Genomic DNA, 142,903 nt, shown 5'->3' with positions numbered 1-142,903 from the left:
GCACACTTTGATCCTGGTGCGCTCTGTTCACCAGTTGACACTCACAGATGGGTTGAAAACGAAACACCTTTTTCCAAAGTGTCCAGTGTATATAACCATGCCTCTGTGTCACTGCTGTTAGCTGTACTGTAGCTGTCGTCTCCTGGGTTGTCCCTCCGAGCCTCCCGGCCTCCACGCTCCACTCTAGCTTCTCCTGCTTTGAGACCAGCAGACTCCCTGCCTCCTCCTCTTCCTCTTTCTTCCTCCTCTTCCTGCTTCCGAGTGACACTAACTCCTACATCAAACTCCCCTATATCAGCGCTAAGCAACACTAATCAACTTATTTCTAACCAATGGCTACCATTCGCTAAGTTCTGGATCCGATCGTAGCTTCCGTAGCTTACTTTCCGTCGCTGCTGAAGAGGCAAATTTTAATATTTATAATCAGGGGGTCCCCCTGTCTGCACTAACAGCTGTCCATAAGTCGTGTAGGGAGCTAGAATTATTAAGTGTCTCCTGCCCACTCGGATGACCTTCACAGATAACTAGCAGCAGGCTTTAGCATTAGCATATCCCCAAAGAGATGGCCTTTTCAACAGCAACGTAAGAGGGCAAAAAGGTCATTCCATACCTATTTCTGGGAGTATTGGGGGATTTATTGAGATAACACTCTACACTTACACACATACTATACATTATAGGTTTTAAAAAGTTGATTCAGCTTTTTGGAATTTGGGAGAAATGTTTGTCAGAAGTCTATGGAATTAAACAATAATGTTCGTTTTACACAAATACATATCAACAGTAAACATAGAGAAGAAAATCAAAGTACCTGTAGACATTGCTCTAGGGAAATTTGGTCCAATGACCTCAGTATTTATGAAATTCCAGCTACAATTCAGCCTTTAAGCATTCCCTGATCCCATCCTACTCCTTCTTCATTTGCAGCTCGACTAAATTTAGACCTTCTGTATCCTCAAAACCTGCCCTAATGCCAGACTAACCCTTACCCCTTGGTGCTCATCTCCTGCAATTCCCATAAAGGATGCCACTGCTGTTGACTACCTCTTCTTGCTTATTAACCCGGATAAGCAAAACCCATGACTGTGGTCTGGTGTGCAATATCTCTATCTTTGCTTCTGCAGCTTCTTTTAAACACATTAAGCCTTCATCACTCATTTTACTGTCTGTGCATTAATCGTATTATTTTTCTGTTCTTATATTTATGCTGTCTGTCTGTCTGTCTGTCTGTCTGTCTGTCTGTCTGTCTGTCTGTCTGTCTGTCTGTCTGTCTGTCTGTCTGTCTGTCTGTCTTTTCATTCAAGTCTTGTCTGTCTAACTGTTGTTCTATGTTTGTTTCTTTGTTTCTGTCTCTTGTAAACTGTGTAGGCCTAATTGCAATAGCTCCAAAACGCCCTAGGTCTCGTACGTTCCATGTGTGTCCTCAAACCTCTCAACTTGCCCCACCTCTCTTTTCCACTCCTTTCTTCTCCTCTTCTTGTCCTCACTTGCATCCCCCTCTCCCCTCTCTCTCCTCTGTCGTTCCCTTACACTCTCCCCCTCCGATACCCCTCGGACGCCCCGTGTACGTCCTACCGGTCGCCCCTATCCTCCCGCACCTCTCCACTCTGCCCTACACTCATTCTCTTCCCTCCTCGCCCAAAAGCCCTTTCAACCACACCTCTTTCATATTCCCTCCCTCTACCTCTATCTCTCTCCCCTCCTACTCTCTCTCTACCTCCGCTTCGCCTCTCGTTCCTCAGAACACTCCACATTCTACCTCTCCTACACACGCACAGTCAAATCAAGCTCCACAATCTGACTCTCATACACCTGTACAGTCACCTTTCTCTGCCCAATCCAGCTACTACCTCTCCATGTCTCCCACTTCCTCATCCCCATCTCCCCCTCCCCTGTCCGCTTCCCCAGTCTATGTATCCGCCATTTCTCCTCCTTTACCACCTTCCCCCGCTTTCATGTGTGCCTCCTCTTCTCCTCCTTCTCCCACTTCTACCATTCTGTCCTTCTCTTCCTGTCCCTCATCCCCCCATCCGGCTCACTGTTACCCCTACACCCCCTCCCCTCCCCCCTCTCCCCTCCCACCCGGGGTCCCTGCTCACTTTAAACGGGACCGTTCGGTTCCAGAGCTCTACATTTAAAATTGATGCTCTCTGTCTTTGGTTGAAATCAACACAACTAACCAACCTGAATACTAAGCTTGTTCTCAAACTGAACTGACAACATTCTTGAGACAATTCGCTTTGCTCCTCTCTTGGCTTTTGTTGGAATAAACTCAACACTGCAAATATGAAATGGTTAGGAAATCGCAAATTTTCAAGGCCGTCGCTAGATTTTCGAGGCTATAGCTTCCTACATTTGAGTCAACTAATTGGCTTTTATAGAGATATCTTTCATAGGTTTAAAAACTTCACATTTTTAAGTTCTAACAAGTTCAAACAATAACCCTTGTGCCAACTCATTTTAAAGATATCAGACAAAACCAAGTTGGTTTCAAGTTGGCACGACTCTTACTTCTTTGAATTCTTATTATGTTGAACTCAAAACTTGAAAGTCATTACATGTGATAAAGTTATCTCAACAAAAGATAATTAGTTGGCTCAAATTTAGACAGTTTTCCTTTAAACTCAAGAGTTTTAGTTGGCCTCAAAACAAAAAAAAATCTAGTGCAGACAGTTGGCTTGAAAATGGAATTTTCCCAACGTTTAATTTTTACAGTGAATTAGCCTACCTGAAATATACTCAAGCTTGTTTTAAAGTGCTTTAATGAACCCCCATCGCTCATTTAACTACTGTTGCATTTCAGTAGCTCTCAGTCTATTAACACAAGGCTTGGCTGACTTTAGTTCCAGTTTAACCTGGAACTACAACAGCTCCTGACAGATGACATTAGCGTGACTGAATGTTAGTGTAAGGTTTATATAAATACAGTATCTGTGACGTTTCTATCTTACATTTTATATTCTGTCTTTATATTCTGTTTCCATCTCTTTGTGTGATGTGTTCATGTGTCTATTGTGTAGTGTTGGTTCAGAAGTCACACAAGTCCCCACACGTTTGATAAAAATATGTTGGTAGAAGGAGAACAAATAGTAATTGCTTGTTTTGGCCACATGAGGGCAGCAGGACAGGTTCTAAATAACATGTGGACAATGTGTTCAAACAGTTTCTTATTTACACACCCAGCAAATACGGCAGAATTAGCATTCATATAGAGTCATGTGTGTGTCCAATTTGCTTGTATGAGTCCTATAACTTGGAATGATATACATATTTGTATTTTGTTACTCTGTTAGCAAAAAACAAAAACAAAAGATACGTTATTTCCCAATTCGGAAGTGTAAATCAAGAAAGCAAGAGCTGTGTTTGGGTTGACGCAACTGTACCTATTGCCCATGCTAAGTAAAAAAACGAACTTTTTACTGCAGTTAAGTTACAGTACGATGCCTTTACTGCCATCTTCAGAGCAAACTAGTTTAGTTTATGGAAACACTTGATGTAAACGCTTTTTCTTTTTTTGGGAACTTTCAAAAGATCCACTTAACATGTAGACAGAAGCCTAGCTAGTGTTGTTTACATGTTGTTCTGCTGCCCCCAAGTGGCCAAACCAGTTAACACAGCTTTAAAGCATTTAGCCTACAGAATGTGGGTTCCACTTGTGTGACGTTTGAACCAAGCTCTACCTCCAGATGTTACAAGTGTTTCTCATCTCACCACCTCCACCACTCTACCTCCCTCTCCCTTCTCTCTCTCCTTTCCTCCCCCTCTTCTCTCTCTCCCTCCCTCTAAACCCCTTTCCTCCTGCCATCCACCCAGGATACCACAATATAGATCTGGAGCTGCAAACCCCCACAGAGCTCAACTACCAGCCCCCTACCCCGCTGCGCTCTGACAACTTCTTTAGCGAAGAGTGTGGCGATAACGCTAACGCTAGCGCAGAATCCCCTAGCAAACCCATGCTAACTAGACCTAGCGACCTCTCTCTCACTCAGACCACCACAAGTACATCCAGCAGTGACCCCTTGACAACAATAGCCCCGGCAACCGCCTCCAACGCCCAAGACAAGCCCCCTATCGTTGGGGCTGAAGATACAGAAGATGCAACCTTGACAACTGTACAAGAAAGCACCTTGACAACTGTACAAGAAAGCACAACAGAAACGACAGGGCTGGTGTCTTGCGATATGCCGGATAATGACAGGAGGTCAGTAGAGCAGTCGGTAAAGGGTACAGATAGGCAAACTGAGGCTTTAGATGAAGAATTTAAGGTAGAAAAAGATGTAGTTTCGGATGACGCTGCCTCAAGTGGTGGGCACGGGAATGGAAAGCAGGAAATAGAGGTAGCAGAAGTAGTAGAAAAAGAAGAGGAGGATGAGATGACCCATGAGAGGTTGCAGAGTCTGCTGGAGGACATAAAGCTGGAGGGAGGCCTGGAGGAGGAGGACGCCGAGGAGATGACAGAGGAGCGCCTGAACGAGCTCCTGGAACAAGTACAGCAAGCAGAGAAAGACATGTGTTCACTTCCAGGTTGGAGAGGAGAGACGGCCGGGGCAAACGAAAACGATTCGGTACCGCCAGGATACAGCCCCGCCACTGAGGAGGGCAGGTAGGGGTTCGATTGCATCCTAAAGAACTGTTCATAGAATCATTTTACAACAAATCAGTGGTATTATGATGATGATAGCACAATGTTTTTATGATATCATCTGTATTCATTTATTTGTTTATAGTTCATATGAAGATACGTAATAGATCAATAGAACATTAGCAAGATACATACTCATTTGGATTTTGTATGATCTTGGGGTTGTCAAAAAGGGATTCAAATAGATAAGAAATGGTAATGTAAAAATAAAAAAATTATTCCTTTCCTTTTAAGGCCCCAAAATAGTTTGTAGTTTCAGTATTAACAAAATGTGGCAACACAGTCATTTAACTATTTGAATCAATTTGCAAATATGAATGTATTATCAGCAAGCTACTGCAAAATGTAGTTAGGTAACTATTTCTTGAATCTCTTTCTGTCAGTCCAGCAGTTTTTACTATTGCATCTCAGGTTCATATCTTTACTATAATGTAATTCCTCTCCCAGTCCCGATAGTCTAGCCGACTCCCTGGAGCAGCCCCCGGCCCGTAGTGGCAGACAGAACGGAGGACACAGTCACAGTGAGGCGTCCCGGGACAGACAGGAGAAGGAGACCAAGAGGAAAGAGTCTACGGAGGAACGCAGCTCAGCAGGACCAAGCAGAGGACAGGAGGGAGGAGAACGGCCCACGCACAAAGCCCAGGTGAGAGCATGGTCCTAAAGTGAGAATCACTCTACTTGTCTTCTAGAGTGTATCAGATGACAATTTGATTGTATTGTATTGTAAAGAAATGTAACCTTATAATTGAAACTGTTATGTTTTATTTTCGTTATCATTTGTTTGATGTTATAGTTTTCCAGTTACATTTGATGTGACTACGAGGAACTCTCCAATGTTTATGAAAAAATCAACAACAAAAAACTCCATTGACAAGCATTGTGTCTGTAGGGTTTGAAAACGTTTTCAAATGCTTAAAAAATACCTTTCTGCTTTTATATAAAGCCATTAAAGCCTTGAAATGCTTAGACCCTGATCTCATTCATTTTAGTGGCAAATCTGATCGGATATTGTAATTTTAGACCTATACACGCAGTGGGGTCATTAACGTTACACTGCTATTGGGCTGCCTTCATTAGGGGAAGGTTAGATTCGAGGAGTCCGGCTCTGATGGAGAGACCACTGTCACCACCAGGGTGTACCGCCGACGGGTCATTCTCAAGGTGTGTGTGAGGCCTGGTGTGTGTGAGGCCTGGTGTGTGTGTGAGGCCTGGTGTGTGTGTGAGGCCTGGTGTGTGTGAGGCTGGTGTGTGTGTGGGCCGCTACAGGCAGAGTGAATATGCTTACAGCTCTGGGACTGTGTGTGAAACAGAGATAGTCACATAGGCTAAACGATTGTGCATTTGAAAGGTTGTGTGTGTTTAAGAGAGTGAAACATGAATATAGTTGCATAGGGCTGTGTTTATGAGGGACAGTGTGTGTGTGTGTGTGTGTGTGTGTGTGTGTGTGTGTGTGTGTGATGAAGCATGAATTTCTACTCACTGCTTGTTGATGGTGTGAGCCACTACACTGTCTCGAGCCATGCTGTTGGGTGTTGAGCATTGCTATCCGGTTGGTGGACTGTTGGTTGTGCTAGGTTTGGCTCATATTTCTCATATATTTATGTCTTAGAGTTTGCGGCTGAAAGTTTGGGTTTTGCAGTGATTGACAGGATTTTACAATACGTTGATCATTTAAAAAAAAATAAAAAATCACCTCAATTCAAATGACATAGTAACACTATTAAACCATAGTATTTGTATCATTGTTGTGTGTTGTGAAGCTTGTGTTATTAAGCCTGTGTAATGCATGAGCATCAGTTGGGTTTCCACATTTTCCAATACAGTCTTAACTTGACAAAAACATAAAATACATCCGTGGTAAAATCGTAATTTAAATAAGTCCTCAGTTCACTATAAGAAGTCATGTTTTACGTCATTAGTCCTGCATCACTATGGAAAAATATCAAGGATTTTAGCTTAAGAATATGCTTTTATCCATCTGATATTTTAAAATAATGAAACTGCAGTTAAAAAACCTTGAGCTTCCTCAGCCTTTGTTTTCATTAAACCTGGTTTTGCACAGACACGTCACATTATTCCGCAGTGCAGCTTTATAATCTACACAGCGGGAAACCCATCTGCTGTGGCTGACATCTGCTTGAGAAATGTTTCCTTTTTGCTAAATCACCTCATGAATAACCCGTCTAATAGATAAACTCTCAACCCTCTTCCCCACCTCTACCTACATCCCTCTATCACTCCATCCATCTTCCATCCGTCCTTCTAACGCCCCACAGGGAGAAGAGGCCAAAAACATTCCTGGAGAGTCTGTGACCGAGGAGCAGTTCACAGATGAAGACGGGATGCTGGTCACCAGAAAAGTAACCATCCTCATCCTCATTACCTGTCGCAGTCATTCTACCACAGCTTACACACACACACACACACACACACACACACACACACACACACACACACACACACACACACACAAACAAAGTAATACACAAACTCCATCACATGGCACCTCATACATCCACACCCACACCCAACTCCTATGTACCCTCCTTATGGCAAGCCGTTATAACATTTAATTGGTTGTCTGGATATGAATAATAGATGATCCCTTATTAAATTATTCCTATTTGTAATATCTGTAATTCAAGTCTGAATGGTCAAAATTGAATTACAAATTCAAAATCTGCAACTATATTATGACTTACCATAATTCTAGTTCAAGATATCTTCACTAGGGGCGCTCCCGGTAAAAAAGTTGAAAAATACCTAAAAAATATAATAATAAAAATAACTCATCAAAGTGTATTTAGGACTAGTCAAAATGATGTTGTTAATTAAAAATTTGATTGCACTAAAAAAGTGTTAATATCTGCCATTTTAATTCTGAATAGTCAAAATTTGCCTTTAAATGTTACAACGTCTTGCCTTTCCATTATACCACCATGCCCCCCCCCTCCCTCTCCCCCCTGACATGCCTCTGCCCTACAGGTGATCAGGAAGGTGGTTCGCCGCGTCAACAACACGGAGGAGAGGAGAGGGAGTGAGAGCGAGATACTCACAGGAGACACATCTGCTGTAGTCAGTGGTGTTAGTGCTGGTGATGTTGTTATGGAGACAGGTGCAGCAGACACAGCAGCTGCTCCGTCGTCAGGGGCAACAGCTGCTTCCACAGGCGGAAAGGCCAAGAAGAAGAAACGCAGAAACAAGGAGAAGTCCGGAGAGGAAGGACAGAGAGGGAAGACTGAGGTTGGCCTTTGAACCCAACCGGATTGACTGTAGTCAGCTGAGCTATCCGTGCTCACTCACACCTTGCATGAGGCTCCAACTGTGTGTCACAACACTAAATACATCTAATTAGTGTAAATGTGAAAGAGTCAGTAACCATTAGCCGAACCCTTAGGGGATTAGCAGACAGACTTTTTTTTTACTTCCTTTTCAGCAAAAAACAGCAAACAGCTGAAGCAAACTATAACTATAGTGGCTGTTAAAGAAACTCCAGGACATACTGTAGCTAAGAGTTTAGAGTTCGGTTTAAGTATTCTTTTGAATTAATCTAATCCTACAGAGAATTTCTTACCCAGGTTTAACCGTAGTCAAATATTTTTCACTCTTGTTTCGGTTGCAAGTGGCAACTTTTTTTTATCTCCAATGAACCAATTCCAACTATTCCCATGACAATTGTGGATGAAATATTTTACTTTTGTAGAATTCTGGTTAAAATTTGCATCAGATTTGGACTGAAACTTTGCTATAAAGACAATATAAAACTAGACAATAGCAAAGAGGAATACACTGCTGGAGTTGCTGTGCTGTGTCACAGTGTAGCAGGAACATTATAAAGGTCTTTCTCTTGGTGACGTGTTTGTGATGTGCAGTTTGCAGTGGTTGTGTCCTGCTGTGTGTTTTCCCCCTTCACTGCAGTGTATCTGTAGAACTGGCTCGTTGATTGGGCCTTTAGGGTTACTAATATTACAAGTGTTTCAACTAAATCCTGTCTTTCTATCTTTCACCATGCATGGCGATGTCGATGCATGTGAGATTTTGTATGTAAATGTCCACAAATTCTAACATCCTTTTTTCTCTCCTTTAACTTCCGTCTCTCTTTCAGCATGTCGCTGTGTCTCCTGGCGTTCAGTAGTTGAGTCGACTGCTTCACTAACACACACGGGTCATATTCAGTCTAAGAAAGACATTAATATTTGATTTTTCTCTCTCTCTTTCTCTCTCTTTTCTTTCCTTCTCTTTGTGAAGTCTGGAAACGGCGCCAGCAAGAAGCAAGGGAAGAAGAGTCAATCATAACAGTAGAGCTTTCAACTCAAACCAGGTAAGAGGATGAAACTTTGAAAATGCTCTGAAAATGTATTTTATTTTTTAAGTTATTCTCTGAGTGATTGTTATGCTATACTAAGCTAAGCTAATATGATATAATAGTATTTAGTTCATAAAAATGCGCTGAAGGTGGGTCCAGCAATTTTTGTGACATTTTTGATTGGAAAACTGTTTGAAATGATTGATCAACTAGGCTATGAATAAATCATAGTTATCGACCATGAATCAATTCTGCATAATGCACAGCTGCCAGAATATTAACCTTTTAACAAATGATGTAATCAAGCAATCATTACAGATCTGTGGCATTGAATATCTGTATGGATCCATTTGCAGTAATAGCTCAGATGTTGGCCTATCATTTTAACACACTCTTGTAATGTTTTCCAGCTCCACTGAGGTCCACCTGCGTCACCACACACCACGCATTGGGAGGAAAACCAGACTGGAAGCCGCGGCGAAATCACCGGCCCGAAAAATAAATCGTGTCTGAAGCTTTTTTTCACTTTACAAACGCATGGATTTCAGCAAGACGATGCAACAACAACAAACAAAAAAAAATCTACTTTTTTTTCTCTGATTTCGCATGAGCATGTCACCAAAAACTCACTCAACACGATCGAATGGGACACGCGCCAACGTTAGCTGGAACTTTCTCCAGCTCCGAACGAAAGGGAAACATGGCGTCTGTGTGACCAAAGATGGCACAAAATGGAAGACAGACACTCGCCTTATATGGTCTTATATATTTTTTTCCTCCTGGACTCTCACTATTGGGGGGTTGTTTTGGGAGGGGGGGTGCACCATGTTCTGGTTCTCTTTTTTTTAATGAAATATAATAGTAAATGGGTGATTTTTTTGTTGTATATAAATGACACTGTATAAAAATCCTACAAAAAAAAGACAAAAAAATTTAAAAAAATCAGTAGCTTCACAGATTGTTTATGCACTGATTTGAGTTGAAGCTTTTGCAGAGTCGGTGCATTTGTATTGAGAGAGGGTCGACACTGTTTTGAGCAGCCCATGAGTGTGTGTGTGTGTGACCTGACATGCTCTTCCAAATGAATATATAAATATATATATTAAAAAAGAAATGGAACAACAACGCTGTATGTAAACGAGAAACGAATGGAGAAAACGAGAAAAAAAAAACTGCTTGATTTTAAACAAAAATGGACGTTTCTTTCCAACAGCTTCTTCCCGCTCTGTCCGTGGACAACATTTCTTCGTCTTCAGAGAAATAATATTTTTTGCTGCATGTGATGTCACTTTATTTTTAATGCTTTCGATTTTGTTATTCTTTTTTTTTCTCCTCCTAACTCAAAGCACTGTAATACAATTTTTTAGAGGAAGGGTTTCATGGTACTTCTGTCTTTCTCGTGAGCACTCATAACCCAACCATGTTTCATCTATGACTGTTTTTATTTGAATTTTTTACAAAAAAAATGACAACACACACACACACTCTGCCGACTAACCCCCCCTTCCCTCTCCCTGTGTGTGTGTGTGTGTGTGTGTGTGAAGCATCAAATAAATCATGTATTTGTAAACCCATCATACGTACTGAAAGTGTACGTTTTGTCTTTTTAGTTCTGCCGTGGTTTGAAACAAAATGGGGACTTGTTTTTATTTTTGACGGTGTGAAGAATTTTTATCTTTATTTAACAGGTTGTAATAATTACATGAGAACAGAGAATCTCATTTTTAGGCCCCTCCCCCTCCCCCCCACTCCCATTATCCAGATCTCTAGTCCTTTGTACTAACTCAATCACTCCAATCACATCGATCATGCATTGTTAAAAATCAGATTTTCTGTTCCTGTGTAAACAAAAAAAAGAACAGAAAATACAAACAATAATAATATTTCTGTTTGTCTTTTTTCATCGCCCTCTGCATCCATTGTTGATGATGAATCTGGTACCAACATGTATGACGAACCAACATAGCCTACACTGGATGATCCAAGTAATTATTTAAGCAGGAAAATAAATTGTGTTTAAACTGAACGTCTGGTTTCTCTATTTTACTGGTTTCAATCAAGAGTGAAGACAAACTTGCCAAATGTTATGTAAGGTTTGACCCTTCAAAAGGTCACATTAGGGTGGAAGTGTGTGTGTTTGTGTGTGTGTGTGTGCATTTTATGCATTTTCTATTATAAAAGCCTATACTTCTGAATAGACATAGTAATGTTTTATGTTATAAGTCTAAAAATAACAAAAACAAGTTCTGAAAAGTATTTTTTCTTTTAATACATGTAAAACAAGTATATCATGTAACAAATCTCTATTAAGACAATCTCTACTTTTAAAATAAAACAAAACATAACCTTATAAAAATACAATCATTCTGGTAATAGATCAGGATAAAACACTGCTTTAGTTTTATCAATTAAACACATGTGACTGGTAGTATTTGATATGATGCACAGGACATAGCAATAAATGCAAAAGTTTTGTAGAAAATAGATGTGTAACTGGTCCTTTGAATACGTACATCAGTACAGAAACAAACAGGTAACAGGTATCAGCTGAACTTAACGTTAAAGCCTTTGTAAAACTGGTCTAAAATAGTAAAACTCAATATATGATATCAAAGGTGGGTGTCTCAATATGCTTTTGCAAAAATATGATTGAAAATAAACATCCAGAAATATTATAAATCTTTGTTAAAAAAAAAATGCTTTTCTACTGTCTAGAGCGTTTGACAGGATTGTGTGGGCGTGGCCCATTCAAACAGTCTTTGTGACAACAGTCATGTTTCAGGCAGAGAACTTCCGTGATTGGTTAAAAAATACCTAATGTGTAATAAAAACCAGAGCATAGCCAACCTTAGCTAAATCCAATTTCTGTAAAGTTTATCAAACGTAAGTGACAATATCTTTAACCTGGTTTGATAAATATGCCTCACTCTAACTACTACAACTAACTCCCAAAATTACACAGTTAAAAGGATGTTGTGGATATGTGTTTACAGGGGCATTAAAGACTGGTCAGCTGTTTGTCTTTGTCTCTGCTGTGCGTGAGTCCGTGTCTCTTCAGATCCTCTTTCCTCAGAAACGCTTTACCGCAGACTTCACAGCGGTGCGTTCGCTGACCGTCGTGCGCTCCCATGTGTTTAGTCAAGGACCCACTGGCCGGGAAACTCTTCCCACACACGTTACACAGGTACGGCTTCTCTCCCGTGTGCGCGCGCATGTGTATCTTCAATGCGCCGCTCTTGTAGAACTTTTTCTCGCACACGCCACACCTGTGCTTGCCCTCGCCCGTGTGTATTTTCATGTGCATTTTCAAAGTACCCCTCTGCCTAAACCCTTTGCCGCAAACGCTACACAGAAACGGCTTCTCCCCCGTGTGTATCCTCATGTGTGCCGTCATGTATTCCTTGAAGCCGAAGCTCTGTCCGCAGATGCTACATACGTACGGCTTCTCCCCGGTGTGCGCTCGCATGTGTCCCACTAGGTTCCCGTTCTGCGCGAAGGCTTTCCCGCACACGGAGCACACGTACGGTTTCTCCCCCGTGTGCGTCCTCATGTGCATCTCCAGCTGCTTGTGGGCCTCAAAGTGTTTGCCGCACACCTCGCAGTCGTTGGTGCGCACGTAGCTCTGCAGGTGAAGTCCCAGGCTTTTCTTGGACTTGTAACGTTTACCACAAACGCCACACAGGTTTGCGTCCGTTTCGTCTTCTTGCACGTGCTTGAGGAAGGAGGCTCGGTAGCAGAAAGACTTATCGCATACTTTACAGCGGTACTTGAGTGGGGATAGGTCCTCAGAATCCGTATTTTTAGTTTTTTTCGAGATTTTGTTTTTTGTTTTTTCGCCCTCGCTATCAGCTCCTTCGCTCTCCCTCCATTCCTCGTCGCTATCGCCCGATTTACTCTCTCCGTCTGAGCGCTCCGTCTCTAACCGTCTTTCCTCCGTTTGACCTCTACAGGTGTTTTCTTCTTTGTGGGTTTGTAAATGCAGCTTTAAACTCTCACTAGGGTCCAGGCGTTTACCGCACGCTCCGCACAGATCTGAGGTCTGTTGGTGCGTCAGCAAGTGCTTTCGAAATGAGCGTGTGTACCGGAAACATTTTCCACAAACTCTGCAACAGTTCTTGTCTGTCGTTTGACTATTGTTTGTTGAAGTAATTGTACAGATTTTACTTTTCGTACCTTTGAGGAAAGATCGTCCACACGTTTTGCAACAATCTGAATCTTCATTTTGTTTCTGATTTGTTTTATTATTGACTGATTTGAGAGATTTCAAATTCAGCTCTTCGTCGCTTTCGTCATCTTCAATCTCGGAATCGGAGTTGTTTGATGAAAGAACTTCCTGGTCGCTAAGGCAACACTGTTCTCCTGGTGACTTTGTTTCAATCATAGTTGAGCAGCAATTTTCTTTTCTGTGTGTTTGGTGAAGATGAGGAGGACTACTGTGGATTAACTCAGAGTCAGTCTCCGTAGATGCGTCTTTAGTCTGAGGGACATTTGGTGTTTTATGGGCCGTACTGGGGCTCCTGCTCTGGTGCTCAGTGGAAACGTTCTCCACACAGTCCGACCCAGAGAGTCCGTCTGATAGGGGAAGATGGAAGGAGGAAACATTAAGCATGGAAGGAACTGTAGACAGCAATAAATACCAAATTATACTATGTACTAAATGGGTGCATTAACAACCAAATAACTCTATTCTCTCTTCTGCTTTTCAAAGGAAATTCTAGCCAACAATGAATAAATGAGTGATAATTTTTTTTTCATTTGTCAGTTATCATTATTAACTTTTTTAATAAATTCAATGAAAAACAGCAGGAAACAAAGTCAATGATCACTGTAAAAAAAAAGAATAATTTTTTCAACATAAACATGAGTTAATGTACATGTACCTGTTCTGTGTAAATCTGTTTTTAATGTGACGTCCAGCAGTGTGCCTCTGACCACCTCATGGGAACCTTCGTATTCTCTGATCATTACCTCCAGGATTTTAAAGATTTCTTCAGCTGCAGCCGACAGCTGTTTGTGCACCACTGCCCTCTGCTGCTCAGCTGACCAGTCTGTAAGAAGCAAGAAAGGAAACTAAATAAATTCGCTGGTAACGCTTTACAATAAGGTACACAGCATTGTAGTAATACTTCATAGTTATGCATTACCTACTACTTTTTTTTTTAGTAACTACTACATAGTTATGCATTGCCTACTACACATGTTTTTTTTTCAGTAACTACTACATAGTTTTTTTTATTTATTTTTTTAGTAACAACTATATAGTTATGCATTACCTACTACATGGTTGGACTGGGAGTTACTGTTTTAGTGAAATATTTGGTAATGGTAGTTAATAAAAAAAAACTCTGTAATAGGTTATGCATAACTAAGTATTAAATACTAAAAAAAAATTTAAAAATAAAAAAAAATAAAAAAAAAACTATGTAGTAGATAAGGCAAGCTATGTAAATATGTGTATTTGTGAAGCATTTACAGAAACAAAATACAGATGTTTTATGTTGTTGGTCATTGTTACTTCAGTGATTCTTGAGAACCGGGACAAAAGGCCGTCTTCCATAACTGCTGTTATCTTTCAAAATAAAAACATTTAAATTTATAGATGTTATTAGGGATTAAGAATAGAATGTCTGGAGCACAATTATCCCCTTAAATTTAATTTTATCATTATTATGTCAAATATATGACACTTGTTATCTTCTCATGACGTCAAAAACAGTGTGTCCACTGTCCACAGAGAGGGTTTCAATCTTTCATATGCAATTAAACATATTAAAAATGTACTTTAATGATTAAAAAGAGCTTTTTTCATCAAAAGCAACACTAATTAATTTCTCATATCAATAAAAACTGTTTTTCCTCAACACATTGATGTTTTATATGGTTTACTTTTTGTCACCACCGTCAGACAATCCATTAAAATGTAAGAAAATCAGCCAAAATAAGGGGCAGCTGTCACTATGAAGGACCTCTTGTCACATTCTACCTCTACATAGTACATTAGAGTCAGACAGGCTCTGATAAGTGTTGTAGTTTTATAATATTTTACATTCCAAATCTTGAAAGTCCTGCGTCACAACCATGATTTGTCAACACCGACTTACAATTTCTGAAGAAGTTATTTGAAATGTTTCGATAATTTTATATTCCTGAAGTAGTTCATACTAGCACCAATCATCAACAGAAAAACCAAATGGCTAACTAGATTAATTCAATTTATTTTGTTTAAGAAACGTTAAATATGTCAACACCGTCAGATGTCAACTCTGTCAGATTTCCTGTCTGGCGGTGTTTTGACAGGCCAATGACGGAGTTGACATTCAATGTGAAGGCATCATATTTGGGTGGTTTTCAAGTTATCATAATTATATTAAATATAGAAATAAGGTTTAGTTTTTCTAATACTGTATTTATGGAAACTCTCACAATCTTCTTTTGTCATGGATGATTCTTAAAAAAGTACAGGATGATATACAAAATGAGGCGATTTGGTGTGAGTCTTTTAGAGCAAGTCTGGTTGAAAGACTGTAATGTGAATCTTGATTTAACGCTCAACCAATAATATGCTGTTATAAAATCCCTGTTATTGATTATTCTACGTATTTGATGGTTATCTGGGTTTTATGTCACCACAGTCCGATATGTCAAATGCATAAGATATACTTGTCAACTCTGTCAGATATGTGTCAACTCCGTCAGATTTATATTATTTTGATGACAATACATAATGATATTTCATAGTTGTTGAGGAATGGTTGGTCATATGTGAAAATCTAACCAGTCACCTAACATGAGAGTGTGTTTTGAAATTTGAAACACATCTTGATTGCTGTTCATTTTAAAGTAAACATTATATTACACAGTTCAACTAAATAACATAGAGGATAATCGATATAAAATATCTATTGTCATATACATTTTGAAAATATTTTTTGTGGCCTCTGTCAGTCTTGGTGAATACTTGTGATCACAATACATCTCATTGGTCTAGCATAAATTGAGGGAAAATGTATTTGTGTGTTTGGTGTCTGACAGTGTTGACACAAAATAAGGAATGGCAAGCTAAAAAGCCCATTTTGATAAAAAGAACAAAAGCTGGGAGGTTGTATCAAAGTGTAGCTCAGTAGCTTAGTATATGCTGGAAACATACATGTAATTTAATTTGCCTAAACATAGGTTTTGTATTTTTTCAACATTGCACCCTGTTTTGTCCCACTTTTCAAGAATCACTGACATATTTAACTCAGATTTTTTTAACTTAATTTTTTAGCTGTCTTTATTCAGATGTCATCTTTCATTTGTTGAAATTATAAGCTGGCTGTATATTTCCTGTAGGCGATTTGTTAACGTGACGTGCTTATTGCAACTAATTTGGTATTGTATTCCCTGTATGTGTGCACAAGTACATGGCCAATAAAGCTGATTCCGATTGTATTGCATGAATGAATAGCATAACGTAATGGCTGAATAGGAAGGTCACAAAAAGACATAAATGCGTAATGTTAAAGTAGTTAGCCCTGAGAGAAGATGCACTAAATTAAACTAGTTGTTCTAACCATAATACAAGACTGTGTTGTGTTTACAGACCGGGTGTGTGCTGGATCATTCTCTCCACAGCGCTGAAAATCTCCCCCGTTGTCGCCTCCAGTTTCTCGGCCACCAGCGCCCTCAGCACCGGCAGCTTAGACATTATGAACCGAAAAGTGTCTTTATTTATTATATCAGCATGTTATATGAATGTTATGAAGCTTCAACGAGCAATGCAAAAGCTGGCACTTCAGCTTTAAGGCCATAGTGTTTCCGGGGTCGACCTCGTCTCTTCCGTTTTAGGTAAAAACCATAAAAACACCGCCATCATGTGTTGATAAATGGTACTACAACCACAGTGAGGTCCAGGTTTGGTGCAAACGTTATTTCAGCAAAATAAAAATGTATTTTAGCAGGTAAAGGGCTCTTATAGGTTTCATGTAACCCTTTGTGAGTGTTATAAAATCATTCTGAGGCAGGAAAAGCCTTTCAGTAGGACATGGAAAATAAAAAGCCTTATCATAAGAATAATTGCAAGGAGATCATATGAATAAAATGTGGCCATTGGCTTACCCTACTATAATGTGAATCATGTACAGTGTTGTCAGCAAATAAAATTAGATTTTGAACTTTTGCCCACAAACACACACACAAACACACACACACACACACACACACACACACACACACACACACACACACACACACACACACACACACACACACACACACACACACACACACACACACACACACACACACATTATTTACATAACTCAGCTGTCATCAGGGTTGTCCTGTCATGTGCCTATTCTGCAAAACACTAACAGACAAATATTGAATGTTCAGCTCTGCAGCGTCGGCCTTATGTGCCCTATCAGACAAACAGACAGTCCTATGACGTGTGGATCTATCTCAGGGCCAAAGGGTGAGGGAGTCCAGTAAATGATTCATATCTCTCTCTCTCTCTCTCTCTCTCTCTCTCTCTCTCTCTCTCTCTCTCTCTCTCTCTCTCTCTCTCTCTCTCTCTCTCTCTCTCTCTGGCTTTTCAAAAATGTTATCTTTATCTGATGGGGTTATGCAACAGCCACAATAGGACATTTCTGGGGGGTATGTAATGATTTTCTGTTGAATTACACATTTGGGGATGTACTTTAACAAAAGTAAAAAAAAAACATATTTTGGTCTACACTGAAATACACTGTTTGATTTTTTTAATTATTAATTCTATATATTTTTTGCATTATAAAAATCCTTGGTGCCGTTTGTCAGTGAACAGTTACATTATGTATTATTGTATTTGTATATAAATCTGAAAAGATTAAGATAAACACGTTAAAATGCTGTGTGGGTGCATGGCACAGAATATTATGAGTCATTCAATAAATTTTTTAGGTTTTTTATTATTAAAAATATTCCAAACAGTTTCAAAAATACTTTTTATAACATTAAAAATACATTACTATAACAGTTGAAATAGCATATCAAAACCGTGAGTGACTGCTGTTGTATTCAAAGCGAGGTGCAACACGGCAAACACAAGTGAATAATCACTTGAAGTTGCGAAGACGTAGCCTATGTGCTCATCGTTTTGTCCATTTTTCGAGGATTCAATGTAATCATCACATTTTTGCGTTAAAGTGGCTACGAGGAACTTTCAGTTTGTGTTCATTCTTGCGCCCCCTTTGGACAAAAGCGGTAGTGTTTTTACTGCGCCAGCTGTTGTTCCTGGATGAGTGCACCCATGACAAAGGCATTAAGAAAAACTATAAAACGTAGCATTCTTTGCACTAATGTTCTCGCTTGCTGGTACAGGTCATTCATGAATTCGACTGTTAAAGAAATATTGCAAAGTTCCTCGTAGCACCTTTAATTCGATATAGGTCTTTGTAAGTGCCAACTGGGCGTCCTGAGTGGTGTCGCTTTAGTGTCACAGTGTTCTTAGAGTTCAGTTTTTCAAATGACACCGGGCGACCAATTCCCCATTGATCTCAATGGCTTTTCCTCATGACCACTTGGGACATATTCATTCAAAAAGTTTGATTTGAAAGACGCTCCTCCATTTTTTCTTGTATAGTCTGTATAGTTCATTTTACTCACAGCCCCTTCTTGTTGTTGAGGCCCAAAGCTGTGTTGACGCAGTATGGGATGATACTGACGGTAACTAGCGGCACCGTAGCGCTCTTGCAGAAGGACAGCAGGTAGTAAAGGGCTACGGTGTGCGTCGGAGGCTTGAACGAATCGAACAAATGCAGAAGAAGAAGTGAGCTGATGATGCAGCCGGCTTTCACCAATGTGCTGCTGCTCTTCTTGGTCTCAGTGTAGAGGGGAGAGTGCAGGCCCAGGCCCAGGCCAAACAGGGTGCCCATGTTGCGCAGCAGGCTGGCAAAGGGCGTAGAATCCAGGTGAACCCACTCGGGGTTAACGCACCACTTCTGGGCTTTCTCCAGAGTCCATAGCAGGTCCACGCCCACTAGTCTGAGTAGAACGTAGAAGCCCACGGCGAAGGAGGTCAAGAAGAGAGTGATGTAGAAGTAGTTCTTCATGCTGGCGCCGTAGATCCATTTGGTTCTGTTGAAGGCTTCGGCCACGATTATACCTGGAATATACCAAAGTAGACGTCAATGTTATGTGACATAGGCAAGGCAAAGAAAGTTTATAAAAAGCACAATTCAGACAAAAGGCAATTCAAAGTGTTTTACAGAAGCATAGAAAACATAACAAAAATGTAAGTGGCTATATGTGAGGAACTTTCATCTTGTATTAATTCTAGCGGCCCCTAAGGTCAAAAGCGGGTTTGTTTTTCGAAACCAGCTGTAGTTCCTGGGTGAGCTTACCCATGACAAAGGCATTCATAATAACTTTATAAAATAGGGTTCTTTACACTGATGGTCATGTTTGTTGTTACATATAATGTATGATCATCAGAGGAAAAATTAGAATTAAAAGTTTCTTGTTGCTACTTTAAGAAATGATAAAAACAGAGCTAGGGACTGACCTGTGATAACCCCACAGACGACCTGGTGGGGGAAGTGGGCCGCGATGAAGACCCTGGAGAGGCAGACATTCACCTGGACTCCCCAAAACAAGGTCCACAAAACAGCCTTCAGATACCTGGAAGAATACACATTCAGACAACTTAGATTATTTTATTTTTTTTGGAAAAAGGCAAAATAGAAAGGAGGGTTTTAAGTAAAGAATTATAAATATAAGCTCATTTAGACATTTATTCAAACAATTTTACATTCACTTGTGTGTTTTTATATGAAGTTTTGGCCCTCAAGACATGCACTCAAAATGTTAACCTTTGCTCGTCATTCCCCGGAACAAGCAAGCACATGTTTTGAAGCAGTATAACAATTAACTAAGATATTCTTGGACGTCAAAACAACTTGTGTACGATCCAACCCTTTCCAACCAATAGTTCTCACAAGTCAATGATCAACCACAGCACAGCACAGCACAGTACAGAACAGATAGTACGTCCACATTGATAAGCCCCTGGACAGAAGGAAATGGTAAACAACACCAACGTCCATGCACACAAGCGAGCAATGTTGTAGGTTTTGAAGGCATTGATAAAAAAGAAAAAATCACTTCTGCCTCACCAGTCTTTGTTAGAAGATTTCTTGGGTGTATATTTCTTCTTGGTGGTCATGATGGCGAGGATGGAGGTGACCAGGGTGTAGTAGACTCCTGCTGCCCCCATACAATGGCCTGAGGGGCTGCCTGGATAACAGAGAGAGAGAGAGAGAGGGGGGGGGGGGAGATATCAGTGGTTGATTCATTTAAATTAAAAGTTTAAGTGAAATGAATGAAGATGAAGGTGTTAGCTCATTTAAATGGTACTACTTTGAGAGACGAAGCACATTTAGTTGTGAGCGAGTTTAGTTTAGTGAGATGGTATGCTCTGTGAGGGCAGATTTATTTGTAACTATCTAATTGATCTGTTTTTCACATCAGTTTAACATATGTGCATTTCCTCTAAGAATGTGTTGACAAAACAGTTGCTTAAACTACTGTAAGGTTGTTTGTGGCTGACCACAATAAACCCCTGAGACCTGTTTACTATATTAGGCATCTGTTAGTTGACACCCCTGTTGTTGAAGGGGGCCTTAAAAACTCTGTTTGACCAAAAGATATGGTCAGTCCCATCGGGGGCTGACCGTGTAGGTTTGAAGCTTTGTACTTTGTGTAATTACATTCTTAAATTCTCTGTGAGTTTAGTTTTGTATTCCAGCATGTCGGAATATAGAATTTCCCCGACATGCTCCTTTGTACTTCTACTTTGCCTTACATTTCAAAGTCAAATATTGTTCAAAAAACGGCGTCTAATTGAGGCGATTTCCCCTCCTAAATCTCTCAAATTACCTTTCATTTTGCAGCTGATTTTACACCCACATGTATTGAATTGTTTGTGTATTATAAATCTGGGCTACCACAAAGCCATCCTGAAGCCAAAGTGAGCTGTGCACTTTGTAACAGTGTTAACAAATGTCCTGTACAAATAAATAAATGTAAATGTAATATTTAAGGAATAATGTTTTCATGAATGCACAGAGAGTTGGAAGAATGAGGTGTTAACAACGTAATTTTTGTCATTTTTTGCTTACCTGGCCCGGTCTCACAGGTCATGGGGTACTGCTCAATGTTAGGACGCACAGAGTTTGCGTAATAAGACGCTTCGTGGACCCACCAGTAAGGCCTCTCCCCAAACAGAATCCTGATGAAGACAGCAGAAGAAGGTTAAGGTTAAAGACTATTAGAAAACATGTCAAGAACAACTGATTTCACACAACTTTGCTCAAAAAAAAACTTCTCAATGGGAGATTCCCCTACACTCAAAATTATATTTTTTCTTTCTTGAAACCAAATTTTATTTATTTCTTGCAATGAAAAGTCAAGAATAGGCTATGAGTTTGCAATATGTTTCATTCAAAGTTCAACTATCAGGTGCAAAATGTCACTTAGCCTACTACACCACTGCATAAGGCCATTCTCCTCTTTGACTCCACTCACCATTTGAACACCAAGTTGAGCCAGTCTCCTATCACCGCCACCCAGATGAGCTTAACGCCCACCGACGACCGCAGGTGAAACCAAAGCGGGAAGAAAATGAAGAAGGTGTTCCTGAGATCTGCGGCCCAGGACACCCATAGGAACAAGCCCTGTGCGTCCGCATAGTTGGTTTGAAGGTAGTGGGTAGTGCTCACCCCAAAACCCTGCAACGCGTCCATTATAGCATTCATTTTGAAGCCTAATTCTGATGATGAGTGACTAAGTGAGTGGGTTAGATGGAAAAACAAGGACTGTTGCTATCAGTAACACACCTGGTTGGTTGGTAGCCTATATATACCGGAGGGACCCACCACCCAAACGCATGCACACAGCTGACCCTTGGACCTTGCACATGGAGCCTATAATAAAACACTGGCTGTCAGTCGGGAGAGTTTGGGAGGTTTTTTGTCACACAAACAAGTAGGGAAAGATAGCGGGAAGGGAATACAAAACGTCAATCAATCTCTGTATCTGAGGAAGTCAGTTGACCAACGGGTGATATTGTGAACTTCAACGGTCAAAAACAAAGAGTTTGAAGAGTAACATGCTTTTTATTGAAATGTAAAATATTTCACTGAGGCTCTTAAAAGTCCTAGGAAGAGCTGCATGCGTATCGATTTCACAGCAGCGCAACATTTCTCTCACAGATAGGCCTACCTCCGAAAACACTTGTATGACAGCCTGCACAGAAGTTCTTGAAATAGCAAATGTAGGCCATTGTATATTTTATGAATATATTTTTTTAAATATATATTTATTTTATGTATTTCCCTGCATTTTATATATTATGGACCTACTTGAGAATCTGAAATAGGCTAAATAAAAAATAATTATTATTATCATTATCCGATAATTTCTCAGAATAAATAACTCCAAAGGACATTTCCCCATTCATGCAGACACTCAAATTATGTAAGAGTTTTTTTTTTTTATGATTTGGTGAAAAGATCTCAGCGCGGTTGAGCCTGGAGGTTACGTAAGGAGATCAATGATTAAGTGATCGGAGATAGACAGTGATACAACAAAACGAGTAGAGGCAAGTTGTAGGTCTATAGGGCTCATGGGCTACAAGTTATTTTCTAATAGGCCTACGTGATGGTATGGAGGCGATAGTCAATCTCAACATTAGATTGTGTCCTTAGAGGGACACGTACAATGTGATAAGAATGTCATCATTTCTCACACTGGGGCCCCCCAGGCCTATTGTAAATATGAAGAAACAGATAACGCACTCACTCTACGCTATCTGTGTGACACGGGGGGACAAATCGTGAGCAAAGAGTTCACAAGCAACCGGCCTGAAACCAGATTGATCAGAGAAAAATAAAGAGTTTTCGTAGAAGTCTGTGAGTCGTCATAGGGGCGGTAACATTGAGGCATGAGGCCCGTGTAGCAGCCGATGACGTATAACCGCTGATAACCTAATAACGTTGGTCTAATAGTTCATCAGTTTTAATATTGGCCTACATAGTAAAAGCTGATCATGTAGGCTAGTAATTGCCAATACTAATATTTCTGAACAAATAACGTAGGCTAATAATGTTTTGCCTATAATGTAATAAGTTAATATAGGCTACATCACCTGGGTTTATCCTTTTAAAATGTAATAGGGTAACTGGATTTAATGATTTAATGACAATATACTTGTTTCACTTTATTTAAGTTTTATTTAATGACTATAATGTATATAACTTCCATGACACAACTTACCCTTACAGCAACCAGACAATGTAATAACTCAGTAGCCTACATTATGGGCAAAAAGTTATGACTTAATTGGTTCATTGTTATTACATTTTTGGCATGTTAGGCTACTACATTATTGGCTTTATTGGTCCTATGCTAAAATCTGAAAAAATATTAAATAATTTGCCGTTCTAAGGCCTATGTTATGGGCTGTTATTTGGGGTGTAGGGGAGAATGGGGGAATCTGAGGCATCGGGTAATGTGAACCACCCCATGTATCTAGGAAACGGAAAACATTTGTGGTCATGTAAGATATATGTTTTCAAGCCCCTCTCATTTCCCCATGGCCCTGAAAGAGGGGACCTCATGGTGCTGTGGTAAGCATGTTTTTTTCACCAAAATAGGTATTTTGCATGTAAAAGTAAATTTTCTTGCTGTCAACTTAATCAACTGTTGTGCCAAAGCAAATGTATTCACGTAGAAAAACTTTTATCATACGTGTTGATGAACTACCAACATATGAAACCATGTGATGCTGATAACTGAAGATTAGCCTGAAATGCTAAGAGAAGTAGTTTTTTCTCAAATTGTGGTGGTGGGGGAAAGTGAGCCAAATGCTGTGGGGGAAAGTGAGCCACTGTCTCACTTTCCCCCACCATGAGGCACAAGTTAAGTTTAGTCTTAAACATATTTGAATGTAATATTACATAACATATGTTTTATTTTCATAAACACATCATGTCATACACATTGTAGAAAAGCCATCATGCCAAGGAAATACACCAGGAAGACGACCTGGGGCAACCACACCGAAAGAGCACCTTCTCATCTTTCCCTGTATAACCTTCAGGGCTGGAATGTAGAGTAGGCTTAGTTGTAGAGTATGACAGGCTGATGTTATAATCCAGTTGGGTCTTCTCCTGTGTTCTGAGTCCCAGGCTGTTCTCGCTGGTTCTGATTTTCCTATGCTTTGACCCCCAGACACTAGTTGGCTCTAAGGGTCCTGTGTTCTGACCCAAAGACTGTGTTCTAATCTAACTGGTTCTATCTTTCCTTTGAATCTTATTAAAACTAACGTTACTTTCAAGTGTTAAAAGTAAGTGGATCAGTTTACCCCACAGCTGGGGTAAAGTGAGCCACATGACAACTTTTTTTAAAACAATCATATTTTCACTGCCCTTTGTCTTGAAAAAAATATTCTAATGCCCATTTCTAGGAAACATCCTGAATTAATGGGAAATGTGTCAATTTGAGTGATAAATCATTTTAGCTCCCTTTAGCAAATGTAAAAAGTGGCTCAGATTACCCCGTTCTCCCCTACGTTTCAGTAACCTGTCTGAGTTGTCCCAAAGGCAAACAGAGACAGTAGCCAATTGACTAAAGTCCAATGGGGTTCACACACACAGAGGCAGAACACAACACATGGGACTGCCCTGAAATAGGTTTTTAACAGAAACCTGACTGACAAAACACCCGAAAAATCAGTGGATAACCTCCCCAGGCAGAGGTGGTGATACCATGGATCTCTTCCACAGTTGGGGGATTGAGCTGGCGGTCCATCTTCAGACCAGATTCAGCCCGTATGAGGGTTTGTTTGGCTGGGCCTCGACGGTGGCCGATCTGCACTTCACCTACTTCTGCTTCTTCCCCGTCTGGTTCCACCTGTGCAGGGACACGGGGATCCGGCTCATCTGGGTGGCCGTGCTCGGAGACTGGATCAATCTTGTGCTGAAATGGTACACCGCTTCAAACGTGATGGGTCGATTATTAAAGGTGGAGTCAGTGATTCTGGAGAATGCTTTTGTCAAAATCAGTGAATATCAGCTACCTGTCCGTACTGTGAGTTTGCTGAAAAGAAAATCCAGTGTTAATACATAGCCTAGGATCTGTAAACGGGCATGTTGCTAGCTATGCTGGGCTTATTTGTTTACATAGCCTTTGTATACATGCCAGTGTAAAGAGCTTAGTAGGCTGTGTATTAACACTGGATTCTCCTTTTCAGCACACACAAACAGGATGGGCATAGTGGATTGTGAGGAGAGATTCGCTGATTGTGACAAAAAGTGATTTATGTGGGGGGAAACTTGTAAGACGGCCTGATTACACATCTGAATAAACACACTGTTCTTACAGATAGCCCCCTGCGGTTTTCTCCGGTCAGCCCCTCCCATGTTTACAATATCAATGCATGTATATTTGAACTGTCTGCCTGTCTGCCTCTCAGCCTGTCTCTTCAATGTAATGTAATTTAGACGTCTCCCCCCTGGAGAGCAAATGTTCCTTAAATATGTGATGATTTTAAGGGAGGGTCGTCACTCTTAGCCATATATATACACACGAGGGTGTATATATATGGCAATCAGTGACCCCTCCGGAGGACCCTTGCTATTTTGAAATAAATAAACCTTTTGCTGTTAACACTGTATCATTCTGATTTTTTCACCACAACAACAAGCGTTCTCCGGGAATGCTGACTCCACCTTTAAGTCAATCCAAACACATAAAGAGACAGAGAGAGATAGCGAGAGAGAGAGAGAGAGAGCAGAGGTATATTTTGAGTTTCTTGCTGTGTTCCTTGGCAGGGTTTTGTTTGGGGAGAGACCGTACTGGTGGGTTCACGATACCCGGTTCTACGGAGCAGGACCGGTTCCTTCTGTGAAACAGTTTCTCATCACATGTGAGACGGGACCAGGTACAGATCATCACACACACAACCTGAATGTCCCTATGGGGATGAATACAGTGTCATCTAATCTTTATTCTAAACTTAAATAGATTACATGAAGACTGGCTTTTTTTGGCAGTTGATTGATTTTGTCTGTCTGTGTAGATTGACGTATCTGGCACAGTGAATTGCTAGCCTGGTTAAATCTTTGGTACGTCATTACCAGATAATTTGTCTGGTGTTTTGCCAACCTCAAATGTCTTTGGATGAATATCAGATCAGCTAGGCTGTAAACTCCACAACCTTTGGCCTTTTGTAGTCCTTCCTGATGATTAATTTGTTTAGTTTTGAACATGTGTGTGCATGTTTACAGTGATTGACTGTAACTATAAGCATATTTTACTCAAATACAAATTTGAGATACAGTATCTTCTATATTTTATTTGAATTCACTCTTCTATACTTTAGTTAAAATGTTGTACAGTTTATAATTTTTGGAAAACAATAGCTACAACACATAACAAATTAAGAAATTCCCATACAAAAAAAAAGCGAAGGGGATATAACATATGATGCATTGTTTACAGCAATCCATTAGGACCTAAGATGTAGGATTAATCTTAGGTCTGATCCTTGCAGGAAGCCCCTCAGGTCATGCTATGGGAGCAGCCGGGGTCTGGTTTGTGATGGTAACAGCGCTACTTTCTATCGCAACAGAGAAGCGATGCCCGCCTTTACTATACAAGTGAGTCTGTGGTCATACAATAATGTCAAAATGAGTGAATATCTCCTTACAATCTGCTTGTGCCTTGTTTACATAGCAGTTTACAAAGCCTAGGCTGTGTATAAACAACATACTTTTCTCAGCACGCACACAGTACAGACAGGTATTGTGAAGGAGATATTCACGGATTTTGACAAAAAAAATAGTTTGACAACAAGCATTGCCCAGAATCACTGACTGCACCTTTAAGTATGAAGTACATTGGTTGTCCTCACACTCTAAACATTGCAGCCCTGTGCGCTGATATTCTCAGATTCTTGCAGATGGGCCTGTGGACTCTGATGGGCCTGTTTGTGCTGGTGGTCGGCACATCCAGGCTCTACGTAGCTGCACACTTCCCACAACAGGTCATTGCTGGAGTCATAGCAGGTTCGTCTACACAAATTATTCAAGATTTGGCTTTTTTATGTTATGAAATTTGGTTTTCATATAGATTTAATGTATATTTAGCTAACTTTAGCTTAACATTTTGAGTTAGTTTTGGTCAACAATGATTTCAGCAAGTTGCACTTTATACGCAATATATTCATTGAAGGTAACATATCATGGGTACTCCCCTTATTACTACACAGGTTTTCAGAAAGGTGGAGTTGGAGGAAAAAGGGAGATAGTTGTTTTTTATACGTTGGTAGTCTAGTCACACTGGGGACCCATGTTTATGTTGACATTTTGCATAAGGTGACCTTTAAAACTCATGTAAACAGTAGCCCTACATGCCTACTGCTCTGCCACTGTTTGATGGAGTGTCTTCTCCGTGTTTATGTCAGGTCTATTTGTAGCGAAGGTTGTCTCGAGGGAGAAATGGATCTACAGTGCCAGCATGAAGAACTACTTCTACATCACTCTCTTCTTGACCTCCCTCGCCGTGGGCTTCTACGTTCTACTCAGACTAGTGGGCGTGGACCTGCTGTGGACTCTGGAGAAAGCCCAGAAGTGGTGCATTAACCCTGAGTGGGTTCACCTGGACTCTACGCCCTTTGCCAGCCTGCTGCGCAACATGGGCACCCTGTTTGGCCTGGGCCTGGGTCTGCACTCTCCCCTCTACACTGAGACCAAGAAGAGCAACCAGAACACAAGCACCAGTGTCAAGATGGGATGTATTATAGGCTCACTGTGTCTGCTGCAGCTGTTAGACGGATGGACATTTTCTTCTCAAAACCCTGTGACTTTCTACCTCCTGTCTTTTGGTAAGAGCGCACTTGCCCTTTTGATCCCGACCGCTCTGGTTCCCGGGGCGCTGAGCTGGATGTGCAGGAACAAAGTAGAACAGAAGGACTTGTGATTGAGGTCCAATTATGTTTAGAGTCAATCATTCATTTGATTTTCTATATTTTTACTAGGATCGCTGCTTCTAATGTTTAATACACAAGGACATTTAGACAATGTCCCTAATGTTATTGTAGGTTACTGGCCCGGATCAGTTCCTTAAAGGAATGCACTGTAGTTTAAAATTCAGGGAAATAAACGTATTCACTTTCTAACAGAGATTTTGATGATTAATACCACCATTATGTTTGGACACTAGAGCAGACAGTATAGCTTAACAGGAAAACAGCTAACCTGGCTTTGTGCAAGGGTTATAAAAACCCTTCAACCAGCAATTTAACTTAACCAACACGTATTATATTTGTTGAATTTGGGCAAAAGTATAAAAATGCTTAAGGCTATGTTTTGGCTAGGACACCTATCTTTCCAAAACACACAAACGTGTCAGTCAACATGAGTACACTTGTACAAATGTATATTGTTTTTTATAAAAATCTAGTTTGCACCTTAACAAACCTAAGTGTTTTTTCAGCTCAATGATGCATAAATGATGTATTTACATTTGAATAAAAGCCATTTTCTGTAAATACTTGTGCTTGTGTTTTCCCAGAAGGTCTAAGAGTATCAGACTGAAACTAATCAATTCTGTGTCAGGAACAATCATTACATATTAACCAGAGCATGCTCTCTCCACTCGGCGGTCCCACATAGTGACACTGCCTCACTCTCACCTCAGCCACGAGCCGTAAGAGGAGACATGGACGGTCAAGGGGCAACACAACACACACACACGCATGCATGCACACACACACACACACACACACACACACACACAGGCACGCATGCACAAGCATCCACACAACACGTGTTCCCATTCAAAGGAACTCCACATGTAGTCCTGAGATTGTAGATAGAGACACACCTAGGCAACTCTGTCAATGGCATTATAAACTTGTTTGTAAGTTGTGGTTTATGTCACTAGAAGTCACTGATAAACAAATAGGAAAAATGTGAGCTGGAGTACTTTTTTTGATTTTTTTTCAACTAAGGCGTGACACTGAAGGACGGAGCCCAAAATTAATCCTAAATCAGACAATTGACGACATATTAACAAATACTTCTATAATACAAACACAACACTGTAGACAGGGCAAAGGTGAGACCCCTTGTCATGACATAATACTCGTGGCCTTGTCACATTTCCCACTTGAAAAATGGCAAGTTTCCTCCGTAATCGCCTTATCGATAAGGGGACTTCTTAACTATTTTCTGCTGCTTATCTCATGAAGTTATATACTATATCTATGGTGCTGCTGCTGTGTGAAGACAGGCAGCATTAGGTGAGTGTAATACAGACAGAGAGACAGAGGGGGGAGGAGGGACCACACACACCACTACTGCATCAGGAACACTGAGTAATACTATGCTGTTTACATCATCAGTCAGCTCACGTTGGTGGTTTTTCCGCAGAAGGAATTCATCATTCAAAATTAGGCAAAAGTACAAAAATGTGACCACCATCAATACTAGTATTGATCAAAATTCTACTCATGTCAAGTATTTGAAAAAATTTATTATGTTATTTTCTACAACTGTTAGGAAGTGAAACAATTGCATTTGTGACTGAAATATACAAAAAAAAATTGTAGAAATAACTGCACACAACAATATTTGTTAATCTACCAGTGTATCATCAGCAGTTTTAATGCGTTTACTATGCCTTTTTTAGTCCTGTTAAACCTGCTGTTAACAAGTTTGTAGACTCAACAGTGACATCTGCAGGCCAGCAGGTAACATAACTGCACAATGTTTTCCTCAGCTATTATCTGTATCACAAGCCTTTAGTTTAGACCTTTACATGTGAGAATATGTGCATTAAAAATTCACCAACTTTTATCTGATATTAAATAATTGTTTTTTTCCAAACACAAATGCCAAAGGTCTCTTATCAAACAATGTTTTATTCAATACAATCAAAGCCTCAACACACGAGATGCTTTGGTGGCTCATGAGTTTTCACTGAAACCCAATAAGGATGTTGACTTAAAGTCTGCCTAGTATTATATTTGTTACAACTAAACTATGACGACTAAACATTGGGAAAACAAAAAGTAAAAAGTCTACAGCTTTTGTGTTGCAATATATTTCCTACAAGCAACCTTCCTTCAGATACCATGGGAGTCTTATAGAAATACAAACAAACATTCAGCAAACCACCATTCTTTCAAGCGCTTCAAATAAATCAATTTCAACACCAGATCTTCAGGACAAAATGTTTAATTAAAATTAAAAAATACAAAGCGCTTTGTGGTGTCGTCGATGATGATGCATCTCCCCGTCTTTCTGAGAGAATGTTTTTATGTCTTTCAAAGGGCTTAAAACAAAACATATTTTTACAATTAAAACAAAAACATGTGCATTGTGTCCATCTATGGAAGGAAGCTATGTTTCTGTACTGGGGTTGATTGTACTGAAGGGAGGGAGGGAGGGAGGGAGGGGGGGGGGTGAATATCCAGCTGTAGTCATGTGTGGACCGGGGCCGGGCTAATGTAGCTCAAACGGGGGCGTAAACATGGAGACAGGGTATGGCGGGACGAAAACATCAGTACAAGGCGTCTGCGTTACTGCTACGAGGCCTCTTGATCTTCTCAATGTTCTTCAGGATCATGTCGTGTAACGTTACCTTCAAAAGACAGGAGAAGAAGAATGTCAGGTTATGTGGAAAATACACGTAACAAGTTATATGGTCAGTTGTTTGTTGGTGTAAAATAGACTTTTACGGACAAACGTACGTATTGATTTCGAAGCTCAGAAACTATGATCTTCAGACTGATGTATTCCTTCTCATCGATCTCGGTTACTGTGCGCCGATAGTCCTCCTGATGAAACAAAGGAAAAAGGTTTATTAAAAGCCCATGTCAATATTTATTCAACATTTTCACTCAAATATAAATAAATAAATAAATAGTATAATATATAATATAGTCTCACAGTGACCATCAAAGATCACACAAGACAAGTTTTTGTTTTTCTTTGCTGGGTTGTGCCCTGAAATGACCAAATTAAAATGTTTTCTTTTGGACAATAGCAAAAGCTAATGTTAGTCTTTCAGATATTTATGAAATGAATCCAATATACATATTTTTATGGTAAAACCCAAAAGCCAGTCTATGTATTTACATGCTCCCTAAATAAGTGTTTAATTGTAAGTAGATTTCTTCAATGTTTACTCTCCTTGTATTGGAGTTGTCATAAGTTAGTGCCAATACACATCAGATGTGTCCTACTACTACTGCTGCTGCTTCACATTATACATGGAATATTTATTATATAATAATGACTTACCACATGTGGATATTTTGCTATTTTGGAAACCAGCTTTGCCCTTGTGATGTAGTATCTAGAAGTAGAGAAAAAATAAAATATTCATACTGTGACAGGTACACTTGCTAAACAATGCAGAACCAACCTTATTAAAAAGGTTCAGTAAGCGGAATGGTCAGTTTAGCTAACTTCCTGTCAGTGACTGCAGTTAGCAGTCCCTTCACTCGTCCCTACATTAATGCACTGCGGTCTGCAAGCAGCGAGTTATCTAGCATCATCTCAGATCCATAAGTGTGATGAAACATGATAAAAACCATCAAAACAGACATTGGGAAGGATTTTTACCTGCTCCGCCATTGTAGGCGCATACACATTCACCCTTCTGTCGCTCTCTGCGCGTGCACTGGCAGTGAGACGTGCCGGTTTGTAGCGTTCTCTCTTCTGATTGGTTATCAGTAGTGGGATCCCCGAAAAGTTTATTTAACGATTACATGCAGAGCGGGTGACTGAGAGATCGGCTTTATGAAACGCAAACACTATATAAGTGATCACTGTATGAATAAAGAGCTATTTAACACTTAAATTAACATAAAGAAATCTCTTACTTCACCTTTAAGTATAAAATAATACAATAAATAAATGAGGCAGCAGTATAGTGATTGTTATTAGCACTAGCATTAAGCCTTGTAATGTATAATGTAGTACTCTTATCACGTTGACACACCTTGATATCTGGTCGAGGTAGGATGCTGCCTCTCCTTCAACTGTTCTGAGTTCAGCCACTGTCTCCTCCTGGATGGACACGCCAAAGTTGTTTCCATCTTCTATCCTGGGGATCAGCAGCTGAACCCACATTTTGACCTGAGCAAGAACAAGAAAAATGCTAAGAAAAAAAACACAATGTCTGGGTTGGGATACCATCAGTCGAGTTAAGGTGTAGAACAGTCAAATTCATGACAGTAGCCATCTTGGAATCTCGGCATATATATGATGTGTTCTTCTCATAGACTTGTCTCATTATCTCTCCATTTAAAATCACTAAATCTTTATTATTCTTGTACATATTTTACACATTAGCATATCAAAAACAGAAGTAATTAAGCACAGTAGTGTTTGTTTTGAATACATGTAGGCTCACTAGCCACTTTTTTATATGTAATGTTAAAGGGATTCATAACATGAGTATGTTGACATACACATGATTTTTTGTTTAGTTTTTTACCATGGTATCAAATTTTTTATTGAAAATTATGAATTTCACTGGTATTGGTATCGACTATTACATTTCTGGTATCATGACATCCATAGTAACACCACAGTTCAAATCCTGACAGTGATAAAACATTACTGAGACGGTAGGAGTATGACGGTTGGTTTGAAGACATGACTTACTGTGTTACATTTCTCGATGAGCGTTCTGATCTCTGGTTTGACCTTTTCAATCAGATCCACCAGGTTTCCGTTGCTCTTCATCATCCCACCGGGCATGACGAAGACCTTGGTGCCGGTCACTGGGAGAAACGGGAAAGAGAGGAAAAGTACTAAGTTTAAAACATATTAAAATATAATTTTTGTATCATACAATCTCTACCTTAAAAGGTGAAGTAAGCGATTTATTTATGTTAATATAAGTGTTAAATCGCTCTTTATTCATACAGTGATCACTTACATAATGTGCATGTTTCATAAAGCCGATCTCTCAGTCAGCTGCTCTACATGTAATCGGCAAATAAACTTTGTCGGATCCCGAAATTAATATCCAATCACAAGAGAGAACGCTACAAACCGACACCCGTCTCACTCATGGTCTCACTGCCAGTGCACGCCAGAGGAGAGATGGGTGAATGTTTATGCGCCTACAATGGCGGAGCAGGTAAAAATCCTTCCCGATGACTGTTTTGATGGTTTTTAATCATGTTTTATCACAATTACTTATCTGAGATGGTGCTAGATAACTTGCTGCTTGAAGACCGCAGTGCATTAATGTGGTGACGTAGGGATGAGCGAGGGGACTGCTAACTGCAGTAACTGACAGGAAGTTAGCTAAAAGAACCATTCCGCTTACAGCACCTTTAATGCACAATTTTTTTTATTTGTCCTGAAAGTAAAATAAAACATGCTACAATGTGGGCTAACTCACATTCATGGGCCCACTTGTGTCCCATGATAAGGAAGCTACTAAACTGTAATTCAAAAGAACAATGATTCCTATTCAAATCAATATTCTTGATCCGGGAACTTACTTCAAAATTAAATTCCAGGACATATGTATCGATTTAAAATCTTATTTGCACTTGTTCATTGTCATATGCTCACCCTTGTCCTCTCCAGCTCCATCCTCAAGCTTCCTCTTTTTGGCATTTTGCTGTGAAACAGAGAAAAACTAATTCAGACACAAAAGTAGTTTTTTTTATCATTATTGAGTATTTATTAAACGAATATTCAATTCAATATGGTACGCTCTCTATCCACTACGCCACATTATTGAGTATTTATTGAATGATTGAACAGGCGCCTCACCGCTTCTAGTCCGTCGTGCAGGTTTGAGAGCAGGATGGGGTCGGGCACCGTCAGGTTTATCTCAGAGTGAATCTCCTTCAGGTCAACGATGTTTATGATTGGATCCTGATAAAACAACAACAAAGATACTCTGTGAATTTCTTGTTACTTTACCAATCATTTTTAATGACCGGAATGGGATTCTGATAATATGATAATGTATACTCTAAGACTATAGAGAATTTGTCAGTCAGATATGTTGTTAAAAGATTTGGTAGCTACTTGTTTAATAAGTCTGGGTGTCTTAACAATCTTTGTGCAATGCTGAAAATGTCATCTCAATGTCAGAAGTGATTCACGTCTTTCACATCAGTCTGACAAAGTGCCTTGATTGACGGCAGTTTAATTTACTTACTTGGACAAAAAACATCTGCTATTATTTCCCCTCACAGTTGGCAAACCAATCTAACCACACATTAGTGCAAGTTCTAGACATTTTGATTTTGAATTACATTAAATCTTTTCCAGTTATCATACAATTGTAGGCTGAATATTTTCTAATCCACATAGCAACTTTAATGAAAAATAAATAATATTGTAGAAAATGTATAGTTACACACACAAACATTATAAATGTGCAAAGTATGCACATGTACAATGTATCTTAATTAAACACCCACTCCTAGATACACATTTTCACAGGTTTTAGACGCTGTTGTGTATATTGCATTGAATTAACATGTAACTGACCTTTAGGAAGTGATCCAATTCCAATAACTTCTTTGGGAAAAAATTCGCAACTAGATCCTCAGCCTGAAAGAAAAGCAAACTTGTTTAGTTGAGTCATAAATATGTATGTGTGTGTGTGTGTGTGGCTTATGATGGTTCATTATTTTTCTGTAGATGTTTATCTGATACTTACTTCTGATGTGATACGTTCCCTGAAAGCATCAACCTGCAAAAAAAACACGAGACAAATATTAGTCTGGCTGCAGATAACAATATGCAAAACCACTCATTTGTATTCAAAACATAAGTTTCCTCAAATGTGCAGTGGGTTTATATAATTCTAATTGTGCGTCTGATGAGTTCGTGTGACATTTAAAAGCTTTAACATTAGAAAACATGGCGCAGGCAGGTGTGACAGCAGCAGCTCTTTTTAACCTGCAAGCTACAGGCCTTTGTAAGGAATGTGGTCAAACAACGGTGACTTGTATTCATAACACACTTCCCTTCATTCCTCGTGAGCCCTAACGTCACTATGACACACCTGTTGGGAGCTTTGACAGGTGGTGGATTGAAGCCGGCGGGAAATCAAGCCGGTTAGCTGATGTTAGCATTGGCCTTATCAGAGCTAAGCTACAAAACGTGGCTAACATGCTAACAGCCAAAAAGCAACAACAACACGTCGTTTAAGGTGAACAGACGTTCCCAAAAGACGGACCATACCTTGGTTTTAATTTCATTGTCCACCTTGAGGAGCGAAGACATCTTATGTGGTGAAAATCAGCAAAGAGCGATTGTCCTAACAACATTAAATTCCCAAAACGTGTGGCTTATTACTTGCAGCCACACTTTGCGAGCTTAGTGATGACGTCGTTGACACGCGACTGTGAGGAAGGCACGTTCTATTGGGAGTGCGCGTGCGCAAATGGCTAAATGTCACAGGAGTATGGAAACCAATTTCCACCATAAGAAAAAATAAATAAAATGTAGCACTGATTTACAAAAATATCAGTGTGATTATAAAATGAAAGTTCATAATTATGAGGTAAAAGTGGAAATAAAGTCAAAGTTATGAAATGAAAATTACATTATAAAAAAAGGAATTTATGAGATTTAAAAAAAAAATCAGTTATGTGATGAAAAGTATTAATTATAAGAATGAACATTTATTGTTAGTTTTTTTTGCAACTTGGACTTTTCATCATGGACTCTTCTAATATTTTTTCATTTTTATCTCGATATTTTTTACCTATTATTTAAACCTGCAGTGTGTAGAATTTTGGGTTTTATTTCCTAGCAGATTTTGTAGAAAGTAATTATAATAGCCATATGTACATTTAATTTAGTGCATAATAGCTGAATTTTTTTTTTTATTATTATTTTTTCCCTTAGAAAGGGTCTCATATATGTCCATATTTCTGCATATTTTGGACCAAGGCCTAGTGCCGCAATCTTGAAAGTGTCATAGTTGGAATGTCATCAGGATTGATGCATTGTTTAAAATTTAGAATTGTTCTTGTCCTTGAAGGCCACTGTAGCTTCTGTTATTATTCAAAAGGGGTGGGGTTACCCAGGGAGTGTTGCATTCTAGAACTTTGTAGAACTTTCTTGATGATGTCATATTACACACTGCACCTTTAAGGGTTTTGACTTTTATCTTATCACTTCAACTTTTTAACTCATAAATATTTACTTATTATATTTTCATAATCAATCTTTATTTAATCTTTATTTGGCTAAAATGGGCTTCCACCATCCACACATCTTACGTACACTTATTACCAACAAGTTCCACTTTCCACCAGCTGGCGGCGGTAATGCACCACTTCGTCCTTTCCCAACCTCAAAATACAAACTCCACACGAAGAAGAAGCAGAGGCAGAAACGTCACCGTATTTTTCTCCGACGCAGCTGACGATGTAAACAAGAGCAGACAAGTCGAGGGCAACAGGGATCAACCAGGCCGCCGTCATTTCATCCGCACACGGCTGACATGGGGCCGCCCGTCACTATTAAAGTCAACTTCCGTGGGAATGTGAAGAGATGTCTGGCGCAAGATTTGGACAAACTGGAGTGGGAGTCGGTGGAAGCCTGGGTAAGCTCCTGGGCTAAAAAGCGCTGGCGCAGTTTGGCGAAAACGGCAGGCCCGAGCCATGGCCATGGCCTACACACGTAAACAATAGCCCACCTGAAGGACAGGACCGCACTGTTAGGACGAAATGTGTATTTTAAGATGTTATATTGAATATAGGAGGGAAATATGCCTTAAAAATAATGGTTATAAGGTCCGTTTTGCTGTGGTGCGTTTTTGTACAGTAGCTCGCTGTGTAGAGGTATTTCAACAACGAGCCATTAGTCATGTTTTCATGACGTGTTTACATGTGATAAAATGACGTTAGCTACTCTATCTAAGATTATATAATATAACAATATCTCTCAGGCTCAGCCCGTGTCACTTTCCAACAATTTGGGTTCGTGAAAATAATTAGAAAACCTTAAACCTAGATTGGATTTTTAATTTATTTACTCATCGATTCAAACTTTATTTGATCTCGAAAGATAGCAGGCTCTCATTCACAATGATGCCGAGAATGTACAGCGGAGTTGGCCCATATACAGCCCATAAAAACAACAATCAAAACAAACAAGTGTATCTCTGTATTTCAAATACGATCAGGCTATGACTGCGCTATTCATGTGTTATCTGTCTCAAAATACTCTCTTCACTGTGTTTTCCCATATAGGCCTGTATATAATTTATTTTCATTATGTTCCATTGTTGATTTGAGCTAATGGCTGCTGCTGTCAGCCTACTTGTTGTTGTACACTTAATAAAGATCTTTACTATTGATTCTTATATTTCAGATCAAAGCCTCGTTTGGCATCAACCACTTTCAAGTCAAATACTTCGATGAAGATAATGAAGAGGTAAGCCAGAGAGTATATGAAATCACTTTATGGTTTTAACTTTCATTTCAAAATGATTATGCTATGTTGGTTGGACTTATTCTGATGTCATCTCAATCTTTATTTCAGATTTGCATAAACAGTCAAGGTGAGAAGAATAGTTTGTTTATCTTAATTTCATGATGTATTAAAAGTAGAAGGTAAAGAATTTTGAATATCTCAACTGTCCAATAAACTGACTGTTTATTTGTTTTGGTTTCAGATGAATATGAAGAAGCCATCAAGGTACTGGGGCACTGCTGGATTTCTGTAGAATAATGGAGACATTATATAACATATAACAGCACAACACATTTATGTCATTACAGAGGGATAACAACACTGATCTTCATGTCAAAAAGCCCTTTTAACTTAATAGATAGATAGATAGATAGATAGATAGATAGATAGATAGATAGATAGATAGATAGATAGATAGATAGACATGTTAAAATAACCAGTGCAGAATATGGGACAAGTTAGTGAACATTGTAGAGTTCAGTCAACTTTGCACTGCATACATGTAGTGAGAAAAGAAAATACTTCTAAGAACATGACCTTTGTACTCTCTTTGTGTGTGACAACACAAGTCGGGAATGTATTCATCATTTAGACAGGACGCACTGTGTGACTGTGCTTAAGGAATACAGAAATATGTCCCTGTACCAGTGAAGCAGCATTCACATAGTTACCGTTGGACAGAGGGGAAGAAAACAAATAACAAAAGATATGTTGATGTATTGAATGCTGTGGTATGTGCTAATGCTAATGCTATTTTCTCCAATACAGAGTGCGGAGAAGCAGGGAAACCAGTTGCACATGAACGTGTATAAGATGAAGGGCCAGGCCTGTGGCGGGCCGCTGAAGACGGAGGTGAAGGAGCTGAAAGGAGACCTCCGGCCCGCGCCCCCTTACCCCTCCAGGGTCAAGACAGTGGACAAGGGCACACAGGTCACTCCAGAGAGAGAAGCTGTAAGGAACAACATACCCATTCTCCTCTTAGTCCTACACTATGCTCATTTCAAGCTCTCAAATGTGCAGTTTTTGCCTTTTGAAGAGCCACAGTTAAACTATCTAGAATCAAATCTTATCTTACCAAATCTCTCAAGTTTTTATTTATAAAGCCCCATAATCACATGTAGACGTTTGCCTCAGTGGGCTCCACAGTCCGTACACAGTATGACACCCTCTGCCCTTTCACCCTAAGCTAGACAGAGGACAAATTCCTAGTAAAAACCCTTTTAACAGGGGAAACATGTTTTAGAAACTTCAGGGAGAGTGAATGAAGAAGGTTTCCCTGTCCCAGGACAGACGGACAGACATGATATAGATGTTACCAGTAGAACAGGACGGATCAATAGAAAAATCACAAAGGAAAACAATCAATGCTTGTATTTGGGGGATCAGTGTCAGCAACTGTTTATCGGCTCTTGTGTGGGAAAAACATATGTATTTGTGGCCTGGAATCAATTTATTTTAAGGCCAGAAAACAGATTTTAATACATCTGGAAATGGTGACACTATACAGGATCTGTAGGGGTCAGTCAGTTGGGTCTGGTAATTCAAATCAAGATCAATAAATGTATAATATTTTTTAAATGGAACTTTGGTTTGATGTAAGTCTGATGTGTTTTTATTACAGGTCGCAGTGAAGGACAGCAAGGGGAGCAAACCAGAGGATGAGCCGCCTCCCATGTGGTTCAGATCCTACATGGAGAAGGTACATCCTCAATGAATTGACGTAAAGGGAAAACAAAACCTATTGCTTAAACTTTTTACGTTTGATTCATTTAAAGTGACTCTAAGGAACTTTTAAATGTTCATTTAACAGTCACATTTTACATCAAGACGAAAAACAAAAGTTCCCTGTAGTCTCTTTAATAATGGTGTCCCTTAATTAGAGGCTGCTGTGTGCAGCTTTACTTAGCTCTTTTTCCTTTATAGTTTAAAGATGAGGTGGTGAAGGAGGTGGTGGAGCGGATGTGCAATGACTTCTCTGGTCAGTGTTGTACCCACAAATCACCTGACGGTCCCCTGGAGGCTCTTGGGGCCAGTGGTGGTCTGTTAGCGCCCAGGCCGGGACCCTCCACCTCCAACAGCTCCCTGGGATACACCCCCAACTGCAGCAGCTGCAACAAGCTCACCTCTGAAGGGGCCTACAAGTGCAGGTAGGCACGGGAAATGTTAGAATACAAAATGAGGCTGGAAATAAGTGGCCTATGTAAGAGGAGACGCTTACATTTCCAAAAATAGAGAATGTTTCACCTACTACATACTGCAAATAAGTGGAATTTTTTTACCAAGTCAAAAATGACAAACTGTGGTTGGTTGTTAAAGCCCTTTTTGTCCGGTGTGGTTAAAAAATGGAAGCCAATGTAGCAAATGAGAATGTGGATGAATGACTTGAAAAAACAAACATGATTTGATTATTAATGCCAATAGTATGGGTCACCCTTATTCCAGATATAGAAAATGTTTCATCTGCTGAATACAGAAGTGGTAGCTCTTTCTTCGTAACAAACTCTGTGCTTTCCATTAAAAAAACACCAAAAAATAATGTTTTTAAAGTACATTAAAAAATGCCTAATATACAAATGGCTAAAAATAATTGGCTTATATAAGAGTTTACAGTAACATTTCCAAATATAGAAAACGTTCCACACGCTGAATCAATAAATGGCACCTCTCTATCTATGACTGGCTATGAATGTGTTCATGAGAATCCATATTGATGTTTTTTTTCCAGCGTGTGCCCGTCCTGCATCCTGTGTGAGATGTGCAGACACAGCCACGACCCCAGCCACAACCTCGTGAGAACCAAGACCCCTCTCTCCATCCCCGAGCATGGAATGCTGGGAGAGTTGAGGTAAAAAAACCCAAAGACTGAGGATAAATCTCCCCACTTCTTGACAAAATCATAAAGACATTTTTGTCCTTTTTTTTTTGCTTATCTCTTCTTCTTGCATTAATGGAGGAGAACATACAATAGAAATGGATGCAAAGCAGGATTCTTAAAAAAAAGAAAAAAAAGAAAATGTCTTAGCAGCTAGATGTACTGTAAAACAAATGAATTATCAGTGTGTATGTGTGTTTTTGTTTGTTTCTTGGCAAATAAACTTTCCGACAGTCAAAACAAATAGGTGATTCCTGATGACATTTCAAACCAGGTTCCCGAGGCGAGGAGACAGGACAGTGCGCAAGGCCGAGCGACAGCGCCTCAAAGCCGAACGGCGGCAGCTCAGAGCCGAAGTCAAGGAAATCAAGAAGAAACTGAGACTGGAGAAGAGGGGTCTGACTCTGCAGTGGAGCGGGCCCTCTACCTCCACGGGACGGGCCAACCTGACAAACATGGCCTCAGCGTCCACCCAGGCCCCCGCTCTACCTCCTAACCCCCTTCCTCCTCCTCCTACTACTACTACTACTACTACTTCTACAGCCTCCGAAACAGCCTCAGGAACAGCCCAAGCAGCCCCCAACCCGGTCCCAGATCCCCAGGCCTCCTCCGACAGTCCAGAGTAAGCGCCAAACCCCAGCGGAAAAAAGGGGGCGTCCCACAAAAGTGCTGGGGGGTTATACCCCAAAAAACCCCAGCATGGATGCAATAAAAAGTCTTTTTTTTTCTCCTCCAAGAAAAAGAAAAATCAAAAATATGCCATCTTTGTTAAAAAAAAATCTAGTTCTGTATGAGTGTGTCTATCGCTGGCTGCTCTCTGGGGGTTGGTGGTGGTGGTGGTGGAAAAATGTTGGATGTTGGAACTACCTCAAATGTGAAAACTGCTGCTGCTGCTGCTGCTGCTTCATAGATTTTTCTAAGAAAAAATTGCTTTTGAGCTGCAAAAAAAAAAAAAATCTGGGGGTCCTGCTTTTTTTGATTCGTAGCGCAAAACAAAAGAGATGGGGTGTTTATAAAGAGAAAAAACAACAACAACAGGGCTATTTTCAACAATGCTCTGTACACTTGAAACTAGGGGTCCCGCCGGGGTCTCGCACACGTCCTTGGTGCCCACTATGGCTGCCTTGTTTCTGGATGAAAATCTGCCGGACGGCACCCGTCTGGAACCCGACACCAAGTTCATCAAATACTGGAAGATGAGGAACTCGGGCACTATCAGCTGGACTTCAGAGACTAAGGTACCGCTCCCTCCCCCCTCCAAGAGGAAAGGCTCCACTACTGTCTTTAATAAGCCCCCCCCCCCCCATCCCCTGTCCCGCTATGGGAGCTATCCACTAAACACTCTACTCATTGCCCACTTCTTAACTTCTGATCCACTAACCAGCTAAGATTTTCTCACCTAGTCTAATACAACTAATAATGCCCCTTTCTTTGTCTTGAGATGTTTTTATTATTTGAATTCAGTTCAAATCTGTGTCGTGATTTAAGTTTTTAAGTCTTTGTCATGGTTTCGAATGTGTGTGCAAGTGTTTGTGTGTGTGTATCCCTCACATGAGTGTGTGTATTTATTTTTGCTGTCATTGTTCGAATGTGTGTGTGTGTCCCTCACTTGAGTGTGTGTGTAACTTTAAAAAAAAATGTTTAGTTGCATGCTCTTCTTTGTCCTTGTGCCTTTTTTCGCATGTGTATTCCTATTTGTTTGTGTTTTGTGTATGTGTGTGTACGTGCAAACAGCTAGTGTTCATGTGGGGGAACCTCGGCCTGGCGTCGGAGGAGCGGAGGGAGGTGCCGGTGCCGCTGCTGCTGCCGGGACAGGTGGGCGTGGTCAGCGTGGCCTTCGTTGCCCCGGTGATGGAGGGGACCTACACCTCCCACTGGCGGCTGGCGCACTGCGGCTGTCAGTTCGGCCCGCGCGTCTGGTGCAGCATCGTGGTCGACCCCGGCAACAACAACAACAACAACGACGACGACGACAACAACAAAGCGCCCGGGCAACAGAGCACAAGACCGGCAAGTCTGAAAAACAAAGTGAAAAAGTGATCTAGATCATTGCTTTTATATGTGACACCTGAAGTAATACAGATGGAAAGTAAATTTACTCAATAATTTTAACTTAAGTTTAAAGTTAATGTGCGTAACTTTTTCATATGAATGAATGTCGTTTACATTCAAGCCATCGTCAAACGAGTTGACACAAAGTTGGTTAAGCCTATCAACAACGCGCCCGGGCAACAGAGCACACTAATACAGATGGAAAGTAAATGAACTCAAGAACGTTACTCAAAAGGTGCTTGTGCTTTAAAGGAATAGTTAAAACAATAATTATATTTAGCTTGTTGCCTCACTCTCAGGTTCAGGTAACACAAACCATTCCTTTAACGGTTTTTGAGGACGAAATAGGCAAAGGTCACTCATCGCTAGTTAGCTTAGCTCAAATACTGATACTTAATGGGAAGCATTAGCCTGCCTCCGACGACAGTCAGAAGATAAACTTTACAACATCCCTAAATGGTCCAGTGTGCTTGTTGTGACTTGTTAGTTAACCACGTGATGTTTTGACTATATATTTTTTCACTCTTCTACTCATTTAATTTGAACCTCAATACTGAAATCCTCAAATCAATAGCTACGCTTGTACTTATGTGTTAAAAAAAACCTCAAACTCATATTTACATCATTCACCTGTGAATGCACACTATGATGATGCTAATGATGTCATTCTTGTTCATGCGTCAGAAGGAGGAAGTGAAGCCGGTGGAGAAAGATGGCCGCCCTAAGGAGACCGGCCCGGTCTTCTCTGTAGACCTGAGCCACGAGGACTTCTACTTCCCCTCAGTCGACCTGCTCACTGCACAGGTGAACACACACAACAATCTGACTATCAGCTTCATAAAACATGTTACCAGTTATCTTATAGTTTTTCATATGCATATCAATATAACTAATCCTATTATTATCAGTATTAATCCTTCTTACATGTCCTCTGTTTTTTAGGATCTTCTGTCGTTTGAGTTGCTGGATATAAATATTGTGCAAGAGTTGGAGAAGGTTCCTAACAACACCCCTGCAGGTAAGCAAAATATGATGCCTTAAACCCTGGATAAGTTTATTCTAACAGGAGCTGTGAGACCTTCTTTACACATTTGCTGTGACGCTTGTAGGAGAAATATACCTACACTTGTTACTTCCCAAGTTAATTGTCACTACGTCTAGGCTGGAATAGGCATGAATATTTTTTTCTAGATTTCATATTAACCTAAGTGTGTAAACTGTGTTGTGTGTTTGCTCTTAGATCTGACTCCCTGCATCTCCCCTCTGCCCCACGATGCACCAGTGTTGGAGAAGGCCGTCCCTTCACAGATGAAAGAAGAAACGGAGCTCACGGGGGTCAGAAAACTTTTTGGTAAGAAAAGTTCTGTTTTAGAAATACTAACGAAACAGTGAGAGTAGTGTGAACTTATATCATTAAAACTGAAATCTCTTAAAGCCTATTAAGAGTCTGTTGAGCCACATATCAAAAAGGGGTATTCCACCATATTCCACTTTACAATTCAAGTGTGTTAACAGGTCTTTAGGAGTACTACTAATGTTGAAAACAGTTGTATAAAGGCTTTTGTTGCTCAGGTTTGCAGTGTTATAGAATCAGTGGTCCAGGATCACTATTGTAATCTTTGTTGTATTTGCAACTAGTATTTCAGCAAATCACGTTGCATTTCATCGGTCATGTGTCTTAAGAACGATGACATCATGCAAACGTCTCACTCTGTCTTAAAGGTATATTCACGCAAATAAGTTTGCAGTGTTATAGAATGAGTGTATTAATACCTGGTTGTATTTGCAGCAGGAGTGAAGCTGCTGCAGCCCCTGGACCTTGCAGAGCCGCTGTGCCAGGAGGAGGAGAGAGAGGAGGAGATCAGTGGAGCTCAGTTCCTCTGTGAGACGGTGATCCGCTCCCTCACTCTGGAGGAAGCTCCGGACCACAGACCCCCACGCAGAGGCCTCAACGGGGGACACAAACCACGGGGTGAGGAACCACCTTAATCCCCATGTGCTAGTACTGAAAATCATCCAGCAAACTTGTGTTTAGTATGTTTGTATTGTGTTTTGACGTGAGACACTGCAGGGGGATAGGGTAAAATGTTTATCACTTTGCCAATTGATGACTTACAAAAAATTAATTATTATTTTCTTATCACAATTTTTGTCAGACATGTTTTGAATAAATATGCAAAATGTGCATCTCCTTAATAAACATAACAAATAAACACATCCTTCAGTTGAAAGTTTCTGCATAATGAGGTACTTATACATTGTTATGTTCCCTATATTTGTTCCAGTTGTGTCCAGAGGTCCCAGCTTTTGCCTTGTTAGAGCAGCGGAGGCCACAGAGAGGAAGACAGAGGAGAGAGACATCTGTGCCGTCAGACTGGAGAGCTCAACTCTGCCTCCAAACATCGGACTGAACCACATCATTCAGGAGGAGGAGACAAGGCCAGGTCAGATAACCTAGATAATCTTTCACTCGCAAATGCATGTGCCGCTGGGAAGTGCAAGCAAAGATCTTTAGGACAGCAGGCCACGGTGTCGTAAAAACACTACCGCTTTTGTTAAAAACTGAAAGTTCCTCGTTGACACACAACATTTGTGGTTTTATTCCATGCCCTAGCGTTTGTGATCATTCATAGATTCACACTGGTGTTTTTCTTTTGCTCTTACTCAAGTTCTAATGTTGGAACCAGTGAACAGAAACCTTCACGTCAGTCCACATCACGATGACGAGGACGAAGATGAAGATGAAGATGAAATGGTGTTGGAGGAAATGCAGAATATGAGAGTTACTGAGGAAGAGAAACAGGAAGCTGGAACCAAAGGGGAGGACTGGGAGGAGGTAAAGATGTAATCTGTTTGTGCATATAGTTAAAGTCAAAGCAGATAATGAATGATTAAAGGTGGAGTCAGTGAACACCTTTAATCATTGCGCACTGAACAAAAAAAATCCAGTATTAATACACAGCCTATAGGCTCTTTAACCCATTGATGTCTGATGCTGCGATACAATGTTGCTTCGCGCAGCATCAGGCATCAATGGGTTCATACTGTGGGCTGATCCGAACCAGTTTACATGCCCATTTTGAAACATCTTGACTCCACCTTTAAGATGCTAGAAAAGACGACCCCAATGCTGTAAATGTTCACGCACAGTTAAGTCCATAACTGTCCATAACCAACCTCTCCTGCTTGTGCCTCAGGTGAGCAGCCAAACCTCCTCGGTGTCCTCCTGTGACGATTACATCATCGTTCTGCCGGATTGCTTTGACACCAGCCGACCAATAGGAGAGTCCATGTACAGCTCCGCCATGTCGCAGCCCGACCCGAACGCTGTTGTTGCCCCCGACGATCCAGACGAACAACAACAACAGGAAGTGGAAGAAGAGGAAATGGATTATCATAATGACTTGGAGCCAGGTGTATTGGCACCAGCGTTGCTAGGGAGGCAGGAGAGTATGGAGGTGGTGGTTGGCGAGGATGCGATCTCTCCGTCGGTGCACAGCAGTGTGAACCAGCTGCTCTGCGCCTCTCAGACACTGGACGCAGTGACGCTCACTCCTGAAGTGGTGACGCCTCCTGTGCTACAAGACACACTGCTGGCCCCACCCGCACTATACTCACCAAGGTTAGCTGGGGCCCTATGTCAGACTGCATAGCAATGTGTTAGCATGCAGTAAGCTAACCTTTCCAAGTGTGTGAAGTTATATTATAGATATTACAGACATTTTTTATATTTAGTATTTTTGTGTAGATGGATAGAGGTTTGTCCAGTGTTAAATGTCCTTTCAATCTGGATTTCTGACACATTATCAGTTCTTGAATAAACTTTGTCTGAATTTTTAGTATTTCAGGTATTTCAAATCAGACCCCGATATAGATTTAAATAAATCAAGGATAATTTTAAATTATATATTGAAATGACATGAATCTTTTTGTAGAAATGAGCGTGTCTATTTTTAAATAGATTTTGCGCTGTTGATTGTGTAAATCAAATTTCTTAATTTTTAATGCAACTTACTTAATTCCTTTTTATGGATTGAAATAAAGCTTTCGAATGTTCCCTATCTGTTTTGATTATCACCTCCCTCCCTGCTGCAGCCTTATGTGGTTTACTTCTGTGTTCCAGGTCTGAGGCGCTGTACCTGGCTGAAGACCCCAGTCCTCCAGCCTGTGACCCATATGAGCCACACCAACCGCGGGTCCATCTCAACGGTGACTAGACCAGATTATACTGTTTACTATATTATATTATTCAATTATTAACACTAGATACAATGACATCACATTATCATAGCACATACTAGTATTTGGCGTTACCCTGAGCCATAGACATACAGTAAATTAAATTAGTGTGTGTTTTTGTAAATTCTGCTCCCCAGTATCCTCCGGCCTGTCGAGATCAGCGGGCTCAGCATCCAGTGCCTTCGAGACGTACACCCCCAGACCCAGCAACGCTCTGCAGCCAAGGTGCAACACACAGACACACTTTATACACTTCACTTCAGAATTCAGTTCTGTTTATTAAAGAATGGGACAGTGCAAAATAATAAAACACATGATTATACATGGGTTCACAATGACAGAATTACCCCAAAGTTTCTCTTTACTCTTTTGACTGTTTTTGCCTATCTTTATTGTCATGATCTTCCATTTTCTTTTGTGACCAAGTTTAAAAAAATATTTTTTGTTCATTTTATCAACGAGAGGAAAACACTGTCCATCATTGACAATAATTATTAACAAAAAAATCTTGTAACTTTACCAAAAAAATCAGTCTGTGTAATCGGATACAGTATATATAGAACAATTTTTGTTTTCCTGATACCTCTGTGCTTCTTTGTTGAGACCACTCTAACTGGAACACCTTGTTCCTTGTTAAACTGATGTTACTGGTGTAACTAACCACATCCTTGTTTTCCTACAAGGGGCCAAGGAGGCATCACGGAGGGACTGGTGAAGGGCGCCCTCTCTGTGGCAGCGTCGGCTTATAAAGCTCTCTTCACTGGACCAAACTGCTCAATACAGGTACAACACACACATACTTCTCCGTGAATACTTTTTAAATGTCATGCCTACATTCACAGGAGAAATATATATATTTAAACAATGAAAGTGACTATGAGGAACTTTTAAACATGAAACAGTCTCATTCAATCTGACAGTCGCATATAAACACATTACTTCATCGGGATGCATCCTGCCGCCTCACTTTCACTCCCTTCCTACTGAACCCTAGGCGGTTAAAAAAAATAGCAGCAAACTAGCAAAGATCTTTAGGACAGCACACACTACCAATTTGTGCCAAAGAGGGTGTTAGAATCAACAAAAGCTGAAAGTTACTTGTAGTCACTTGAGTAGTTCTTTGCAAAGACATAGGGAAGAGTTATGAGTTGTCACAAACAGCAGCTCAAGATTTTAAGAAAAAAAAACATCCATAACATTTCTTCACCACCCCCTCTTCCCCCCCAGCGAGGCATCGACCCAGCCTCCAGACAGGACCCGTCCCTGATGTCCATGCTGCTGGAGATGGGCTTCAGAGACCAGCGGCTTAACCAGCGTCTGCTGAGGAAGCACGGCTACAGCCTGCTGCACACAGTCAACGAGCTGGTGGCCATGGCAGAGGACAGCCAGAGCAAAGCCGTCAATACACTGCACTGAATGAGGGGGCTAGCTTAAAAAAAAAGGCTAACGTAAGGCTTTTAAGAAGGCATACATGAAGGAATTTCAACTCTAATGTAAAGAGAATATTTAGATTATGACCTGTGTATCACTCTACCTACCTAGTGTCTAGACCTGCTTTGAATTATTTTAAAAAAAGAAGAAAAAAAAAAAATCGATTTATGATTCATGCGATTGATTGATTTTTCAAAATGGCGGACACTTTATTTGGACCAAGAGTAATGAGGTCATAAGATGACAATATGAAGTGAAGTATAACAAAAAAAATTAAAGCGAAAGAGGAGAATTTTATTTCTCGAGCGCAGGAAATCGATGGCTTATCTCCCGCCTTTTTGCCTTTAATTTTTAAGCTTTGAACATTTTGACGAAAATCAACCATTGACACACTTGTAAAATTTGCTATGAACAGTGGTTTGAAAAATGCCTTGTTTACCTGCGGGCCATTGAGCCTGAGATGTGCTGGTGGAAAATGGAGCAGGAGATATGTTGTTTTTTTCCAAAAGGACGAAAAAAAAGTGTGTGTTTCAGCTATTCATCTTAGTGTTAAGTGTGTGGCTTTCGTAGCTGCTTCTCTCCGGCGCTGAAAAATAATTGTCTATCGACAGGGCTTTTGACTAGATTTCTTCTTCAAAAATAGTCATAGAACAGTGGAAAATTATATATCGTTGAATGTCATTTAAAAAAGGTAGAAATGTCATTGAAAAAGCCAGCTCTCACTTATTAAAGGTTGATGCTACTGAAGCTATACAAGGGTAATCCTGGGTTGTTAAGGGTTCAGCAGTCCAGTAGTAAGAACAATATATTTAAGACTATTTCTTGATGATTCTTTTTTTTTTCTTTCTCGTTTTTCTTGTAGTGAAATCTGCCTAAACAATGCAAAACCTTTTTCCGAGTACTGTTATTTTAGACGTTGACATGTGGAATGTATTCAAAAAAACCCGCCCGCCCACCGTTCGGACAAGGGGGGGGGGGGGGTTGGGATGTTTTTTCTACTGCTTTTTAGTGAGATACACCTGGCTTTAGAAAATGAGTGGTGTTCCAGTGGTCTTAGCACAGTCACAGTGAAGTGGAAAAATGTCCGCTTTTTTTGCGTCATCGTTTCAAACATAACACCCACCATCAACCCATCCTATGCCTGCATTTCTCACCTGCTGTACCCCCATTCAACTAACCTACGCCGAGATGTCTCTTAACATACACATTCCTTTCAATCTCATAGTGGAACCAAGTATATTTTACTATTACATTTACATTGCCGTCTATGAAAGATGATCTTTAGTTTACTGACATAAATGTGGTGATTTGACATTTGTTGTGGTGTGTGTGAGTGTGCAGTTTTAAGTTAATGTGCGCCTCTTGTTATTTTGAATTATTCCGTGTGTGGGTGTGTGTGAGGTTGTTGAACCATGTTTTTGTTGATGATTGTCCGTGTTTCAAAAGGATCATGCTCTAGAGAATAATTCTGAATATATCTGCTCCTGTATGCTTGTCAAATTATTCTTCTGCCCGAGTGTACACACATTAAAATAACCCCTTCTACTGTCAATCCGCCAATAAACTATTTGCACATCTCACTCGTCTCTTGTCTGTTAATGATTTTTTTTTTAAATATGGGTCGTACCACACTGAACATACAATAGCCTATGTTTTATATAGGGCACATTCTGTACAAGGTTAATAGGATGGTGTTGTAATTGCAGAAGGTGCATAGGTTAGAATATGCTGCAGTTTTGACAATTGTTTTTGGTTTAGCACATTTTCATAGGGCAATAAAGTACAATATCCACTGACTGTATTATTACATAATCTCAAGATTGCGTCCTGTCAACCTGTTTTTAGAACGTAATTATTTCAGTTCATGTTCTACTTGCATGGTAAATATTACTAAAATGAAATTTGTGTTTGAAGCAAATGTTTACACTTTTGGGAAATACGATTATTCAATAATTCTTATAGAGTATTACTACACTGGCACTGCTACTTTTAGGTAAATAGATAGATAACTTTATTCCAAAGAGAAATTTAGCAGAGTTTTGCAGTAATAATTCACATACATAACAAAAACTTGCAAAATGAGGTAATAATGAAGTCAGAATTTTTTTAAATAGTTATAGGCCTACGTACACTTAACTTATGTAGCATGACATTACATAAAGAATGGGGGGCAAGAGGGGCCCAAAAATTATTTATTTGCCCCTGGGACCCCATAACAGCTTAATCCGGCCATGATATAATAATTAGGATTTTAAATATCAAAATGGCAATATTTTGGTCCATTTTGTTAACAACAGAAGGCCTACTTTACAGAAACTGCTGCGTTGCTGTTAGTATGTGTAGGGCCTGTGTGAGGTATGAAGGAAGGGAAAGTTAATCAGAAGCAGGACATGTGATTTGCCTTTCACCAACCTGACGGACTGACAGCTGAAGAAGGAAGTGCCTCTCACTGACGGCGTCTTGTTGTTGTAAAGATGTCGCGTGTCCTAAAGAAGCGTTTCACAGTTTAAATTATGAAGAAAATCGGCGTTTTTTAATCTTAACACTGGCTGATATTTTCTACCAAAGACCTGTTGTGAGGTAAGAGCTACATTCATTCCGTTCCACATGTGTTTGCAGCGGCACAAGACTAGATTTGTAAACTTCGGAAGACATGAATATACGGAAGGAGGTTTGCTTCGTCTTCGAAGTATACACTTATTGAAAGGCGTTTTGTAAAGTCGTTTCTTTATTAATTAATATTAGTAAAACAATGTCTTGATACGTTCACAGAAACGGTGGGATACGTCTGTGTTTCCGGTAAAATGAAAGTGTAACCTGACACCAACACACGCAATACGCAGCATGAAGAAGAGTCCGTTATATTGTCTCAAACTGAGGATTTAATAACACGTGGAGGAATAATGAGATCATTAAGTAAAATAAAATAAAAATCCATTTGCCCATTGCAAAATATAAATAATCCACGCCAAGTCCTGCATTGAAAATGTCACTGCAGTACAATTAGTATGACAAAATGAAGGCAACTTAAAGTTAAAATTGGCTTACTCAATAAAGCACAACAACTGCCCTTATGAGTGTTATATAGTAAGTCTATAAGTTAGGCTATACTTTTTATATAATCGTGTTCCATAGGCTATACAGAATACCATGGGCTTAATCAATAACATGATTTGTACTGTTTAGGATAGTAGTCTGATAGTACCCTGCCTGTCCTACATGTGTGTGGTAAATGTAATTGAGATAAACGTTTCAGATTTCCTCGGATTTGTAGTAGGCCTAATGCAAAATGGTTTTCTAGAATAACATGGACTACTTGAGTAGGCTACATTTACTTAATTGCTTGAAACTGAAAACAACCATTTCTATATTTTTAAGTCAAGTACATTCCACTGTATTTATTTCTATGGTGCTGTAAAAATGAAGTTCGTACATGTTTTAACAGATTGAGCTTTGGCACAGTTTTCACAAGTTTTGGGAAGTTGTGAAATCAGGATGACTCAGTGCCTCAATTAATAAACTCATACAGTAAGTGCAAACTGTTGCATCACACCAGAAAAATGCTGGTTGAAACTGTGTATCTATTTAATTCAACACTGGTAACATTAAAAGCCAATATCTATAATATATAAGGGAAAAGCCACTGGATTTAACTTAAAGTGGAGTTTTGTCACATTTGAGCTTCTAGATGTTTTGTCCAGAGTGTCTGAGATAATAAAAATGTTGGGGAAAGTAGCAGTCATAACACAAGTATGCCTTATACAGCGACAGTATTTTGGGCGTTTTTGCTTAAGTTGCACTTTAAAATAATGGTCACTGTGTCTGTTTTTATCTGTCACTCCCACACTATGGACTCTGCTCACCCCCTGACATGGGCTTTTTATTGGTCATTTAAAGTTTTGTGAGGAAAGTTTGTCATTATAGGTCAAACTTTCAGTGGAAACACTGCATCAGGCAGGACGGACAAATAGCAGAATCTAGTGGGTTTTTCAAGTGGAGATTTTGGACATTTTGGTATCTCTTGTTTAGATTTCCAGATCATCCTATATTGTCATTTGCATATTAATAAACTACAAAATTGAGTTTGTTTAAAGTAAACCGATGGAGAGTATGAAGCAAAAAAAATAAAAAATAAAAAAAGCAACAATAAATGATAGGAATTAAAATTAGATGGTAAAAGTATAGTATACATTCTTATTTTTTTCCTCTTTAGGGCTGGACTTGTTTTTTTGGGGGGTAAGGTGTCATGGTTACGCCACGGCCCACAGAGGACCTGGACCCTCTGAGTGAGAAGGTGAAAACACTGAAGAGTTTCCCTCCGTATGGAACCATGAACGGAGCTTCATCACCATCATCATCATCATCAGACACCTGTCCCACATGCAGAGGCACCGGGAGAATACCCAGAGGTTGGTCAAGTGAAAAATCTGTTTTTTTAAATGTCTAAAAATTGTCTATTTTAGAAATCTTGGTTGTATTTTATGGAACTTTAGAGCCCAATAATGACTAACGACTAGATTTAGTATGACAAAGGAAAGCTTCACAGATTTTTTTTCTGTTTAGAAGTGGGAACACAAAATCAAAAAAAGCACAAAAGCACATGCTATTGAAGTTTAACTTATTTTTTTAAAAATTCCATTGATACCAAACTTTTGATATAACTCCTATAGCTAATCCTCTATCATACTGTATTTAGCTGTTAGTCACATTAATTAAGATATCAAATTGTAAAATGTCTCTACACCACAACAGTTGCACAATGGCAATACTGGACTGAAAAAAAAATAATGTATTTGTTTTTATTTTTGAACCTACATTGTGAAAATCCAGTATATATCTGGATATAAAATCAGAAATGTCCAATGTGTTTTTAAAGGTATTTTCATGGAAGATCAGAACAAAATCGAAATTGCCCTGTGACTAAGGACTCATAAAGCTGTGGAAAAAGAACTTGTGTTGTAAACTTAAACTTGAAAAACATGCCAATGGGTTTGTACTTAGCTCAGCATGTTCTTACATGTTGTAAAAGGAAGTTATGAAAGTTCACTGTGGACATGAACAAAAACAGTGAACCTGAGACAACAATGCACCGATATCCTCATCCTCAAAATAACAGTTTCATTTCACATTCAGCAACTAAAGGAACTAAGTACAAAATCAAAAGTCCCACTTGTATGTGCGGCGGATTCTGTTTAACCACAATTGTTTCACCTTTTCACTCAATTTTTGTGGTAAAAACAACTTTCTTTCAAACGTCTTTGTTTTGTATTCACAGGCCATCAGGACCAGCTCGTTGCTGTGATCGCATGCAACGACGTGAGGCTGAAACCCAGACGCACGTAAGGGATGTTTATGTGTTTGCGTGTGTGTGTATGTGTACAGGTATATCTAAACAATTAGAATATCATAGAAAAGTGCATTCAAAAGTGAAACTTTAATATATTCTACATTCATTACTCAAAGTGTAATATGTCAGGCCTTTCTTTTGCTTGAATGTGGATGATGACGGCTTAAAGCTCATGGAATAAAATGGTGGTATCAGTACAGAAATGAGGGGTAAAATAACATTATCGAGCATTTTGCGTGTGGACATTTCGTGTGTACATGAAATAGAAGACATTTTTTCAAAGTTTGAAGTGACAAATGAGAAAAATTGTTTGTAGTCATGTTTTGCATTAGTGCATAATAATAATAATAGTAAGCCCACTGAGGGCTGAATGTCTATTTGTGATATTGGGCTATAAAAATAAAACTGTTTTTTTTTGCATACAATTCGATTGCACTCGCGGTGTCAATGTGTGTGTGTGTGTTTTAGATGCACCTGTATGTGTAGTTTTTATACACAGCAATACTCTTAGTATGTCGGTCTTTCAAATGTCTCTAATGTTTTGCACCAAGTCATCTGAACTATAAATCTGTGCTGTTCCAGGAAGTTGTACGTGTGCGTCTCGATGGCGCTGTGTCTCTTCCTCTGCGGTCTGATCCTCTTCTTCCTCTTCCCGCGGAGCGTTACCATAACGCCCGTCTCCGTGCTGTCTGTCATGGTTTACTACACGCCAAACAAAGTGCAGATGGAAGTCACGGTAAGTGAGGAGTGGGATACTAAGGACTGCAGCTAGTTGAACATACATGAATGGCTCTACTTGTTGTATCAAATTCACTTTGCTGAGAAAGTAGAATATGGCTATTAAAGGTGGAGTCAGCGATTCTGGAGAATGTTTGATGCTGAAAACATTATTTGTTGAAATCCGTGAATATCACCTCATGATCCATTACCTGTACGTATCACGTGTGTACTGAGAAATTATCTTGTGTCAATACACAGCCTAGGCTCTGTAAACGGTTACGTTGATAGCTATGATTGGTGGGCCCCCTTTGTTTACCGGATTACAGGCTCTGGTATTGACACCACAGCACCCACAGTACGGACAGGTTGCAGATCGTGAGGGGATATTCACTGATTTTGACTGAAAAGTGATTTTGGCAACAAGCATTCTCCAGAATCGCTGACTGCATCTTTAAAAAAGGAAAGGTGCAATAGAGAAATGAATCGAAAGCAATGAGAGCCTTATAATTTTTTATTTAGATTTGAAAAATAGAAAATCTTAGGATCTTGAAAAATCTTACTAAAATAGGAGTACACATTTCATTTCACAAGCCTATATTTTACTGTATAAATGTGGTGCAATGTGTTAAATATCTAACTGTGCTTTGCTGAGCCACCACATTTTTCAAGTAGGCTACATGTCGTCCGCATGATAGACTGCTGTATTTATGTGAAGGGCAAAGTTTTCTGACAGAATGGTAAGCTGGATTCACCTGACGAGTGCAGTGTGTGCATGTGTGTGTGTTTGTGTGTGTTTGTTGTGTGTGTGTGTGTGTGTGTGTGTGTTTCCTCTCCTAGAATCTCATCAACGTCACCAACGAGAACTATGCGCAGGTTCAGATCAAACAGTTTAACATTCAGGGTTTGGTCTTCAGAGCTGTCGTGGGAAACACCATGATGACCAACATGACGGCTTTAAAGTCACGCTCACAGACATCGGTTAGTTTTACACACACACACACACACACACACACACACACACACACACACACACACACACACAGAATGGTTCAAGTCAAAATACACTTATGGAATAGGTGTCATGCAACTCATATCTTACCACCTCTTTCTTATTGCAGTACATCATCAAACTATCCCTGCCTATCACAGATGAAAGCTTGATGTGAGTTTTCAACCTTCATTTTCCGATAGCCAATAGAAATATTGAGTGATAATGTTATAGCACTACCTATGTCGCTTTTTGAATGAACTTTTCAGTGATATTTAGATGCACCTCTACAGTATGTCCTTAATTATTTTTCATATGTTTGAATGTGCACTATCAAACTGCCTCTTCTCTTTCAGCTGGTTATGCAAGTCGAGCACCCCCAAGACTAAGACCATATTTCTGGAGCTGCAGTAAGTTTCCATCTCAAAGCCACACAGTGTTAAAGGCAACACTTCAAGCAGAGCATGATCGTCACCACAACCGCAAAACAGTTTATCTTTTCCTTCAAAGTCACATCTTTATATCTGAAATGTTCTATTTAAAAGATATGATAACAGACATAAAAGCTCCAGTTCTGGATTTAGAAACCGCTTTTTAAAAAAAAATAAGGATCTTAATCACCAAAACAAACTTTTGGCTTCACCCCCCCCCCCTTTTTTTCATTTCTGCTAATGACCATCTGCTTTGGTTTCAAGAGAGAATGCAAGTAAATTCAAAAAAAAATTATTATTAGAATTCTTTTTTACAGCAAAGCTGTTTTAAAGCTGACTGTGCTAACCCATGGACTAAGAAAAGTTTTATATACTGTATGTATACAATAGCCTTGTATTTATTTGCGTTTTTTGGCCACTTGTGGGCAGCTAACAGTTATCAACACACCTAGTAGTTGTATTTTCTGTTCATCTGATGAACGCAAGTCCAATATTTGCTCTTGTTTTTATCTCTGTTTTGATCTCAACCCAGCTTTTCAATTACTTTGTCTGTATGATGTTTGGTGCTAGTCAGGTAGCATGAGTTTAAATGAGATTTTTTCTCTCTTCTTTTTTTGATGAAAGATAGGTTGATAAAAATGCAGTTTCCCGTAGAGAGCTCAATTCAACAACACTACATTAATATGCAACGTATAGGAAAAAACAGACAAACAGATGCTCCGACTATGTCTAATAATGTGTTTTCTTCTTTTTTTTCCCTCCAGAATGACCATGGACATCTCTTTTCTCTCTCACACGGAGCAGATATCTCTGGACTCCTTCGAGTACATTGACTGTGGCAAAAACTCAACCATCCCACATCCTGTGTAAAATAATGAATATATATCGTATGCATTGCACCCTCATATCTGCTCTATGGGATGGGACTTCTATGAATGATAAACCATGTGAAAAAGCATCTTTTACCTCCTTCTGTATGTTGTTTTAGCATACTTTAAAGACTTTAATCAACCACTACAATGTTGTGATTGAAAAATGTTAATGCTTCAAATACACTTTTATGTTAAATGAGTGTTTTTTGTTTGATATCCACCTGTAAAGTTGTAGCACAGGCATGGTCTCAAGTGTGTGACCCAGAATAAGACATGTACATTTCTATAAAAATGTATCTGATTCACATTTTTTTATTGTGTAAAAAGGATTTTTATCTCCGATTGTCTTGTTTTTTTTTTGTCATTTGAACTTAAAAAAATAAAGTGCAGCATTCAAGGTTGTGTCCTTTTTTTATCCGTTTGCTGGTACATTTGAAGCATGGGCATTATTTTGTATTTATTTGGTTAGGTTTTGAGATATCTATGATATATGTTCAAGATATTTTCGGTTTTAATGTCACCAGCACAAAAAAATATGTACTAAGGTCCTTAACAATAAGACCCATGATGTGCTTCAGCTCTTGAAGTAGTAGTGAGTGGACACACGGTGGAGCCGATGCTTTGTGAGAAGGACTTGAACCAGTTTTACTGCTGTGATATTAGCCAATGAACTGCATATAAAATTAATAATAGAATAACAGAAAAATACCCCTTGACTGACTACCAGTTTATTTAGATCAATAAGTATGTGTTTGATTTTGTTAAAATAATACAAAATAAAATAAAATATGGTTTAAAGCACAACTTTATCTGTTGATATTTGTTATCCATAAAATAACTTGTGCTTTAAAAAATGTATATATAGGACAATAAGGAGACAAACGTGAATTGAAATGAGGCTACAATATTTTTTGGTTCACATTTGGGTTCTGAATCGGTCAAGAGAAAACACTGAGTACTTCTCTGTCTCCACCTCGCCAGTGTAGTATCTGCAGTTCACCTCTCCACCTGCAGGGGGCGCGCGGGGTCCCAGCCCTCTCCAGGTGGCCGTGACGTCACCGGGCTCCAGGAGCTTCTCGGAGCGCTCGAGCCTCTCCGGTGTTCCCTCAGTGCAGAGCGAGGAGACACAGGAGCAGCTGCGTCTGTTTACATGTGGATGAACTATGCATGCGTGTTTGAACTGTGGATAATGCTTTCTCCGACCATTTAAAAGAACAGGTATGGAAGGCTTTTGATTTTTAATATGCATGTAGAAGGACAATTTGTCATTTTGGTGATTTTTTTCCTTCCTTCTATATAGGCTAAACTGCACGGATTGTAACTCAAGTATCTCTAATTTTGAATGGGTTTAGTTTCAATGTTAAAGTTATTTAAAGTCTCTTGGTAGGATATATTATTTTGATGTATAGCCTATCCTAGGCTAATATTAATTTATTCGTGTGTGTTTCTGCACACTTGAAACATCATGGCACCATAGCAGCCTACAACACAAACTACATTCGTGTGTTGTGTTGTGTTGTGTCGTGCAGTGCAGGAGGAAATAACTAAAGGTGTCTTTTCCCAAAAATAATATAACCTAAAAAAAAATTCGACTCACAATCATGACAGCGCATTTTGCCTCCACAAACGAAAAATCGATCAATTGCACTCCTAGCCAATTAGAAGTCTCACGCTCACGAGTACAAATAATAGCATATAGATATCTTCCTTTAAACGTGCAGTGTGCAGTATACCGTCCAAAGGCAGATGTTTGTCGAATATGAGGATGTCAACAACAACCGGATTAGTGCAGCTGCAGCGGTCCTCATAGACACATAGACAGCAGCGGTTAGAGTGAACCAGTGAATAACTGTACCATCCGTCCACATCCACTCACTGCATTGAAATCAATCTAGCCCCAAGAAAAGCCCTTCAGGTTTAAGCAGCTATAAGAGGATTAGCCGTTCAGATAACCTTAGCCTCCCAATCACTGTAGCTACGTGTTGTGTGTCTCTGTAATGTGGCATTGAAGACGACAATAAGACATTGATTGTTTTTTATAGAATCACAATGGGAATTTACTGAAGTGGATTAAATACATTGCGGGACAGTCGGTGGTAAATCTCAGCTGTGAAACACTACAGGAAGTAGCAGGCTGGAGATAGGAGCTTCGATGATAAGCATCACTATCACTGTCTGTCATTTGTTTGTATTTATTAGGTGAGCTTTATTCCTTAAAGGTGCACTATGCCATTTCAGGGGAGGGGGGTTTGTTTACATTTGCAGAGCTTGTAGTTAGTTTACAAAAAATATTTACTCAACATGAAATTCTCAGTAATAAATAATTATATCATCAACCAAATGTAAGTCCATACTATTTGTGTAAACTAAACTGTGGGCCCTGCTGCTGTGAACAACAACAGTAAAACAGTAACTTTTCATGTAGCTTTTCTAACTTCAAACACTGTGCCAGGGCTCCAATTTTCCTTTGAGCAAAGTTTGTTTATTCAGTTATAAGAATCTACCCTATAGATTTTTCATTTCTTTGACACACCCAAATGTACATACTGCACCTTTAAAGCAACCATTGTTCTCCTGGTTAAATGTTAACTCTTTTGTGTTTTGATAAGGTCTCCGGCACCGTCTGTGAACCCATCTGAACCCCAGAGGACAACGGACCAAATGCCAGTCTGCTGATAAAAGAAGATCGGATTAATTTGGAGGAATCTATCACCTCACCTTTTTGAAGTAGGTGTGAATTGCTTGCAGGCTTGCAGTCATCATGGGCAACCAGCTGACTGATATGGCTCCCAACACCTCGTTCCTGCCAAGCTTCCATGCCCTACACGTGGTCGTTATCGGACTGGATTCCGCCGGCAAAACCTCTCTGCTCTACCGGCTCAAGCTCAAGGAGTTTGTGAATACCATCCCCACAAAAGGCTTCAACATGGAGAAGATCAAGTTGCCTATGGGGGCGTCAAGATCCATAAACTTCCAAGTATGGGACGTGGGTGGCCAGGAGAAGCTAAGACCGCTATGGAAGTCATACACGCGCCGTACGGACGGTTTGGTGTTTGTGGTGGATTCGACGGAGCTAGAGAGGATGGAGGAGGCCAAAGTGGAGCTCCACAGGATCACGCGTACGTCGGAGAACCAGGGCGTTCCCGTGCTCGTGCTAGCCAACAAACAGGACCTGGCTTCGGCTATTTCCGTAAGCGAAGTGGAGAAGCTGCTCTCCGTACACGAACTGAGCGCGCACACGTTGCATCACGTGGAAAGCTGCAGCGCCGTAGACGGACAGGGCTTACAGCCGGGTCTGGAGAAACTTTACGAGATGATTGTGAAGAGGAAGAAGATCGTCAAGCACAACAAGAACAAAAGGAGATAAGGAGACAAGGAGGCTCTTCTTATTGGCTCTCACACGGACACTCAGAGGACATTTTAGCTGAGAAGGTTTAACCAATGTTGAAAGAGACACTTTTTGAGATTAAAGGTGGAGTCAGCAATTCTGGAGAATGCTGGTTGTGAAAATCGCTTTTTTGTCAAAATCAATGAATTAGCTTTTCACGATCGGCTACCTGTCCGTACCAAAGTAAATCTGGTGTTAATACACCGACTAGGCCTTGTAAATAGGTATGTAAACAAAGGTCCACCATAGCCAGCAACATGCTTGTTTACAGAACATAGGCTGTGTATTTACATTGGATATTTTCTTCAGGGTACACACAGCACGGACACATAGTAGATTGTGAGGCTTTATTTTTTATTCACTGATTTTGACAAAAAGTGATGTTGATGACAAGCAATCTCCGGAATCACTGACTCACCCTTTTAATGGGAGAATTATTTTGTGACCAACACAAAGCCAACAGCTCCACATGGCCTCAGGGTCAGGATGAGAAATGGATTTGCTCATAATAACTCAAGCGGTATATCGACATATTCTCTGTTCTGGATCCATGATGCCAGATGCCCTTTTGAAAACTCAAGTTATAGATTTAAAGGGAACCTCGTTAGCGGTTAGTCTTCACTAAGTGCTTTTCTACACCTGTTCTAAAGGAGAATTATAACAATAGGACTAATAATAAATGAACACATATACGTAGGTCCATGTGGAAGGTATGGACCGAAGAAAGAATAATGAAAAAAAAATATCCTTATAATCCTTCACAAGCTAGCACAGATTCTGCCCCACTCAATGGCTGTTTTTGTCGCCCGAAATATTTATTCCACAATTTTTTGTTTTTATGTGTCGGGACTCGGAAGGAGGTAAAAATGTTTTTGTAAGTGATATGAAATGTAACTGCGGGTGATGTGAGCACCAGATTATATTATATTTCATTGCCATCGAACAGTAACTCCTAAGTGCATTCCCTTAATGGCCACAGAGGTTAAGTTTCAGTTTCCAATAACAATAGTGTTTATACGAATTGTACATTTTTGTAACTTTTAAGAATTATTAATAATAAATCGAAGCACTGTACAGAATGTTCATTGCGTTTCTTGAAGTGAATGGGAGTGAATGAAGGTTCAGACCTGGGCCCAGAGATATGATCACATATTGAGTCAATTTTTTGTATAAAAACGTCTTAGTAAGAGTGTACTCATTGAAGCTGCTTTTATCAATATTTTAATATTAACATGCAATTATGTGAAAAGGGGAGAAACTAACAACAAATTATATAGTTTTTTAGCTCCTTGTCTTGGTCTTACGGCCCAAGACTTTTACTGTTTTGGTTCACTCTCAGTTTATATGTGCTGTTTTCATCGGGAAAAGCTAAAATGAAACCTTAAGTGCCCAAACTGCAAACAGACAAGTCAGCATAGGTCCTCTCCTCTCCCCCTCCCCCTCCCTACAACATTCAAGTCAAAACAGTCCATTTAATTTGATTCCCGAATCCCGACCCTGTATTCTGCCAGCTGCTGACATTGTAATTGCATCCATTAAGTGGTGAGGTGTCTCAGAGGTGAGGCAGTTTAGGCCTGTTGTGTGAACATGTTGGAATCGAACCTCCTGAGGCTGATGCTCTGTTTTTACCTTAATAACCAAATTAGAGGATGACTCAACGAAGGTTTAGGTTGAGACCACTTTACTGTAAGTCATTGGCACCACTTTTGACAGTAATATATCTTCCTCACTGTAGTTTGACCTCTGATAACCACAATCGTATTTAATGGGGCATAATATCAAGGTGCTTGTTTGTGCAGATAGTAACAGTTAAGGTTCTGCAGGAGTTTAAAGCTATCGTGCGAAACTTCTGTCGCCTCCCACGAGTAATTCTGAGTCATTAAAACAACACTGTCGGTGCATCTACATGAGGATTTTATACCTTCTACTGTACCTGTACGTCCAGGTTTTTTCTTTGCAGTAGAATCAACAACTGAAACATTTCTTGGGTGCTTCGTAAACGTGGTAAAAAGTTACGCACTATAGCTTTAAGATTTTCCCTGATTTTTGGATGTGTCATCACTGTCATGTAACAGTTTATTACTGCTGCATCAGTCCATGCCCTGTGGATACATTTAAACCTATTCAGGGTTTTTTCCACTGCCTTACCAAAAATCTCTAAAGCTGCCACTCAAATGTTATATCATGCAACTTATACAAGGTCCAGTCTGCAGGTCACTCATTGTTGACCTGTATACCCTCACTGTGTGTGTGTGTGTGTGTGTGTGTGTGTGTGTGTGTCTGTGTGTGTCTGTGTGAGTGTGTGTGTGTCTCTTTGTGACTGTGTGTGTGTGTGTGTGTGTGTGTGTGTGTGTGTGTGTGTGTGTGTGTGTCTCTTTGTGACTTTCTGTGTGAGTGTGTGTCTCTTTTTGACTGACTGTGTGTGTGAGTGTGTGCTCCCGCTGTGTATTTGTTTTGCTCGACATGATGAGGTAATTGTTACCGCCACACACTCCCCTCCTGCTGTGTGTCATTAAACGGTGAAAGTCAAAGCAGACACAAATTCATGCAGATAAGACTTGAACAGAAAACCCGTTCACACACTCACGTGACCTCACCGTCCCCTTTATTAACAGCAGTGAGCTCATTAAAAACTTTCAAGGATATCTTCTGCCGAATCATCTTGACACAGCAGCTGTCCGCTGAATAAATTACCATGGTGATGTGGTGTGTTTTTTTCAACAGCTGAGACACACTGTGGCTATCGACCAGGTGATGAAAAAACAGATAAGAAGGTGTAAAAAACGTTCTTTATCGCAGCTAAGGAAAGGAGATGTCGTGCTTGATGGTTTACTGCACAATCGATTGATGGCCTGATTTGAAAGCGTGATATGTTAATTTCCAGGGAATACCTGAGGGAGTTGTGCACGATTTCTTTTTGCAATCTTTTCTTTCTTTTTCTTTTGTCACATGAAGATATAGTGCGTATCTTTTTCATACAAATGAATGTCGGTTACATTCAAGCCATCGGAAAACGAGTTTACACTAAGTTGACTTAGCCTATCAGCTCCACAAAACTCTCTCTGTATTTCTCAGTATGGCAGCGATTACAAACTGGTGCAGGAGTTAAAATCCATGCACTTTCACCTCATGCAGATGCGCCGATGGTGTTGTTGTAATTACTCAGAATTTCTCATGGGGGTGACAGAAGTTACACACTATGGCTTTAAAGCACAGTATACAGTATATAGATATAGTTTGTGTCTCAGTTTCTCTTGACTAACTGACAAGAAACACACCAAAAAAGGAAGCTTTGGCGATTACGTGTCAGGGGGTAGACAGTGTGTGGGGGGAACCACACATAGCTTTGTTGGTGTATTCCTGGAATGATGTGATAAAAATCAAAGACAGGCTTCTCACTGGGCTTCAAAGACATTTCCTTCAGTCAACCCAAGGACATAAACAGCCCTCACACAGATTCCTGTTTCCTCACAAACAAGACAAAACAATGCATGGACTGCAAGGGGGGCACCAGATGTAGAAAGCTACAAACAAAACCATGTGGGTACAGTCATGCTAGCTGCTCGGTGGTGAGGCTGTACTTTGGCACAGTTGCTTTAACTGGAAAGCTAACAAAGGTCTACCTATTTTTAGCTGTGATAATGTTACCGATTAAACATCATGGTTTAGTGTGTTAGCATTCTAACATTTTCTAATTGGCACTTATCAGAGTTTTGCAGGAGTGTGTTGTCAAAAACCAAAGTTGGACCAACACATTTGAAATTTTGACCTGATGTTTGTCAAATTCTAAAGTTGTTACAATATGTCTTGAGATTAACACACATTTCTGTAGGCCTACCAAAATCAAAATCATCACAAACCTTCCTATAGTTGTTGAGACATTTCACTCAAAGTCACAGATATAAATAAACCCATTCAATAGTGCTAGCTGTAGCCTTCAGTGGCAATCACCAAAGCCATAAAGATTTATCCTCTGGGAACCTTGAGGGGTTTGTGTAGAATTTCACAGCAATCCATCCAATCAACGGGGAACAATGGTGGTGGACCGCATCATCCATAACATTGGCCTTTACGGAGGACGCTAGAGTGGTGATAAACAGGAAGACAAAATCCTATATTTTAATCTTCTAAGGGACGTAAACAAACCTTTGTCCATTGATAATAATATAATGACTTCCCAAAGGGCGCAAGAATTGACAAAAGTTGGGAAAAAAATCCAGATAAGTAAGAGAAATAACAATTCTTTGCGGCAGCCTCTTTTATAGCGGCTATAATGCAAAGTGATAGAGCGCTTGGCACAAATCCAAGTCCCCTTTACCAGGGGCCTAGACATCATTTTTCCTTCACCATGACAACCTGAAGACAGCAGCAGTCACTAAAGGGTGACCTGTGAGGGCAGCGGTGGGGGTCAAATTGCTTTTTGTTTTGCGGGGTTGGATGTCCGATGCAGCTGAGGTTACCGAACGGGCAGAGAGATTAGAAAAAAAAAGAAGCTTGGATCAATACGGGAAGAGATCAGCACCTCTCACTATCCGTCTCTCTGTCTTTATCTCCTCTCCTCTGTGTGCGTTCAATCTGTCTCCTTTTAAAAGGTGGAGTCAGCGATTCTGGAGCATGCTTGTTGTCAAAATCAATTTTCGTCTATATCATTGAATATCTCCTCATGACCTGTCCATACTGTGCATTGAGAAAGAAATCTAGTGCTAATACACAGTCTAGGTTAATGCCATTTTCTAGCTATGGTGGCCCCCTTTGCTTACATACCCTTTGTTTAAATACCAGTTTGCAGAGCCTAGGCTGTGTATCACACCAGCTTTTTTTCATTGACACTCAGTACGGACAGATCCTGAGGAGATATTCACTGATTTTGACAAAAAGCAGTCTCCATAATCACTGACTACACCTTTAAAAGTTGCAAATCTTTTTTGTTTGCCTTTTTCGGTCTCCGTTGCCGAGTATTTGTTGGTATTGATGTCAATCTCTATGAGATTATCTCAAACTGGGTCTTTCTAGGAAATCGACCTATGTGACAATACCGTGGATGGAGAGTGGTTAGGGGGTGGGTGATGGGTGTGTGTGTGTGTGTGTGTGTGTGTGTGTGTGTGTGTGTGTGTTGGGGGGGTGGGCTTGGCTTTTAGCACCAGGCACGCTGCAGGAGAGTGAAGGTCTTTCGAGGGTTCAGAAGGGACAATGTTTGTGGGCGGGGCGGATTAGTTGCTTTGGCTTTTTCATTCCAGAGAAGGTCGTAAAGCTGCCACTTGGCCTTCATTTAGAGCCAGGCCTGGACGATTGAATGGATGGGGAAGGGGCTCTGAGGGGGAGATTGAGGCATTGGGTTTAACACTGTATAGGCTTTACTACATAGTGCAGCCTTTCACCCTAGGGGCTATACGTGAAGGAAGAAACAAACAACCAGGCTATATTTCTCAGTCGTGAAAAAGACAATATCCCAGTAAGTGCTCTGAGCCCTTCTGTGGTTGACTGTTTGCATCTTTACCTCTGAGGGAACCTTGCACCAAAACATATGGATGGATGTGTCACCACCAGGGACCTGAATGTTAAGAATTTCCACCATAAATTGATGCATAAAAAGCACACAAAAAAATCACCAGAATGTAATAAGTGAAGTGTTTGATGTTCAAAATTGTCAGGGGGAAGACCCATGGCCCCTCCACTTGAAGGTGGAATCAGTGATTTTGGAGAACGCTTGTTGACAGAGATGAACTCAGAGATTTTCTCGCAATCCGCTACCACGCTGAAACAAAAATCCAATGTCAAAGGTTAAGTATTCAAAGGGAGGCCACTGTAGCTACCAGATAGCAACATGCCAGTTTACAGAGCCCAGGTTGTGTATTAATACCAGATTTTTTTTCAGTGCACACAGTTTGTACAGGTAGGGGAACATGAGGAGATGTTACAGATTTAGACACATTTTTTTGAACAACCTTTTCCAGAATCTCTCTGACTCCCTCGGTGTCCCTCCCAATGTTCAAACAATACCTACGCACATGCATCTGTTTTTATTCATCCATTTGCCATCAGCTAAGATGACTGTAATCATTTATATTTCATCACGTCAGGGGTCAGGGAGTCTTTATTCATATTCATAAGTAAACGTGTTCGCCTGCAGACCAACAGTCCAGGATGAGTCATTGCTCATGGGGAGGTACAACAGTATGACGAACATTTTGGGCCACATGTTATTTGTGATCAGATCTTTATGGCACAAACTTTTCCATTACTCCTCCAGGGTTCGAGAACAACCTCATCTGGCAAATCACAATGCGCTGTTGTGTTTTGAATTATTACATGACATTTGTAGAAATAGGATATTTTTTCTTCTAATTTTTATTATTTTTTTTCTATAAGAGGTTTAATGATGTATTTTCCTTTGTCTAGTTGATACAGTAGAGATAGTGTACTCCCACACCGACACCCTAGGTCTATCCCCCTTGATCCCACACTAGGATTACCCAGAAACCCATCTGGCACGTCAGCTTTAGCGAGGTGTACATGAGCGGTTCCCCATGGCGACTAAATAACACCAGCTCTTATTAATCCGACTATTACAGCAGTTTAACAGCAGACATACACAGGCCAACCCATAGAGAGCTGTTAGGTGCTATATATCAACACAGGAGCTGTTTATCTGTGTCACCCGGGCTGTGGGCGGGTCTGGGAATGTGCTGACTGGGGGAATTATGTGGCTTGATTTAATGCAACAGAGTGATTTAATGGTAAACAGTGAGACGCAAATAATTGCCACCGTGGAGGATGAACTCAGAGATCCTATTGTGACTCACTGACTGCAGAAGCCAACACAGTCACTATATTCACACCTCTGCATTTTATACTAGTGACCGAAAGTGTGAAATGTATGTGCACTATGTACTATATATTGTGCCAATCACTTTTGCTATGTGTAATTTGCCCTGATATGACACTGTCTGCACCTGCAGTGAGAGTACGAAATCTTAATTGACTCAGTACAGAGCGGGGTGGACACATGTAAGCGAAGCTAGCAATACTGCAATGGAAAAATTAGCCATTGCAAGTAAAAGAATGGCTCCATCATATAATATTTTCTGATTATTAACTGACACCTTAACATATCATTTCATATACTGGGTAGTGTAATGTAAAACTTTATGTTTATGTTACAATACATTCACCACAGCTGTGTCTGGAGAAAAGACAACTCAGAATACTCTGCAAACACACACACACGAGCGCACACACGAGCGCGCACACACACACACACACACACACACACACACACACACACACACACACACACACACACACACACACTGTCTCTCTCCACGTGTCTTTTTGTTGATACTTCGTCCTACCCGGCAGATAGTGATCATGGCGCCTTCTCCATGGAGTGTGGGACCCCCGTGCAGTGTCTCTCCCCAGGGTGCAGGAGCAGCTGTGAGGGCCTGCGCTGCGTTGGGGCTTTTGTTCCGGCCCCTTGGACAGATAAAGACGGACACGTGTGAGCGAGGCTACACGTGAGCCCAGGAGCTCATGGCAAAACAAAATCACCCTGGACCGATTGTTCGTGTTGGGAAGGTTTTTTTTCTTCTCATCTCTCTCAGTGTGAGTGGTTCATCACGCATGTCTGTCTGTCGTGACAAAAACTGAAGACCTTGGAGAAAAGATTGTTAAACCTTGATGGAAAACTCCTTCTTCATATAACAAGAAAAGCTAAATAGTCTTCTCATAATCTGCTGCCTGCCTGTACTGGGTGTGCACTGGGAAAAAAATCCAGTATCAATACATAGCCTGGACTCTGTAAATAGGCATGTTGCTAGCTAAGGTGGGTCCCTTTGTTTACATGCCAGTTTACAAAGCCTAGGCTGTGCTTCAACACCAGATTTATTTTCAATGCACAACATCATTCAACAATCATTCTCCAGAATCCCTGAATCCACCTTTAATAATCTGTCAATACTCACTCAGTTAAAGGATATCTCAGTAATGAATGCTTGTAACTCTAATTGTGGGTGTGTGGAAGAGCAAAAACCACCGGATCCTTCACCAAGGTTGTGAAGGTGAACCCATGCGGATGAGATCTGGTATTCGGAGCTTGGTGTCCCAAATGAGGCGCCCATAGTGGCCTTATTGTTCACCCTAGGCATGCTCTGGTCTTTCAACAAGCCATTCTAGAATTCCTTTTGTGTCATGTTCACGTTATTTTATCAAAGATTCCACTGTTTGAGGGTCTGAAGTCGGCATGACTGTTATGCCACCTCTCCAAAACCAGGGTAGTCCCACTTCAGAGCAGGCATCATGCTTGGATAACGATTGTACTGTAGACATTTTTTTATTTTTATTTTTAAGGGTCACAAGTGAAATCGCCATTCCTCCAGTGGCCATGACTACATAGGACAACCCGACCATTGCTGCTTATTTGACAACAGTGAGTTAATTCCCATATGGAGATGTGGTCACTCACTTAAATCCATATCAACCTGGATTTAAATGACTTTTTAATACACAAGGGCAGCTGGCCGTGAAATGATTTGGCACAGTTTCCATTTGCTCATGTTTTTGGCCTTAACTGACTGAGCCTCATCAGCTGGTTTGAGAGGCTGTTTGCCCGGCTGGTTTGGACTGTTCATTCCTGGTGCCTCTTAAAGGAGCTGTAAGTGGAATGGTTCTTTTAGCTAACTTCCTGTCAGTTACTGCAGTTAGCAGTCCCCTCGCTCGTCCCTACGTCACAACATTAATGCACTGCGGTCTTCAAGCAGCAAGTTATCTAGCATCATCTCAGATAAGTAATTGTGATAAAACATCATAAAAACCATCAAAACAGACATTGGGAAGAAATTTTACCTGCTCCGCCATTGTAGGCGCATACCATAGATAGTATACACATTCACCCAACTGTTGCTCTGGCGTGCACCTGCAGTGAGACCATGGAGTGTATATACTATATATGAGTGAGACGAGTGTCGGTTTGAAGCGTTCTCTCTTCTGATTGGATAAAAATTTCGGGATACTCCAATAACTTTATTTGCCGATTACATGCAAAGCAGCTGACAGAGAGATCGGCTTTATGAAACGCGCACATTATGTAAGTGATCGCTGTATGAAAAAAGAGCGATTTTACACTTATATTAACATAAATAAACCGCTTACTTCACCTTTAAGTAGACAATTAACAAAGATTGTCGCAAAGATCAATTTCACACAGGTGAACACTGGACTACATATTTAAAGTGACAGTAGGCCTCTCAGCTGCTGCTTCCCACGCTCCTGAATGCTCCTGTTACAAGCAGGACACAACCAATCAGGACAGAGGGGTCAGAGAAAGGCGCTAATTGGTCAAAAACATCAGAGGCCATGAGGATGTTTACTTTACTGAACACAGGGGCATGGGAAACCAGAGAGCTCACGCCATATATATGAAGACATTAGGGATCGTCAATCTGCTCATCTGACTCATCTGACCCAAATGTTCAGCTTCGGCTTGTTTACCCAATATAGGCTATGTGCTTTATTGCATATATTAATCTCATACTTATGTACAGTGTGGATTTCATAAGGACCAACACATTTGTTGTGTTCAATTTCACTGTTCCTATGTGTGGAGAATACAGGTGGATTACAGATATCAATAACATAGGCCTAAATCTGCCTGTTATGTTGGTGTACATCTGGCACCAAGGGCATTTTAACTGTTTGTTTGTCAACACGTTTACTGACCCCCTCGTGTGTTACCATGGGCGACACACACAAGGCCAGGCTTTAATCCTGTTAGATGGACCTAAAGCCGGGACTGGTGCCAGGATCATCGCCGTAGGAACGAGACCCAGCAGGTCACAAATAGCCTTAAGTCCCGTCTAGACAGAGAGCTAATGGATGGCGACACCCTGTGCCAAACGATTAGGAAATTATTATGTGTGAAAGGGACAAGTATAGCTGATATTATTTAATGGGAACAATTTATGATGCTCTCCACTGTAGGCCTATGGCATCGTTTAAAGGCGATAACAGACTTGGAAATAAATAAAAACGTGGTACTTTTATTCAAGGGATAGTTAGCCAGTTAGCTTAGCGATTAACAAGCAGTTTGATCTAAATTAGAAATTGATTTGTATTATTGTTTACTGCCCTCAATGTGAGTAGGCCTAGCTATCAACCTGCCAGGGACTACAGATGTAAACTAGCCTGTATGGCTAAATCTGGCACATTTACATGTTTGGACACTGGTGCTCATGTTTATTAATGTGCACTGTCGCTTTAAGAAAAAAAAAAAGTAAAAAAATTAAATGTGACAGCAGAAGAATATGCAGAGATTGCATTCAACAAAGCGTTCTCTACCTTTGCATTCTTAACATGCTATTATTAACTATACAGTATATGCAGGTAAACAACACAGCAAGTAAACAAAGTACCGGATATATTGCCCTTTAGATCCTGAGAACACATTACCATCAAACCATTTCAACATTTTTCTACCTTTCAGTATCAATTTCAGCTGCAAATTATTGATGAAAGACCAGGAAAGAAATAAGAGATTTTGCAATGTCCCTTTTTCCCACCTCATTATTTCTTCATATGGTGCAATACGCTGAAATGCAAAGTTGGCACCAGAAGTTTTCTCCTCACTCCATTGAGCATGCCACTTTATTTATTTATGTATTTATTATACAATGACACCGGGGCGCACACTTAAAAACATCATGCCATTTCGTAGTGAAGGAGGGAGGTAGGCTACATAACTATAGTGCTTTTCTTTTGTATGTTGCATAGAGACATTCCGGCTTTCCATTACTATAATAGCATGTGGAGGGAGAAGTAATAGGAAAGCCATTGTGTGACTGCTTTCTGGAATATGTCCCACGGCGGCACATTTAAATCACCTCTGAATGGGGACATCCAATGATCTGTAACCATGGCGAAGCAGATTGACTCAAACAGCTTCCGCCCCGGACCCTCTTTCATTAGCAACTTATTAAACCGGAATGGAAATTTGGAGAGTGCAAAAAGTTCCTTAAGGCACAAGTTGGATTAGACTAAATACCTTGTTAAGTGCACACTGAGATTTAAGGGGACATGTAAAAGATTTGAGACTACGGCATTGGCAATTTGGATATAGCTGTGATAAGGCCATACAATGATATTCCCCTATATGTACAACTGCATGTGTGTGTTAGAAATGCAGGAGGGGGGAGCTGAATGTAATTTAGATTGCCATGTGTGTGACTCACCTTGCATGTGTGTGTAATTGACAAAATAAAGACTTAACTTATATGCCATTCCATTCATTATGCACCAGCTGTGTGTTGAAGCACACATACTGGGAGTGAGAACGTAACATCTGGGTGGAAAGACAGCGGGAGATCAACAGGAAAATACACTAAATATATAAATATGTGTAAAGAATCTAACCCAACCCAGATCTTCTTACTGCTTGTTTAAGGCCAGACACTGCAGGTGAATAGGGTAGATGTTTCAACTTAAAGACCTACTTCACCGGTGGGAATATGAAGGTGTATTGAACTCTGAGATCCTATGTAGTATAAAGGTGCAAATCGGTTGATCCTAGCCTGAGAAAAGGCAGAAAGAGTGTTTTATGGTCTTGCTGTCTAACCTTACATTTTACTAGTGTGACATCACACTAGTAAAACTAGGTTAAGATTAACAGGACAGCTAGGCCCAGGGAAGACTGAGGAAAGACTGAGGGAAGAAAAACCTCAGTCATTATATTATAATAGCACACTGGTTCCGTATGGGTGAAGTATTCCTTTTAAGATATCATAACACTTTGCCAGTTGATTACCTTCGTTAAAACAATTATGTATTTTCTTCTTTCAGAAATGTTGGCATAAGCAAATTGCATCTGCAAATTCGGCAACATCAACAGCTAACTATGCAGACATTTGCATCTCTTTAACAAACCAAACATCTAGATGTTGGGTAAAGCCTGCGGAGGTAAACTCTCAATTTCACCTTTTTTCAACATTTTCGAGTCCGACGTTTTTACTGAATATAATTTTGATACATCCTTTTTTCCGTTTTTATTAAATGAAAAGTTATTGTCTGCCGTGTCTTGCCTTAAGAAGAAAATATGATTTTTAAAAAAATATCCAGAACCACATCATCAGTGCGGCATATAATCATATAATAACTCCTACATAGTCACGGAAAGCAAAGAAGCTGCACTAGCGCAAAGGGCAAAAGCAAATCCTTTTTTCCCCTCACCGTGAGCTCTCACAGCCCAGTGTGTGTGTGTGTGTGTGTGTGTGTGTGTGTGTGTGTGTGTGTGTGTCATGGGACGACAGCTCAGGAGGACAGAGGAAGTGTGCGTATCGTGTTACGGCATGTAAGTTACACAAGGGCAGGGATGACAGTCAGAGGGGGTACACACACACACACACACACACACACACACACACACACACACACACACACACACACACACACACACACACCCGGTGCATATGTTCTGCTGACAGCTTCAGACACCGCAATGCAGAAATACAGACTGGAAAAGGAGGGAGGGAGGACAATTACAGGTGCACGCTGACACCAATAACTCTGCTACCGTGGTGTAAAATCACTGCTATTAGACAGTCCCACACTGACACGATAGAATGGATATTAAGAATGCACGAATAGTTCCCTGATCATTTCCCCCTCACACTGGGAGAGAGGGAGGTACTCGTCGTTTGGCTTATGACAAGTAGTAGCTGTGCAAGTAGGAAGAGTCACACAGAGAGCTTTGAATATTTCAATTTTTATTCCGCTTCCATTCTATTCACAGCCAGCAGCAGAACATATCTCAGAAATCTCCAGATTGCTCGTGACGATTAGCTCCCTCTATTCTAAGAATTTCATTACAACACATAAATTCACTCAATTTCCGTCTATAATTAAACTTCACAGACACACAGTAAGTCAATGGTCTGCAGCCAAACTTTCTTTAAACCCCTCAGTACTTTATAATTATAGAGACCAATCAAAGTTTCCAAGATGGCCAGGCTACACTAGCTAAAAAGTATATGCAAAAGGAATACAAGTACATTGGAAGAAAATCAGTTTGGTGGTATGGTGCAGCTTGGTTTAAAATTCGCCAATTATGCAAGATAATTTTTTTCTTCATGTTTTTTCAACATAAATATGGGTCCAAGTCATGAGGAAAAAACAACCTTCTCTCTTTTTCAACACCTCAACCTTTTTGAAAACATTTCCCCATATGATGTCACAAGATGATGGGCCAATCAGAGCAGACTGGGCTGTTTGGAAGGCGGGTCAATCAGAGGTAATAATTGGATTAGTGTGGTCACGTAAAATAGCCTACATACAGAGTCTTTGGCCATTCTTAGCCTCAGCCTTTAACCTGAATAACACTGGTTCACATTGTTGGAATGACCGAACTATTTTAGGATTGTTTAATTGGAAGAATTAAAATCTTATTTTTGTAATGAATCCCATACAAGAAGCTGGTTTCGTTTGGCAAAAATTACTCTAAAATCCAAAGTACCTTCTGGGAAAATAATAGTCAAAAAAATTGGCAATACAATTACAAAATCATAAAGCTCTCCAGCAGTGGTGTGAGTGGCCTATTAAAAGCAGAACCAATCAGACACAAATGCATTTCACACCATTACCAGTGGCCCTTGTGCATAGTAAGCAATATAATATAACGCAGAGAAACTAGGCCATTACATACAAATAATAGCTGGTGTGAGCACTGTTTGGTTTGAAGCAAATTCATATATTAATACTTCATAGTCTGTGAGTGTTTCTTACCGACTGAATTTAATAGATTCTTTTTTCAGCCAATAGGATTTGCAGAGTGCATCCTGCTTCATAACTTGCCTTCAGGCAGGAATCAGGGCCCGAGAGTCAACCTTCCACTCTGCACCAAGAAACAAACATCGGGCGCATGTTTTTATCCCAGAAGTAGGTTGCTTCCTTCTAATCTGCCCGGTAACGGTTATGCAGCGTGCATATGTATGTTAGCCTAGTGCGTGTGTGTGTGTGTGGGTCTGTGTGAGAGTGTGTGTGTGGGTCTTTGTGACTTAGTGTGTGTGTGTGTGTCTTTGTGAGTGAGAGTGTGTGAGTGAGTGAGTGAGTGAATAAGTGTGTGTGTGAGACTGTGTGTGTGTGTGTGTGTGTGTGTGTGTGTGTGTGTGTGTGTGTGTGTGTGAGTGAGTGTGTGCATGTCTCTCTTTCTCTCTATGTGTGTGTGTGTGTGTGTGTGTGTGTGTGTGTGTGTGTGTGTGTGTGTGTGACTAAGGGTCTGGTTGTGTGCAAGCATGCATAAAGTGTGCATGTTTTGCACGTGTCATGCGGCCAACAGTGAGTGGGCTGACGAGAGAGGAGGAGGAGTAGGCCAGTGGTGAGAGCCTCGACTACGGCTAAAGATAGCACAGCGCTCGCAGGCACTCAATGAAGCTTAGCTTTCTCTGTCAAGGTTATGAATACACACACACACACACACACACACACACACACACACACACACACACACACACACACACACACACACACACACACACACACACACACACACACACACACATGCAAAGGGACCAGCTTGAGGACCTGAGAGTGCATGAGAAGCTCCTCTTCAACCAAAAAGTAAAATAACCTGAAGTATTCAAGCGTTAGGATAATGTACAATATTGTCCATAATGCATCATAGTAATGTCGAGATCAGGCCTGGAGTGAAGGAAATGTGTACAATGAATATTTATGATGTAAGACTTTCATATAAGTAGTTTAATATTCAGCAGTATGCAAAACCGATGGTGTTTACTGTTTTGAGTGTATCTCATTAACACTTGTATCAGTGCAAATATGATACATGTTACCCCACTATTAGTCCGACAGCTTTAAACCATACAATTTTTTTTTAATCTCCTGTCTGTCATGCCAAAACCACATGTCTCTAGATGTTGTAGGTAAACTGAAGGATAAAGCAGTTTTCCTGTACTAAAGTTGGTAATATATGTTGGGGTGTGCTGATCCGTCACACAATTGAACCCTCTCTTGATGTATGATGCTGCTGAACAGAACAGTATGGCAGACGGCCTGGAGTCATATCAGCAGTAGAGTCACACTTCAGTCTAATCTTGAAACAAGAGCCTCAATCAACCAGGTTTATGATCCGAGGGTTTCCAAGGATTTAGAGCTTCTCATTGGCTGTCAGTCGGTCACTGTAGAACTGGTCTAGTGTCTAGTGGCCTGACACCATCCCACATCAGAGGGTCATGAGGATACAGAGACTTGGGACACTTGGGCTGCGTTCCAATCCCCACACTTCCCTGCTGTTACCTCTTGTTAATATATACATCGAAACGCTGGTTGTTTTCATTCGAAGGCTCAGTCGATGTGACTTCAACATTGACCTGATTTCAACAATAAAAATCTCAACCAGATATAGTATGGCATCCGGGTAATTTTTAGTATGCAGACTCTCCATGCGTTCCAATCCCCATACTTCCCTGCTGTTTAGTATGGTAGGAAAATATTTAGGATGTCTCCACATCTGGTCAATTGCAGCATGCTTAGAAGTACCCGGATGCCCTACCGGATTTGGTCCGGATTTTTAGTGTGGAAACCAGCATGCTTTTTGGGCGATTCTGAGCCCCAATCAACTGCACACAGAAAGTGATGTCTCATCAATGGAGCCTCCGAGTGAAAACAACCAGCAATGCTACAGATATGTAAGCAAGAGGCAAGATCAAGGAGCGATCATGACAGTAAAAGTATGTCCCAATTGTATGCATTCTGCTTGCAAACTTTTTATGATCAGCTGTTGTATGCAGAATAGTAAAAAAGGAAGAGTATGCGATTTGGAATGCAGTCGTCAACCATATGGTCCCTGTAAGTATAAAGACACCATGACTCGATTGTAACTGATCACATTTGGCAACACCAAACCTGATTAACGTTTGAATTAGGAGGTAAATTAAACAGAATTACATTGGCAGCGACCATGACACGTTGATCTACTTCCCAATCGGCCTTTAGTCGATACGTCTGGCTCAGTGATGGCTCAGGTCTAAAGATAGAACGGAAGTAATGGACAATGTCCAAAACACTTGACACAGGCCGTGAGCTCAATCACACAGCTAGTTAAAGCCTAAGTGGAATTCTGAGGATTTGTAGCTATTTTCTGTGATATTATTAGCAGCTGTTAACAACAAGCTTTCTTTGGAAATGGGAGAAAATGTTCATGTGAGTGACCAGGCGATTAACCTCAGATTATATATGACACACTTTGGTCTCAGACTGCATGGAATCAGCTATTAGGCACAAATATAAGAGTATAGTCTGTAATAAAGACAACGGAAGTTCAGTAAGAAAAAAACATGCATTTTAAAATGTTGTATCTTTAATGAGAAAAAGAAATGACCTAGGCTCTGTAAACTGGTATGTAAGGGAATGTAAACGAACCGGGCCCACTTTGTTAACATTGCCTATGGCTCTGTATTAAAGGTGAAGTAAGCGATTTATTTATGTTAATATAAGTGTTAAATCGCTCTTTATTCATACAGTGATCACTTACATAATGTGCGCGTTTCATAAAGCCAATCTCTCAGTCAGCTGCTCTCCATGTAATCGGCAAATAAACTTTTCGGGGGATCCCGAAATGAATAACCAATCACAAGAGAGAACACTACAAACCGACATCTGTCTCACTCATGGTCTCACTGCCGGTGCACGCCAGAGCAACAGATGGGTGAATATTTATTCACCTACAATGGCGGAGCAGGTAAAATCCTTCCTAATGTCTGTTTTGATGGTTTTTATCATGTTTTATCACACTTATGGATCTGAGATGATGCTAGATAACTCGCTGCTTGAAGACCGCAGTGCATTAATGTGGTGACGTAGGGACGAGCGAGGGGACTGCTAACTACAGTAACTGACAGGAAGTTAGCTAAAATAACCATTCCGCTTACAGCACCTTTAATACAAGATTTTTTTTCAGCACACACACATTCTCCAGAATCACCATATGTCTTTAATGGGGAAATAAGCGACACTAAAAATACAATCTGCAATCTATTGTGCAAGGAGAAAAAAGACCTGATAATGAATGGTTTCAGACTCATACATCTTAGTGATGTTTATCTTAAGCTTGACTAAGCAGGTCAAGTAGTTGGTGGATTTTCATGTTTCTGTAACAGTATTACCAGAGGGCTCAAAACAATGCAGTCATTTTATTGTGCATTATGACATAATATGACCCAGCTAGCTTACATAAGAGCTGCTGGATGAACCGTAGCTTTTGAGCTCTCCAAATATAACGTAGCGTACAAAAGGGTTGATTGTGTTCATCAGGTCAGCAACATAATAAGACTAGAAATACAACCTGGCTGGTATTAGGCTTACAATTGCCGGACGGTGACATTCCACTGGTGGTAGGCAATGCTTTATAGAAGGTAAAGTTCCTAAAAAGCTGCAATATGGTACACGATCACTGCTACCTCACAATATATAAGGTCAGACTTACCTTGACATTTAAGCTCCAAAATCTACTCAGTACATCATTGACTGTGACAGCTATATTGTCTCCCAAAAAATAATATTGACAATTGTCTCAAAATAAAGCCTAAAATATTTTTGGATGATTTGAGTACTACTCTATTTAGGTACATTTAAAGTTTTCAGAGAAGAGATATTTTAAAACTTTATTTTCATGGTTGAATTTTTATACAACACATAATGGACCAATGGTAAAAAGATTTTAAGATTGTAATATTGTAATTTAACAAATACATAAGGAAATACACAAATGTATATGTATTTTGTGAGCTCATAGTCTAAGAACAGGCCATGAATTTGATTTGATTACAATTTCGATTGACACGACTCCAAACCCAAAGTTATTAGAGGCCGCTGCCCTGCCACCTGAGACAAACACCTCTGCCTTGGTGTCTTTATACCCTCACACTCTTTTCCTTTACGGTGTGTGTGTGTGTGTGTGTGTGTGTGTGTGTGTGTGTGTGTGTGTGTGTGTGTGTGTGTGTGTGTGTGTGTGTCTTTTCCTTTATAGTGGGTGATTCATTAGTTGACACCGATTACCTAAGACAACACAAACAAGGCAGTGGTTATCACATTACCACTCTGTTTAGCCTTAAGCCTAATCACGCTTTGACAAAGAGGCCCATTGTAACTCACACAAACACAAACCCCGCTGGCTGTAAATTGCATTTCGCCAAATGGGAGAAAATCCTTTCCTCAAACATGCCACTCTGCTTATAAGATTAAGGTTTTATTTGTGGAGTAAAAGCGAGCACAAGTGTTTGTTATAAAGGGGAGAATGCTATCAGTTTCTGCCACATGTTAATAGGTTAAGCACCGATCAGAAGCACTAATCAATGTAAGCTCAAACGGGGCTTTGTTTATTTTGGTATAACCTTATTGAGTTATGGAAGAATGAAATGTGGGCTATCAGTGATTCTGTAGAATGCTTGTGGTCAAAAAAACGTTTTGTCGAAATCAGTGAATATCTCCTCAGGATCCGCTACCTGTCCCTGTGTGTGCTGAGAAACATCTGGCCTTAATAGACAGCCTAGGCTCTGTAAACTGTAATGTAGGCAAGGGATATGTCAACAGAGGGGGCCCACCGAAGCTATAGCGACATGCCCGTTTACCTGTGTACAGTATGCGCGGGTAGGCTAGTGGATCGTGAGGAGATATTCACTGATTTTGACCAAAAGTGATTTTGATAACAAGCATTCTCCAAAATTGCTGACTCCACCTTTAACTGTGATATAACCCTATAGTGAATTATGGAACAATGAAAAGTAGGCTTTACTCTTCCAGTCTAGTGGAGGTTATACACTACAAGAAAAAAGTCTGTTTTATAGAGTGTGTGTGCGTAATATAAAGGACCTTATGCTAAATAATGCATTCACGTGCCTTCATTTATAATGTTAATAATTCAGGGGATTGGAAAAGGGAATGAGGCAAGAAGGGTATTACGGTTGCTCAGTCATCTCTGAGAAAATGTAAAAATAGCCGGTTGTGGAGCAGAAAATGAAAAACACACATTTCAAACGGCTTCCTTTGAAATGTAAAAAGCTTTTGATCTGACGGGGACCGTGTGTGTGTGTGTGTGTGTGTGTGTGTGTGTGTGTGTGTGTGTGTGTGTGTGTGTGTGTGTGTGTGTGTGTGTGTGTGTGTGTGTGTGTGCGTGCATGTGTGTGTGATGGACCATCAAACAGAGAGGAGAAGACAGGTGGGTCAATGTCGGACTGGGTGACTCAGACGTGAAACCAATACACAGTGACCCACAGCACATTATATGGTGAATTAAATGGCTGCTTGATGTAATGTAGGTTACACCACCATATACTCACGTAATAACATCTCCAATGATTGATTTTTGTAATGTTCTGAGCAATATGTCAGGTTAACTATTGGTTGGATTGAGATTAACTCTTTAATGCATGAATGATTCTGCATTATTTTCATCTTAAGACATGAAAAAAAATATATTACAAAATATTTTTGGTGGACAGCATGCTTTTCAGTTATAAACTTGACATGTGTACAAACCAATAATAATAATGTATTATATATAATGTGAAAACTAATGTACCACTATAAAAACAATGTAAAATGCACTGTGGTGGCTGCTATGCAACTATGCCATAAAATATACATGCATAAACAGATTTAGCTGTAGTAAGCACAACGCACGACAGGGTAACATTTTTGCAGAACATTCTTGTTACACTCAGGATGAATTGTAAACACAATGGTGGTGGTTTCACTTTTCATGTAGCACCAACAACTTTCTCATCTGTCTGTATTTTGAATTGAGTGCTTATTGTTAGTTGCCAACGTTAGCCTCCATGCAAACACACTAAACTTAGCTTGTCTGTGACCATGTTAAACATTACCTGCTACCGGTTAGCAAGTCAACATTATCACTGCGAGAATGTAAACACACAGAAGTTTTCAGCGTACAAAACATTGCTGTGCCCCTGAGTTCAACCTCACACAGACACTAGCCTGTCTGTTGACTCTTAAGTCTGGTTTTTAAGCACACAATGCAATCAGTACGCACAGCAGCTGAGATGAGGGAGATAATGTAGAATGTAATGTGGGTTATATGGTCTAAAGCCTTCTCAACAGACATTCCAGATTTTGTGATAAAAAAACCCCCAAAATAAAACCCTAGATTTTTTGTTGTACATGCTGGCTTCTACTACAGTCAACCAAATTCCATCATCCTCACGTTGTAGACTTGAAAACATTTATCCTTCGAGGCTTCCTCCACATGTAATAGTTGTTCAAGGCTGAAAAACTGTCTCCAAGATTTTTTAATAATCGATTGATTGTTAAAGGAATGTTTTAAGGCAAAGATGCCAAACGTTACATTCCAGTTCCTCAATGATACGAAATTCTCTTGGTTTTGGAATGTTGGTCAGACAAAAAAAATGTAATACATTAATTTGTCTTTTACAAAATCACGATGAACATTTTTATGGACTAAATGATTAATCTAAAAAATGTAGGTAGAACAAATCATCTTTAGACTCTTTAGAATAGAAAATATGCCATGTATAGATTCAGAAAATGGACACCACCTCAACAGACTTTATTTGTGTTCTGAATTCCTCGACTCTTTTTAACCCAACTCCATTCATTCTATTTATTTTTCAGTAAACCTCCATTTTAATTAACCACTAAGGAAATACACAATCCAACAAGAGGTCACCCCCTTGTCCGAAGCCAAAAGCTCTGCATTTATTTACAAGTCACGTCAGTAACGGGCAGACTGCTCAGACTAGCTATGACCTCGCCTGAAAGAATAACAAGAGGTCAGGACCTTTTCCTCACAACTGAGATTAATGTGGTCAACAGGCGGCCACCCAGAAGAGCCATAGAGCGGTCAGCAATGCCAGCCACATAACGGTCAGGAACGTTTATGCCATAGATTGTCCCTGCGTTCCAATCCCCCATACTTCCCTACTATTTAGTATGCCAGAAAAAGATTTAGGATGTCCCAATACATGCACGTCAATTGTAGTATGCTGAAAATATCAACCAAATGCCCCACTAACTCCAATAGCATTTTGGAGTATTCGTCTTTATTCTTGACATTTCTCGACATAATGAAAAAAAAAAATCCTTATCTGATTTTTTTTTCTCTCCCGTGGCTGTAAAAGTCTTCTGTGCCTTAGTATGTAGTGTAGTAAAAAGAAAAATGATGTGATTTGGAACCCAGGGTGTGTATGAAAGAGGTGTACACACTGATTGAATGCATGAAAAAATGCACATAAGCCAAACACTGGGAAGGCAGCCAAGTCATTTCACAGCTAACGCGGTATACTTTTCATACTCTGATTGTGGGTTTTGTTATTCTCAAACTTTCAATTCTCTTTTGTCATCTTTGCACTATATCCCCGAGGCATCAGCATCCAGATTAAACTCCTCTCCGCAACTTTAAAGGTGGAGTCAGTGATTCTGGAGAATGCTTGTTGTCGAAAAACGTTTTAAATAAAAAAAACAGTGGTCCAATACCTGTATGTACTGTGTGTGCATAAAAAAAAATTCCAGTGTTAATACACTGCTAAGGCTCTGTAAGCAGGCATGTTGCTAGTTACAATGTCCACCTTTGTTTACGTACCAGTTTACAGAGCCTCGGCTGTGTATAATCACCAGATGTTTTTCTGTCACACAGCAAGTACAGGTAGCGGATCATGAAGAGATATTCACTGATTTTGACTAAAAAATATTTTGTCAACAAGCATTCTCCAGAATGGCTGACTCCACCTTTAATCCAAGTGGCCAGTCAGGCAGATGGCAACTTATATTCACCACAATACACATTTCTCATTTCTCCCCCATCCTATAGAAACTTCCTATTGTTATATTATCCATCTGACATCACATAAGACAAATAACCTTCCAGTGACTGTGGCTACAAAAGCTTGTGGCTGCAGCCCGGACCGAGCGCTGGTCACCGGGGATAAAAGGAACTCAGATTGATTGAGACGCACCGATTCTGCTATGAAAAGAACTGAGGGCTAAGAGGCACCACGTGCAGATATGCATTACAATGGAGAGTGGGCATGGAGAGAGGCAGCTGTAAATGATAGAGTACAGCACACACAGGCAGAGGCCATCTGGATGATTCAGCAAAAGGGAATGCTGTTGGGGAGACATTTTGCATTTAGAATCACGAACGGGCTTTTTTATAGTTTATCGACTATGCTCTCTTAAAGGTGGAGTCAGCGATTCTGGAGAATGCTTGTTGTCAAAATCACTTTTGGTCGAAATCAGTAAATATCTCTTCACGACCCGCTACCTGCCCATACAATGGGTGTGCTTAAAGGAAACGCTGGTGTTAATACACAGCCTATACTCTAAACATGCAAGATTTCTCCAGAATTGCTAACTTTAACCTTTAAACTAGATATTAAGTCTAGAAAAAGGTTGATTAATGTCATGACTTGAGGGCTGTAGAAATGCAACAACGAACCTGAAAATCACCAGAACAGGAGCTGCTGTCTTTTATTTTACACCAGAGACAGAAAAGCGTGCTGACACACATGGCAAATATAGACCTTCTACTGGGGTTTCTCTGTCAGTGTGGGTGGACTACAAACGACTTGGAAAGAAAATATACCAGTATTGCCTGTTTTCACCCACGCACTGCGAAGAGATCTCATCTCTTGGATTGAAAATGATATGAAAATGCCAGTGTTTTCTGCCACCCACTGGACAGAGCATCCCACGTAAAAATGAAAAAAGTATATATTAAATACAGCTATTCACATGTTGATAATGGGGCTTTTATTCAATCTTCCCTGCTAGTGTGTCCAACTGATGAAGATGCAAACAAATTGTAGATAAAAAAAAATTATCTCCATAAAATCCTTTCTACCACTATCTGGAAAAGCATTCAATTAATAAATTAGCATTAACAAAAAAAACATAATCAAGTGTCTAATATTTCATATAACCTGACAGTCTTGCAAAGCAACAACAACAACAACAACACTTTTATTATTATAAATATACCAACTTATGCAAATCAGTTTTTATGAATCTACAGATGTACAATAGGAGTCAGATGTTGCTTCTCTAATGAGACAGACTTCAGGCAGGTTCTCATATTAAAAATAACAAAGGGTATATCAGTATAACAAAGCATAGACTATATCTATCAGATATTAGGGGGAACAGGTTCACTTTAAATTCGATTTAAGCTCACAGTAGTACCTCCACTGCCTGTCACTGAGAGCTGATTTGCGGGCGGACTCAGGTGGTGGTCATCCAATTAACGGTTCATGTGGCTTCATGGTGCAGAAAGAGGAAGGGGAAAACTGTCAATAAAAATGCCACTAAATCAACGTTAAGTCTTGACTTCTGTGAGCCAGATGGGGATCAGAGTGTGGCCCCGATCTCAAAATCCATCCCATTATTTATCTGTTCTGCATTTTTATGTTACATTATTGCAGTAAGGCCGCCTGCTGTCCATTCTTTTTTATAATTGGCAATAAAAATAAGAAGGGATTAGGTGATTGTGATGCAAAAACGTCACAGCTGCAGAAAAGAAAAGAAAATGACAAGCAAATGTTTACTAAAAGCAATACACGGTAATAAATACAAACATAGGTTCTACCCTGAATATAATTTAGAATGTTTGTTAAGCCCCACCACTGATTAGTTACTGTCGCTATGCTTCCATGTTCAAAGTGATAATGTGGCAAATGTAACTTTCGAAATGCTTAGCTAGTAACTTTAGCTAGTGAAGTTGCTCATTTTTCTTTAGCTCAGTATGTTACTGTCTATCAATGTCATGGTCCATTTGCTTACAATTAAAAATGTTAATTGCAGCAGGCCTGTTTTACAATGGACACACACACACACACACACACACACACACACACACACACACACACACACACACACACACACACACACACACACACACACACACACACACACACACACACACACACACACACACACACACACACACACACACACACACACACACACACACACACACACACAGGTGCAGCGTGCCCAACAGGGGAGCACTTCACATTTTATTTCCACAAGATCTGTTGTTGCCATGGTATTGCACTGCATCTCTGTAAATTGCCATGGAAACACAAAAATGAGTGGCATGGGGCTTTTAAAGTGAAGTGGGTCAAGAGCCTCTGAGTCCAGCCCAGGCAACCCAGATGTATTTGTAGAGCCCACTGAGCCCAGTAGCACGTGAAACGTATCGGTGTGTACATATGCCCAACACCAGCAGAGAATTCAATCTATTCAGGCCAGAGGAGAAATTTTTTTTTACTATATTTTATTATTTTTCTTTCTCTCTATGAACGTTTTCATTTAAAAGCTTCCAATGGACAGGTGTGGGGACTAGCATGTACGCTAAAACACTCAAACAATGCATCTGGTTCTTCCAATGTTTTTGTGATGTCCATATCAAATCAAATCTAACGAACTAATGAAAAACTATGGTCAACCACCATTATGCATTCACTTCAAATACACTGCTGTATTATTACTATTAATACAACTTAGCCTAAATAAAATTTAAAAAACTGAACACGTGTTGTGTAAAGTAATTGAAGTAAAACTACGTTTGTGGAGAAATATATGAACCTAATAGTTTACACAGTAAGATGACATGAGATAAGATCTTTTATCAGTGGTCTACAAATTCTCTTTCCCAAGTCATTTTTACCAGATGAGATCAGTGTTTTGCAGGCTGAAAATGACTGAATGCCCCCTGAATTGTTATGACTCATTAACCTACTTTTAAAACCTTCCAGAATAACAAGTGGCTAGGCTACAGCTTTTACGTCCTAAGCAGGGATTAAAGCAACTCAGTACTATCATTACCATCCATGTATTACCTTTTTCTCACTGTGTGCAATGATATAATTATTGTTTGGTTTAATACGTCCCCCCACTGTGCCTCCTGAAATTACTCTTTCTTATGAATAACTATGATACCAGTGTGTTGTTCTTAATAGAGATCTGGCGCCATCTGGTGGTTATTAGTATTACACCAATTATTATGTGGGTTGGTTGAGCACTATTGGACTGTTTATTTTCTTCATATTAACATATACTCATTCCCACGAGACCACGCCAATAGGCATTTTTACAGAAAGCAGCATAGATACTTTCAGATAAATGTAAAATATATTATGAGTCATACAACCACGTGTGTATGTACTGTGAGAATTCTGTTTAATCTGTAGAATCCAAATTCTGAAATGACTTATATTTCAGCTGTTTTCAGATTTAAATTAATGTGACAGGAGGAGACAGGATAAAAATAGTATTTCCAACATCACTTCCATTATGTGGCTCAATACATGCCCACTAAAGCCCTGTGCTGACATCTAGCGGCTGAAAGAGAAAACACATCTATCAATTGAGTGTAAAATGTATCAATTAACAGTGTGGCGGGAAACAGCTAGATTGGATATTCCTTTTAGCATTCCTCTATATTCCCTACTCTCTGTGTCACACCTTTGTTACATTTAAAATATAAAAAATATATTCTAATAATGCATTCATTTTTCAATGGAGGAGGTATAGCCTTTTCGCAATTAGGAATCTAATTTGAGTGTTTTATTGTAAATGCTCCAAAATTAAAATAAATAAATATGACCACTTGTGGAGCCATCATAGAAAACACATTTGTGTATGCCTAGTTGTAGTAGAATAGGTTTATCTTCACAGCTTATCCACAAACAGCTGGAGTGTAAAGCAGGGAGTCGTGGCTTCTTATAATAGGCTGCCCATTCTGTTATGAAACCCAGTCAATTAGTCAAAATGCTTGTTATTGGGCATCATATTATTTTTAGGATGACACGAGCAGCACTTGAAGGCAGCACGCCTCTGCCCTCTCTCTCCGTGTTGGGCGTGTGTCACCGCTTCCTTCTCCTGACTGTCTGCCTGGCGGTGGGGTGTGTCTGCTGGAGATAGCGCTGGCGACTGGCAGCGAAGTCAAGTCAGACATAAACAAGCAGGATGATACCGGAAACTGCACGATTTTTGTCATCGAAATAAAAGCACTGCAAACAGCCTGTTGGGCCACTGTCGGTTATTGATCCAAAAGGGACAACAAATAAAAATGTACTGAGTTTAATAATGTAAAACATAATGACGTCTTACAAAGTGCATGGAATTCCAATTGTGATACATTTCATGACTGAAATTCTGAGGTCTGAAAAAAAAAAATTACAGGATAGGTAGGTTACACAAAATGATGAGATAACCAAGACAATGGCTGTCAATCATGGGTAAGCTTCAGGATCCACAGCATGAACTATCAGATGAACTGTTTTGCTATGATGAATGCCAATCAATGATGATTGCATGACGAGCTAATGGCCCAGAGTCAGACAGTAGGGAGAATGCACAAGGGGCTGATGTGCCTGTGTGAATGAACATCCACAGGCACTGTGTTATTATCCCATCTATAAATGTAGGCCTACTCATAATGCCACATTTGCAGAATTAGGCTATTCAAACTGACATTTCAGATTTTTCTTTTGATTAAAAATATGTGAGTGGTAATAGTTTCAAGGTGATAGGCCTATCTATAAGTTGAAAATACCGTTCTGCTCAAGTCAAGATATAGTCTATACCCTACTTTAACGTAGGCCCTGTTCTCAATTCTGGGAACTTTTGTAAAATGTAGCCTAATTGAAATGTCACATTCTACAGCTCACTTTCTCTTTTATTTTGAAAGTGTTCACCGGAACTTCATTTTAAAACTCTTTTGCATTTGACTTCGATGTTGGAAAAAAAAAACCTGTCCAGAGCCCGCCTCAGCACCAGACACCCTAGACAGGACGAGACACCGCGCGCACGGATCTACGTGCGGTAGATAAAAATATGCAGCTGAACTATCGAACGGGGCTCACGAGACTGGAACTGGCCTGTATAGTCTAAAAACAACACAGTTAGTTTAGGACACAATATAAAACGAAGAAGAAGAAGAAGAAGAAGAAGCCATGAAGAAACACCTGAGTCCCTCCAAACTGCTGCAGCAGACCCCGGCGGAGGTCCCGGTGGTCGCGAGCGGAGAGGTGACCGTTCAACAGCTCAACGAACTGCTGGCCAACGGCAGCGGCTACTACAGTTTACCCACACAGCACTTCAACGAGGTTTTCCCCAGGATTTACATCGGCAACGCGTGAGTCATTTATCTTGTCCGCAGGTATAGGCTGTCGGTGTTGGGGTTTGACACTGACAGGTAGGATAAGCTTGTATGTTTTATTTATTTATTGTTGCCTAAACGCTACAATGACAACATTGTTGCATGTCGTGCCGCACGCGCGCATAAAGGGCGTGTTTTTTTAACCTGTTATTTCCCTGTCTCCACTACACTGTCTATAAGCCATGGACGAAAGCGACAGCCTGTTGGTGGGGGGTGTTATTGTTGTTGTGAACAAATTGTGTCCTCAAAATAGCAGCCTGTGCCCACAGCCAGACAGCTAGATGTATCGTGTAACATAATGATATCATATGGAGGTAGATTATATATTGATTGTTATTCCATTGTTTTAAAGCAGATACATGAAACGCCTGGTTTCAGATGTGAAGGGCGGAACTTCATAGATTTTTATTTTATTTTATTCTTTTTACTATCCCTCCATCATTAGTAGCCTATCACTGCCATGTTATAACGGCTTCTTCACCGAGCCGCTCCCATTTCGTCCACTGGGCTGTAGTGGTGTCAACAAGCCCCCACATCTGTGAGAGCGAGGGATTTTAATTCTCATTCATTAAAATAATAATAAAATAAGATAAACACCAACAGGCGGTCTCGTTTCGTGGGGTTCCTGCAGAACAAAAGGGGCGGGAGGAGGAGAGGAGCGCGTGAGTCTTGGAGTCGTGAGTCAGAAGATGCTCGTGACATGAGAAGGAATGTAGTGACGTTAACACACACCTTATAGGAAGCATTTTTCACCTTCAGAGCACACACAGCACACGTCAGGCCTACACTATGAGCAACAAACACACCAACCCATTCATGATAGTGTGATTTTTTTTAGATAATGAACCTGTTATAAGCTTGAAAGTGAAGTTCTACAGTCCCACAGTATGACTATCATTACTCTTACAGCACAATAAATGCTATTTTTGTTTTCCAGAGAGGACAGAATTAGTCAATTACTGCTTTAAGAGAAAACTAATCTGGGTCTATTTTGGTAATGGTTTGCTAAATTTTTGTGTCAGATGTCGATTTTTCCGCTCTACTTGAGTATCATTTAATAGACAAACTGATTAAGTTTGGGTTTTAGATTGTTGGTGGGACCAAACAAGCTATTTGAAGTAAGTGTGATGCACATGTTTCACAATCTCCTGACATATTATGGACCAAACAAATGATTGTGAAAATAATCTTCAAAAGTAATTGCTAGTTGCAGATATGTTGGTAACACTTTATAATAACTATCCATTGTAACTCGTTAATAGATCATTAGTAAACTCTTAATTAATGATTATTAATGATTTGTTAAGTGTTTGTTAGCAGTTTGTTAAGGATTTATAACAATGGTAGATAGTTAATAGCTTAATAATTGAATCAGTTCATCTGGGAGATAATCCGAGATTAACTGATCACGTCACGTTCAAGTCCATGGCATGCACAGTGTGTATTGAGTTTTGGATACTGTGACCCGACAGCTGGACTCATCACACCCCCACACAAGGATTTTATTTATGGACTTCTCCTCTGCTTTTAATACTGTACACATATTCACACTGCTGCACTTTCTAGTGGAGCTTCAGGTCCACCCCACACTGATTTTATGGATTAAAGGTTTTCTACAGAACAGGCCACAACAAGTGCAGGTGAATGGTTTTAAATCCAGCAAAATGGTTTTAAATACTGGCCTCCCCCAAGGCTGTGTTTTATCCCCCATTCTCTTCTCTGTCTACACCAACAACATCTCGTGCAGTGGAGAAGGAATGACTCTTTTAAAGTATGCAGACGACATGGCCTTGGTAGCCCATTTGACGGACATAAGAGCACTGTCCGACTACCATCAGACAGTGAACACCTTGGCCACAAGTTTCCAGGAAATATCGCTGGAACTAAACATTGACAAAACAAAGGAGCTTTGCTGTCGGAGCAGGGGAACACGGAGCTCACAGGAAATGTTTCAACCACTCAGCATCTACGGTCAGCCAGTTGAACAGGTTGAGGTTTTTAAATACCTTGGTACAGAGCTGGACACATCACTGTCGTTCTCACAGCATGCTGACTCTGTATACAGGAAGGCCCAGCAGCGCCTCCACCTGCTGAGGAAGCTCAGAGTTTTTAATGTCAGCAAGGACATTTTAACTGTGGTTTACTGCTCACTCATTGAATCCATACTCACTTTCAATATCTCAGCCTGGTACAACACCCTCACCGTCAAGCACAAAACAAAACTGGCACGTATAGTAAATCAGGCTGGCAAAATAATTGGCTCTCCCCAAACCCCCCTACCACAACTGTACACCCGGTCAGTACTCAGGAAAGCTAATACAATCACACAGGACCCCACCCACCCCCTCCACCAATCCTTTGATTTACTGCCATCAGGTCGACGCTACAGGGTCCCGTTGGCACGGAAAAACACCTACAAAAAATCTTTTATCCCCACTGCCATCACCACACTGAACAGTCACAAATAGGCAACATATCTCACTCCACTCAGTCACCCCTTTGCACTGCTTGCATTTGTTGGTATTTATTTATTGTCATTGTTTGGGACTCTCTGTTTTGTATGTATTTATTTATTTTGTGTACATTGAACCTGCCCTGTCAAAGATGAATTTCTGTCAATTGTGACAGACAATAAAGTTTTTCTTATCTTATCTTATCTTATCTTATTTAAAAATATTTGAAAATGGGGCTGCCCTCAGTTGCCCATGCACTGTGTATAGTCTATAGCCTATTTCAGCCTCGTCGGTATCTCGGATTACCTCCCAGATGAACTAATTCAATTATTAAGCTATTAACTATCTACCATTCTTATAAATCCTTAACAAACTGCTAACAAACACTTAACAAATCATTAATAATCATTAATTAAGAGTTTACTAATGATCTATTAACGAGTTACAACGGATAGTTATTATAAAGTGTTACCGATATGTTTTATGTGACGCAATCTTGTTTTGTCCGACCAACAGTCTAAAATCCAAAGGTCAGTTCACTTTTACACCAAAGCCTGATATTGTAATCTTTCGTGCTCGAAAAAATGACTGAATCATTATAAACAAAATGCATGACCAAAATGTAGGCTAGCTCTTAAATTTGGTTGTAAAAGACCAAGGGCTGCAACAAACAATTACTCTCATTGTTAATCTGTAAATTATTTTCATTGTAAAACAATACATTGTTTAATGGAACTTTTAGTAACTTTGCCTATACAATGAGTTGACATACTGTCTGCTAATAATGAAATACTGGAAGATAACATAGGGCTGCACTATAGCTAACAGTAGTAAACCTGCTGTAAGGCCAGTCTTCCCTATTAACAACTGAGAAAGACATACCTTTACGAACAGTCCTGTAGCTATTGGTTGCAGCATAAGCAAGTCATTTTATTTGTGAATGTTCACATTATGGGACCAACAAATACATGCTATGTAATTTGATTCCAGCGCTAATACCTACACTGTATCAGGAGGTGAAAGGTGCTTTGCAGTTGCACCCAAACGCACAGATACTGTACATGCAGTCCAGTGCATATACTGTATATTAAACATGGCGGAGGCAGATCCATAAATCCCTGGTTTTAATGCTATCGGCTTTGTAATGAATGCCGACTGTTCAGGAATTTACAGCTCCGTGTTCCAGTAAAGGCACTTCCTGGTTTTCTGCACTGACATGTACACATGTGTTACTGTGTGGGGTGTATTGTGTGTGTGTGTGTGTGTGTGTGTGTGTGTGTGTGTGTGTGTGTGTGTGTGCATGTGTGTGTGTGTGTGTGTGTGTGTGTGCATGTGTGTGTGTGTGTGTGTGTGTGTGTGCATGTGTGTGTGTGTGTGTGTGTGTGTGTGTGTGTGTGTGTGTGTGCCAATGTGATAAAGTGATAAACAAAATTCCTGAGTCTGTACAGTTACTTTCTCTAATGAATGAATTAATTAAAGGCTGATGTTTAAATCACATCAATTGCAAGTTGTGTGGAGTTCAGAGTAAGTAATACGATTTGTGAAAGGTTGATAACGATATAGATATTTGGGAGTTAAAAAAGGCAATAATGACATATTGTCCAAGTATAACTATCTCAATATGGATTTGAAATATTTTTTTTTCAACTGTGACTCCGTTTTATACTTTGTCGGACATTTACAGTTGAAAATCTACCTGTCAGTGCTCTCTGGTGGACACAATATGTAACGACAATGTTTTTAAATGACCTTAAAGCTGGAGTGGAGGATTTGGGGAGAAAATGGCAGTTGACATAGAGATTCGAATCCAAATACCTCAACCGCTCCACTTGTTCTCTTTGGTCCCTCCCCTATGGTCCCTCCCTGACATGCTCTACACACCAACAAAGTCGTGCCAAAGTGAATGGACAGTCCCAACAGCCAATACGAACAGAGAATCGGAGCCTCGCTCTAATTGGTCAAAGTGTACAGCTCATGTTAATTTTGACCAATCAAAAATCACATACGCCAGCTTTAAACCTAGTTTTTGCATTTGTGCACTAACATTTCTACATGTCGGCCGATATATACACTATACGCAGAGAGCAATATTGGTCAAGCTCTAATATGATCATCACATATTATGATTTTTCATCATTAAATCTAAATCACACTAACATCGGAAATCACATCAGTGTTTCAAATTTAAAAAATGTATTTGTTCACGCACTAATGAAAACAAATGTTACGGGAAGTCAAATTCCACATCCACTTTGCTGTAATATGCTCCAAAGCTTTTCCAGAGCATCTCTTAATCATTCATTCATGGTAGAGGAGCGATCGAGGGAAGCCCCCTGAGAAACGAGTGTCTCTATGAAGTCCACCATTTGGCTCAGGCCAGTGCCAAGAGGGTGAGAGGGGCGGAGTACAAGTAGATTACTGTACCTCGCTGTTATACAAGAAAATCAATGTGAATAATATGCCATTCTGCCCGGGCCAAGTCTGCAAACATAGTGCTGGCAGAGTTTTGCTTTTAGCCCTGAAAGAGAGACAGATTTCAATGGGCCCTCCCTCGGCTTTATGAGTTACTTTGAAGAGGAGATGTTTGATATCTGATGAAGAAATGATGTCAGCTGATTATCTAGAACAAAGTCTGTCTGGCCATGTATGGTAGGTGGCTCAATTAGTTAAATAATAGTAGCAAAAGAAAAAAAAAGAAAAGAAAATAATAAATACATCAAAAGCTAATTTCAGCATAATACACACTAGAACTTGTCCGGAAGGGGATAGTAATATGTTTGTCAAGTTGTATCCCCCTACTTCACCATAAACAAGTGCAAAATCCAATAAAATAAAGTAAGCAGATAATTTTAAATAATACAAAAATACTACTCCAATCAAGCTATCAGAAAAAACAAAAAAAGAACAAAAAAAGACAAACAAGCCCCATTAACTTACATTCTCCTTCCTCATTTCTGCACTTTTTAAAAATATGTCTTTAGTACATTATTTTAGATTGCATTATATTTCTACTTTGTCAAATCGTTCCATCAAAAGCCTTCTACAAAGGCCAGTGTAATGTAATGTGATATTAAAATGGCCCAGTGTGCAGGGAGAGCTCAGAGCTGGTATTGATTCTTGATGAAAGCCTGCACCTTGTCCACTATATCCCCCATCGGGACCCACTAAGCCTTTCTGCTGATGTATCCTATTAGTTCTACCCCTGTTGCGAATTAAATTGTGTAGCGGGATGCACTGATTAACACAGTGTGTGTGTGTGTGTGTGTGTGTGTGTGTGTGTGTGTGTGTGTGTGTGTGTGTGTGTGTGTGTGTGTGTGTGTGTGTGTGTGTGTGTGTGTGTGTATGTGTGTGCAGCTCACACAATCTAACCTCATGTCCCATATTAGATGAAAAAAAAAATTGCTTTGTCCTTGAAAATGTTCATTAACTTCCCCTGTCAGGGGAGACCCAGGGGAGTTGACCCATAACCTATTCTAGGCCCTGATCTATAGTTTCAAGCAACGTTGAAAATATAATTGTTCCTCTGGCACTCATGAAAAACACATTATAGTTCAAATTATAAAAAGGAACAGTCAGAATATTCACTAAGCCACGCCCACCTCATGTATGCAACAAAACAGAAAAAAAGCTGCTTCACAGTGCTGTAAAATATTGCTTATTATTACTAATCCCTGTGCAGTGTTTGTTGTGTCTGACAAACGTTCAAATGAATAGATCTGTTACTCAATCTAGACTTCCCGGATTGTGTTTGATGTCCCACTGTTATCGGTTCTAAAAGACCATTCTAAAATCTTCCATAGGTGTCCCACATCTGGTAAAATCCGGTAACTGTTGCAGCTATAGTCAGTGACCAGAATTGCATGTTATTTTCTGTTTTGCAATATATTGTATACCTTAATTGTAATATAAATGTATATATGTACAGTATCTTTTTTTTGTCATATCCCAATATAGTTTTAAATGATCCTAAAATATAAACAAACCAAATATGAGGGGTTATCAATTAATTGTACAAAATAGATGAATAGAAAATACATTGGGGTAATGGAAAACCATCAGCAAAATTTTAAAAAATAGTTATCTTTGATTTGGACAATGTAAATAACTCCCAGCTCTTTGAGGAAGTATTCTTTCCATCCCCTAAATGGATTATGACTGTGTTTTCCCAAACCCTTTACACTGTTTCCAGATCAGTGGTAGTCAGCAGCACTATAGAACCACGGTGTGCAGCTCAGGGAAACACTTAAGGTGTGGTGGTTTGGGTTGAGAAAGTCTCTGGCTCTTTGTAAAGCTGCTGTTTAATTATGGATGTCGTGGGACTGCAGCTCCCAGGGTGAGGAGGCTGGGACCGGCCAGGTAAATAGGACAAGAGCCATTGGGTTGAAAATTCACTGCGAACTGTAATAGTGTGCCTCTCTGTGTTGCGTAAAAGTACAGTAAATGGGAACAGTGCTGTTCAGACAGTACAGTCACTACTTCTCCTTAAACACACACACACACACACACACACACACACACACACACACACACACACACACACACACACACACACACACACACACACACACACACACACACACACACACACACACACACACACACACACACACACACACACACACACACACACACACACACTCTGACGCACACATTTGTACAGCTATACTTGTTGGGAGGACATTTATTGACATAATGCATTCACTAGCCCCTTACTCAAATCCTAACCATCAACAAAACTAAATGGCTGACCCCAACCCTTACACTGTCCTCACTTTTCAAAAATGTTGTCACTCCTGTGTGTGTGCTGTTTGTCCTAATGTTAAAAGGACAATCAATAATGTATGCGCACACGCTTCTGTACCACCGAAGGGGAATAATATGAATGTGTTGCGTAGTAGATTCTAGTCTTTACAAGGTGTCTTTGCCCTGCAGATGACACACAGGCAGATGGCCTTGTTCATCCCTCATCCTCCTCCTCTGTCCGTAGAGCAGACTGGGGGCAGGGAGGGTTTTTATATTAGTTCTTGTAGAGAGGGGCTTTGCAGGCTTATACCTCTAGGGAGCTGCCCAGGGTCACCTATAGCCCTGCCTCACCAGCCCTGTATTGACTGAGAGCACGCCAAGCTGTCAGGCTGAGACTTATGACTCACTCCTGCTTCTGAATAATAGGAACAAGCAAGTGTTGAAAAAAGCACATTTTGGTTTTATGTAATTTAAAAGTGTAGATTATTTGACTTACAGCACAACTTTGGCTTCATACGAGTGATCACAGCTTTGGTCTATTTCTAATTTTTATGCACCTTTAACGGTAACCTATCACGTAAAATGCACTTTTCAACATGAATATGGGTCCCCGGCGTGACTACACAATCCCAAAGTATGTAAAAAAAACAACCCTCTGTCTTTCTCACCTCCACTGAAAACCCGTTTCCGAAAAACCCTAGTGAGATTTCTCTCCCCTTATGACGTTTTGTTGCTGTCACATAAATCTACACAGCTAATTAGTGACACTAAACGCTCCACAAAGAAAACGTTAATATATAACATAAACAACAGAGGCCTTTTATTAAGAATCAATGGCCAGTGCTTTGGGCCAGGTTGGATGGTAACAATTGACACAGGCATTGAGCCAGAAACACTGCACTCCTCCTTTTGTTTTATGGTTGGTTAGTTCTGTGAGCTTGTTTGCTCTGTACAGGCCTAACGTGGCGTATGACAGTTGTTACAAGCAAATTAAGAGTAGAGCAGCAGATTTATTGTTTCCTGGAAGTTGAGTTGATGAAGACAAAAGTGGAGCTTACTGAGAATGAAAAGATCTGCCATTTCTGTCTGTCTATAGTCCTGCTTAAAATTGTTTAGCAAAAATGTAAAAGTTAAATTCTTAATATAAGCTGTTAGCAACAATATATGTTGAATTAGTCTTTCTATCATGATGCCACATGAGCCTGTTCATTCATTTTAGTAATTGTATCTTTGTGCTCTAGTGGATATATCTCTGGTAGTTTAAAAAAAAAAAAAATTCTAACATCCAATTTGAAAGACCCCACATCCACACAAGTGTTTTAGCTTATTTAGCCTGATTTGACCTCCACTCCATCTAGTTTAGCAAATGTTCAGGCACGAGGACAAACATATTGTTACAGAAGGAAACACAACAGGTGCACATAATAAACTGAATCAGTCTAATCAAGCAGAATAAGTGAAACCACCTGTGTGGCCTCTGTCTGTGGGAACTTGCTTTTATTTTATTTTTTATAAAGAATAAATAAAAAAATATCAGTAAATTTGTTGCTACTTCGAGCTTTAGTGGATATGCTGAACTTTAAAAAAAAAACTTTAAATATACTATACCATTTGGGATAGCATTTAAAAAAAAAAAGACACATTCGAAAACTGTTTTAAAGATGCTGTGATAGTGCCATCACCGTGTTCACTAAAACAAATGCAGGGTTGTCGATGTGTAAGAGGCAACCTGAACCTACATTATACAAAATATCCCTTTAAAACAAATTGTGCTGACACGCTCCTTTCCTGTATAGTATCAGGTGTTTATTATTAGTGCTGCAATTTGTCTTGGATGTCTTGTTCGGCTGCTGTACACTCATCGTTTTGTGAAGTGTAAGAAGTTAGTATCCCAAGATCCAAAAAAATAGGCACTCTGCAAGGTTTTAAAAGTCGACAAAGTTTGTTTCAGACGTGTCACAGACATCAGCAACTTTCTAAAGTGATTACAGTTGAAGTCAGCGATACTGGGGAATGGTTGTTGTCAAAGTCACTTTTTGTCAAAATCAGTGAATATCTCCTCACTATCTTCTACCTTTCGGTACTGTGTGTGCACAAAAAAAAATATGGGGTTAATACACAGCCTAGGCTCTGTAAACTGTAATGTAGACAAAGGATATGTAAACAGAGGAGGTCCACCGTAGCTAGCAACATGCCTGTTTATAGAGCCTAGGCTGTGTATTAACACTGGCATTATTTTCCAGCGCACACAGTACGGACGGGTAGCGTCATCATGAGGAGATATTCACAGATTTTGTGAAAAAGTGATTTTGACAACGAGCGTGCTCCAGAATCACTGACTCCACCTTTAAATGGTTTTACAAAGAAATGTAACTCTGATCCCCTAATCTCATCTCTCCTACCCAGGTTCGTGGCCCACAATGCAATGCGTCTGCAGAAACTGGGCGTGACGCACGTCCTGAACGTGGCGGAGGGAACCTCCTTCATGCACGTCAACACCAGTGTGGAGTTCTACACCGGAACAGGCATCACGTACCTCGGTTTCCAGGCCAACGACACCGAGAAGTTCAACCTCAGCTCCTTCTTTGAGGAGGGGGCTGACTTCATCGACAAGGCCCTAGCGCACAATAATGGCAAAGGTGAGTTTATTTTCCTTGTATCTTAAAGCTATAGTGCGTAACTTCTGTCACCCCATGTGGAATTCTGAGCTATTACAATAACATTGTCGGTGCATCTACATGAGGTAAGCTTTCGGTGATTAGCGCATGGATTTTATATCTTCTGCTGTACGTCCAGGTTTTTTCGAAGTGATAGAATCAACAACTGACACATTTCGTGGGCGCTTCTTGAGCTCCTGCGCCAGTGTCAGGGGGGGGGGGGGGGGGCGACACCAGTTCATAAACGTTGCCATACTGAGAAATACAGAGAGAGTTTTGTGGAGCTGATATAGGCTTAATCAGCTTTATACTAACTAATTTGAATTTAACCAACATTAATTCAAATGAAAAAGTTACGCACTGTAGATTTAAGTTTGTTATGTGGAGATTTGAAAAGCTCAAATTCACCTGCATTGTATTGTAGAGAAAGCAGAGTGTATCTTCAATCACTATCACTTTCACAGTTGGAAAGCCGACTGAAGCCCTGAAGCTACTGCAAAGTGTGCGACTCAATCTACAATAGAGTTCTTTAGCTTGTTGTTATTATATTTTGGGCTGCAGAGTCTGAATATATGTGGGTGTAGAGGCATCATCCACACCTGACAGCTCCACTGTTGAAATAACAGGCATATGAGCCCCTTTAGAAATGGAGAAATACTGCAGTCAATACAGAGACATTGCACTCTGAAAAACAAGTGTGCTGAAAAACGATAGATTTTTGCAGATGGAATTATTGCCGGGCTAATGGACGGAATTGAATTACCTCACCATTACCCTTACCTTCTTAGAGACAGAAATCCCAAACGCACAGGGCTTAGAGATGGTTCTGCGGTAATAATAACAGTATCAGATGACCATGAAAATGATAGGTTATCGGATATTGGCATAAAATGTAACATCACTTTTTATCATAACATGCAAATGCACCAAAAAGAAATAAGAATTCGAGTGTTTGTCTTAACCTTTCAAAGATAGGGGAAATCAAAAGGTTACACAGTGTCTTTCTCCGTTTGACAGAAATGTGTTGAGACAATTGAAAACAAGCTCGTCGTCTTGCTGCCTGTCTGACAAAGGATACACCATTTAAGGCATCCTTTTAATGATTCAGTCTCAATGCACTTCATTATTGATGGTTCTTAAAGTGAAAGACAATAGTGACGGCCCTGAGTGTCTCAGGCTAAATGTGACACACTCCGGAGCTCTGCTCCACATTCCATTATCAGACCGCATCCCAAGACGTCAACATTGTCAAGATGTTTCACACATAACACACCTCTAGCACCAAACACTTTGTGCACCAAATTGATGTATGACAAAGGGTTAAAATGCAGAAATCATAAGGAATTAAGTTTTACATTTTACATTTTGTATTGCAACTTTTCACATGTGTTTGAAAGCTGAATTTTTAAATTGAAGACAGCTCTTGCAAGGCTGCAACTAATTTGTCACCGCACATGGGAGGATGTGTTTAATAAGTGAGCTGAACCCTGTACTTTAGGGCATGGATTCATTGTCAGCTGTGACACAGAAAAGTGTCTTCATTTCCCGGGCAGTTTAGAAAAATGTGCGACAACAACACAGTGGTAAATCAGGAGGATGAGATCACGATGGAGGAGAGGTGTGTGTGTGTGTGTGTGTGTGTGTGTGTGTGTGTGTGTGTGTGTGTGTGTGTGTGTGTGTGTGTGTGTGTGTGTGTGGAAATAGGACAAAGTGAGTCACCACTGCCCCTGCTGTTGCTGTAGTTTTACATTGTGCTATGTGGAACATTAGCCTTGACATTTTCTGACCCCCCCTAGCCGTTAGCTCTGGAAAGGTCACGGCTGTGGGATTTTAATGAGGAACTGCATTGATGCATTGCTGTTCCTATTTGCCACTGTGAAGCATTAGGCTATTATATATAGAGTAAGCTGATGTGTTTACAAGCTCAGGCTGAATACTTACATCTACACATAGGTAGAAACTAGCAACAAAAACCAAACACATTGCACTAATCAATATAGATTTCCATTAACACTGGATCAATGGATATTTGTAAGGTGAAAGGTGAAGGCATATCAATTGACAAACAGTTAAAACATGACTGTAGATTTGATGGTAGCTCAACAACTCGTAGGATTTGAGATTGTTAAGGTATCTAAAGTTTTTGCATGTACGTATACACCACTGAAATCAAAGATCTAAGACTCTTTCTATGCACACAGAAGGTGTACTGCTCTCAAATGTATTAAACAAAATGCATATTAGAGTTTTGAATACGAGGGGACTGCCCTGTTAGCGAGTGAGTGATGGGGAGAGGTAGTCTTGAGCCAAAGATCCCGCGTGTCTAACAAAGGGATATACACTGGAATCCATATTGATCGGTTGGCAGGCCGGGTGATTAGGTAATGAAGAGGTCATTCCTTTGGCAGTGGACTGTTGTGTGTGTGTGTGTGTGTGTGTGTGTGTGTGTGTGTGTGGGGGGGGGGGGGGTAGCTCTGTAGTACAGGGACATAGAGAGGTGTTGTATTTTAAAATATAGTGCAGAATCAGCACATCAGCTGCTCTGTAAACAAGTTACATTCCTCATGGGAGACTTTGGCTCGTCAGTGATCAAGGTGTAAGACAGACGGAGACACAACTTAGAAGGCAAATACAAACGAGACGTGACGCGTATATAAACACTAAGATATAAGACCATAGGGGTGGGTAATATAGTCTCAAAATTATATCACAAATGTATAAGGATTTAAAAAAAAAATATGAACAACATTTTATTGGTGGTTGCAGCTTGCAAGCAGCAGCATTTATTATGTAAAATAAAATGATTGGCATGCTCCATCTCTATTTTCCAACTAGCTAACTGTTATTGGTGACATTCTACATATTTCTAAGTGTCTGTTGTCACTTTCCATTTCCATTGATATTTCATTGATTTGATATTGCATAATATGACACTTTATTATTATTACATAAAAATGTATACTGGTATTATCGTGGAGAGGATGATATGGGACAGCCCTATTAGACAATACAAATGCAGCACTAGGGACGTACCTACTGTATGTGCTGTACACGCACACACACACACACACACACACACACACACACACACACACACACACACACACACACACACACACACACACACACAAGGCACATATTCTTTGCCTCGCTGTAGGAGGCGACTGCAGTGGAGATGATTGACTTTGTGAGTGTGCAGCAGAGGTCACGTCCTGTGTATTTGCATCTCGTGGCCCAGAAGATGCTTCGCTAGGCAGGTTTGGTCACAGCAGCATATGTTCCCTTAAGCACTCTGTCTCATTTCATATGTTAGTTTGATTATCTTTCTTTCCACATTTCTCTTCCTATGGTAATTTCTTTGTTGTCCTTTAGGTAAAGAAGCTGCAATGAAGCTGAAATACTGTATATTTTAACACGTGAACCTATTTAAATGAACCAATGGGCTTGTAGCTCAGAGCCACAGACAGTAGTTGAGAAGACGCTAGCAAAGATCTTTAGGACAGCAGGCGCTGGTGTCGTAAAAACACTACCGCTGTTGTCCAAAGGGGGCTCTAGAACCAATCAAAATGAATTCCACCCAACACATACATTTAATAGTAAAACCAGTAACGCTGATCACTTGAAGTGCACTCTGCTTTTAAAATGATTTATAACCGTACTCGGCATTTCTCTGTGGGCATTCTACAGCCGCGGAAAAAATTAAGAGACCAGTCTGGATTTTTCTTAAATCTTTATCTCTACATTACTTATTTTGGTTGTGAATTTGGTAGAAATGTTGTCAGTTGTTTATATTATGAAATCAAAATGTTCATTTTCCTCAAACATATGCCTATAAAGAGTAAAACAAGAGACACTGAACATTTGGTGTGGTCTCTTAATTTTTTTCCAGAGCTGTATATTTGTGTGTGGATCTGTGAAGCCATGCCTCTAGCCCTCATCTCATTGTTCTCTCTCCCCTCCCTGTCTAACCTCCAGGGAAGGTGTACGTCCACTGCAGAGAAGGCTACAGCCGCTCCCCCTCCATGGTCGTGGCCTATCTCATGCTGCGGCACAAAATGTCTGCCCGGCAGGCGGTGGCCGTGGTGCGGCAGAAGAGAGAGATCGGCCCCAACGACGGCTTCCTGCGCCAACTCTGCCAACTGAACGAGAGGCTGGCGCAGGAGGGCAGGCTCAACGGGGAGGTGTGCAAACTAAAGACCAAATGAAAAGCCCTACTCCCCTTCCCCGTCCACGAAACTCCCATCATGCCTTTCACTGGCTGCTCTCGGAGACTGACTAACTGACCCCCACCCTGACCAAACCAGCACCCATCTGACACTCCAGGGGGTATTCTGAGACACAAAAGCATTTATCTCTGTAGATAATTACTCCTTACATACACACACACACACATACACACACACACACACACACACACACACACACACACACACACACACACACACACACACACACACACACAATCTCACACATGTTTTTTTCTTTATAATCGTCTGTTCATGTCAGTCACTGCTGCTGTAAAGGGACATCCGTACGTCCTCTGCCTGCTCCTACATAGAGTGTGATCTTAAACGCTCAATACAAACAAACCCCTTAAAGGCGCAGTTAGCGATTCTTTACTGGTATGTAAACAAAGAGTATTTGAACAAAGCTAGCCCACCATTGCTAGCAACATATGCCTGTTTACAGAGCCTAGGCTGTGTATTAACACTGGATTTTTTTATTGGTAGCAGATAGTAAGGAGGTAATCACTGATTTTGACAAACGTGGTTTTGTCAACAAGCATTCTCCAGAATCGCTGACTCCACCTTTAACCCCTTTTTCTAAACTCTACACCACACAGATGTGCAGACGTCCCGCTGCTAGCACCTGAAAGCCGACCTACTTACAAGCATTCCTACAATCCCACACGAAAATAGTGGTCGACAAAGGTGAAACACTTTCACCCTGGTTTTTAAGATTTTAACTTAGAATAGTTTTACGTACAAAACAGAAGACAATAGCACAATCATTCCATAGTTTTCCACTGCCGGGAATGTCAGTGGTGTGTTTCCGTCCAGCAGGAGTACTCTATATATCAATTCCAAAATAACTATTTTTAAGTTATATAAAGTAGATGGCAGCAACATGCAGACAAAATGAGACGTTTATGTTACAGAAAAAGTGATATGAGAATCCCAGACATTCCATGGACACTGAAAAAGCCGATCAAGAGTTTAGTTTGCGAACTTTATCCTTAAAATCCTCAATTTTATCAAAACATTGAATGCACAAACACAGATTATTCACACTCTTACTGCAAGCTGTAGCTCTATGTAGCATTTTCAATGGGCATCCTTGACTCTCTGGCCTCTGGTTTGACGGTGGTAGTAACGTTGCATTTGTCCAGTGCCGACACAGAGCAGTTGTGTCACAAACAACAGCTAAAGGTCGAGCTAATTAAAAATAACGAGACAAGTGTGCTTTGCTGACAAATGACCATTTGAGATAATGTGACGTTATTGTCTGGTTTTGTCATTGAGTTCAATCAGCCTGTACAAAAGATACATCCCATTTAGATGAGTGGGTACAGTATATGGATGTATTATCTTCTTAAACAGTAGAAAAGGTCAGCTAATTTATAATAATGTATTTTCTGAAGTAGCTTATTCAGAATTTCAATTTCCTCCTGCAGCAGAAATTGTTCGAGTGACAATAATTTTAAGTCATTCTCTATACTGAAGGCAGCCGTACAAAATGTAAATGTACTCATCAGTAAGCTGTAGCAAAGACCAGTTTTACTCTTAATAGATATTCTGACATAGTGTGAACACAATCTGCTGGTTCAGTTTGTGTTTGTGGCAAGTTTTTATACAGCGAGGAAACTTGTTTATCCAGTACTGCTTAGCTGAAGAACAATTAAAATGTGTCCTTCTGCTGTTGAACATTTTAAAATGCAGTTTTAACGATTTTCTGACCATTTTATAAATAAAACGTTTATTCAAAAAGACTAATAAACTAATAAAAATTGTTGTGTGGTGCAGCTTTGAACATGTTACTGCAGACAGGAGGCTAAAATGTAAGAAAAAAAATATATCTGTTTTTAATAACTGCCGGCTTTGAGTGGATGTACCCAAAGGTTTAAATCAGTTGTTGTAACATTGGTTAACAGGTCATGCAGAAAATTGACATGCTAATGCTAACACCCACCTCCCCAATTCAATGCCAACATCAGCAGGTTGTTAAAAGATGATTATACCACCTTCAAACTAGAGGCCTTTAGGTTTTAACTGTCAAATACATCATGGAGGTAAAGGATGCCACCCACATGTCCAGCAGAACGTTCCAGTCATGATGCCAGAGAGTTGACCACTGCCAGTTCCCTGACACAGCCCTTCGGCCGCTATCCAGTTCCACTGTTTTCATAGCCCACAGTTTGTCCCAGGTCCATAATACACAACATGTCACTACTTCTTGTCTCACTCCTACGCGTGTGTGTCATACGGTAATTTATTATGCCTGACTTTTATGCACACACAAGGGGGTCAAATCACACATTTTAGTTTGTATTTTTTAAGTTGTATGTACTAAAAGCATTGCGATATATGTCAATACCCCCATCAGATATATAGAATGTACTCACATCTAAACATGACTAGCCAGGCTGTAGTTGTTAGGTATAGGCAAACGGTATAGTGCAACAAATACATTTAAAAGTATTACTAATGGTTCTTTAGACTAGACCTAGTGCCAGGAATGGGAGAGTGATGGAGTGATTTTAAAACGTGCAGCCGATCACTCTTTGAAAGAAAGAGAGGGAGAAAAAGAGAGAAAGAGAGAGAGAGACAGGGTTCCCACGATCATGAAATTGCTGGAAAAGTTATAACATTTTTAAGAAATTCATTCAAGACCTTGAAATGGTTTGGAAATATTTGGAAGAAGATCTTTTAAAATGGTTGAATCTACCAATTTTTTTGGCAAGTGTTTAATACTTCATCATAAAAATTCCCAAAAATGTCTTACATTTAAACATTTCATGGAAAAGTTTGAAAATGTTTTGGTAAAAAATGTGTGTGGGAACCCTGTAGAGAGTTTTTTTAGAGACAAAATTCACACAAATGGAGCAACTGTTTCGCTGGATAACCACCAGAATGGCCTCAGTTTAAGCCACACATCAGATTGTGCACATTTCTCTTATACAACAAATGTCTTGGGGCATGTTCACATTGATCCAAATGGGGGACTGTAGTCTCACTAGAAAGGAACTAGGTTGTCTCACCTCATTACTGGCACTATTTATTCCTCCTTTGATATATCTGTAAACATATGAATATATACATGTATACTGTATATACATATTTAAGTGTTGACATATATGAATGTATGAGCAATGTGTCTATAATGTGTAGGTATCTTCGGTATGTCTTAAGTCTTTATATATCATGTTATATTTGTATATCGCCGAAAATCTCCTCCATTACTTTCTGTTCCACAGTTGATTACATTGTGCATTCATATTCAAATATTAATGTACATGTAAAATTGTTCTGTGTAATTGTGATTTCACAATTGTGCAAAAAGTTGCTTACGGTAGAGGACTTTTTTTCCCAAGCTTAGCTGGGATACTGAGGCATGTATTCATCGTGTTTACTATGGTGTATTTAGTGTAGTTTTAAGTTTCCATGGTGATGCTTAATTATTCATAAAATACAGCAAGATGCAGGTGGCAGCATAAGATGGATATGGATTATCCTGCATACGATCTTAATGCGTACATACATGTCCAACTCATCACATCAACCGTTCATTTGTAGCTTGGAAACATTTACAGCTTATTTCTCGTCAGTATTTGAAAGTTTTCTCCCTAAAATCCATATCTGGCTTTTCCGATGGAATTAATTGATTCTCAAGCTACACTTTCCATTTCAATGCAATGTCCATACGAATGAAAAACACTGACTCAAACTTTTCTGAATGGTTAATGAGTGCTGACACTTTGACCCTGTTTTGGGGGAATTCCTGATTGCAAGAAAAATCAAACGCAGCAGACTTGAATTTGACATTTCTTTCAGTGCATGTGTCTCACTGCATCTCCCCATCACCTCGTCACGAACCCCCAAGGAAGTTTGCTTTACGGGAATGATTATATAACAAAGCCGGGGTGTGTATTTACGTCTGCAGACACAGAGATCTCACACAAACACAGGATACGTGAACGTAAAAAAAAAAAACATTTCTAAATGTGTCTGATTGGCTTTCTTGTCATTCAAATGAACTGGGGTGTCACTCATACAAATATTTACACCTGCTCTACAATACTGCCCTCCTTCTGAATGCACAAAAACCTAAAACTAACCCTAACTTTACACGGTTTAGTACTTCTTGTTGAGTTTTCATATTCAGTATATCTTTAAATTCGGGGTTCAATGGGGCTAAATTATTCTAATCGATCCAGTATGAGGGTACGTACTTCATAGCATCAACTGCCTACGCCAACACCAACCTGCTTGTTGATATTCAATCATTGACAGTTTTGGCTCGAGGCTCCTCAAGATATCGCCTGATCAAGACCCATTTTGGTAGCTAAACTAGCCATCATAGAAGTTTTCTGTAAAAAATTTTATCCACTATTTACACATGGCATAAATGTGCAACTGTAGTATGCATAAACAGAAAGCTTCTGTGATGGCTACACTGATGGCGACACTCCTTTTTTTATGCATTGAGTAACAGTTAAACACTGCCACCTGCTTTTCAAAAAAATAAAGTTCTTTTTTTTTTACATTTTCTTTTTTTACCTTTATAGTGTTTGTATGTCTTCTTGACGTCATAAATTGTTACAATCCAACCACGTGTTTTCTTGTCAAATTCCACTTAAAAAGGCAAATGTTTGTTCGTCCTTAACGTGAAACCCTGTGATGTCTTTTTTGTTTTTTGTACCTTTTTTCAACGTACCAGCACCATTTTGTGGGTTATACTCCAGGTACAGTAAGCATTGTATGTATTAACGAGAATGTCAATTTGTGAAATGCCATTAATGTAAATTGTTATATATATATATATATATATATATATACCGAGTATGTGACACGCACTAAGGCAATTGTGAATCGCTGCATTTTACTGTCATAACGGCCCGGGCCTAATGTTTCGATAGGACTTTGTTTAATTTGGAGTTGAAATTGTAGGTGAAGCATTGTTTTCTGATTTTCCCCTCAAAGTATTGTTTAGTTAATTTGTATTTAAATGTGTCCTGTTACAAGGATATTTCTTGATTATTTTGTAATTATATTTTGCTTTGCTAATAAAGAAGGCCTTTTTAACTTTAAGAAACTCTGAACAGTTAACGAAAGTGAGATCTAACCATCAAGTTCAATACAGTTTGTCAAAATCCATTTCATTTTTGGGAGTCACCTTTAATGGTAGTCAAACCTGGACCATACTGTAATTTACTTCATTCATAGTGAGAGAGTTGCCAGAGACGATTGGAAGGTTGTTAAATAATTCAACGAGAGCCAGGTAGTTATTCTATCACAATAAAGTACATTGTAAATTGACGTCTGTACAAAATTGCCTGTCCCACGCGGAGTCTCCTAGCTAAAAACTTGAGATGTTTGAACCCTCCTTGACTCATCTGGCTAGACTTATCTGAATTGTCCATGAAACAATGAATTCCATCCATCTATTTCTACGGAGAGCTTTATAACCAATGCCACAAATGATTTACAATTACCGCTGGGCCCAGGTATAAGTGTCGACATCATAGCTGTCATCTTCTCCTTTCTCCCATTCTAATTCAACAGCTACGAGGAACTTTAAAATATTTCTGAAAGTCTCATTTTACCTCTGATGATCATAAATGACCTGTAACAGCAAACGAGACCATCAGTGCAAATAATGCTGTTTTTATATAGTTTTCTTAATGCCTTTGTCATGGGTACGCTCACCCAGGAACAACAGCTGGGGTCTTAAAAACACTACCGCTTTTGTCCAAAGGGGGTGCAAAGAATTAACACAAACTGAAAGTTCCTCGTAGAACTTTTAAAACCAGGTGTTTTAGCACAAATGAGCCCACTGCCATGACACAGTCTACAGTATGTATTTTTGTCACACAGTTACATTTCTGTTCATGTAGGACTTTGTTGTGATGTTGGATTGGCTTATTTATGAGTATATATCCACATATAGATATATATAATCCCAATGAACGCATCACAACAGCAAAGGACACAGCACCCCACCCAAAAAGCCTTATACAGTATACAGATTGATTCTCTCGATTGATTTTGAGTTTGTGTATCTCACTTCACACAGTAGGAAGATAAGGGGACAGCTTACTAACCCCCTTAACAGAATGAGACGTTGTTGAAGTGCACTTGATTTTAAACTCGCTGTGTTATGTTTCTAACCTTTGATAAATGTCCCTTTGTTCTTATGATTAAGAAATAAATGGCTGAGGTAGGCTATTAACATCTTATCAGGAGTGGATTGTTATTTCTAGGTTTGTTTATTCTGTGAAAAAACAGCATCTAGCCATTAGTAAAATTGTTACTCAATTGTGTATACACTATACATAGGCCTTCATATAACCTAATATGTAATTGTTTCCCCTTTCTGGTCAGTGCAAGAGAGCATGGGAACAGGTCTGTTTTTTTTGCAGTCTTTGGCAGGTTTAAAACATGAACATATCTGTAACAGAACGATACAAAAAAAATAAAATGGAAAAATGGTCCCGTAATTTGAGCATTGATTTCAGTATTTTCTAAAATATTTGCTGCTGAATTTGTCCAAACAGGCCCCAGTCCAGAGAGTCATGAGAGGGGGTCCCAAGGAAGCTCATTACCTCCTAGATCTTTGATTTCTCAACTTCAGAACATTTTTATTGGAGTTGATGGCGAGCAATGGTGGAGACAATGCCAGGGGTTAGTAGTAACAATAGGAGAGGGAAGCTAAGGGGGATTTTGTTTCTCGGCAGTTCACGACTTGCCACCACTTATTTCACATGAATGAACAAATGTCACTATGCGTTGTTGTTGCCATCGCTGCATTAGTGTAAGAAAGTGTGGAGAGAGAGAGGGAGACAGGGCAGGCAGGCACTTTGACATTAAGTGGTTTCAAATATATCTGTGTTTGCAATTTTTAAAAAAATGGCAAAGCAGTTTTTTATTTGTAAGCAAATTGCATGAAAAGACTAAAAGAAACAATGTGCTCTTGTTTCTGAAGCACTTTAGGACTTCCGTGCTAAGTCTGTAGCTTTAAACCTCAAGCCCTTTATAATTCTGATGACATAAACCTTTTAAAATGGGTCAGTATAGAGTATCATTTTTAAAAAACGACCAAAGGGTCTCCTTAAATAGCAGGGCGCTGTACACAAGTGTTCGCCAACACTTCTTAAAAGAGGACAAAAGACAGCATTTCTTAGGGACTATTTTCATTGGCGGATGGATACACAATAACCTTAATAATGTATTGGGGTGAAATGATAAAGCAAAGTGTACATTTATACAAACAGTACATATAACTACACACCTGTACAGTTTGCTCAGATGTTCTCATAGCTAATGCTGTCTTTTAACAATGAGACTAATGATACATATAACATAGTCTGTCATACAGTATGTGTGTGTCTGTAGCTGCTACCACTAGATGGTGGCAAACGTCTGTTCAAACTCTCTATTTGAGAGACAGCCATGAGGACAAATGAATGAAATAGAGCGAGAGAGAGAGAGAGAGAGAGAAAGAGGGAGAGATGGAGAGAGAGAGAGGGAAAGAGGGAGAGAGAGAGAGAGAGAGAGAGAGAGAGAGAGAGAAGGAGGGTTAGGAGAGAGAGAGAGAAAGTCAGAGGGGATATGACATAAGAGTGGGAACGAGATGACACAGAGAAAGCCTTCCAAGTCCTGAGTCCACCAGGTGTTGATGCAAATGCTTCTTTATGTTTCACAAGAGCGGGGCCGACACACACCTGGGGGTAGGACTAGTCATACAGTGTGTTGTCCAGCAGGAAAAAAAGGACTACCATTTCAACTCTCTCTCTCTCTTTCCTCTCTCTCTCTCTCTCTCTCTCTCTCTCTCTCTCTCTCTCTCTCTCTCTCTCTCTCTCTCTCTCTCTCTCTCTCTCTCTCTCTCAATCTCTCTCTACCTTCTGCACTGGTCGTTTCCCTCCACAGTCGCTTGCACAAGCAATTATTGCTGGCCAGCTGTGTGGTCCCTTATGGGCCCCTGTATAAAAAACAAAAAAACGGGGGACCTCCTCCCTCCTCCGGCTGAATTCAAATCAGTCGAGAGTCGAGAATTTCAATCGATGTAGCAAGAGAGAAGCCATTTCAATACTGGTTTAAGCTTTTAAACAAGACACAAGATTCATCTTTTTGTGATTGAATTCGAAAGTAAATCAAAAATGGAGATCTGCGGGCTTACATCCATAACTCACTTGAGTACAAATTTGAGGTACATCTGATTTACTTAAGTATTACCTTTTACAGTAAGTTATTTTATGCTTTTACAGAAACCATATTAAATGAAACTTTCCAAAAAGTTAACGTACGGCTTAAGCATGAGTATATTTGCTAATTTTCCTTTTTATTATTTAATTTTTCCAAAACAAACAATATATTTATGAATACAATAGTCAAGTTTTATTTTTTTTATTATTTTAACTATGGTAACATTTTCAATGCAGGACTTTTACTTGTACCAGAGTATTTTTACAGTTGAGTTTAAGCCCCTTTAAACCCAAATTCACAAAATCCTTCTAACTATGTCATTTGATGGAGAAATAGACCAGGTCCAGCACTCAGGTCAGGCAGCAAAGCAAGACTAAAATGGAGGATTATGTGTCGCAGCAGGTTATAGGTCCCTCTGTGATGCTTATATGAAAGAATCCAGGATGCTGTTTTTTTTCTTCTTCTTCCAAAATCTCATCAATAACAGCACTGGGTCTGTGTGTGTGTGTTTGTGTGTGTGTGTGTGTGTGTGTGTGTGTGTGTGTGTGTGTGTGTGTGTGTGTGTGTGTGGTTATGTGTGTGTGTGTGATGAAGTGCCATTTATTCCAGCTATGTGCAGCAGAGGTATTTTGGCAGTGTGGAAATGTTTACAGCGCAAAGCCGGAATCAAAGCAGACAGGTTCCTGTGTTAAGTCATGGCTCGGTCACATGCGATGGTGACACTTCAATTAGTGAGTCATAAGTAAAAAAAAAAAAAAAGGTTAAGTTCAAAATCAAGATGGATTTGGTTTTTGTTAGATGTTATCATTCCATTTTCAAATAAATGTGAATTAAAATGTCATGTTTGAGCTGATAACTTACATATTTTTTTCACCACAAAGATGAAAGCGGCACACTGAATCACTGTCTTGTACGTACACGGTCTCTTATGACCTCAGAGTCACTCATCGTGTTTGAATGATTCGGGGTTTGGAAGCCGCTGGTTTGATACTTGTTTACGAGTGGAAGTGATTCACTGGCCAGCGAGGCGATATGCAATCAGTCGCAGATAATTTTGTCCTTGAAGGAGTTTGAATTTTTTTCCGACTATAAACTCAATAAATGAAGTTATCAGTCGCCTTTGAAACCTTTTTATTGGTATTGACTCATTATATCCTGTTTGCCTTAAGGCTTTATGAATCAACACTGAGTTGATTTTGTTTAAAGGTCCACTATGCAATTTTAGGAGAGGGGTGGATTTGTTTACTTTTTACATTCAGTTAGTTTACAAAACATATGTAGGGGAGAACGGGGGAATCTGAGGCATCGGGTAATGTGAGCCACCCCCTGTATCTAGGGAACGGAAAACATTAAGAAAATTTGCTTTGCTTAATTGACCAAACCCCATCATTCTTTTACTAGTCCGACATTAGTTCTGGAATGTGTGGCTAGCTTTCAGGATTCTAACTGTCACAATATACACTCAACAAAAATATAAACGCAACACTTTTGTTTTTGCTCCCATTTTTCATGAGATGGACTTAAAGATCTAAAATTCATTCCAGATACACAATTGTACCATTTCTCTCAAACATTGTTTACAAATCTGTCCAGATGTGTGATAGTGAGCACTTCTGCTTTGCTGAGATAATCCATCCCACCTCACAGGTGTGCCACATCAAGATGCTGATCTGACATCATGATTAGTGCACAGGTGTGCCTTAGACTGTCCACAATAAAAGGCCACCCTGAAATGTGCAGTTTTGTCTCACAGCAAAATGCCACAGATGCCACAAGCATTGAGGGAGCGTGCAATTGGCATGCTGACAGCAGGAATGTCAACCAGATCTGTTGCTCGTGCATTGAATGTTCATTTCTCCACCATAAGCCGTCTCCAGCAACTTCGCACAGCCATTGAAGAGGAGTGGACCAAAATTCCACAGGCCACAATTGACAATCTGATAAACTCTATGCGAAGAAGATGTGTTGCACTGCATGAGGCAAATGGTGGTCACACCAGATACTGACTGGTTCTGAGTCCCCAGATCCCCAATAAAGCAAAAAAATGCACATTTCAGAGTGGCCTTTTATTGTGGACAGTCTAAGGCACACCTGTGCACTAATCATGATGTCAGATCAGCATCTTGATGTGGCACACCTGTGAGGTGGGATGGATTATCTCAGCAAAGGAGAAGTGCTCACTATCACACATTTAGACAGATTTGTGAACAATGTTTGAGAGAAATGGTACAATTGTGTATCTGGAATGAATATAAGATCTTTAAGTCCATCTCATGAAAAATGGGAGCAAAAACAAAAGTGTTGCGTTTATATTTTTGTTGAGTGTATGTTGTTATGGTAGTTTTAGAGTTGAAAAAGTAAGTGGATCAGTTTACCCCCTTGATTTTTCTGGTCTGTCTCAGTTTACCCCACAGCTGGGGTAAAGTGAACCACATGACACCTTTTTTTAAAACAATCATATTTTCACTGCCCTTTGTCTTGAAAAAAGTCTGCTAATGCCCATTTCTAGTAAACATCCTGAATTAATAGGAAATGTGTAAATTTGAGTGATAAATCATTTTAGCTCGCTTAGAGGGGAGCAAATGTAAAAAGTGGCTCAGATTACCCCGTTCTCCCCTACTACTCTAAATGGGATTCTTAGTATTATACAATTCTATTCATGTTGCTAGCGGACCCCCTTCGTTTACATACCCTTTGTTTACATACCCGTTTACAGAGCCTAAGGTGTATATGAACACCATTTTTTGTAGTGCAAGCACAGTACGGACAGGTAGCGATCATGCACAGATATTCACTGAGTTACACAAACAGTGATTTTGACAACAAGCGTTCTGAAGAATCACAGACTACACCTTTAAATAGTGCCATTTCAAACCTCTTAAAGCCACTTGCATTGTTCTTCTCTTTTCCCCCTACACATATGTTTGGGTTCGTTAGACTATCGAAAATATGAGTTTAGTCCCTAAATACACTTGGCTATAATTCTCCCCAGCCTTCTCCCTCCCTCCCTAATCATACGCGTCTCATTCAGTCTTTCATCTCGGTCCTCCATTTTAATGGCTCCGTCAAATAGAAAGCATATGATGCTCTCTTTAAAAATCCCCATCCCTAATATCCCCACCACACACTGGCATTCAGAGGATGGGGAGAGAGAGGGGTGGAGAGAGGCGGCAGGGCGCGGACCGAGAGAATGCACATCTGTGGCGCAGCGCTAATTATTAGGAAATATTGAGAACAAGGGCAGATTGAGAGTTTCTTGAGAGTTTTTTTTTTTTTTTTAGTGATCCTCAGATCCTCTTCCAAGAGGCTGTGCCCGTGGTCGTGTTGCTTGTTTCATCTGCCTCTCTCCAGCGCTAGTTTTACTGCACTTGCTGTGCTGCAGTGTGTGTATGTGTTGATCCCGCGCTTCAGTGTTTATATATACATCAAACACACACACAACACACACACACACACACACACACACACACACACACACACACACACACACACACACACACACACACACACACACACGAAGATGAAGCTGCCATGTCAAAGGCCTATAACCTGAAAAGACGGTTGACAAGTAGGCCTACTTTAAAGATTTTTTTGAAGACTTTTATTTTGAAGCAGTGAGAGGAATCTATGAGAGAATATTAAGGCCACAAGAGAGAAGAATATGAGAGGAGATGTCTTATCTTTTTATGCCCTTTGAGAAAAAGGCCAAATACAATGTGGAGTTTTGACAGACAGTTTGAAACTACAGTAAAGTTGGAGCGATGTTGACAGATTTGAACTGCCGGGATCAATAATTTATAAGCAAAACTTTATCAAAACACAAACTGCTGCTTTACTTTGCTACAACCTAGTTTTTTACCTAAAGCAGACGTCCTCTAAGCTCGACTGAAAACGGCATCTAACTGTATCACAGCGACGGTATGGAATATTTTCTCTCTTCTGTGTTTCCCTTTGTAGACGGTCCCTGTGCTCTTGTCTCACGGCTCGCTGCACATAGAGAGCAATGTTATTAGTGGAGCTTAGAGGACGTCTGCTTTCAGTACAATGAGGTTGTAGCCTATTATCTGCCTTATGACGAAAACAAAGATGCATCGTTTGTATTTTAATCATGTTTAACTCCTGAGTTATTGATCCAGGAAGTTAAAAATCTGTCAACATCTTTACAACTTTACCGCCTTCTTGAACTGTTACGTTTATTCTCGAAAATATGTTTTGGGACGCTCCTGTGGTGTAGCGGATAGATTGCGTACAATATTGGCTCCACCCTTTGTTGCAGTGGTCGTGGGTTCAAAATCTGACCCGTGGACCTTTACTGCAGGTCATCCCCCCCCCCCTTTCTGTCTCCCTATTTCAACTCTGTACTATCTAATAGAGCTTGAAAATGCCAAAAAATAATCTTAAAAAAGTCATTTCGACTTTAACCTCGAAGTGCTTAGTAAAAAAGTAAAAATGTCCTCTGATTTTTTTTCTCTTTGTGGCCCTAATTCCCTTCCATAGAAATCATTGTATCGCTCTTCATGAACACTTACTAACGATGGGAAACATTTAAATAGGAACCACTTGATTGCTGTGAGAGGAACAATGTCCGGAACACATCCATAAACTAAAAAGCAATAAACTCAAGTCTGTGACTCTGTTGAAAGAAACGCCTTGCAATTCAAACACAACTTTCAGCCACACTTATCGCTAAGGGGCTGTGCATTATCAACCCCATTGTCACCACGAAGCAGCATACATATTCCTCTGCAAAAGCACTTAAGATTTAATTACGCTATTAAGTATTCCCTGAACCATTTCCATCAAATATCTGTCCATTATAAACATGCAAATACATTACACTTTTGACGTATGTATCCGTGCAATTGGGCCTGTCTCGTTATAAGGATTTTTATTTTTTTTTTACTGATGCATTAGATTTAATCAGCTCCAGATGGGCTGTATCACTCAATTAGCATCACCTGCTCAACGTTAACAGGCTCATATTCATATAACACAGTCACTACTCAAAGCTCAACACCATAGCAGCAATGTACACTTCATTAATATGAGAGCTTTTTCCTATTAGGCGTGGTAGGGGTTTTGTTTTTCCACTCAGAAGCATGTGTGTGCATCTTTTAAAGTTTTTAGTGACATCCTGTTCATGAGAAATCATAAATTCTGACTTTTTTAAATATATAATGCACCCAACTGCAAAATGCCCCCTTCTGTATTCTTACTTCACATTCAGTATTCGAGTGAGGTTTTATTTCGACAGTAACATTCTGAGTGTCAAACACTTCATTTCCTGCATTCTGGTGAATTTTTATGAACCTATTTGTGCCTTTCCTGTGCCAATTTGTGGAGGAAATGCCTTAATTTCTGTTAAGGAAAAGACAACATTCAGGTTCCCGGTGACACAAATGTAATGTAATATAATGCAGTAAGACTCTCAGGCATTCTGTATCGCTTTCACATATTTATTATTATGGATTGTTTAAAACTTTCTGCATACATCTCAGCAATAGGCTACATCTACTAGAGGAGGAGACTTTGACAAAGCCTTGGGCTCCAAAGTGGCCATGACAGTCAAAATCACAAGAAATTAGATAACAAGTTAGCTAGGTAGCTACAAACATTACTTCACTGTCTGCATTGACTTATGGGAGGCTAGTCAGAAGCTAAAGTTATATGGTAAGGGTCACTTTAGGGGTGTCTGAAAACATGGGAAATATATACTTACAGGTAGGAAGAAAATATAAATGTTTCAACCCACTGAACTGATATTTCTAAGTTTTTTGGGGAGAAAGGTAGTCTTTAATATTTTTTTTGAGGGGGACAAAATACCTCTTTAAAATCACCCCTTAAATCTACTACGCCTATGAATATAAGCACACCGTGAAAGCAGTATCCATGTGTGTTAAAAGGGATCCACCCTTTTGTTTGTGTAGAAATTTGTCTCGGAAGCAAAGAGGCTAATTAAGGTTTTTCTTGCGATCTTCTCCCAGCTGCACCGTGACAGTGTGATCACATCTGTAAAGCACGTAGCTAGCAGCAGCAGCAGCCCCCAAACCAGCTCATTCCTGTCCATACAAAACAATATCCCACATCATGCGCTCACACTTTGAGAGAAGGTGCAGGGAAACAACATTTGTGTTGGTTAAAAAAAAAAAAAAAAATGTGCTGGCCTCTCTCAGGAAGCTTGCACAGTGGGTGGTCTACGCAGCTGACAGCGAAACTGCAGCACCTTTCACAATGACGCGTTCAAGCGTGACCCTATTCCTAATACCTCTGCTTCTAATTAGCCCTTTATAGGATCAAATGCAACAGCGGCGCGATTATTCTCACATGCTTGTTATCTTGTTTTATTGATCTTGTAAAAAAAAAAAAAAATCAAAGTTGCAAAGCGATTCCCGGAGCCCTGAAAACAAAACGTCAGAGTGTATTCGTCAGCAGCTGAGTCCTGTTTGTACTTTCATGCTTAATTAGCTCACCTTGCAAAGCATGCTGGGATATTTTTTTTGACAGTCGAAGAGGGAAGAATGTGTTACAGTGCTGCCTTCGACTTCCATTGAAGCTAGCGCCAGAGATTTCATTCAACACCTTCATATATCACATCACGCTTCTGTTGATATTTTCATAAACTGCGGTTTTGGTGCGTTTTTTTTTCTTCTCCCCCCTGCTTACAAAAGCACTTTTCAGTCATAACTTGGCACCTGATAGTTCAACACTGTAGAAGCCATAATGTGTATCAAAACAAGCATACATTACAGCGTAGGCTACATGAATGAATGATGGCTGGAGGTCTGTAGTATAGAGAGAGGGGACGTTAGAAGGTTAAATCTGAATGTATACGTCGGTACTGTGAACTTTTGCACATTCCTGCACAAACTCTACGGCTCGTTCGCTTTGTGAGACAAATATTTACGCATAGTTTTTAAGATATGTTTGTTTGATTGTACATTTCTCTGTTTTCCATTTGTGTCTCTTGGCCTGCGAGTACTTGCATTTTTACTTTATTATTTTTCACTATGTTTATTGTTATGAGCGTTCTGGCAGCGTTTTGGCGAATACAATGCTTGCTATAAATAAAATACTTATTTACTTTGGTGCTGAGAGAGAGGCAAGAAGATTGATACCACTCTCCTAAAGAATGAAGCTAGGGGGCTCAGAGGCTCTTAGCTATAACAAAACAAAACGGGAAAAGCTCTTGTTAAAATAAGATATATGTTATTGTCCCTGAAGGGAAATTTGCTCTAGACTGCGTCCTCCGGTTCCACAGAATAAGAATAAAATCATACATAGCATAAAAAATAAAATAAAAACCTCAACATCAAGTTCGAGAGCAACATCAAGTAATGGTGCCCGCTAATGTGTTAGTATATGGATTAAAGGAGTAGTCAGAGATTCTGCTTGTTGTCAAAATAATTTTTTTGTCAACTACCTCTCTGTACTGTGTGTGTGCGCTGCAAATAGTCCAGACAAACGGGGTCCATTTTAGCTAGCAACATGCCCGTTTACAGGGGCTAGGCTGAGTATTATTTTGACAAAAAAAGTGATTTCGACAACAAGCATTCTCCCGAATTGCTGACTCCACCTTTAATGCACTTAAGTGTTGCTGGTAGGTTTAGTTGTAACATGTGACTGAGCCAGGTGAGTTGAATTTTTTAAAATATTTATGATATTTTTGGACATATCACCCAGATATTATATAGTCCTATTCATATAGGACATTACTAAAAGCTCAAAATATCCAGCAAATAAAACTGATTATAGTGATTAAGGTATGCTAATAGTGTAAGGTATGTCAAAATGTTGGTCTAGCAGTTCTTAACTATACTGAACTTTTGGCCCCTTATGTAACATTGAGCCACTACTCTGAAGGGACCAGAGACAAACAGTCGCTCATCTGCCTGCACTTAGCAATGAGTCTTAATTACCCTCTTTGCTTCCCTGTCTGCTACACACAGTTATATTTAGAGCTTTTTATGGCTCTGCTGTTTGACAATATACAATTTAAATTGAAGGGAAGGTAAGATGTGAAGACGTGAGTTCCTGAGTCAGCAGAAAGATGCTGCTTTCAACTCCACAGAGACACAAGGGGAGACAGACACTGTAATAGCACGGTCTAGTAAACCTGCAACCTTTGTTTAATACGGCATTGTTTTTATGGCTCGCATACATCATGAACTCTCCTAAGACGGTCACCACCACCACACTGTGTCTTTGACTAGGCTCTGTAAACTGTACATGTTGCAAGCTGTGGTGGGCCCCCTTTGTTTACATACCAATTTACAGAGCTTTGGCTGTGTATTAACATCAGATTTTTTTTCAGCGCACACACAGTATGGACAGGTAGTGGATAGTGGGGAGATACTCTTTTCAACAAGCGTCACCAGAATCACTGACTCCACCTTTAAATGTTGTCTCTGTTATTGCAGTCTGATTTTGAAAGTATGTATTTTTGGGTCCTAACTTGCTGTTTTGTATCGTATTGTAACGTATGCTTCGTTAAAAACTATCTATCTAAAAGCAAACAAAGTTACATGAGTCAAGGCAAGTATTTTCACATAAATTCATACACCAGGCATTTCAAAGAGCTTTACAGGGGTGATAAAAAAATACATAAAAAATTAAGACATAAGAAAATATTGAGATTGCTACAAAAAATTAAATAAATTGCATTTAAAAGACTTTAAAAAATAATAAAAAGTTACAGGTCAAAAGGGAAGCAGAAAAGACCTTAAGAAATATAGCACATGCCATAGACAACATAGATTTTTACGGCTGTCACACAGAGAGAGATAGCAGCAGTCGTGCTTTCTATTTTTGTGTGTTGAATAAATTTGTCTGGTAATTTCTCCTCTTGGGTCTAAGAAAAGCACCTTGCGGCGGGCTGGCAGGCAGCGTGCTAGCGGTGCGCGGTGTGTGTGTGTGTGGAGGCTCAGGGTGGTGTGAGCCCAACCGCTTATAGTGTGGCCTCTGAGGGCCAGCCAGGGTAGTTCCCACAGTCCGCTACTACTTGGCTGCAGAAAGGAGCTGTTTCATTGGGCGTACACTTTTTTTTCTTCTATTTTGATGGTTCTCTGAAAAAGCCCCAAAGACAAACAATGGCAATGGGCTGGAGTCTGATTTATAACAGCCAGGGTTAAATCCCTGCCGCAGAAAACCACATAAAAAGATCGCAGCAGAAGAAGAAGTTCCACTGTGGACTTTTTAAAGGGCTTATGGTGTCGGCTGGAGCAGGCAGTCACCTCCCAGTGACCCGCTGGAGGCTGAAGACACACATCATCTCAGACAAACAAATTGGACTCGGAGTCAGAAGTCAGGATAAGGAAAGTACAAATCACCGGCGGATTTAAAATCCATTTTTACAAATCTTAACTGTCTCTTTCTAAACGGAAGAGTATTAGGGCCACAGGAGGGAGAAAACAAATGTGAAGAGGGAAGTTTTCTTTTTCATGATGCGTTTTCGAGAAAAAAAAATTCTGAATGTTGTGTAAACTTGACAGTTCAAGACTGCGGACAAGTTGGAAAGATGTCAAATAAAAAAACGTATACACTCATGTATCATATCTATGTCTTGTATTGAGTGTCATATGCAGGATCTTATATTGTGTTTTACTAGGCAAGCTTAAACAACTTATTATTAAGTGCATTTCTATCCACCTGTTTTTATGCACATAAAATAACAACCCAAGGGGCATAGCCAAAAAAAAGATATATATTTCGGTAAAGTTCTGCGGTTAAGTTGGAAAGATATTGACAGATTAAACTTCTGGGATCAACGACTTGTTAAACAAAACGTTATTAAAACACAAACTTAATTCTAGACATTTTGACTTTTTTCTCAAAGTTCCTAATGAAAAAACAACAGCTTCCTCCTGTCAATCTTCTCTCTCTCTTGTGGCCCTAATGCCCTTCCGTAGGAAAGAACAAATCACTAACGGATCTATAATCCATTTAACAATCTTGTAAGACTGTCTCTTTCTCAAGGCTATGTTTAATCCGGTGTTATTTAATTCCCTGGCAGTACAATTCAGCTAAAAACAGTGATAAATGATTTTCATTATGGGTCCAATGCACAGATACGGGTTTTGGAAAAGAACTGTGTGTGTGTGTGTGTGTGTGTGTATATGAGCATATGATAAATCAATTGTCGGAGCTGTTGGAGAGCGCCTCCATTCTCTACGGTGGGATACACATACAAAGTGATGCAGAGCAGAGCCACTGTCAATAATGAAACACGTTCAAAATATGTCCCGGTTCAATGCATGGCCATTGATCAACACTTCAGCACCCTTTGAAGTCTTTGCCGATTTTTTAGATTTTGAACACATGTATAAATCAGGATTTTCAATGAAAAAGGCACGCACGGGGAATTTGATTCCGAACAAAAACAACAAAAAATAATTCACTTTAGCGTTCTCTTGTTACGTTCAAATTGCAGTTCAGTAGAGTTCAGACCAGTGCAAAAGTACGGACATAAAACCTTTAATATATTTAAGTTATGATTCGTGGATTTGTAGCCTCATAAAGTGACATGTGAAACTGGTTGACTTTCTCTAATTTATAAACGTAGCTAAATACTTCCAGATGTGTGGCTACTTTAGATGTTGATATGGGCCCAATCTATATATCAAATAGGCAAAACACTGATAAGGTATTTATGGAGGTTCAAATGAGCACAGATCTTCAAGAATGTCCCGCTTAGTAACTTTATCTGCGCCTCTTTAACCGGGATTTGTGCTGTCACTAGTGATATGTTCTCGTCCTTTGTGAGGCCCGTTGTGTGCGTGGGAAATTTTGTTCCAATTTGTTTCCTGGATATACAGTTTATGACAGCCTTTCAAATGGAATAACACTCAGGATTTTACACTGAATCACCAAGGAATTTAACACTGATACACATCTAAACAAAATACCAACACAATTTTCAAGATATGCTTGTATTTAACAACATGTATCTTCAGGTCAAAAGTGCATAAATATCAAAGTGTGTATTGTGGTACATTCTGTATCATATCTATATCTTGTAATGCGTGTCAGATTTAGTCCATGTGTGATCTTATATTGTGTTTTATGAGGTAAGCTTAAACAACTTATCAATAAGTGCATTTTCTATCCACCTGCTTTTCATGCACATGTTCAAAACACATCAAATAAAGGTAGGATTACCAAAAGAAAATGTAATACTGCTAAAAATATTTGTATGCTTGGCTGAGGTGGAAATGTTGGTGTATTGATAAATGCAATAACGTGCTATGGAAACATCTGACTTCAGATCTGTGTGGAGCAAATGAGCAAACTTTATCTCAAATTAGTGCAAATACCACATTTTATTATGTTGTGTGTTCCATTGTTTTCCACCATTTGAGGTTTGACTGAAGCCCTTCCCTTATGTCCTTCATCTTGTTTCGCTTGTGTGCCGTCTCTTCTCCTGCAATAGTTTAACCGCAATCAACTGGAGAATTAGTGCCACAAGCTGTTTATATGTCTTTGTGCCGTGTAGGAATTTTTGCATTTTCTTTCGCCAATTTTCTGGAAATTTGGTTCAAATTCGCACTAAATTTGAATGGAAAACGTCCCATTTCTGATTTCTGTAAGTCTGAAAGGGAACTTGTATGAGGCCTGGATATTGTTTGACTTTTTTTTAATATTAATGCCAGTATATTTTTCTGTTTCATACTTTACTTTGGGAAATAAACACATGTTTTCTAAACAAAAACCCTTTTCGTGAAATTATTTATCCGAAGTTCTCAAATGTGAAATGTTTTCTCAACTCATAAACAAGCTCTACTTTGCATAAACATTTGCAAAAATCTTTATGTAAATCAGTAGATAAACAAGATTATCAGAATGAAATCCGACTGGACATTTAATACCAACATTATACCAGACAGTTTACGATACTTGAGCTGAGGATTTTAGTTATTTACCAAGCTCAACTCAGCCCTATACAAGTATGAAATAATATTTTTGTTTTCCGCTGAGTGGACTTCAAAATATGATAATGTGGTGATTATAATGCATGTCACGTTGTTGCGTGGTGGAATTTGACTTTGTAATACGTGGCAGGGACACAGCAATATGTCGCCATTCACTCTCACTCATAAAGCTTTTACTGTAATATCTTTCTAGGGATTGATTTGGAAAAACCCAAAGGCTCAACTTGAACGCACTTTGCATAATTCCGGCGGACACATTATGAATTATTCACCATTTTAAAACTAGGCGTTAAACCATCACAGAGTGTCAAACACACAACACTGGAACAATATCTCCATATTAACTTTCATGGTGTAATTGTGTTCGGGAGGGGAAAATATGGAAATTTTTGTCTTCAACCTGTGCGATCGAATAGTTAATAAAAATGTGTGCCATGAATTTCACAAACAGACACACGAGTCGCGAGGACCTGGAATGGTTTTGTTTATGGCTCTGAAAACCACATTTTTTGTCCGTTTCCATAAAAATGACGCTCCACCATCGTCTGAATGCATGCAGCGCTCGAGGGCTTTTCCTTTTTTCGTGCAATCTGGTTGGAGCATCTGATTGTTATTTGTGCTTCATTGTGCTGCTATCATGATAAAAACACACTGTGCTAGGGGCCCAAGGGCTCTTTACAGAAACCCAAAGAGGATCTAAATTGAGACTGTGACTGACATCGGTGGCTATGTCGGCGAAGAGAGGCTGTAATCAGAGCTGGCTTTGTGTAGACAGTGGGACCCATCCATCCATTCGCTCGCTTAGAAAAAAAAATGTTCTGGCACGACCTCAGAGCTGGTGCACACAATAGGAAGACATGGCTGTCTGCTGCACTTACTTCAAAACCTCCTTGGCTTGGTGAAATGAACGAGGATCATGTTTGACTTTTTCAGATTTTCGTAAAAAAAAAGCCCCGTCAATATATTGTGAACACCATCAACTATTTCCCAGATACAGGTGCTGCTGGACTTAGTTTCTTAGTGTGGGAGAGTTCAACACATTCCTAGACACACACACATGATATATGGTCAAGGGTTTAAGATTCTTCAAAATACTTCAAACAAATGTGGACAGTTATCACACACTGGGTCCAACTCTTCCATTAGCCGACATTTAATAGACAGAAGAACTAGTGAGCATGCAGTTCTCAGCTCGGATATGGAAACCATATTTCTATCCACCTAAAAACTGTGAGCTTTTTAAAGGTGGAGTCAGCAAGTTGTGGAGAATGCCTGTTGTCAATATCAGTGATATCTTCTCATGAACCGCTACCTGTCTGTACAGTGAAACAATCTGGTGTTAATACACAGTAAACTGGCATGTAAACAAAGACCCAATGTGATTAGCAACATGCCCATTTCTCCCGATCGTGAGGAGATATTCACTGATTTTAACCAAAAAATTAAACAAACAGGTCCTACACAAAAGCATTTTTAATGTATGGAGAGAGATTTCAGAACAATGGGCGGTATTATAGAGATTGCACGCCGAGAAGTTATTGGGGTTTTGGTGCCTTGCTCAAGTCAAGGGTCACCCCAGCAGTACCTGGCCCCTCTCCAGATACCAGTCCACACTTTTAAGACTGATCCCAATCTGGACTGAGCTACTGCCACCAAAAAACACCAAAAAAAGAGTGTTTTTTGACTTGATGACACTTTGACGTATTATGTAAGGCTCTGTTGTCGCTAGAAAAGTGAGTGATGTTGTTGACGGCCTAACAATATCTTGAATCTAATTTAGCGTTATCCTTTATGTCCACTATTTTGAATTGCGATGGACGAAACTGGCTGGCCGCGGCAAAAACAAGAGTAGACAAAACCTCTGATTTAAGGGTTTGCATAAAAAGCAGATGGACCAGGGAAGAGAACATGTATGATTATGGAAGCTGCTCTGTGCCTCAAAATGAATGGGTTCGAAGGATGTGTCAAAGCCGTGATATCGACTGATATAAACGGGATTTTCCCCTACTTTTTATTCAATCTTTCGAGCTGTTCTCCTGCATGCCGCGCACACCCAAAAAATAGGACATTAAAAAACTGATTAGTGCGATTCCAATGCACCCCTTGTTCTATATGTTTCCATTTTCAAAAGACTTGTGTGTTCTCCCTCAAGAGGGCAGTGTTTGAGTGAGAGAGCCTGCGTCTGTCAGCACTCATCAAATCACTAGGATGCGAAAGAGATGCCAAAACAAAACTGAGCGGAGGAGACTGTGTTTTCAGTTTTTTCAGTGCATTGTATTTTATTCAAACCAGATCCAAGGATATAGGATAATGGAATCGCATGTAAAGCATTACATATACAGGCCTACATTCAAATCATGATGTACACAAGCTACACATGGTGCTGAAGTGTATCTTATTGCAGACGGAGGAAAAGACTTGATGAAGGTCACAAAAAATGTGGAAAAAAAATTGTAAAAAAAAAAAAAAGAGTTAGGCCCAGATGGGATCTTTCAAAGTCAACACCTTTGAGCTGTAATAATGGTTAACAATAATGCATGTGAGGGATTAATGATTAACTTGTGTACAGCCTCATATCAAACACAGACAGCCTCTCAGGAGGAGTGTGTGTGTGTGTGTGTGTGTGTGTGTGTGTGTCTCTAGCAGCCGGCCGGCGGTGGAATAACTTTTTGTTTGTTCGTGCGGCGCCTTGAGACTTGAGTCCAAAATAAACCACCTCTAAATGCTTTTCAGACACGTAACCCTGCGGAAGTCGTTAAAAATAGTGGAAAAAAAGATTCATTTCTAACAATTGACTCAGACACACACACAGCACAGTCAGATGGATAGAACTCCCCTCTCATCTCTTCTCCTCTCACACTCACACCTTCTGTGTTCCATATGTCATCTACTGATCTTAATTGACTTTTATTACTATTGCCTGGTTTCACTGATTTTCTCCTTAAAGGTGGAGTCCGCAATTCTAGAAAAAAACTTTTTGACAAAATCACCTTTTCTCCAAATCAGTGAATATCTCCTAACAATCTGCTACCTGTATGTACTGTGTGCGTGCTCAAGAGGAATCCAATATTGATACATAACCTAGGCTCTGTAAACTGGTACATAAACTGTTTAACAAAGGGGCCCACCGTTAGCTAGCAACACGCCAGTTTACAGAATCTAGGCTGTAAATTAACATTTTCAGCACACACACAGTGCATACAGGTAAGACTGTGAGGAGAGTGACATCTTAAACGTGTACAAAAAAATTAAACAATCATTATCAAAACTAACTAACTAATAATACCCTAACCAACCTCCATTGTCATTTCCTCTCTACCCCTTACCCATATAAGTCATTCTCATCTCACCACTCCTCTATTCCCTCTCTCCTCTCTTCCATTCTCTCCATCTTCCTCTACAAACCTCTCATCCTCCCCTCCTTGTTTCTCAATGAATCTCTCTCTCTCTTTTTCTCTCTCTCTCTCTCTCTCTCCCAGCTCCGACCCCTCCCACTCCGTGTAAGCAGCAGCGCTTAATTGTCACAGCCTCGAGGAAACTTGCGCGTGCTTAAATACCACCGCGCGCCTCTCCAACTGATCACTCAGTGGATCTGACCAACTGTTCCAAGAAGAAGTGGGGCATCATCATCATATCTCTCGTTCTCCCTCTGCGTATATCTTTGTGCGTCTTTTTTTTTGCTTGTTATATATTACGGTTTAAATATTATACACAGAGACAGTATGCAGGTGTCTGTATTGGTCCTGGTCTCCAGCGCTACACTGCTGCTTCTCCAAGGATGCTGCAGCGCCGTCAAAGGATGGACGGGACTTAAAAACGACGCTACGGAGATTATACCGGAGTACACGGAGAATTCAAATTCTAGGAGACAACAACCGCAACAGCACGAGGCGATAATACAGGCGTCCAACAACAACAGCAACAGTATGAACAACAGGGCGAAACACGGCGGCAGGACGGCGAACACTGTCACATACAGTAAGTGGTTGTTAAAGTTGTTCAAATGAGAAGAAAAAAAAATACACAGGTGATTTTCTCATTGTGTGTGATTAGAAAGAAATACAATGTAAAGAGCACTGCAGCCTAATAAATGTTACAGGCTACAATATGGACAATGTTATGACCTGAAAATGTTAATTTATTTTAGGACTTATGCTTAAAAGTGAGAACATTTACATCAAAGTGATGATAGCCTACAATAGCCTACGTTTAAAATGATACGTTTAATGTGTCAAGTCGAGGCGTATCATCGCAAGCGAGCGCGTGTGTGATTTGAACAAGTGCGCAAGGGGCATGACAAGATTGTATTTAAAATGTCAGTACTGTATTGTCCTACACGTGTAGACATGAATACCTTTTAGATTTAAAAAAAAAATTGTACATGAAATATAAACACAATTCAGATCACAATACATGATTTCAGTAGTCTATTTGTTGGTAATTCAGTGATGTGAAGTGTGCGTGCGTGCGCATGTATCCAGTTGGTGCTACTATGTCAGAACCAACTTGACAAGTTTACCAGATACACTCACTGTGGTGTATTTGATTTCGAACTCAAAATGCGTAAATAACAAGTAATCAGACTTAATCCGTCTTATTTTGACGTTTCAAACTGGAATCTATGTGGATGGGTGGGACGCGGGCCAGACAAATTGGTGCATCTGACGCACAGAGACAACCTGCCTTTTCTCACTGCCTCGTTTTCACATGGACTCCCTGATTAAGAGCAGCTCCGCTTAATCTGCTGCCAAAGTGGAGGGTGATGATGATACACACACACACACACACACACACACACACACACACACACACACACACACGCACACACACACACACACACACACACACGTACATTCTTGTGGTTTCCCCCCCCCCCCCTTTACACAATTTGAAGTGGAGCACTCAGAGACACATCAGGGCTCTTTTCACGTTGTCGTCCAGGTTATTTCCTGCTCTCTTTATACTATTAGTCAAGCTCTACTTACGCCATAACCGTCTGATTGCAACAACATGTCTACCGCATTGAAAAAGAAACAGCAACAGTTTGTTATTCTGGAGGGGAGCTGGGAGATGGGAGATGTATTTTTTTTTAAGATTTTTTTTACTAAGTGGAAATTGCTCTTTATATGCAACACTGCCTCTGAGAATGATTCCCACCTGTGGCCAGTGAACGGTTGTATGTTCTGATTGAGGCGTGCATGTATGTGTACTATATCTCACGCTCTCTGTATAGATATCATGGCTTCAGTATGGGTGGGCGAGATATTCTCTCTCAGTTTCATTTTTTTAACGAGGAGATCAGAGGAGGAGATGATGGATTAGATTAGAACCGTAACAGCTGTTTGGAGGGAATTAGCGAATCATCATCTGTTTAGTGTGATAGATCTTTGTCTGTTTGTCTTGGATTTATCAACCTATGACTTTCTACATGGAATCGCTTTAGTCTATCCCAGTGAATCATGATACATTGCTTATTGTGTTATAAATATCAGCCTATATTTAACTGTTAGTACAAATTTGAAAATCACGCATGGTCTTTTTTTTTTTAGCAATCTCCTAAGTGTGCGTGGATAAACCGCCGTAGACTAAGTCCCAATACATTTGAGTTTTTTGCCAAGTCAAGAAGACAAGCTGTCACTTTTGTCAATGGCGCAAATGTGAATATGGATCAATGCGCGTATTCGACTATTACTCAACCATAGGCAAGACATGAACATTCAGATTTGACTATGTAACTCCTTAGCCGGGCTCACTCTTACTAAGAAGCATCAAATCCACACATTAAGTGAGATCATCCTTCACATGAATGTATAAGTCTCCAAAACAGTGCTTGGATAGAAACGGCACCCTGTAGTTTTCATATGGCTAAACGGCATATGTGTTGAGTTACATACAAAGAGAACAGATCATTCTCTTCATCCATCTCTCATCTTTTGGTCCTGGGGGTCCCAGTGGGGTCACAGTACTGGCTTGGCCTCCCTCCAGTTCTTGTAAATTAAAAATTCCAAAAAATCTTTATTGGCACGACTATTGTGGAAAACATTATTGCCCCCCATTGCCTTGGGAGAATGACATCTCTCGCTACTTTACAGTTGTCTAGTGTGTGATCTTCAGCCCGCCATCATTAGTAATGGATTTTTTTCAGTCTGACAGAATATAGTGTAAGAAGAAATGTAAGGGAAAGAGACAAGGAGTGAGACTGCATTCAAACAAACACCTCAACGCTCATTGAACAAGACAAACGGGACTGTTTTGGGGGAATGTTGTGGTAAATTGGCCTAAAACCGCTGCCCCATAGCAATGTGCAGTGCGTGCTGTAGGCATTGTGTACTGCTGTCTGTGGTCCTTTCACAATAACACAAGATCAGGTTTTCACTGGGGGAGAAAAAAAGAGGAAGTCATCTCATATAAATCCTTTTGTGTTCGGCCCGAAAGAAAAGGCCACAGAGGAAAACAGATCCCTCAACCGAGTGTATCATTTCTTCAACCGACAGTTCCTTTTTGCCCCCTTTATTTAACACACACACACACACACGCACGCACGCACACACACACACACACACACACACACACACACACACACACACACACACACACACACACACACACACACACACAGACACACACACATACACACACACACACGCACACACACACATTGCCTGTTAAAAAAACCAAAAAAAAAACATAGAACAATAACTCATGCATACGGCTGTTTAAAAGCCTAGGATTACAAGCCGGGTGCGTCGGCTCAAATCAGTCTGGCAGATGTCCATTTTTTTTATTCAGAATTCATACAGTTGCAACAAGCGCTGCCCTTAAAATAACCAGACAGCTATTTACCCCTCCATCACCACCACATACATTTCCTGAGGGCCGACACTGTACTATGCCAGTATTTTTTTTTCTTAACTTACAGCCACAAACTCCATTAGGTTTGATTGAGCTGTTTAATGGCCCTCTGGTCTGGATTTGCTATCAGCTGATTGCTGCCAGCTGGAATTCTTTGTCAAGCGCCCGTCGTCAGCTAACGATCGGACCATGAATCAAGTTCAGGAACCAGCGATCCCCATCTCAACGGCTCAAATCTTTTTTGGACTTAAATGCCAAAAATTGCCCTATTAACTTGAACTTATATAGAGTGCATTTTTCGGCTGCACTTCATAATACATCTCGTTAAAATGAAATGCTGCTGCTTACTACTCTCCGTACTGTATCTTTTACACAAAAAAATATGAGTTGGTGTTGATGTTAACTGGATCTAAGAAGTGAGTACATTCTGGAATAAGACACAGCTGCCATATTGAAGCAGTAAACCTGTAGAATGTCCATCCAAGTTCAGAAAACTCTGATCCCATCTCAACCGTTCAAATCGTTTAACTTAGATACCAAGATTGCTCTATTAAGTTGAGCTTATATAGAGTGCATTGTTCAGCTCCCCTTCATAATATCATGTTAACATGAAATGCTGCTGAAAATAAGGTACAATTTAATGTTAAAAAGACAAACAGCACACAGCCAGATCATCCAAACACTCCGAACACACACAGACACACACACACACACACACACACACACACACACACACACACACACACACACACACACACACACACACACACACACACACAGACGGCGACTCACAAACACACATTTTCAGCGCAGTTAAAAAGACAGCAGAGTCCAACATTTCCAAACACCCATCTGCTTGCAAACAGTCACAATAAAAAGTTAAAAGGACTCGCGGCACGTATCCAAACATACCAGGCACAGGGACGGCGATACACAGTCATCACATTTCCCTACACCACACTCACACAACAGCATAATCTCCTTAGTGTTTGTTTTTTCAAAAGAGATGCGTTGGTGTTGACGCACACAGACTCCTAGAAGCCAGTGAGCACACGCACGCACACACACACACACACACACACACACACACACACACACACACACACACACACATTCTGGAATCAAGACCCAGCGCTGCCATATTGAAGCAGTTAACCTGCAGAATGTCCATCCTGGTCCAGTGTGTGTGCGTCACTTAAAAAAAAAAAGTGTTTGTTTTGGGCCTAAGCCACGAGTGTAACGGCTGATATCTCTCTCTCTCTCTCTCTCTCTCTCTCTCTCTCTCTCTCTCTGCTCTCTCCTTCCAGGTGCCTCTGAGTTGAGCTGCCGGGAGCTGCGTTCCACCCGTTACATCACCGACGGTTCGTGCCGCAGTGCCAAGCCCGTCAAGGAGCTGGTGTGCTCGGGCCAGTGCCTGCCCGCGCACCTCATGCCAAACTCCATCGCCCGGGGCAAGTGGTGGAGGAGCAGCGCCTCGGACTACCGCTGCATCCCGGCGCACTCTAGGACGCGCCGGGTCCAGCTGCACTGTCCCAACGGCAACACCAGGACTTACAAGATCCGCGTGGTCACCTCCTGCAAGTGCAAACGCTACCGGCCCCACCACAACCAATCAGAGGCCAAGGAGCTCCCCAAGAGGCATCAACGCACGGGCAAGAAGCACAGCAGGAGCAAGAGCAACGCACCGCTGACGGGAAATTCTTATTGAAGTGGGACTATTAAGAAGCATCCAAGGACAGACAGACAGACAGACATACAGACACCAAAGCACACATGTACACGTTACACAACACACTCACACCAACATGTCTCTTTCAAGTGAGGAAGAGATGCAAAATACATTTCCAAGAGAGCAAATTCATAAGCTATTTGCTGGGCTGTTTTTTTTTTTTAATTCATCATAAGTCATCATTTTGTCAGACACTTGTCAGCAGACAGTATTTTTTTAAAGAAGGAGTCAGAAGTGCCAGGGCTAGGGGTTAGGGGCTTGCCACCACACCACACAACTGTGACTGGTCAGGGAGATGTTGTTGGATAATGTGAAAACGAATTTCCGATCACCCCACACCAACAGCTAAAAAAAAAAAAAATACCTTCCCCTGGCCTTGGGTTCCGATTTTCATTTGAAAGCGTAATGAGAAGTCCTCCCCGGAGGCTTGGAGCCCATCTGTACAAACATCCAGCGGATGCGAGAGCTGCTACACCGCAAAGCCCTGTTTTTTAGAGTCGAAAAGGTGGTTGTAATCCATCTCTTTTTTGGCCCGCGTGTGGAGGGAGATGGTGGCAGCTAAGGGGGGCTCAGACCGTGGGATGTTGACAGCTTTTGAGAGAGAGGCCCATGGTTCTATGACGGCCCACTGCAGGCCTCACTCATCGGGACGGCTTTACACACTGCAGCAGACCCAACCCGGGCCTGTTTGTTACAGTAGCGCCTTTTCCCAGATACAGACCCTGCGTTCCAAGTCGCATAACTCTTTATTTTTTTCTATTCTGCATACTACAGCCGATCATAAAAAAGTATCAAGTTAGCGTGCAGTAGGCATACAGTTGAGACATCCATTTACTTATTTCATCATAACATCGCGCCTTGAACTTGCCTCTTTCTTATATATCCGTCGCATCGCTGATTGTTTTCATTCAGAGGTTTCGTCGATGTGACTTCACTTCCGGTGAGCATTGGATTGTGGGTCAGAATCGCCCAAAAAGCATGCTGATTCTCACACTGAAAATCCCGACCGGATGTAGTAGGGCATCTGGGTATTTTTTAAGCATGCTACATCTGGCCACAAGGATTGGAACATCCTTAATCTTTTTTTCTACCATACTAAATAGGAGGGGAGTATGGGTATTGGAACGCAGGGTGTAGGCCTTTTCGTTACTACAGTAGCGCCCTTTTCCACCGAAAATCAGGAGAGAGAGAGAGAGAGAGAGAGAGAGAGAGAGAGAGAGAGAGAGAGAGAGAGAAAGAGAAATGGGATTGGGAAGTCTTGTGTGACTCCTCTTTAATGACTTAAATGAGCCCAATTCCTGTGTTATTTGAGTCATAAAAAGCCATTTCCTCTACACTTTGCCAGTTCCTGTTTGCTTGGAAATCGCAACACAAGAAAAAAAAAAGTGCACCATGTGTGTGTGTGTGTGTGTGTGTGTGTATAGGAGGCGATCCCAAAATTGAGCGCGGTTGCGTTTGTTACCTAGGGGCACACAGCAGCTTTCTCCAGCACGCTACGCCCACACCGGAATTTCTTTTGTAGCGGGGACCAAAAAACAGAGCAAGCGAATCAAGCCCTTTTCCAACAGCCAAACTATCCATCCATCTTGTTTCAGCCACTCCTTCCACTCCTCTCTCACTAATTCTCCCCCATTCTGTAAATAGCTCTCAGACAGGAAAGATAGGACTAATAATAGCACATAGCGAACAATAAATCAGTTTTCATCATTGTATTGAAAAGGATAAAAAATCCGGGGCGGGAAAAGGAAGTGACAATGCCCAAGTCTGTCTGCGCAGACAACACAACCTCCTTCCCCTTTTAGCGAAATGCTTCCGAATGGACTTTGATATTTCATGAAGAATTTTTGGTTCACAATGTTTTTCCACATATTGTCAGTGCTCCGGTGTTTTTTTCTTGCTATGGTTCTCTAAACTGTAAACTGACAATGTTTGTTTCCTTTTTTCTCCGATGGTATTGTTTGAAATAGCGCCTTACTGGAAAGTGGGGCTTTTTGTCATGTGTGTGTAAGCTGAGAGCTGTGATGCATAGTAACGTTGATTGTACATATCATACCTGTGTGGTCTTCTGCGGCGGCGCCCTCACTTGACTTGGGTGTCACAAAGAGAGAGAGAAAGAGAGAGAGCGAGTGAGGGAGGGCGGGCGGGTGCTGCTTCCTATTACGGACTACAGGAGAAGGACTCTTATAAAAGAATGAACTGCATATTTATTTTTTATTTCCACATTTAAATTATTTATGCAACCTTTTGTAGTAAAAAAAAATGATAGCCATTATTGTCATATAGTTATGATAGAGACTTTGGAAATGAAATACTGTACAGTACATGAATAAAGTAAAGGCAGATATATTTGAAAAAAGCTGGCTTGTTTGTTATCATTCTTATTTGAACTTGTTGGTCTTATACTTAAATTGAAACCCATTTAAACATTTAATAAATGGTTTAACACACTGTTGTGTAGTTGTTAGCGGCTACACATGTTTATTAATGTATTTATCAACCAATAGGGATAAGTCCTATTGATTTGGTGAATTTACCTGTATGCTTACAACTTTGTTCTAATACGTTTTAAACCATTTATCAAGTGTGTGTATACTGCTTATGCTAAATAAAAAAGTAAGGGGTTAAAGTAAAGTGTTACAGTGTTGCCTGTTCTTGTATGTTATATTATTTGGAAATATTTTAAATTAAATACAGTCAATAAGCAAGTTGAGATTTGACGTGATTTGGATTGTCGGCCCATTATTGCATAAGTAAAGGAATAAATCTTGCCTCTTGCGATCTCTGCTAAATCATAACACCAACATTTCATTGTTTATTAGGGTGGTGGATTTGAGTTGACACCATCATCTAACCTCCCTCAAGTCTTCAAGCGTAATACAGCGCTAGTCCGAGAGCTCAAAACGCATCCATTAATTTGATTTATGTGAGAGTTCTGTGGATGTTTGTCATATCTGATACACACTCCAAGTTCTCACTGAATCTTTGGCCTCACAGTGAAACAGGAGTTATGCAATCCAGCTACGGAATATTCAACCCAACCAAAAAATGAGGTGTTTATACAACGTTTTATCAGCTAAATGTAATTTTTAATTACCGGGACCAGAGCTCCCTTTAAAGGGGCCAAATAAACTCAGTGCATAACACAAAACACAAAACAGAAAAATCATCACTGTGGCAACTGCGGGCTTCTGTCGTGCCAATGCAGAACACTAGATATTAAATTTCACTACATCATCCATAATGTGCAGTCATTATGTCATTTCCAAAGGGCCCCGTTTTCCAAGAGAGAACAGACATGCCCATGCTTTTACTCAACGCAACTTGTGAACGGAACAAAAAAAAAAAAAATCCCAAGAAAGTCCAGAGAACACATAGTTAAGAGCGGTACGTTGAACAGTAACAGTACCCTAAATATATTGATGCTGACTTAAGCATCTGTTCCTGTGTGCTTGTAGGGCGGCCTGTAAGTGACCCCCATGTAGACCTGGGGAATTAACAGCGGTGCACAAGTAATCAGGCACGATCTATTCCCAACAAATGTACGACATATTGGGTCCGTACAGGCTGAAATGGAAAGTGTCATCGATGAAGGTTTGAAACACCAGGTGCAGGAGAAGGTCTCGGAGGATCCCATACACTGCTACAAGTGTTAGAAACCGGACTCCTTTAGGTATACACACACACAACGCCAAGAGTTCACAAACAGTTCCCCGTTGACACATGGCCGCGCTATAAGGAATATTTATAGAACATACTGACCACTATAAAAAAAATGAGGACTTCCTTTGTTTCGAATGTGGGAGAAAGAAAAATATGGGATTGCGCCGTAGGAAAAGAGTTAAGCTGTGTTCATCCGGCATGTGTCCATGTTAATTTTATCTTTAAACTTGAAAGTTTAAGATGATGATTGGTTCCCAAAAAAGGTCTTTGCTGCTCTCAGTGTAGTGGGAATTAACTTGTCTCCACTTCCCCAAGTCTTCAGTTTAAAGGTGGAGTCAGCTATTCTGGAGAACACTTGGTGTCAAAATCACGTTTTGTCAAAATCAGTGAATATCTCGTTTTTGGTCTGCTTGCAGTGTGCTGAAAAAAATCTGGTGTTCATACACATCCTAGGCTCTGTAAACTGGTACTGAAACAAAGGGGCCCACTGTATAGCACAATGCCAGTTTACAGAGCCTAGCCGAGATCGTGAGGAGATATTCACTGATTTTGACCCTTTCTCAAGAATAGCTGACTCCACCTTTAACTCAGTTGACTCAAGAAAAGCACCTACGTGGAATAAATGTTGAAATACCGCAAACAAATCAGATCTTTCTGTCTCCTTCTTGAACTTGCACATTCAGCTTGTTGCGGCTTAGCGTTTAGCACGTAGCCAAAGAGTCATCTAGAAGACAGTCACTCGTATGGCTTAGGCACTGTCAACACAGTCTTAACTGATGTTCTTCCAAACGCAGAAAAGTATCAAATCGAAATGTTTATCGTCTGCAAACAAAGATACGCTTGACTGATGCCTGTTTTTGCCAGTAGGTATCCATCTTACAAAAGCAAGCGAGTCTCTTTTGTTGACTTCTAAAAAGCAGCAACCACTGGAAACTGTCCTAAGGTGACATTCATAGCATGTGAAGCACTTGCCGCTGACATGCCAAAAACCCTTTAAAAGTCTTAAAAGTGGTGCATTCCTGGTCAGCTGCCCTGCGCAATTCAATTGCTTAACAATGGCGTGGGCCGTCCAAGACGTTTATTGAGATGGAATATACTTAAACCGAACACATGACATTCCGACCCTTTTCGAACGAGGATTACATAAAGTCAAAAAGGCCTCTCTCTCTCTCTCTCTCTCTCTCTCTCTCTCTCTCTCTCTCTCTCTCTCTCTCTCTGTCTCTCTCTACACACACAGGTACTTCCACCTCCGGGCCTTTTTTCCGGTTCCAAACTTTTTTCCAGGAGCGGATATTATTATTAAGTCAAACACACATGTGGAATGATGACGGATGTATTCGGAGACGGATGTTTGTGCTATCCTCCAAACCACTCCCTTATCAGTTCTCAAAGCGCTAATAGCTTAGAGCAAATGGAAACCAGAAGAGATCTGGGGTCTGGCTGCCTGAAGGAAAGAAAAAACGCTGAAAAGCACAAGAAGTTCAACTAATTTCCATGTTCCTCTGACGACAACACAAGGCTTTGGAAAAGGTGGATAGTGTTTCCTGCAAGATGAGATTCTAATTCTCAGCAGGGAAGGGAGAAGCTGAGGTCAGGACAGAGAGGCGAGAGCAAGGACGTTCCCCTATGTTAACCACAGCATCCAAACTGTGTGGTGAGTAAGTGGTAAAAGTGTTTTTTTCTATTTAGTGAGTAAGCAAATGAGTGCCTATGAAAATGCCTATGAAAATAGGACTATCAGTGCATCAGTAAAGATGTGTATTTTATTACACTAAATACTGCACAATTAAATACCTGAAACTCAGGTAATCATTTGCATCATATCAACCTGACCTCTCTTACATACAAATGGTTTACACTTTTACACCTTTTTACTTTTTTAACCTATTCTTAATTTTATTTTTTTTAAACTTTGCACTGAATTTGAGAGCTTCTGCTTTAATTTAATTGTGCTTTGTGCAATGACAACGCAGAGATTCTGATTCTGATGTCAAAGTAGGTGACACTTCTTCCAGCATTGGACAGTAGCAGCACCGTACGGGTCGGGGGCTTGCACTGAGCCATGTAAGCCTCTCAGTCTCTCAGCTGAGGCCAGGCATGCAGAGCGGCCGGCCAGCCAACCATGTGTGCTCAGGACTACGGGAGGTGCTTAGGATAGGAAACAGAGCTGTCAACAAACATTTCTAAACAACCACAGCGAGTCCCAAGGTCCTGCAGGCAAGAATGCCTTTCTCTGGCCTAATCATCACCTTATGGGCTTTGTGTCTTTGCAATGAAAGCAATGGGTGCCATGTTCTTACAAATAATATTCAGTATTGGAAAATAAAATTGCAATTTTTTTTTTTGATTTTTGGTACACTTTTTTCAGTTCCCTAAAAGAGCTGTCTATAACACATGTTTAGTATAACTGCTATGTGGTATGTGTATGTTAATCTGTGTGTGACTGGCAGGGCATGTAAAGGCCAATCTAACACGTGTAGAATGGAGAGTTTACACAACCCGTCAGTCGGTAATGAGCTTGAGGTCAATGGAACTGACGACTCAAGGAAAGCTGACATAAGCAAGGTCAATACTTCCACACACAAAAGCAATTAAAACGTCTCTATACATTTGGGCTGTTGTAAACTGTGAGGTTGTTAATGTGTTGCAGTGAATTTAAACAGCATAAATAAAGACAAGATTTTTCCTCTCGCGGATACAAAGAGCAGTGACGGTTCAGTGCAAAAGAAATTAAATAAAAAAAACGGAATCAATATCAAATTGAGATTAACACTAAAAACCATTATGTCAAGTTTGGCTTCATATGTCTAAATAAGGAAAAACGATCTGATATGATTTTTTTTTTCAGTATTTCTGTTTTTGATCAGTGACTAATAAAAGAAAATTCCCATAACACTTCGACTTTTGCAGGCTGAACGTCAAGATTTTATCGGCCAAACGAGTGTCATGGCAAGTTCAGATATGTCTGAAATAACAGCAAATCAGAGAGCAGCAAAAGTATTGAGATGCGGAGATTATAGTATGAAATTAAGAAAATTACTTTTGAAGAGAGCTTTTTGTGATACTTAGAATTTGAGTATTCATTCAACTTTTTAAAGCTGTATTAAGTGATTTTTGGACACTAGGGGGCAGAAACATATTCATGTGCTTACAGCTTTTTAAAGTTAATATGTCTAACCCATAAGCAAACGAGTAACCAATAGCAATGAACAATATTTTACATCCGGTTGTATTTGCCTTTCTTGCCACCAAATCCAATTTCCACACATTTCCACCTGGCTTTTTATCCTGGTTAGGTCTGTCAACTCTTCAGAAAAGTATCTCTAGTTTGCATAAAGAGGCAGCTGTTCCCCTCCAGCTATCTGGCTACATATCTCTCTCTTTCCTCACAAGTCAATCATTTACCTTTGTCTTTTCATGCTGGACAGATCCAACACTTGGCTTGCATTTATGTAGAATAGCTATTGGCTATAAAGACCGATGCATCCCTCTGATTCACTGTTACAGCTATAGTATGTAATTTCTGTCATCCCCATAAGGAATTCTGAGTAATTACAACAACACTTTCTACATGAGGTAAAGCCTTCAGTGATCGTGCATGGATTTTATACCTTCTGCTGAACATCCAGGTTTTTTCTTATCAGTAGAATCAACAATTGAAACATAAAAGACATTCATTTATACGAAAAAAGTTACGCAATATGTCTTTAATATCAAGAAATTCAGCCTCTACTAAGTACAGTCAATTGATTTCATGTGGTGAGGTCTCTCCTGAAAACATATTTCAATCCCAATGAGCCTTCTAACTTCATTAAATAATAAACAAACTAAATTAAATAAACACGCTAATGCAACATGAGCTGGGGTTATAATAAAATGGGATAATAAAGTTTTTCGGATTAAGGCTGACAGAAGCAAAACCGCAGACAGCATGTTCCAGCAGTTACAAACAAACTCCCAAATTTGCTCTTTGACTTCCACAGATTAAACAAATTTGCTTAAATTCATATGCAATGAGCTGACTCGCTTCACTTTCCCTCTGTCAACTGGTGCTTTTCCAAGGAGGGCTAGTTTGATGAGCCACACTTTGACGCGCCAGGCCCTTCTCTTCCTCTGAAGGGTGGAGTGCAAAATGGGCTTTGAAGTTTCCGTAATTGCTGCCTCACATCATGTCTAAAAAATGTCTGTTTCATTCTATGGCATTCAGGAGTTCCTATCAGCAAGGGTGTCATGTCCAGATGGTGTTTGAGCAATAACCGGATCCACTAAATTGAGCAATGGACAGAGTTGTCTATCCAATTTGTCTGTAGCACTGGCACACAGGCCTGACCAATACACAGTGAATGCTTACAGAAAAAAACACCCAGACACTATCGCATGGAAACTCGCACGCATAATAACTGGTGGTCACCCAAAGCACTTGGGCTAAACGCATGTTTTCAATAAAGGCCAGTTAATTCAGCTGGCATTTATGAAAAATAAACTGAGCAGAAAGGATTGTTAAAAAGCTTGCCTCCTGCACAGAAACAATTACATTTTTCTCCCGTGGATGATTTCTAAACAGGAGCAAAGTATTTGTGTGGGTGGTGGTAGACATGGCAAATCAGGGGGGGATTATGCAGCCCATGAGAAACAGATTTATGACAGGCAGTAGTCACTCTCTAACCAAAACCTCCCTCCGCAGCTTGAATCCAGTTTTTCTTGATGTCATCTTTGCTGTAACCACAATGCATCTGATTGTATTAATGTGAATGTGCCAACCAGACCATCACTGGTGATCCATCCCCTCCCTAATACCCTCCCTTCCCCTCGACTCCATGACAAAGCCCTTCTGGACTGCAAGCGAGTCGATGACAACAGTGTCTTGCCCTGTTTGATTTAAAGCTACAGTGCGTACTTTGTTTCATATAAATGCCTTTCGGTTACATTCAAGCCATCGTCAAATGAGTTGACACAAAGTTGATGAAGCCTATCAGCTCCACAAAACTCTCAGTATTTCTCAGTATGGCAGCGTTTATAATCTGGTGACACTGGCACAGGAGCTCAGAAAAAATCCCATGATGCGCCCATGATATGTTTCAGTTGTTGATTCTACTGTTAAGAAAAAACCTGCATGTACAGCCAAATGTTTACAATCCAAGGGCGATCATCAAAGGCTTACCTCATGTAGATGCACCAACAGTGTTGTTGTAATTCCTCAGAATTCCCTAGGAGGGACAACAGAAGTTACGCATTACCGCTTTAAATGGATCTCTATGGCATCATTTCACCACTCGGTTGGCACAGTGGTTTAGCAGCTGAGCCCTCCCCCCTTGTTACCCAGTGCCTCTAACCTCCCTTGAGGAGGATACATTGTATCTTGTGTAGCCTATCTGGGAAAAACCACAGACACCATGCTCCGTTCCCTGGCACTGCAAAACAGATTGTGCAGGATCTGAGAAGTAAACAGTGGCGTATTCCCCTTTCCCAGAACAACAAACTCAAGCATTTCTTCCCTGAGGGTTTATGACTACTTCCACAGACAGTCCGGTGCCTTTTATGCTTGTTTGTATGTTTATGTCATAGTTCCCTTCAGCTGAGGGGGTTATTTTAGGGCGGACATAGCATTACAAACCCTGAACTCCATATAATATTCCTCCGATAAATACACGGATATAAACAGTTTGAAGAATTCCACCACATGGAAGCGGTTGCATTCTCGAGGCTCTGTTGCCGATTAATCAGGCCTTCGTTGTTTTTTTTTTCTTTTTCTTTTCCCATTTTATTCTGACCCCCGTTGGACCATTTCAATGCAATCGGCTCCAAGTGGAAATTGAGTAAAATTGCTTCCTATCCGTGTAGCCATGGGGGTGAGACCCAGGAGAGGATAAGGCAGATATATAGTTTACTAGAATTACCTTGAAATGTTCTTGTACACAGACTAGTTTTGACTTTTAGTTTAGCAGTCGAAATGTGTCACGGTACTAAAAGTTAATACTAGTCTGGAACATTCAACTTAACGCTGCTATGAGGAACTTTTAAATATTTCTGAAACAGTCAAATGTTTCCTTTGATGATCATGAATTACATGTAACAGCAAACAAGACCATCAGTGAAAATAATGCTATTTATATAGTTTTTCTTAATGCCTTTGTCATGGGTACGCTCATCCAGGAACAACAGCTGGCGTTGTAAAAACACTACCGCTTTTGTCCAAAGGGGGTGCAAGAATGAACAGAAACTGAAAGTTCTTCGTAGTAACTTTAAATGAACCTTTTTGGATTATAGTTAAGCATAGTTTAAGATCATGGCCAATTAAGCTTTCTATATGCCTAATTCAGTGTCCTGCTTTTGATCCAGATTGCATAGAAAGTCCCGGAAAGTACAATTATTTTGATGTGGTCAAAATGCCTAAATATCGTTTTTTTTACTTTATTGGAACAGATGATTCTGGGAGGATCAGCACTATAGAAGTATTTTCCTGAGAAACTCATAAACAAAAAAAAAAGGAATTTATGCCTTTGTGGCTCTCACTTTCGCACGACAAACAACAGCATGAATGATAGCTGGGCATGACTATCAAATCCTCTATTTTTCTTTTTCACATGGAAACGGTTCTTCTCAGGGAATTGTGCGGTGTGAGAGCATTCTGATACTGGGGCGTGGGTAGGATTATTACTGTTATGACAGCTAAAGCTAATTGTTCATCAAAAAATTGAAAAAAAGTGCTATGAGAAAGTGTCTCTTTTTATGACTCACACGGTCTACCATCTGTATATATCTTGCTGTGAACTTTTCCATTTATAAAAAAGAAAGTGTTGGCATCATTTCCAAATTCTCACCGAGATCAGTATACAAGCCTGGGACTAGGAACCTAGAAACACTCCACCGACTTTATTTTCTCTGTTTATGATGAGGTATAACTCACAGCCCAGAGATAAAAAAATTACATGCTGCTATCGTTTTAACAAAATATGCAGGGCCACCATATTTTTTTCTTCCCTCTTTGCAGTCCTTACCAGGTTTTTAGTTCGGCTCAATTCACATGCCTGAATTTCACTGTTGCTCGGAGAGGCCTTGGTTCATTTCATGTCGTTATCACAGTACGCTGAGATCGGTCCCTTAGTCAGCATTACTAACTCAGCAGGAAGGAGCAAGGGGCAAACAGTATGTATCCTACCTCCACTGAAGAGGAATGGACACACACACACACACACACGCACACGCACACGCACACGCGCACACACACACACACGCACACACACACACACACACACACACACACACACACACACACACACACACACACACACACACACACACACACACGAGTTGATTCACCCAACAGATGCCTCTGGCCTCTTTTGCGGATAGGCGACGTAGAGGGATGTAGATAATTAAATGCATTACAAATCCATCTCGGGCTACTGTGTACGTATGGTTCCTCAATCCCGATTCCCGATCGTCAAAAAAAAACACAGCACTTTCAAGGAAAACCCAAAGCGTATAATTGACATTGGAGGGAAACTTGCATATATCTGCACAATTCTGCTTTGAGAAATCAACGTTTTATTCCTCAGTAAATTAGAATAACACCACACTACTCCAAATGAAATATGACGGCGAGACAGAGAGCCCAAACACCTTCTTGAAAAATGGCGACACCACCAATGGGGATGAGGTTTTTACGACACGATCGATCATATTTTTTGAAGCGACTTGGCAAGAACAAAGCACATTCAGAAATAGGTCCAATAAATTAGACCTGATTGCTGTTGTGTCAACACTTAATTGCCCCGCGCGCGTACACACTGTTTGCGGTCCAATCTCTGCAATATGATTAATGTGCTCACTCTCTATCTCTCTCTCGGTCTGGACGGCGATCAAACAAGTATCAAAGTGTTGATATGAAATTAATAGAAGCCCTTTAAAATTCCAGTCATACTTTACTGATTATCCTTGAGTGTTCTGTAAACTTGTGGCCTGCGATGTTAAAAACAAATCTTTGTTTTTTTTGTGTGAAAGGAAAGGAAGTCCATGAGTGGAGAGGGCCACTTGTGAATACTATTGTGTGGTCCTTTAAAGTCTCAAAAGCACAGACCCTCTTGTAAAAGCCTTCTTCCAGCCGACCCCCACCAGACTCCAGGTCTGAAAGGGCTCAAGTCACAGTTTGAGGCACCAATGGCCCACCCAGGACCAGCACATACACCCCACCATACACACACTGGCCAAAAGTCTTTGGACATTTCTCTGTCATTTGTTCTTTTGAGTAGGTCCCTCAGCTCCAATGACGGGATATCATAATGCTACAGCACTCGGTAATATTTTAGACAACAGTGTATTATAAAACACTAATAGTCTAATTGGGCCAATTTTTACTTTGCTAAACGTTGACACACACATGTGTGGACTCCACCAACAGTGGGACGCCCTGACAGTGTTCACACTTGAGGGAACAGAGACCAAACAGTCCAAAATGAAGGGCGCTATCATGACTTGTTAACTGTGTGTGAGTCAATGCTAGCCTACAACTACAGACAATTTGTTCAAACTTACTGTCTTGTTCGCAGAGTTTTTCTCCATATGTTCAATGATGTATCCAAAAGTAAGTGCAGAAAATAGGAAGAAACTCAATAAGTGTTTGAGACAGTCTAGCAGTAGCATCTTCCAAGCTGACTAGCGTGTTAGCCATTAATTTGCAAGCTTCAGAACTGCACCTCCTAGCCCTGCGATTATTCACAAATTAATTTACACAACATCACACCATTGGGAAATATATCAGACTTTTGAGTTGTCCAAATAATGGCCCGAATTATGTGCAGTTCCCATTGTGGTAGCACACAAATCAGATGTCCAACAATCCCATGTGGGTTTAATGTTGAGGTGTCCACTTAGTTTTTTGATCTGAAATCTTCCAATGTAATGTAACTTCATTTAAACAGGGACAATGTATACAAGTAACATTAACCTGGTTTAGAGCAAGGAGAGATGTATTGTACCAGGTTATTAGAAAATTGCTATTGCTATTTTCCACCTGTAGTCCCTGGGTAGGTATGTAAAACCACTGATCCTTTCCTTAACATAAGCCCATTCAGTGCCACTTCAGGGGAACAGCGTAGCAGGTCAACAACCCTTCCAGACTCAACAGATGATTTGATCCACAGACTCTAGCTCAGGGTGGCTCTGGTGGTCTGCCTCGCTTCCACTTTCTGGAATGTCCATATTACCGTACAAGCTGCAATCACTTCCCATCTCCACACACACACAAAAAACAGTTACAAGCATGTATAGTTCATTTCAATGTCAGATGTTTTTCTTCCTCCATTCACCGCTCCACCGTGTGCGGACAGACAGGGGAGAGTGCTTTCTCCCTCCCATAAATAAAGCCGAGGTAGTCTCCGGCCTGTTTCATCCATCACGGGCCTGGGAGCCTGTGTTTGTAGAGCAGGAGGGAGCGAGTGTGTGTGTGTGTGTGTGTGTGTGTGTGTGTGTGTATGTGGA

The 142,903-nt window shown here is 40.2% G+C and overlaps 10 protein-coding genes across 12 annotated transcripts in view; 7 read left to right on the top strand and 3 right to left on the bottom strand.

Annotated features, from left to right (window-relative positions):
• LOC307267031 (ankyrin-1-like) overlaps positions 1 to 10,944 on the top strand; it is a gene marked incomplete at its 5' end in the record, with an annotated part of 107,009 nt that extends 96,065 nt beyond the window's left edge. Inside the window, 7 exons of the mRNA XM_080049214.1 lie at positions 3,814 to 4,603; positions 5,090 to 5,285; positions 5,720 to 5,803; positions 6,919 to 7,002; positions 7,628 to 7,885; positions 8,891 to 8,963; positions 9,359 to 10,944. Of these exons, the coding sequence (XP_079905340.1) occupies positions 3,814 to 4,603; positions 5,090 to 5,285; positions 5,720 to 5,803; positions 6,919 to 7,002; positions 7,628 to 7,885; positions 8,891 to 8,938 (1,460 nt within the window). The 3' untranslated portion in view covers positions 8,939 to 8,963; positions 9,359 to 10,944. The remainder of the gene's footprint in view (positions 1 to 3,813; positions 4,604 to 5,089; positions 5,286 to 5,719; positions 5,804 to 6,918; positions 7,003 to 7,627; positions 7,886 to 8,890; positions 8,964 to 9,358) is intronic.
• A 380-nt stretch (positions 10,945 to 11,324) lies between these two features.
• LOC307266730 (uncharacterized protein) lies at positions 11,325 to 16,594 on the bottom strand. Its single transcript, XM_080048828.1, has 3 exons — positions 16,533 to 16,594; positions 13,829 to 13,996; positions 11,325 to 13,520 (listed from the first exon to the last, which is right to left on the bottom strand). Exons 1-3 carry the CDS (start codon positions 16,549 to 16,551, stop codon positions 11,947 to 11,949), a joined length of 1,761 nt encoding a protein of 586 aa, XP_079904954.1. The 5' UTR covers positions 16,552 to 16,594; the 3' UTR covers positions 11,325 to 11,946.
• Positions 16,595 to 18,568: 1,974 nt separating this feature from the next.
• g6pc1a.2 (glucose-6-phosphatase catalytic subunit 1a, tandem duplicate 2) lies at positions 18,569 to 21,721 on the bottom strand (the record flags this gene model as incomplete). The annotated part of the gene is made up of 5 exons (XM_080049553.1): positions 18,569 to 19,071; positions 19,471 to 19,586; positions 20,081 to 20,201; positions 21,086 to 21,195; positions 21,492 to 21,721. The coding sequence occupies 5 exons, from the start codon at positions 21,719 to 21,721 to the stop codon at positions 18,569 to 18,571; spliced, it is 1,080 nt and encodes a 359-aa protein (XP_079905679.1).
• A 3,013-nt stretch (positions 21,722 to 24,734) lies between these two features.
• On the top strand, positions 24,735 to 27,947 carry g6pc1a.1 (glucose-6-phosphatase catalytic subunit 1a, tandem duplicate 1; the record flags this gene model as incomplete). The annotated part of the gene is made up of 5 exons (XM_080049642.1): positions 24,735 to 24,952; positions 25,799 to 25,908; positions 26,521 to 26,626; positions 26,919 to 27,034; positions 27,433 to 27,947. The coding sequence occupies 5 exons, from the start codon at positions 24,735 to 24,737 to the stop codon at positions 27,945 to 27,947; spliced, it is 1,065 nt and encodes a 354-aa protein (XP_079905768.1).
• A 1,925-nt stretch (positions 27,948 to 29,872) lies between these two features.
• Positions 29,873 to 35,339, bottom strand: psme3 (proteasome activator subunit 3). The gene is made up of 10 exons (XM_080049273.1): positions 35,204 to 35,339; positions 34,677 to 34,709; positions 34,505 to 34,567; positions 33,776 to 33,880; positions 33,572 to 33,620; positions 32,648 to 32,766; positions 31,980 to 32,116; positions 31,277 to 31,331; positions 30,724 to 30,810; positions 29,873 to 30,614 (listed from the first exon to the last, which is right to left on the bottom strand). Exons 1-10 carry the CDS (start codon positions 35,243 to 35,245, stop codon positions 30,534 to 30,536), a joined length of 771 nt encoding a protein of 256 aa, XP_079905399.1. The 5' UTR covers positions 35,246 to 35,339; the 3' UTR covers positions 29,873 to 30,533.
• Positions 35,340 to 36,379: 1,040 nt separating this feature from the next.
• Positions 36,380 to 49,609, top strand: nbr1a (NBR1 autophagy cargo receptor a). Of its 3 annotated transcripts, none has more exons than XM_080049248.1 (22): positions 36,380 to 36,575; positions 37,346 to 37,408; positions 37,517 to 37,535; positions 37,650 to 37,672; positions 38,216 to 38,398; positions 39,069 to 39,146; positions 39,371 to 39,594; positions 40,173 to 40,292; positions 40,594 to 40,941; positions 41,395 to 41,557; positions 42,054 to 42,329; positions 43,056 to 43,175; positions 43,314 to 43,389; positions 43,612 to 43,722; positions 44,164 to 44,343; positions 44,657 to 44,815; positions 45,041 to 45,207; positions 45,569 to 45,993; positions 46,495 to 46,580; positions 46,748 to 46,835; positions 47,294 to 47,393; positions 47,838 to 49,609. In XM_080049248.1, exons 1-22 carry the CDS (start codon positions 36,474 to 36,476, stop codon positions 48,024 to 48,026), a joined length of 3,300 nt encoding a protein of 1,099 aa, XP_079905374.1. In that variant the 5' UTR covers positions 36,380 to 36,473; the 3' UTR covers positions 48,027 to 49,609. The 3 variants fall into 3 exon arrangements, with proteins under 3 accessions (XP_079905374.1, XP_079905373.1, XP_079905375.1); XM_080049247.1 differs by having other exon boundaries at positions 44,161 to 44,343; XM_080049249.1 differs by having other exon boundaries at positions 44,161 to 44,343; positions 47,302 to 47,393; positions 47,838 to 47,976.
• An 846-nt stretch (positions 49,610 to 50,455) lies between these two features.
• On the top strand, positions 50,456 to 56,796 carry tmem106a (transmembrane protein 106A). The gene is made up of 8 exons (XM_080048757.1): positions 50,456 to 50,621; positions 52,255 to 52,450; positions 53,317 to 53,380; positions 53,971 to 54,124; positions 54,946 to 55,086; positions 55,227 to 55,270; positions 55,453 to 55,506; positions 56,292 to 56,796. The coding sequence occupies exons 2-8, from the start codon at positions 52,288 to 52,290 to the stop codon at positions 56,395 to 56,397; spliced, it is 726 nt and encodes a 241-aa protein (XP_079904883.1). The 5' UTR covers positions 50,456 to 50,621; positions 52,255 to 52,287; the 3' UTR covers positions 56,398 to 56,796.
• Positions 56,797 to 57,516: 720 nt separating this feature from the next.
• arl4d (ADP-ribosylation factor-like 4D) lies at positions 57,517 to 60,799 on the top strand. Its single transcript, XM_080048847.1, has 2 exons — positions 57,517 to 57,617; positions 59,009 to 60,799. The coding sequence occupies exon 2, from the start codon at positions 59,161 to 59,163 to the stop codon at positions 59,764 to 59,766; it is 606 nt and encodes a 201-aa protein (XP_079904973.1). The 5' UTR covers positions 57,517 to 57,617; positions 59,009 to 59,160; the 3' UTR covers positions 59,767 to 60,799.
• A 25,823-nt stretch (positions 60,800 to 86,622) lies between these two features.
• On the top strand, positions 86,623 to 106,062 carry dusp3a (dual specificity phosphatase 3a). The gene is made up of 3 exons (XM_080048656.1): positions 86,623 to 86,959; positions 96,586 to 96,818; positions 100,812 to 106,062. The coding sequence occupies exons 1-3, from the start codon at positions 86,778 to 86,780 to the stop codon at positions 101,039 to 101,041; spliced, it is 645 nt and encodes a 214-aa protein (XP_079904782.1). The 5' UTR covers positions 86,623 to 86,777; the 3' UTR covers positions 101,042 to 106,062.
• Positions 106,063 to 124,777: 18,715 nt separating this feature from the next.
• On the top strand, positions 124,778 to 132,378 carry sost (sclerostin). The gene is made up of 2 exons (XM_080048517.1): positions 124,778 to 125,160; positions 129,342 to 132,378. The coding sequence occupies exons 1-2, from the start codon at positions 124,905 to 124,907 to the stop codon at positions 129,740 to 129,742; spliced, it is 657 nt and encodes a 218-aa protein (XP_079904643.1). The 5' UTR covers positions 124,778 to 124,904; the 3' UTR covers positions 129,743 to 132,378.
• Positions 132,379 to 142,903: the final 10,525 nt, after the last annotated feature.

The sequence above is a fragment of the Ammodytes marinus genome (genome assembly GCF_949987685.1).
Source record: "Ammodytes marinus genome assembly, chromosome: 20".
Classification (NCBI taxonomy): domain Eukaryota; kingdom Metazoa; phylum Chordata; class Actinopteri; order Uranoscopiformes; family Ammodytidae; genus Ammodytes; species Ammodytes marinus.
Note: the sequence above shows the minus strand (reverse complement) of the source record. Positions and strands in the feature narration are given on the sequence as shown.

What these genes read in the sequence shown, in the direction of transcription:
- tmem106a (XM_080048757.1), top strand. Translation starts at nt 52,288, where the DNA reads ATGGTTACGCCACGGCCCACAGAGGACCTGGACCCTCTGAGTGAGAAG. An exon ending in AGTCACGCTCACAGACATCG is followed by an intron (nt 55,087 to 55,226) that starts GTTAGTTTTACA and finishes TTCTTATTGCAG; the next exon opens with TACATCATCAAACTATCCCT. An exon ending in ACCATATTTCTGGAGCTGCA is followed by an intron (nt 55,507 to 56,291) that starts GTAAGTTTCCAT and finishes TTTTCCCTCCAG; the next exon opens with AATGACCATGGACATCTCTT.
- nbr1a (XM_080049247.1), top strand. Translation starts at nt 36,474, where the DNA reads ATGGGGCCGCCCGTCACTATTAAAGTCAACTTCCGTGGGAATGTGAAG. An exon ending in TCACTCCAGAGAGAGAAGCT is followed by an intron (nt 38,399 to 39,068) that starts GTAAGGAACAAC and finishes TTTTTATTACAG; the next exon opens with GTCGCAGTGAAGGACAGCAA. An exon ending in GACCAAACTGCTCAATACAG is followed by an intron (nt 47,394 to 47,837) that starts GTACAACACACA and finishes CTTCCCCCCCAG; the next exon opens with CGAGGCATCGACCCAGCCTC.
- LOC307266730 (XM_080048828.1), bottom strand. An exon ending in AACAGATTTACACAGAACAG is followed by an intron (nt 13,521 to 13,828) that starts GTACATGTACAT and finishes TTCCCCTATCAG; the next exon opens with ACGGACTCTCTGGGTCGGAC.
- arl4d (XM_080048847.1), top strand. Translation starts at nt 59,161, where the DNA reads ATGGGCAACCAGCTGACTGATATGGCTCCCAACACCTCGTTCCTGCCA.
- dusp3a (XM_080048656.1), top strand. Translation starts at nt 86,778, where the DNA reads ATGAAGAAACACCTGAGTCCCTCCAAACTGCTGCAGCAGACCCCGGCG. An exon ending in AGGATTTACATCGGCAACGC is followed by an intron (nt 86,960 to 96,585) that starts GTGAGTCATTTA and finishes TCTCCTACCCAG; the next exon opens with GTTCGTGGCCCACAATGCAA. An exon ending in AGCGCACAATAATGGCAAAG is followed by an intron (nt 96,819 to 100,811) that starts GTGAGTTTATTT and finishes TCTAACCTCCAG; the next exon opens with GGAAGGTGTACGTCCACTGC.
- psme3 (XM_080049273.1), bottom strand. Translation starts at nt 35,245, where the DNA reads ATGTCTTCGCTCCTCAAGGTGGACAATGAAATTAAAACCAAG. An exon ending in TCATCGAGAAATGTAACACA is followed by an intron (nt 32,117 to 32,647) that starts GTAAGTCATGTC and finishes GTTCTTGCTCAG; the next exon opens with GTCAAAATGTGGGTTCAGCT. An exon ending in TACCTCGACCAGATATCAAG is followed by an intron (nt 31,332 to 31,979) that starts GTGTGTCAACGT and finishes CTCTACTTCTAG; the next exon opens with ATACTACATCACAAGGGCAA.
- sost (XM_080048517.1), top strand. Translation starts at nt 124,905, where the DNA reads ATGCAGGTGTCTGTATTGGTCCTGGTCTCCAGCGCTACACTGCTGCTT. An exon ending in GGCGAACACTGTCACATACA is followed by an intron (nt 125,161 to 129,341) that starts GTAAGTGGTTGT and finishes CTCTCCTTCCAG; the next exon opens with GTGCCTCTGAGTTGAGCTGC.